General features: G+C 56.6%; 5 protein-coding genes across 7 annotated transcripts in view; all 5 read right to left on the reverse strand.

The window, feature by feature from the left end:
- Positions 1 to 1204: 1204 nt before the first annotated feature.
- On the reverse strand, positions 1205 to 17000 carry LOC140902244 (osteoclast-associated immunoglobulin-like receptor). Of its 2 annotated transcripts, XM_073322137.1 has the most exons (5): positions 16901 to 17000; positions 16718 to 16753; positions 5965 to 6249; positions 4449 to 4739; positions 1205 to 2309 (listed from the first exon to the last, which is right to left on the reverse strand). In XM_073322137.1, exons 1-5 carry the CDS (start codon positions 16929 to 16931, stop codon positions 2179 to 2181), a joined length of 774 nt encoding a protein of 257 aa, XP_073178238.1. In that variant the 5' UTR covers positions 16932 to 17000; the 3' UTR covers positions 1205 to 2178. The 2 variants fall into 2 exon arrangements, with proteins under 2 accessions (XP_073178238.1, XP_073178237.1); XM_073322136.1 differs by lacking the exons at positions 16718 to 16753; positions 16901 to 17000 and adding an exon at positions 11884 to 12113.
- Positions 17001 to 27314: 10314 nt separating this feature from the next.
- LOC140902216 (osteoclast-associated immunoglobulin-like receptor) lies at positions 27315 to 36852 on the reverse strand. 2 transcript variants are annotated; one of them, XM_073322068.1, is made up of 9 exons: positions 36773 to 36852; positions 36627 to 36662; positions 34694 to 34984; positions 32743 to 33081; positions 31733 to 31798; positions 30954 to 31082; positions 30364 to 30391; positions 29760 to 29809; positions 27315 to 29165 (listed from the first exon to the last, which is right to left on the reverse strand). In XM_073322068.1, exons 1-9 carry the CDS (start codon positions 36801 to 36803, stop codon positions 28855 to 28857), a joined length of 1281 nt encoding a protein of 426 aa, XP_073178169.1. In that variant the 5' UTR covers positions 36804 to 36852; the 3' UTR covers positions 27315 to 28854. The 2 variants fall into 2 exon arrangements, with proteins under 2 accessions (XP_073178169.1, XP_073178168.1); XM_073322067.1 differs by lacking the exons at positions 36627 to 36662; positions 36773 to 36852 and adding an exon at positions 35532 to 36437.
- A 3694-nt stretch (positions 36853 to 40546) lies between these two features.
- Positions 40547 to 46372, reverse strand: LOC140901870 (T-cell-interacting, activating receptor on myeloid cells protein 1-like). The gene is made up of 6 exons (XM_073321296.1): positions 46208 to 46372; positions 46028 to 46081; positions 44355 to 44639; positions 43522 to 43806; positions 42102 to 42167; positions 40547 to 41221 (listed from the first exon to the last, which is right to left on the reverse strand). Exons 1-6 carry the CDS (start codon positions 46236 to 46238, stop codon positions 41082 to 41084), a joined length of 861 nt encoding a protein of 286 aa, XP_073177397.1. The 5' UTR covers positions 46239 to 46372; the 3' UTR covers positions 40547 to 41081.
- A 2660-nt stretch (positions 46373 to 49032) lies between these two features.
- Positions 49033 to 117118, reverse strand: LOC140902279 (immunoglobulin superfamily member 1-like). Its single transcript, XM_073322202.1, is given in 15 exon segments — positions 49033 to 51202; positions 51470 to 51507; positions 52154 to 52203; positions 52679 to 52706; positions 54233 to 54364; positions 56055 to 56345; positions 57937 to 58227; positions 80327 to 80572; positions 80575 to 80616; positions 92058 to 92348; positions 93560 to 93844; positions 100258 to 100548; positions 101763 to 102047; positions 116790 to 116825; positions 117013 to 117118. Coding segments are annotated over 15 exon segments (2493 nt in total). The 5' UTR covers positions 117044 to 117118; the 3' UTR covers positions 49033 to 51046.
- Positions 117119 to 124645: 7527 nt separating this feature from the next.
- Positions 124646 to 139545, reverse strand: part of LOC140901871 (T-cell-interacting, activating receptor on myeloid cells protein 1-like) — a 19178-nt gene continuing 4278 nt past the window's right edge. The window contains 2 exon segments of the mRNA XM_073321297.1: positions 124646 to 124858; positions 133061 to 133351. Of these exon segments, the coding sequence (XP_073177398.1) occupies positions 124728 to 124858; positions 133061 to 133351 (422 nt within the window). The 3' untranslated portion in view covers positions 124646 to 124727.

The raw sequence follows: 139545 nt of genomic DNA on the forward strand, positions 1-139545 counted from the left end.
GGGGGTTTGTACAATAGAAATACGGGGAGGGGGAGGTCTAGGGAGAAAGGGAGGACAGAAAAGGGTCTGGGGGACCCCACTGCACAGAGAGGATGGGGACAAACACTGGGGGTGCAGTAAGTGCCGTTATTTCAGGGCCAGGGCCAGACGCAGCCTCCCCACACACAGGGGACTGGGGGCTCTGTCTAGGGATGCTGCGGGGAATGGGATTTTGTGGGGTGCGGGGAGGGGCCCAGCTCAGGGCTGGGCGATGAGCCCTGGTGGTCCTGGGGGATTTAACTACCCAGCTGCGGGTTGGGAAAGTGCTAGGCCTAACGCACCCTGCCCAGTGAGGTCCTGGATGGACGGGGGACAACAGCAGGTGTCTGAGAAGGAGGCCATAACTGGGGGTGGCCAGTTTAGACTCGATGGGGACCCCCAGGCAGGAGCTGGCTACGAAGCAGCAGGTGGCAAGTGGGTGGGGTGACCGTGGCTGTGAAATGCCGGGTGCCCAGCCCCAAGGAAAGGGAGCGGGCGGTGCTGGGAATCTGGCTGGGAAGGGGCTAGTTATCGAGTGCCCGGCTCTCCAGTGCTCTTGGCTCCCCGCAGATGCAGGTGGTGCCTTCCCCTTGCTGAGCCCTGCTTCGTCCCTGCTCCCCACTGGCAGCCCTGGGCAGAACCAGCCTGGCTGGGCCAGCGAGTGGGACTCCATCACCCTTCAGGTTCTGCTCCATAGGGAGTCCAATGTGCCCAGCCCAGGGGCAACTCCTCTAGCACATACTGTAGGGGCTCGTGCTCATGGTGTGACAGGTTCAGTCAGAGAGACACCCTTCGGACTGCCACCTGACATGCTGAGATTACCTCTGAGCCGTTTTCCACTGCCACCTTGAGACTCCAGAACCCTGCCTTGTTGATCCAGACACACTAGTCCGCTGCAAACACAGACCCAGGTCTGGTCCACACACCAAAACCTGCTCAGCGGGTCACCTATCTCCAGCACCCAGACACCCAGCGCCCAATGGGATCCAAACCCCAGTTAAACCTATTTTACTCTGTATAAAGCTTATACAGGGTAAACTCATAAATTATCCGCCCTCTATAACACTGATAGAGAGATATGCACAGCTGTTTGCTCCCCCAGGTATTAATCATTTACTCTGGGTTAATTAATAAACAAAAGTGATATTATTAAGTATTAAAAGTAGGATTTAAGTGGTTTCAAGTAATAACAGTAAGTTACCAAGCAAAATAAAACAAAACACGCAAGTCTCATCCTAATGCATTAAGAAACTGAATACAGGTAAATCTCCCCCTTAGAGATGTTCCAAGAAGCTTCTTTCCCAGACTAGACTCCTTCCTAGTCTGAGCCCAATGCTTTCCCCTGGTACAGTCCTTGTTAGTTTTAGTTCAGGTGGTAACTAGGCGATTCCTCATGTCTGGCAGCCCCCTTTGTTCTGTTCCACCCCCTTTTATAGCTTTGGCCAAAGGCGGGACTCCTTTGTCTCTCTCTGGGTTCCCACCCCTCCTTCTAAATGGAAAAGCACCAGGCTTAAGATAGATTCCAGTATCAGCTGACATGGTCACATGTCCCTGTGAGACCTCCTTCTTCATTACCCACAGGCTGGCCCCCATGTCCACAAGAAGGCTTGCAGGTAAATAAACCATCTACAGCCAATTGTCCTAGTCAATGGGGGCCATCAAGATTCTAAACCACCATTAATTGACTTCAGAGTTAACGTCATATTTCGAGTTTTAGATACAAGAATGATACATGCATATAAATAGGATGACCACACTCAGTAGATCATAAGTTTTGTAATGATACCTTCCAAGAGACCTTTTGCTTAAAGAATATTCCAGTTACATTATAGTTACACTCATAAGCATATTTCCATAAACATATGGAGTGCAGTGTCACAGATGGCACTGGGGGTTCAATCCTGGGGAGCTGCTGTCAGGATGGGAGCTGTTTTGGGGTGAGGATTCTCTGAGGCAGGGGTATTTGGGGGCAGGGGGGTTTCTGCTGGCATCTCAGTCCCCCGAGGGGAAGCGGCTCGTCCCCCGGGGAGATTCTCTTCCCTGCACAGCCGGATCCAGACTCCGGGGGGCACAGAGAGACAGCAGGTTAGAGGGACCTGTGTCACCATGGGCCCAAGTCCTGGGGGCAGCAAGGGGCTCAGAAGCGGGGGATCACCTCACCTAGGGCACCTCCCTCGAGCGGCTGTAACAGGCCTCAGCCAGGATCAGCCCCATGATGAGCAGGACCATGGCGCTCAGCGCCAGGCGGGCGATGTTGGCGTAGGTGAAATCCTGGTGTCCCGGGGGGGCTGCTGCAGAGGGAAGGGGAGAGTCACTTGGCAGCTCAGATGGGGAGATCAGCAGCTAGCTCTGCCCCAGGAGTGGAGCCCCCAACACCTCATCCAGCAGGTCCAGCCCAGCCCCCCTCTGGGGGTCTCCCAGGTGCTGCGGCTCTGAGATCTCCCCAGGGCTGGACCCCTCAGGTGAGGCCATGTCCTCCTGCCCCAGGGGGCTGAGCCTCAGCTTCCCTGATGAAGGGGGCTCCCGGGTGGACCAACTGCCCCCGAGCCACCCAGCACCCCAGACCACGCCAGGGGATGGGGACAATCAGAGCCTCAGGGTCTTAGCCCCCCACAGCAGGGAACTACCCCAGCTCCCTGTCCCCATAGGACCCCCTCTGTCCACCCCCACAGGTGCCTCTGCCCCAGCCTGTCTGCTGTGCAGTGAGCCCGTCCCTGGGGTATCTTGGCTACTGCCAAACACAGCCAGGCAGAGCATGTGGAGGGAGGCTGGAACATCACCCGCTGCCCCCCACACTCGGGTGGTGCCCAGGGCCCTGGGGACGAGGGCGCAGCCAGAGGCGGCAGAACATCTATTGGGGGAGGGTCAGGGGGTCCCCTGAGACCCCAGTGTGGGGAGGGGAAGCAAGAACCAAGGAAATGGTGTGGATTGCACTCTCAGCAAATTTGCGGATGATACTAAACTGGGAGGAGTGGTAGATACGCTGGAGGGGAGGGATAGGATACAGAAGGACCTAGACCAATTGGAAGATTGGGCCAAAAGGAATCTGATGAGGTTCAATAAGGATAAGTGCAGGGTCCTGCACTTAGGACGGAAGAACCCAATGCACAGCTACAGACTAGGGACCGAATGGCTAGGCAGCAGTTCTGCAGAAAAGGACCTAGGGGTGACAATGGACGAGAAGCTGGATATGAGTCAGCAGTGTGCCCTTGTTGCCAAGAAGGCCAATGGCATTTTGGGATGTATAAGTAGGGGCATAGCGAGCAGATCGAGGGACGTGATCGTTCCCCTCTATTCGACATTGGTGAGGCCTCATCTGGAGTACTGTGTCCAGTTTTGGGCCCCACACTTCAAGAAGGATGTGGATAAATTGGAGAGAGTCCAGCGAAGGGCAACAAAAATGATGAGGGGACTGGAACACATGAGTTATGAGGAGAGGCTGAGGGAGCTGGGATTGTTTAGCCTGCAGAAGAGAAGAATGAGGGGGGATTTGATAGCTGCTTTCAACTACCTGAAAGGGGGTTCCAAAGAGGATGGCTCTAGACTGTTCTCAATGGTAGCAGATGACAGAACGAGGAGTAATGGTCTCAAGTTGCAGTGGGGGAGGTTTAGATTGGATATTAGGAAAAACTTTTTCACTAAGAGGGTGGTGAAACACTGGAATGCGTTACCTAGGGAGGTGGTAGAATCTCCTTCCTTAGAGGTTTTTAAGGTCAGGCTTGACAAAGCCCTGGCTGGGATGATTTAACTGGGAATTGGTCCTGCTTTGAGCAGGGGGTTGGACTAGATGACCTTCTGGGGTCCCTTCCAACCCTGATATTCTATGATTCTATGATTCTATGATTCTATGAAATTCTCGGTAATGCTCACTGCTATTGCCAGGGGGATGTCATGTGGCCCAATAATGGGGGGTTATTGCCAGAGGACTCTGGGCCCAATTTCACAGCCCAGTCCCCCAGATCCTGTCCCTCCCCTGGGATCCCCCAGCAAATTCTCGGCTGCGATCTGCAGAGCAGGAGGCATAGGAGGAGCTGTGGATCCGGGGTTGCCCCTCCCCCTGATGTCTCAGTCCCACCCACCCCTGGGCACCACGACCTGTTTCCACAGTAATTGCCCCCCACCCCGGACCAGGACCCAACCTCCTCTATGGGTCCCAAGAACGGGAGCAACACGGGGGAACATCCCCCTGGGAAAAGCCCCCTTCTCTGCAGCTCCCCCTGGGGGAAGGGATCTCCCCTCCCTCTGCCCTGAACCTCCTCCGGCTGGGGAACCCCCAAGTGACTCCATCCCGGCTGCACGCCTGGGTGTCCCCTCTGCTGGGCCCAGGGCTCAGGGCAGACCCTGGTTCTGAGCGTCCCATCAGTGCGAAGCCCCGAGGGATCTGGCCGGGTGTGAGGCTGCGATCGGGGACGTGGAGCCGGGCCCCTCACCTGCTACCACCAGCTGCACGGGGTCGCTGGGCTGCGAGGAGACGAAGGGCTCTGACCGGGGCCTGTAGCTGCAGCCGTAGCTCCCTCCGTGCTGCCGGCCCACGGTGGGGATGCGGAACTCGGCCCCGTCCCCAGCAGGGTCCATGTGTCGTGGCGGGTTCAGGTCTCCAGCCTTGTGCAGGAAGAACCTCACGTCCCGGCGCTGCCCCTGACACCGGATGGTGACGTTTGCCCCTGGGGCGGTGACCCCAGTGGGGCTCAGAGAGATGGAGGGTCTGGGTAAACTGGGATCTGCGCACAGGAGACAGGCTGTGAGAGCCAGACCCGGGCACCCACCCAGCCCCGGACTCCCTGGCAGGCCCGAGCCACGGGCAGATCCAGGGCCCCGGGCAGAGATTCTCTCCCAGATCCCAGAGTCCCCCCACCCAGAATCCCGGCCCTGCGAGCTGGGCTCCCGGCCCCACAGATACCGAGCCACGGCTCCCTACTGCTTGGGATCCTCCTATGCCCGTTTGTGGCCCCTGCCTCGTTCACTGCATCTGGCCTGCCCTGGACACACAGCGATTCACGGGCTTGTCTCCAGGGCCCAGCACGACAGGGCCTGAGCCCCACACAGAAAGGGAGTCACCCTGCCAGCCCCCCAGGAGGCAGGGAGGCATCATTATCCCCTTTCTAAACAAGGGGAAACTGAGGCACAGATTCACTTTGTTAGTGAGCTCCCAGGGGCAGGGACTGTTTCTTCATTCTGTGTTTATGTAGTGCCTGGCACAAAGGGGCCCTGAACATGGCAGGGACCCTACATTCTCCCCCAACACAAGGGATCCAGCACTATTGAGGCCAGCATTTGCAGAGGTCTCCACTAACTGTGGGCATCTCGGTTTCTGGCGCTTGGCCTGAGGTCCCCCAAGATTGAGGCCCTTTTGAAGGACACTTTTGAAAATCATGACATGCTCCCATCTCACAGAGTCTGTGGCCGTGCCAGGAGCTGGGCCAGATCTCCTGGGTCCCAGCCCAGCACTGTGTCCACCAAGCCACCACTTCCCCTGCAGCCCCTGCCTCATTCACCTCCGACTGGGGCACTGTCTGGGGCGGGGCCTGGAGAACAGAGCGGAGGGGATCACGGGATTAAATAGCGACTCACGGTTCCTACGCACAAGGGACAGCGTTAAAGTCACCTCCCTGTCCCGAGTCTCCAGGGGCTGCTGCTCCACAGGGGAGGGATAGCTCAGTGGTTTGAGCATTAGCCTGCTAAACCCAAGGTTATGAGTTCAATCCTTGAGGGGGCCATTTTGGAATCTGGGGCAAAAATTGGGGATTTGGTCCTACTTTGAGCAGGGGGTTGGACTAGATACCTCCTGAGGTCCCTTCCAACCCTGATATTCTATGATTCTATGACGGGCATCCCGTCAGGGCTCAGGGCAGAGCCTGGCTCTGAGTGTCCCATCAGCACCGAGCCCCTGTGAGGGTCTGGCTGGGGCTGGGGCTGGGAATGGGGATGCCGAGCCGGGCCCCTCACCTGTCACCACCAGCTCGACGGGGTCGCTGGGGGACGACGCGGCGGCTGACCCCGATCTGCTGTGATAGGAGCAGTTGTATCTCCCCCGGTCCTCCCGGCTCACGTTGCTGATGGGAAACACAGCCTCCAACCCTTTCGGATCCACAGTTTGGAAACGGCGTCCCTCTTTATTCAGCACGAACCGCATGCCCTGGTGCTGCCCCCGACACCAGACAGCCACGGCTCCCCCCAGGGAGACCCCCCCGCTGGGGTTCAGGGAGATGCTGGGTTTGGGGTAGCTGGGCTCTGCAGGGGGAAGCAGACAGGCCGTGAGACAGAGGCCCCGTCCTCACCACGCAGCCTCAGTGGTGGGCCTGGGGACGGGCTCCTGGATGCCTTTCCACAGGGGCCCAGAGTTTCCTCTGAGCCCTGGGCTAACAACATGAGACACGGAGCAACCCCAGCCCCTGGGGGCCCAAAGCTCTGCTCCCTAGCAGGAGACAGGCCAGGCCAGTGTCATGGAGTCCCTGGGCCATGCTCTGGATCTGCTCCCCATGAAGCCAGGCAGGACTCTGGAGAAGTCTCCTTTCTGTGAGCAGCCTGTCTGCAGGACACACAGCTCACACAGCTTCCACCTTCCTGGGTCTGACCTCGGAGCATTCAGCCTCCTCTGCCCCTCCGTGCACTTCCCCCAGCGAATCCGCTCAGGCGGAGTCGTAGGGAAGCCAGAGGGTCCTGCACCCCAACTCCGCAGTCAGACGCGACTCTCAGCCAGCCAGTAAAACAGAGGTTTATTAGATGACAGGAACATGGTCTAAAACAGAGCTTGCAGGTGCAGAGAACGGGACCTCTCAGCTGGGTCCATTTTAGGGGGCAGTGAGCCAGAAAACCACGTCTGCCCTTCACTCCATGTCCCAGCCAACCCCTAACTGAAACTCTCTCCAGCCCCTCCTCCTCTGGGCTTTGTCCCTTTCCCAGTCCAGGAGGGCACCTGATTCCTTTGTTCTCCAGCCCTTTAGCTCTCACCTTGCACTGGTGAAGCAGGGGGGAAGGGACAGGCCATCAGTTGCCAGGAAACAGGGTGTCGGCCATTCTCTGTGTCCAGACCCCTGCACTCAGTTGCCCTATAGGGCTCTGCAATGATCACACACCCTTACCCCAAAACCTAGATACTTAAGAACTGCATAGGGGAAACTGAGGCACCCCCACACCATTCAGAGGAACCATTAAGAACAGACCCACTTCATCACATCTCTCCCCCCTTCGAGATCGAACTGAGCGGGGTCACTTTAGCCGGTGACCTGGGGAAGTTCAAAACCACCAACATTCCCATGGATGCCCCAACATCTCTCTCATTCTTTGGTAGAAGTTACACCAGGCCCTTCCAGTTTCACGCCCTCCCTTAGGTCGGGGGTGGTCGACAGCACTCGCAGGCCGCATGTGGGAAGGTTTATGCGGCCCGTGCCCTTTCGCCACCCCAAAACCTCCGGGGGTCAAACTGGGATTGGGTCTTCTCCCCAACAAGCTGGCCAAACACAGCCACTTGGTTAGAGGACACTTTAACTTTCTTAACAGCTTTCACTTCATCTGAGACCTTCTCAAAGCTCTCCACACTGGATCCTTCAACAGGAAAGTCAGTGGATCCATTCACAACAAAAAATTGATGGCCGTTAGGAACTGAAACTTTCTGGATTAAATAACTTTCACACTCTTCAGTTGCAGTAAACTGCTTGCAAAGACTCCATGAGGATTCCTTTCCCGAGGGGCTTTTCTATGCAACAATTCACCCCTCCCAGAAATTCTGCTCTTACCCTCTTTACCTAGGGCTTGCTCTAGAGGGACACTTTCCTGAGCAACAACAGACTCTTTCTGGGTCTCCCTTACATCCAGAATTACCTCTGGCCCATCCGGCGGATTCCTACACAATCCCCTTTCAGGCAAACTGACAGACTTCCTAGATAACAGGTCAGAAGCCTTCTCCTTCCCTTTGCCACACACAAGTTCAGGAATCTTTTCCTTTTTGCTACAGGTTTCCGCACCCTCAGTAGGTAACACAATCACATCACCTTCATGCTCTCCTTGTGCCCCGGCTAGGATCTCACCCTGATCAGACAGAGTTGCTACACCCTTTCCAACAACACACTAGCAACAGGCAAAATACAAGCACCAGAATTGTCTGGCCTCTGGGATTTTGCATAGACACTAACTGAATGCGACCTAGTTACAGGGCCATTCTCCCGAGCAGACACAAACTTAGGACCATTCCCTTCCTGGGCTTGAGCTGAATCCAGAACCAACTCTGAGACAACTGCACTATCCTCAACCATCACAGGTTGAAAGGCCCCTTCTGTCTGCTCCACAGACAAAGAAGAGCCGGACACACTCTCTCCTTTCCAAGACACCCAGCTTGGGATCTCTTTCCCCTTGTCCCAGCACACAAGGCTGGTCACAGACAACTACTTGGAGATCAGGGTAGCTCCCTCCATAGGCAAGTCACAGGCACATTTCCTTCACTGTCCCAATTCTCCACCCAGGTAATAGGTAGGGTCCAGGGACACTCATCTTCCACTCTCCTCGCCTTCCCACCCTGCTGACTAGACACAGGCATCAGCTCACAACGCTGCCTAGGCTCATCAAAACTTTCCTTACCAAGCACCTTGCCACTCCCCACAGATCCCCTGCCCTGCCTGTGTCTCCCCCCACTCAGCTGGCGTCTCAGCTCCCACTGTGCTCAGCACTGCCCTTGCTGTCCCAGTGGGGATAGGCAGCGAGCTCCCTGCTTTCCTCACTGCATCAGAGCCAGCCTGAGCCCCCCCCCCCCCCCCACAGCCGTGCTCCTGCGAGCAAGGGGGGCGGGGAGCATCTCTCTGTCCCACCCAGCCCCAGAGGTCTGGTGTGATGATGTGACACAGCAGGGAGGGGGGAGTGTTGACCTGGGAATGTGCCCTGGGGATGGGAGACCTGAGAGCCTGTCACCTGAGCCGGGAGGGTAAGGGGGAGATAAGACCTCTCCCCAGGAATGCGGACAGAGGCTGCAGGAGGCGCTTCCTGCAGTAAGTGACTGGGGAACAGTAAAACGAAGGGGGATTGACGGGGACCAGGCGTGCTGAAGATTGAGAGAGACGGTTTCAGGGGGCGGTTAACCCCTGCGAGTGTGTGACCAGAGAGAAGGACTTTTGCAGTAAGAGGGTCCCCCGGGGGATTGCAGCGAGCGGTCCCAGGGGCGGAGGAGTCTGCAGCTCGACCCTGGTAAAGAGGTGGTGACCTCAAGAAGGACTGGCACACGAGGGGTTTTTCCTGGAAACCGTGGGAAGCTGCCCGGCCTGCGAGTGGCCAGCAGAGAGATGTACGCTAAACGCCTTAAGAGCGACCTGGTAGAGCTGTGCAGGCAGAGGGGGCTGCGCACTGGGAGGTCCACCAAGGAACAGCTGATTGCTCAGTTGGAGGAGAGGGATCGCTTGGATGACCCGATCCCTGTCCCGGAGGGAAGCTGCCCGGTGGACGCAGCGTGGGCCCTGGGGCCTGACCGGGCTGGGAGGGGTCAGACTGCTGCCGAGGACATCCCAAGACCCTTCCTACCTATGCCTGGGGGAGGGGTTGGGGGAAGACCGGTGAATACTGAGGGCACCCTGACCCCGGCAGCCAGCAGGGGATCCTCCCGGCGGAGCTCCCCATCCCTGGAGCGGATACGGCTGGAATGGGAGAGGGAGATAAAAATGAGGGAGATGGAGGATCATGAAAAACAATGTCAACATGAGCAGGAGGAGAAGGAGTGGGAACTTCAGGAGAAGGAGCGGGAACGTCAGGAGAAGGAGCGGGAGCACCAGGAGAAGGAGCGGGAATGTCAGGAGAAGGAGCGGGAGCGTCAGGAGAAGGGGAGGCAACGTAGGCATGAGCAGGAGGAGAAGGAGAAACGAAGACAGCATGAACTGGAGCTGGCCAGGCTGAGGAGCAGTGGGGCCCCAGCTGCGGTGAGTGCGGGGGGACCCAAGACTGCAAGGAGCTTTGATAAGTGCTTCCTGGCCCAGCGGAAGGAGGGGGAGGACATAGATAGCTTCCTGACGGCCTTTGAGAATGCCTGTGAGATGCACAGGGTTGACCCTGCAGACAGGCTCCAGTTCCTCACCCCCTTACTGGACCCCAAAGCCGTGGAGGTGTACAGCCGAATGACAGGGGCGGAGGCAGGGGACTATGAACTGTTCAAACAGGCCCTGCTCCTTGAGTTTGGGCTGACCCCCGAGATGTACCGGAGAAGGTTCCGGAATCAACGTAAAACGCCTGAGGTCACCTACCTACAACTGGCCAACCGGATGCAGGGGTATGCCCGCAAGTGGACAGCTGGGGCCCAAGCTAGAGAGGACCTGCTTGACCTAATCGTACTGGAGCAACTGTATGAACAGTGCCCTTCCGACCTGAGGCTGTGGTGGGTGGACAAAAAGCTAGAGAACCCCCAGCACGCAGGGCAGCTGGCCGACGAGTTTGTGAACAGTCGGTCAGGGGGTAGGCGGGAGGAGTCCCAAAGGAACAGCTCCCCCCCCCCCCCAATGCAGACAGAGAGTCACCCTGGGATCTCCCAGCAGGGAAATATGGAGAGCCCCCTCCAAAGGGGAACGCCTGGCGTCGGGCCCCTCCGACCCGCTCAAGGGGACCAACGTGACCTGAGCTGCTATCACTGTGGCCAGAGAGGCCACGTATGGACCCAGTGCCCCAGGCTCAGGGACAAACTGAGCAGACCCAACCTACCCAGGGTTAACTGGGTAGGGACCCAGCTGGACGAGGGGCAGACGACCCAGGCAAGGGGGGTTGCCAGTTTACCACCTGCTCAAGAGGGAAGAGTACCCCAGGCCAGCTCCGCCAGAGGGCTGGATGCTCTGGACTCAGGGTTCTCGGTTTACAGGGTGGGCGTGGGGCTGTCCCTCTGGAGAGAGTGCCTTGTACCCCTGGAGGTGGATGGGAGGAAGGTCAATGGATACTGGGATACGGGCGTGGAGGTGACGCTGGCCCGGCCCGAGGTGGTGACCCCAGATCGGGTGGTGCCCAACACCTATCTGACCCTGACAGGGGTGGGCAGGACCCCATTTAAAGTGCCCGTGGCAAGGGTACACCTGAAATGGGGGGTCAAGGAGGGCCCCAAGGATGTGGGGGTACACCACCATTTGCCCACTGAGGTTTTGATGGGGGGAGACCTAGAGGACTGGCCAAGCAAGCCCCAGACCGCCCTGGTTGTGACCCGTAGCCAGAGCCGGCGAGGGGCACTGCACCCTGACCTCGGGGAGGGTATCACACCGGAGGCGCAGGACCCTACCCTGGTGGGGAGGGAGCGCCGAGGGGCACGGCTCAGAGAGGCTGAGGCCTCAGACCCGGCCAATGAGGGGGATCCGGGCCCCATCCCTTCCCCAGCCGCTGAGTTCCAGGCCGAGTTGAGGAAAGATCCCTCCTTGCAGAAGCTCAGGGACCTGGCCGACCTCAGGGTGGTACGGACCATGAGGAGAGGCTGCCAGGAGAGGTTCCTGTGGGAGAAGGGGTTTCTGTACCGAGAATGGGCTCCCACAAGGGAAGTAGAGTCCTGTGGGATCAGGAGGCAGCTGGTGGTCCCCCAGAAGTATCGCCGCAAGCTCCTGTACCTGGCCCACGACATCCCCCTCGCAGGGCACCAGGGAATCCGGCGCACCCGGCAGAGGTTGCTACAGAACTTTTACTGGCCCGGGGTCTTTACCACGGTCCGGCAGTATTGCCGATCCTGCGACCCCTGTCAGAGGGTGAGGAAGGCCCTGGACAAGGGGAAAGCGGCTTTGAGACCTTTGCCCATCATAGAGGAGCCTTTCCAGAAGGTGGCCATGGACATCGTGGGGCCTTTCAGCAAGATGACCCGGTCGGGGAAGAAATACATTCTGGTGGTGGTAGATTTCGCCACCCGCTACCCCGAGGCAGTGCCCTTACCTTCCATTGAAGCAGACACCGTGGCCGATGCGCTCCTGACCATTTTCAGCCGAGTGGGTTCCCCAAGGAAGTCTTGACAGACCAAGGCTCCAACTTCATGTCGGCCCTGCTCTGGTGCTTGTGGGAGAAATGTGGGGTCCGGCATGACTGGGCCTCAGCTTATCACCCCCAGTCCAATGGGCTGGTGGAGAGGTTTAACGGGACGCTAAAGATGATGCTGAAAACCTTTATGAACCAGCACCCGCAGGATTGGGACAAGTACTTACCGCACCTGCTGTTCGCGTACAGGGAGGTGCCCCAGGAGTCTACCGGATTTTCGCCTTTCGAACTGTTATATGGAAGGAGGGTAAGGAGCCCCCTGGACCTGATGAGAGATGAGTGGGAGGGGAAGGCCACTCCCAACGGAGAGTCAGTGGTGGAGTATGGCCTGATCTTCCGAGAGAGACTCGCTGAGACGCGCCCCACTTTAGCGCCATAGCCATCCCCATCACTGAGCTATGCAAGAAGGGGAAGCCAGACAAGGTGGTCTGGACCGAGCAGTGCCAGGAGGCTTTCCAGGCGCTGAAGAAGGCTCTGGTCAGTGGCCCAGTTCTGGCAAATCCAGACTTTGACAAGCCCTTTGTGGTGTTCACCGACGCCTCAGACACGGGACTGGGGGCGGTATTAATGCAGGAGGATTAAAAGGGGGAGAGACACCCCATCGTGTACCTGAGCAAGAAGTTGCTACCCCGGGAGCAACACTACGCGGCCATCGAGAAGGAGTGCCTGGCCATGGTGTGGGCCCTCAAGAAACTAGAGCCCTATCTCTTCGGGCGACACTTCACCGTCTACACCGACCACTCTCCCCTGACCTGGCTGCACCAGATGAAAGGAGCCAACGCCAAGCTCCTGAGGTGGAGCCTGCTCCTGCAGGATTACGACATGGACGTGGTCCACGTGAAGGGAAGGGCCAACCTGATAGCGGATGTGCTGTCCCGGAGAGGGGGCCCCGAACTTCCCCAGGTCACTGGTCACAGTGACCCACCTCAGTTCAGTCTGGAAGGGGGGAGAGATGTGACGATGTGACTCAGCAGGGAGGGGGGAGTGTTGACCTGGGAATGTGCCCTGGGGATGGGAGACCTGAGAGCCTGTCACCTGAGCCAGGAGGGGGAGGGGGAGGTAACACATCTGCCCAGGAATGTGAACAGAGGCTGCAGGAGGGAACCTGCTGGGGGCGGTTAGTTTTCAGTTTGGGGCTTGGTGGAGGAATGCAGGGAACTCCACGGCTGCTCCCCCAGAAGGACTTGACTGAGGGGTCCTGGGTGTACCCACAAGCTCTGTTTTGGACTGTGTTCCTGTTGTCCAATAAACCTTCTGTTTTACTGGCTGGCTGAGAGTCTCAGTGAATCCCAGGAAGAGGGGTGCAGGGCCTGGACTCCCCCACACTCCGTGACAACTGGTTACAGGCAGGCAGGAAGCCTAAGCCTAGCTGCTCCTCCCCCCTGCCAGCCAGGTCATCTGCATTTTCACTGACCATTTCCCTCTCCACCAATTGGTTCCCTGGATTCAAATTCAAACCCTTGGCAGTTACAGGAGCAGGGCCTGGATCCTGTCCCAAAGAGACACAGTCACCCCACAACAGGGTCTCGCAGCTGGTGTCCTGGAGCACCCCAACGACCAGCCAGCCCCACCCCTCCTGGGTCTGCACAGGGATCTGGGCCATAGGCAGGGCAAGGGGCTTTGTCCCTGGGACCCTAATCCCAGCTCACGCAGCCCCTCAGCATCTGAGGCTGCACCACCCGGGGCCTGACAACAGTTCTCTTTGTCCCAGGATCTCACCACCCCAGAAATGTCTCCCCATTGACCATCACCTTCTGCTCCCACTGGGGGCCCGAGGGGCCTGGCCCCAGGAAACTCCACACAGACATATAGGTTGGGGTCAGGAGTGGGAGCCTGTCCACCTCCCCACCCATCTGGCTGACGGAGTCGATGGCCTTGGGACCCAGCAAGGGAGCTAGACACCGGGGCTTCTCCGCAGGGTCCCCCTAGTTCAAATCTCCAGCCTGCTCAAAGGCAGTGAGGTGGCATCCACATCCCTCCCCTCCTTAACCAGGGGCAGCAATTTCGTCTCGAGGTTCCCTGCGGAACTGGCCCCCCCGGGGTCTATCCCCACTCACCCCTGGGGGGTCCCCTAGGCCTCTCTGCTCCCCCACCGCCAGTTCATGCTTCTGCTGCTTCTGCAGCTCTTTCTCGGGCTCTCGCTGTCTCTCACAGTCCTCTGGCTCTCTCGGACTCAGCTCCAATCCCGTCCATCTCCGATCCCCCCGATGGGGAACCCGATCGTGAAGACCCTTGTCTGGTCGGGGACAGGAGTCTTGGGGATGCCTGGCTCCCACTCCAGCTGCTCCCAGATCCTGCGATAGCCCCATTTGGGGTCAGGAATCTGTCCCTTAGAGCGGTCATCCTCCTCCAGCTCCACGATTAACTGTGCTTTGGTGAACTTTCCAATGCTCAACCCTCTCTTTCTGCACAGGATTATAATGTCCTTCTTAAGGAGACGGTGACAGGCCATCACTCCGCTCTTCCCAAGTTGTTGTGGACTCACAGGCCTGGGTGCTCTCAGCTCCCCACAGTTTCCAGGGAGAACCCTCGTGTGCCAGCCCTTCTCGAGGTCACCACCTCTTTGCCAGGGTCGAGCTGCAGACTCCTCTGCCCCTGGGACCGCTCGCTGCAATCCCCAGGGGAACCCTGTTACTGCACAGTCCTTCCCACTGGTCACACACTCCCAGGGGTTAACTGCCCCCCGGAACCGTCTCTCTCTGAATCTTCAGCACGCCTGGTCCTCGTCAATCCCCCTTCGTTTTACTACTCCCCAGTCACTTACTGCAGGAAGTGCCATCTATGGGGTGCAGTAGATCCCACCGCTAACACCAGTTGTCACGGAGTCCCTGGGTGAAGATCTGGAACTGCTCCCCATGAAGCCAGTCAGGACTCTGGGGCAGTCACCTTTCTGTGAGCATCCCGTCTGCAGGACACACAGCTCACACAGCTTCCACCTTCGTGGCTCTGACCTCGGAGCATTCAGCATCCTCTGCCCCTCCGTGCGCTTCCCACAGCGAGTCCGCTCAGGCGGGGTCCTGGGGAAGCCAGAGGGTCCTGCCCCCCAACTCCGCAGTCAGACGTGACTCTCAGCCAGCCAGTAAAACAGAGGTTTATTAAACGACAGGAACATGGTCTAAAACAGAGCTTGTAGGTGCAGAGAACGGGACCCCTCAGCTGGGTCCATTTTGGGGGGCAGTGAGCCAGACAACCATGTCTGCCCTTCACTCCATGTCCCAGCCAGCCCCAAACTGAAACTCCCTCCAGCCCCTTCTCCTTCTCTGGGCTTTGTCCCTTTCCCGGGCCAGGAGGGCACCTGATTCCTTTGTTCTCCAACCCTTTAGCTCTCACCTTGCAGGGGGGAAGGGGCCAGGCCATAAATTGCCAGGAAACAGGGTGTTGGCCCTTCTCTGTGTCCAGACCCCTGCACAAACCTGCCCTCTAGGGCTCTGCAATGATCACACACCCTTACCTCATCACCTAGATACTGAAGAACTGCATGGGGAAACTGAGGCACCCCCACACTATTCAGAGGAAACATTAAGAACAGTCCCACTTCATCACAGCCAGTCTCCAGGGTCCATTCACTCTCTGGCTTCTCTACTGGGAGGGCTGGGAGCCAGGTTCTCTCCCCAGATCTGGGAAGGGAGTGGGGTGACAGCAGGAGGGATGGGGTCCAGGAATCCTGGGTTCTGTGCACTGCACCACCCCTGACTTGTAGGGGACTGTACAAGTCTCTACTTCACACTGAGGTTTATAACCTTCAGCTCCGCCCGTCACCCCCTAACTGATATGTTGGCTGGGAAAGGCCCCCCCTGCTCTGCAGCTCCCCGGCCGGGCGTCCTCTCTGCTAGGCCCAGGGCTTTAAGCAGAAAGAACTTCATGCCCGGGTACCGACCCTCACAGCGGATGGTGATGCTTCCCCCAAGCCTCACCACCGTGCTGGGCCAGACGGTGGGCGTGAGAAATTCTCGCCCTGCTTTCAACAAGAAACAGGAGTTAAACAAGGGAGACACCCCACCCCTGCCTCCCTCCCGCCCCAGTTCAGTTCATCTGTCACTCAGCCTCTCTGGGAGTCTGTCCCCTACCAGGCATGGCGCTGCCTGCCCATGGGGAAAGGGGGTTCACCCATACATAGCTCAGGACCCGGCTGCATGAGAGATCACCTGTCCCCCCGGCCCCACCTAAGGCCAGCCAGGGAGTCTGACCAGTGGCCCCCTACAGCTCTGCCCCCCGCCTCGGGGTTGGAAATAGAGTCTGTGACCGGCGGGAGTCACACAAGACCCACCCTCCCCCAGGCCTTGGGAACAGGGAGCTGTGAGTGCAGGGTAGGAAGAGGTTGGGGGTAGATCTCGGGGCAGGGGTGGATCTCAGGGGCTTCTCCCCCATGGCTGCTCTGACCGGGAACCTTTCGGTTCCCTGAGGGGATCTAGAGCCCACGGACGAGCCCTGTTAGTGTTTGTATGAGCTGAAATAAATCCAGGTGTCCCCCCGCGGATCCTCACAGCCTGGGCGGGGCAGAACTTTGAACCAGTGAATGGTTCAAATCCTGGCTTCTTTGTCAGAGTCTGGGAGCCAGATTCGGCTCCTAGTTACTCCATGGGGTCGGGGCACAGGAGAGCTGTGACGGGTCTTCACAGGGCGAGTTTGGGTTGTGTCTTGGGGAAGGTTCAGGGCTCGATTCCTCTTTTCCCCACCCCACGCATCCCCTCCCCCATCCTTCATGTTACCACCCTCCCCACAGACTGATACTCACCTCCCCATGCCCCGCTGTGCCCCGCCAGCCAGCAGCCTGGAGAGAAAAGTGGTGTTAAGGGGTCACATCCCAGAGCAACTGGATCCTACACCCTGGTCTCAGATCCCCACCATGGCCACACACCCTGGTCTCAGATCCCCCCGCCCCGCATGGCCACACAGCCTGGCTGTCTCCGATACTCACTGAGGAGGATGACGGTGAGAGCAGACGCCATGATGGGGCAGCGGGGGGCCCCCCAGTGCTGCCACCAACACCCCAGGGTCCAGCTCCACCCAGCCTGAGGCCCGAGTGCGAGCGGAATGAGGAACTGCGCCGGGGGCTGCAGCCCCAGGAAGCCCGTGATGCGCTCGGCCCCTTTCTTCCCCATCAGCTGGTTTCTCTGCAATCTCCAGACCAAATCTACCACGGTCAGAGCAAAGCCAGCTCCCTGCAACGCCCAGCAAACCACATCCCCGCCTGCAGCTGGGCTCCCAGACCCACAGACACCACGCCTCAGCTCCCTCGTTCTTGGGACCCTGTAAACCCTGAGATTCCCCACGACTGGGGCCACCCCACAAGGAAGGACACTTTTGAAAACTGCGACGAACTCCCATCACACAGAGTCCAGTCTCTAAGGTCCATTCATTCCCTGGGTTCTTTGCTGGGAGGGCTGGGAGCCAACCCTCACAGCGGATGGTGACGCTTCCCCCGAGAGCCACCACCCTGCTGGGGCTCACCCAGATGGTGGGTTTGAGAAATTCTCACCCTGCTATCGACAAGAGACAGGAGTTAAACAGGGGAGACACAGCCCCCCGCTTCCCCTCCACCCCAATTCAGTCCATCCCTCGTCCAGCCTCTCTGGGAGTCTGTCCCCTACCCGGGTTGGCACTGCCTGTCCATGGGGCTCGGGCGCAGGGGGTTCACCCATACGTAACTCAAAACCCAGCTGCATGAGAGATCACCTGCCCCGCCCCACCCCACCTGAGGCCAGCCAGGGAGCCTGACCAGTGGGCCCCTTGCAGCTCTGCCCCCCGCCCCGGGGTTGGAAATAGAGTCTGTGACCGGCAGGAGTCACACAAGACCCACCTTTCCCCAGGCCTTGGGAACGGGGGGCTGTGAGTGCAGGGGAGGGAGCTCTTGGGGGTGGATCTGGGGGGTTCTCCCCACGGCTGCACTGACCGTGAACGTGTCGGTTTCCCCTGCAGGAACAGAACCAGCGTCTGTCAGGGCGGGGGAAGGGGCTGAAACACCGACACAGGGATCGCCCCCCACTCTCTGCAACCAGTGATGGATCAGCCACTGGGCCTATGGGGCCTGTGTGCCCAGGGGCCCTGGCCAAGTGGGGCCCCCTGGAGCCAGGGGCGGCTCTACCAATTTTGCCACCCCAAGCAGTCGCTGCCGAATTGCCACCGAGCCCAGAAGAGCGGCGGAGCTGCTGCCCTCACTCCCCACTGGGCCCCTGGGCCGGGGTGTGGGGACAGAGGTTCTCCGGTCTTGGGGCCGTAGCTGGGGGGTGTCACGGAGTCCCCGGGCGATGCTCTGGAACTGCTCCCTACGAAGCCAGGCAGGACTCTGGGGAAGTCTCCTCTCTGGGAGCAGCCTGTCTGCAGGACACACAGCTCACCCGGCTCCACCTTCCTGGGTCTGACCTCGGAGCATTCAGCCTCCTCTGCCCCTCCGTGCGCTTCCCACAGCGAGTCTGCCCACGCGGGGTCCTCTGGACTTTGTCCCTTTTGGGGCCAGGAGGACACCAGATTCCTTTATTCTCCAACCCTTTAGCTCTCACCTTGCAGGGGGGAAGGGCCAGGCCCTCAGGTGCCAGGAAACAGGGTGTCGGCCATTCTCTGTGTCCAGACCCCTGCACACACCTGCCCTCTAGGGCTCTGCAAGCATCATACACCCTTATCCCACCCCCTAGATACTTAAGAACTGCACAGGGGAAACTGAGGCGCCCCCACACTATTCAGAGGAAACATTAAGAACTGTAAAAAGAAAAGGAGTACTTGTGGCACCTTAGAGACTAACCAATTTATTAGAGCATAAGCTTTCGTGAGCTACAGCTCACTTCCTCAGATGCATATCCTGGAAACTGCAGCAGGCTTTATATATACACAGAGAATATGAAACAATACTGTTGTTTTGTATTGTTTCATATTCTCTGTGTATATATAAAGCCTGCTGCAGTTTCCACGATATGCATCCGATGAAGTGAGCTGTAGCTCACGAAAGCTTATGCTCTAATAAATTGGTTAGTCTCTAAGGTGCCACAAGTCCTCCTTTTCTTTTTGCGAATACAGACTAACACGGCTGTTACTCTGAAACCTGTCATTAAGAACTGTCCCGCTTTGTCACATCTCTCCCCCCTTCGAGATCGAACTGAGCGGGGTCACTTTAGCTGGTGACCTGGGGAAGTTCGAGGCCACCAATGTTCCCATGGATGCCCCAGCATCTCTCCCGTTCCTTGGTGGGAGTTACACCAGGCCCTTCCAGTTTCACACCCTCCCTTAGCTTGGGGGTGGTCGATAGCACTCGCAGTCCGCATGTGGGAAGGTTTATGTGGCCCGTGCCCTTTGGCCACCCCAAGGTCTCAGATGAAGTGAAAGCTGTTAAGGAGTTAAACAGTCCCACTTCATCACACACAGCCAGTCCACCCAGGCAGGGTCCTGGGGAAGCCAGAGGGTCCTGCTCCCCAACTCCACAGTCAGACGTGACTCTCAGGCAGCCAGTAAAACAGAGGTTTATTAGAAAACAGGAACATGGTCTAACACAGAGCTTGTAGGTGCAGAGAACAGGACCCCTCAGCTGGGTCCATTTTGGGGGGCTGTGAGCCAGACAACCACGTCTGCACTTCACTCCATGTCCCCAGCCAGCCCCAAACTGAAACTCTCTCCAGCCCCCCCCCCGCCCCCGCTCCTCCGGGCTTTGTCCCTTTCCCGGACCAGGAGGGCATCTGATTCCTTTGTTCTCCAACCCTTTAGCTCTCACCTTGCAGGGGGGAAGGGCCAGGCCATCAGTTGCCAGGAAACAGGGTGTCGGCCCTCCCACCGCAGATACGTAAGAACTGCCTAGGGGAAACTGAGGCACCCCCACACTATTCAGAGGAAACATTCAGAACAGTCCCGCTTCGTCACAGGGGGGGCAGAAAGTAGGAAATGGGTTGAGGGGCTGCAGTGGGGGGACAGAATGGGGTGGGACCGAGGGTGGGATAGGGGCAAGGACTGGGGGAAGGGGCAGAAAGGGGTGGGGCCATGGGCGGGGCCGCAGGCTGAGGAGGCGGGACAGGAGAGGGACGGCAGGTGTAAGTGGTAGGGAGGGATCCTCCTTGCTCTGGCCCAGGGCCCCAGGAAACCTTAATCTACCTCTGCCTGTGACTCAGCATCGATTGATCGTTACTGTCAGTCCCAGGGACGGGGGGTTTGTGGCTGGGGATGGTGCCGGCTGGGCAGCCCCTGGGCCCTGACTCCTCTGTGTGTCCCCAGTTCGGGGGCAGCCGGGGGAGCATCCCCTGGGAAAGGCCCCTGCTCTGCAGCTGCCCCTGGGGCAGGGATCCCCCCTCCCTTGGCACCAAATCTCCAGGAGCTGTTGCTCCCCCGTGGCTGGAGAACCCCCCAGTGACACTGTTCCCGCTCCCTGTCCAGGCGAATCCTAGGGCTCTGGGCAGAGCCTGGCTCTCAGCATCCCATCTGGGTGCCGACCTTCTGAGGGTCCGGCTGGGAGCGGGGACGTGGAGCCGGGCCCCTCACCTGCTACCACCAGCTGCACGGGGTGGCTGGGCTGCGAGGAGACGAAGGGCTCTGACCGGGGCCGGTAGCTGCAGCCGTAGCTCCCTCCGTGCTGCCGGCCCACGGTGGGGATGCGGAACTCGGCCCCGTCCCCAGCAGGGTCCATGTGTCGCGGCGGGTTCAGGTCTCCAGCCTTGTGCAGGAAGAACCTCACGTCCCGTGGCTGCCCCTGACACCGGATGGTGACGTCTGCCCCTGGGGCGGTGACCCCAGTGGGGCTCAGAGAGATGGAGGGTCTGGGCAGGCTGGGATCTGCGCACAGGAGACAGGCTGTGAGAGCCAGACCCGGGCACCCACCCAGCCCTGGCCTCCAGCTGCAGAAGAGAAGAGCGACGGGGGGATTTGATAGCAGCCTTCAACTCCCTGAAGGGGGGCTCCAAAGAGGATGCAGCTGGGCTGTTCTCAGTGGGGGCAGATGACAGAACAAGGAGCGATGGTCTCAGGTTGCAGTGGGGGAGGTCTCCTTTGGATATTAGGAAAAACAATTTCACTGGGACAGTGGTGAAGCACTGAAATGGGTTCCCTAGGAGGTGGTGGAATCTCCATCCTTAGAGGTTTTTAAGGCTCGGCTTGACAAAGCCCTGGCTGGGATGATTTAGTTGGGGTTGGTCATGGTTTGAACAGGGGATTGGACTAGAACCTCCTGAGGTCTCTTCGAACCCTGATCTTCTATGCTGCCCGCAGTGACTCTGTCCCCGCTCCCCGGCCGGGCGTCCCCACTGCGGGGTCAGGGCTCAGGGCAGAGACTGGCTCTGAGGATCCCATTGGCACCGAGCCCCTGTGAGGGTCTGGCTGGGCTTGGGGCTGGGAACGGGGACGCCGAGCCGATCCCCTCACCTCTCACCACCAGCTGCACGGGGTCGCTGGGAGATGACACGGCGAACGGCTCCGATCTGCTGTGATAGGAGCAGCTGTAGCTCCCGTCGTTCTCCTGGTGCACGGTGCTGATGGGAAACACAGCCCCAAACCCGTCCGGATCCTCAGGCCTGGCCTCCCTCAGCACAGCACGTCCAAGTGTGACCAAGTTGGGGGATTTTCTTGTTTTCTCCTTGTTTTTCAATGGTTTGCATGCAGAGGGCATGGGACTCAGTTTCCCTGGACGTTACTGGTTTAGAGGTGATGGGAGAGGGAGTTGGTTGGTACAGGGGACCCGCGAGGGAACTGGGGACCCCGGCCAATGGCCTGGAGAATGGAGACCCCAGCGACTGGTGACCGGGAGGCCCAGCTCAGGAGTCACAGCTGGGTCTGGCCAGTGGGAGGACAATGGGCTGAGGAGAGAGGATCCTGGTAACCGGACCAGCTGGTTCCAGCCAGAGGGGCCAGAGGACAGAAGAGGGGAGAGGGGGCCTAGGCGACCCTGTTTACCTGGAGAGAAGACAATGAACAGAGGCGGGCTTCTGGCCAGTGAGATCAGATGCCCAGTTATGAAGCAGGGGGGCTTGGGGCTGGAGAGAGGAAGCAGGCAGAGCCCACCTGGATGCAGGGGAGACTGGGATGTGCTGTGCTGAGGGAGGCCAGGCCTGAGGCACAGAGAGTTTCCTGTGCTGCGTTCAGATGCTCAATAAACCCTCCTGTGTTACGCTGGCTGAGAGTCGCTCCGGGCTAGAGATCAGGGGGCGTTATTCCCTCTGGGAGTGGAGGCCCCGGGGCTCCAGACCGAGTGGACTCCCTGCGGGGACCCACAGCAGAGACAGGCGTGCTAAGGCTCAGAGAGGTGCAGTTCCAGGAGGCAGAGGGGCCTAACCCCCGAGAGAGAGTGGACCCCCGAGAAGGGCTGTTGCACTAAAGAGGGTTCCCCCCAGGGACCGCACAGCCAAGAGTGGGCACCCCCTGGGAGTCCATGACAGGCCTCAATACCCCTGCTGCACTAGGGGGTGCTATGCTGCAGGGGAAGGGGCTCAGTAGAGGGGCAGTCTCCTCTGGCCGTCACTGCTGGCCCTGATACCCCAGTGCACTGCTTGGGGGCGCTGTGCTGCAGGGAGTGGGGGCAGAGGTCACTAGGGGGCTCTCCCCTGGCCGTCAGCCCCAGTGCTAAGTAAAGTCCTACAGAGAGAAATCCTACAAAACCCTGTGCAACAATTACAGCCGTGGCCATCTTCACATCCTCCCTGGTGTTCTCGGCTCCGATGGGCCTCTCAGTAGACAAGCGTCGCTAGCGGGATGGTTCCTGCTGGGGTTTCCCTTGTGTCTTCCCTCTTTGATATTGTAGTTCTGACTACACCTAACACATAAGAACGGCCACACTGGGTCAGACCAAAGGTCCATCTAGCCCAGTATCCTGTCTGCTGACATTGGCCAGTGCCAGGTGCCCCAGAGGGAATGTACAGAACAGGGAACCATCAAGTGATCCATCCTCTGTCGTCCTCCGAGCAAACAGAGGCTCGGGACACCATCCCTGCCCATCCTGGCTAATAGCCATTGATGGACGTAACCTCCATGAACTTATCTAGTTCTTTTTTGAACCCTGTTATAATCTTGGCTTTCACAACATCCTGTGGCAAGGAGTTCCACAGGCTGACTGTGCGTTGGGTGAAAAAATACTTCCTCTTGTTTGTTTTAAACCTGCTGACTATTAATTTCACTGGTTCTTGTTTCATGAGGAGTAAACAACACTTCCTTCTTTACTTCCTCCACACCAGTCATGATTTTATAGACCCCGACCTGATCCCCCGTTAGTTGTCTCTTTTCCAAGCTGAAAAGTTTTAATTTCTCCTGTCACGGAGTCCCTGGGCGATGCTCTGGAACTGCTCCCCATGAAGCCAGTCAGGACTCTGGGGCAGTCGCCTTTCTGTGAGCAGCCTGTCTCCAGGACAAACAGCTCACACAGCTTCCACCTTCCTGGGCCTGACCTCGGAGAATTCACCATCCTCTGCCCCTCCATGCGCTTCTCCCAGCGAGTCCGCTCAGGCGGGTATCCTGGGGAAGCCAGAGGGTCCTGCACCCCAGCTCCGCAGTCAGACGTGACTCTCAGCCAGCCAGTAAAACAGAGGTTTATTAGACAACAGGAACATGGTCTAAAACAGAGCTTGTAGGTGCAGAGAACGGGACCCCTCAGCTGGGTCCATTTTGGGGGGCAGTGAGCCAGATAACCACATCTGCCCTTCACTACATGTCCCAGCCAGCCCCAAACTGAAACTCCCTCCTGCCCCTCCTCCTCTGGGCTTTGTCCCTTTCCCGGACCAGGAAGGCACCTGATTCCTTTGTTCTCCAGCCCTTTAGCTCTCACCTTGCATGGGGGAAGGGCCCAGGCCATCAGTTGCCAGGAAACAGGGTGTCGGCCATTCTCTGTGTCCAGACCCCTGCACACACCTGCCCTCTAGGGCTCTGCAATGATCATACACCCTTACCGCACCACCTAGATACTTAAGAACTGCATAGGGGAAACTGAGGCACCCCCACACTATTCAGGGGAAACATTAAGAACAGTCCCACTTTGTCACATCTCCTCATACAGAAGCCGTTCCAGACCCCTAATCATTTTTGTTGCCCTTTTCCGAACCTTTTCCAATTCCAGTCTATCTTTTTTAAGATGGGGTGTCCACATCTGCACGGAGTATTCAAAGTGTGGGCGTACCATGGATTCATAGAGAGGCTATTCATCTATCCCTTTCTTAATGATGCCCGACCTTCTGCTGGCTTTTTTGACTGTTGCTGCACATTGAGTGGAAGTTTTCAGAGAACTCTCCATACTGACTCCCAGATCTCTCTCTTGCCTGGTAACAGCTAATTGAGGCCTTATCGTTGATATGTAGAGCTGGGATGATGCTTTCCAGCGTGCATCACTTTACATTGATCAACACTGAATTTCATCTGCCAGTTTGTTGCCCAGTCACCCACTTTCTGGAGATCCCTTTGTAGCTCTTTGCAGTCTGCCTGCGACTTAACTAACTTGAGTAGTTTTGTATCATCTGCAAATTTTGCCACCTCACCGTTTATGCATGAAGGTGTGTCACAGACTCACAGGCCCCTGCAAGCTCTCTCGGCTCTGTAGGATCCCGGGAGGAACTCCCCTCCGTCTAACAGCCCTTCTCCGGGTCCATTCTCTCTTGGGGGCTAAGCCCTGGGTTCCACCGTCTCCTGGAACTGTACCTCTCAGAGCCTCCAGCCCGCCTGGCTCTCACCATAAGCCTCCCCCAGGGACTCTCAGCCGGCGTAAAACAGGAGGGTTTATTGAATGTCTGGACAAAGCCCAAGGGCTTGGGCCTGGCCAGTCTCAGCACCGTTCAGCTGGTCTGTCCCAGTCCAGGTGGGTCTGTCCCAGTCCAGGTGCAGCCAGACCCCTCTTTGTCCCCAGTACAGAAGTGACTTCCTTCCAGCTGACCCCCCTATATTACCTTCCCCACAGCCCCACCTCCACCCTTTGGCTTCCTTCTGGGAAAACAAATAGCTCGGGCCCTCTCTCTTCGTCCTTTGTCCTCCCACTGGCCAGAACTGGCCGGCTCCCAACACAGGCTGGGCCACCAGGTCACCGGTTGCTAAGTTCTATCATGTCCAGGCCATTGTCCGGGGTCCAGGCTGCTAGGCGAGGTCACACCCGGCCCTCTGCACCAGCAAAACCCCTCTCCCACCACCTCATTACACATGCCGCACACAGGGGAAACTGAGGCACGCACAGTACTCATGCACAACACTAAGAAAATCCCCCGCTTCGTCACAAGGTGTCAACCCGCTTTTCCTTAGCTGCACTTCCACACCCTGTGATTATTGGTCTGCCCGATTTTTCTTAGGTTGTTTGTAGTTCCTTTTTGTCTCACACGCAGCTACGCATGGCAGGTACCCTGCAGTCAGGACAGGCATTTTCCCATAACCTCACCTGTTGGCACATCTTATGCAGTAACCTTTGGTCTTAGCGGTTATTGCTAGGTCACGCAATCATCTTAAGCCTCTGGCCTAGTCTGGCGAAGCTAAAATCGTACAGGTCTCAGCCTGTAGGTCTTGCTATTAACCGTGCTTTACTAATACCTAATACACACTCCTTACACCTACTTATCTATCCTATACTGCGCTAATCCTGCAACTCCAGTCGAAGGAGCATCCGTTGATTGTATAGGAAATGCACATCCATTGGCCGTACCATCACATAATACACTGAGAAACGGAGGATAAAATGAAGGCTCCACACATAATCGGGGTGTAGTGAGCAGAGCGTCCTCCCTCTGGACTTGAGAGCGAGGGACCACTATGTTCCCCCCTGGTGGGTGGAGCCAAATGTGCCCCGCCCCCTTCCCGGAAGTACCGGGGCGGGGCAGGAAGTATAAAGGGAGGGCCCTGCAGGGGAAGGAGGCAGATGTCTCCAGCCTGCTGCTGAATGCAGAGATGACTCTGTGCTGTGGAGTGCCCTGCCCCCGGGAGAAACCAGTCCTGGAGACGTGGTGCCAGGACTGTCGTCCGCAGTGTACCCCACGGAGACAAAGGACCCCTGGACTGCAGAATCCCCCCACCCCCAACCAGACTGTAGTAGGAAGTAGCCCAGGGTCACCAGACTTTCATCCGGTTTTGTCGCCGGAGCACAGACTGGTGTGTTTGGGTACGATCCCCGCTGACCCAGTTGTGGCACTTCATATTCTCCATCGGGATATGCTTTTGATATGAATATGGCATCACTAAGTTGTATTTTATGCAAGATGGGTCATGTAAGATATCATTGGAAAGATTATGATTTACTGAATGTGATTATCCTGTTTGTATGCATGGATCATTTCTGTATCAGTCAATATTCCTAACTTTAATGTACCAATTACAAAAATGTTTACACCTGAGGAACGCCCACACACAAAACGCCATGAGTCTGGCTGGTTGGTCAATGAACCGTTAGGGGGAACAATAGGATTTTGAAGATGCTAACCTCCCACCTTCCTCAGACGTTTCCTGGGATGCTCCAAACCACCTTTGACTCATGGCTGCTTTGACACGGCAGAGTCATGTGATCATGTCACCTGGTACTGGACTCCATCTTGGACTGATAGTAGTTTTCCACTTGTAGGAGGTGGGGATCAAACTGGGAAACAAAGGATTCCCGCCTTATGTAAATCCTATTTAAGGCTGGGGAGTGAGATAATCAGGGTTCAGATCTTGTGCAGACTTGTGGCACCTTAGAGACTAACCAATTTATTAGAGCATGAGCTTTCGTGAGCTACAGCTCACTTCCTCAGATGCATATCGTGGAAACTGCAGCAGGCTTTATATATACACAGAGAATATGAAACAATACCTATTCCCACCCCACTGTCCTGCTGGTAATAGCTTATCTAAAGTGATTTCCAGCACAAATCCAGGTTTTCTCACCCTCCACCCCCCCACACAAATTCACTCTCCTGCTGGTGATAGCCCATCCAAAGTGACAACTCTTTACACAATGTGCATGACAATCAAGCTGGGCTATTTCCTGCATAAATCCAGGTTCTCCCAGATGTTCTGGTTTAACTTGGATTTTAACTTGAAGAGTGGTCAGTTTGGATGAGCTATTACCAGCAGGAGAGTGAGTTTGTGTGTGTATGGGGGTGGGGGGGATGTGAGAACCTGGATTTATGCAGGAAATAGCCCAGCTTGATTGTCATGCACATTGTGTAAAGAGTTGTCACTTTGGATGGGCTATCACCAGCAGGAGAGTGAATTTGTGTGGGGGGGTGGAGGGTGAGAAAACCTGGATTTGTGCTGGAAATCACTTTAGATAAGCTATTACCAGCAGGACAGTGGGGTGGGAATAGGTATTGTTTCATATTCTCTGTGTATATATAAAGCCTGCTGCAGTTTCCACGATATGCATCTGAGGAAGTGAGCTGTAGCTCACGAAAGCTCATGCTCTAATAAATTGGTTAGTCTCTAAGGTGCCACAAGTCCTCCTTTTCTTTTTGATAATCAGGGTTGGTTCTTCACTGAATCCCTGCCCAAGCTGACTGCTGAAAACACCTAAAACTGATCTGGGGAAGAAAGGACTGAACCCAGGCTAGAAGTTGTCTGGCCTGTGAAAGGAATACCTGGAGCTTCAAGTTTGTCTTCAAGAAACTCTGCAACCTGCTTAAAACAACATTGAGGGTGAGAAATTACTGCTTGTAGCCAGTTTCTATCGTGTATTAAACTATAGTTTGCATGTTTGTTTTATTTGCTCAGTAATCTGCCTTTGATCTCTTTGCTATCCCTTATAATCACTTAAAATCTATCCTTTCTAGTTAATAAACTTGTTTTGTTGTCTCAAAACCCAGTTTGTGGAACTCATTACTGGCGGGTGGGGGGACAAAGCTATGCATATCTTCCTCCACATTGAGGGAGGAGGCAAATTTCAATTAGCTTATGCAGTACAGTTCTCTGCAGCGCAAGACAAAACAATTTTGGGTTTGCACCCTGAGAGGGTGTGCACCTGAGTGCAGGTCAATTCCTTAGCTGAAAGCTTTCCTATGCAGGGCGGATTTCAGTGTCTGTGTCTTTCCGCAGCTGGTGTGTCCCTACCTGTGTGTGTGTGTGTGCTGGAGAAGGCTTGAGGGCCTGGCTCTGCAGGACAGGGTGAGGAAGCCCAGGCTGGTGGAACGGGTGGGCTCTGTGGTACCCCAGTACATCAGGTGGCATCCCCGGAGTGGTGCGGAGGGAGACTTTGAACGGGGGAACACGCACGCCATGACCTGGCCGCAGGGCTGAGGCAGCAGAAGCTGCTGGAGCAAGAGAGAGAGAGAGGCGGAGGGATGGCAGGCAGCTGTAGGAAGGGGCGTCGAGCCGTTCCCCAGAACTGCCAGCAGGAGGCGCCAGCCGCGTGGCGCGTGGAGCACCCCGTCACCGAACTGTTCCAAAGCCGACAGAGGTGCTGCACGTAGGGAAGAAAAACCAAGCGCAGCAGGGCAGGGTGGGGGCGAACGGGCCTGGCAGCAGCTCGGCGGAGACGGATCGGGGAGTTGGGGTGGATCATGCCCTCAGCATGAGGCAGCCGTGCGATGCCGTTGCAAAACCAAAAGCAAAGGCAGCTTTAGGCTGTATTAAGAGAGGGGCAGCGTGCGAGTCCCGGGCGGTGAGAGTCCCGCTCTGCTCGGCGCTGGGCAGGCCGGGAGTGCTGCGTCCAGCTCCGGTCACCTAGGGCGCCCCCCTCGGGCGGCTGTAATAGTGGCTCCTCCCCCAGTAGCAGCAGGTCACGGTGCTCAATGGGCTGCTGTCCGTCCACACCGCTGCACGGCGAACAGGGAACTTAGCTTGGGACCCAGCTTGTTTCACATTATTCCTGATCTTGGCACAAAAACTGGGCGGGTTGTCATAAAATTTGCGGCTGACAAAAAGGCGGGACGTATTGCCAATCGGGAGGAGGACCGGACTATCGTACAGACGAAGATCTGGACGACCTGGAAAACTGGAGCAATAGGCACGGGATGAAATTTAACAATGCAAAGTGCAGGATCATCCACTAACGACAAGAATTTTTGCTATAAGCTGGGGATGTACCAATTGGAAGCAAAAGAGGAGGAGAGTGGGTGGGTTGATCACAGGATGGCTAGGAGATGCCAGTGTGATGTGGCTGTGGAAAAGGCGAATGCAGTCGCAGGATGCATCAGGCGAGGTAGTTCCCATAGAGAGAGGGAAGCGTTTGTACCGTTCTACAGGGCACTGGTGAGACCTGATCTGGAACACTGTGTGCAATTCTGGTCTCCCATGTTCAAGAAAGATCAATTCAAGCTGGAGCAGGTGCAGACAAGGGCTACGAGGATGATCTGAGGAATAGAAAACCCACCTTACGAGAGGAGACTCAAAGAGCTTGGCTTGTTTCGCCGAACCCAAAAAAGGCTGAGGGGAGATACGACTGCTCTGCTCTCTATCAATATATCAGAGGGATAAAGCCCAGGGAGGGAGAGGAGTTATTTACATTGAGCACCAGTTTGGACACAAGAACAAATGGATATAAACTGGCCATCAGCAAGTTTAGGCTTGAAATTAGATGAAGGTTTCTAAGGCCTCGTCTACATTACACAGTTTTGTCGGCAAACAGCAGTTTTTTGGGAGCCAGGAGTGGATGGGGATTCCCCCCAGGTCATTGGCTGGGAAGGTCTGATGAAGAAGTGAAGGGGGGACCCACAAAGCCCCAGGCCTGGGGGGGGGAGAATGAGGGGCAGGGGAGGGTGAGCTCCAGGGAATTGGTAGGGAGGGAGGCAAGAAGCTCAGCTGACACCAGCTACCTCTGGGACCTTCTCGTTAGTCCCACCCAGCAGCAGCTTTGAATCAGGCCCCGCCCCATATGGGTGGAGCCCCCACAAGACCCGCCCCTCCCCAGAGCCCCACCTTGGTACCCCCTTGGGTGTGCTACTCACAGATGGGGTCTTGCTGAGCTGGGGCCTTCAACACCCGCAAGGGGCTAGTGCTAAAAGAGAGAAAATCCCCTTGTAAATGTCATATCCCCCCACCTGCAGGGAGAGTCCCCAACACACCCAGAGAGCCCCCCATCCTCCCTCACACTGAATCCTATTCCCTAACCCCCCCTACCCCCACCACAGCCACTAGACCCCACTCTCCTGCCAGAGCTGGAGACGGAGCCCAGGTAGAGGCGACATGTGGGGGGGGAGGCCTGCAGGGTCACATGACCCCTCCCAGATTGCTTGGTCACATGCTGCCACCGGGCCCCCTCCCCGCTGAGAAGCTGAGCTGGGGAGCTGCGGTGGACAGGGAGGGGCAGAGGCAGGTGCAGAGGAACAGCTGGGAGCTGCACGGGGGATGGGGGGCACTGCTTTCCGGGGCGGGGGGGTGTGGTGTGACTCCAGCTCTTCTGGGGTTGTGCCCCTCCACTGTCAGCAGGCCCAGGTCATCTCTGAGGGGTCCTGGCTCCCAACCCCATTCGCCCCCAGAGCCAGGGAGAGAACCCAGGAGCCCTGTGACCCAGGCAGGTCGATCGGGAGCAGGGAGGAGCCACCTTCCTACCTGCTGGGTCTCGCTGAGGTTCCTTTTCCTGCAGAAGGACACAAACCGGAATCCCCCATGAGCCGATGGGGAGCCCCCGGGCCCAGCGCCTAGCCACTCACCCCCCACAGGGCAGCAGGGATGGGGGAGTCTGGGGGGGTCCCCTCTGCTGCTGGGGCTAATCCTGGATCCCTGCTAGGTTGGGCCAGACCAGCAGGGGGCAGCGCAACACCGTCGCATGCACCGGGGGGAAGGACAGATGAACTCGGGGGGGGGGGGGGGGGGGGCTTTTCCTGTCCCCAATCCTCCCTCGTTAATGACTCCTTATAACAAACCTAATCCACAGGCTGGTTGGCTCCTCTGTCACCCCAGGTACCTGAAAGGCATGGTGCCCGGGGCTCATTATACAGGGACCCCACGCCCAGTGCTGAGATGCGGCCACCTCTGGGGTGGGACAGCTGTGTGTATACAGCAATTACCCACGCAGCAAAACCCCCTACTGAGCCCCCACCCCATTCCTTGGCTTTCCCAGCACAGTCTGCCATCCAAGCCTTCACCTCATCCCACGCTTAGCGGCTGGTTTAACCCTTCCCTCGGTTGGGGGCACTCACTGGCTTGGGTTTTTTGGAAGCAGAGGAAGGCCACGAGGAGGAGGAGGAGGAGGAGGCCAGTGGCTGCTGCGCTCGCCCCGGCGATGATGGGGCTGGTCAGACCCGAAGGCGCCGGCGATTCCGATCCGCCTGGGAAACAGCAGCAGGCCGTGAGTGCCGGGGGGGCCGGTCTGTTCCCCCCCACGCCCCCTCCTACCCCAGGCGACGCCCAAGGGGCTGGGACACCACAGGGCAGAGGGAGCCGAAAATTCTATGGGGAGGATGTCGGGGGCCCCAGGGCATCAAGTGCGGTCAGAGCAAGCAAGATTTGGGGGATTTGTAGTGCTAGGGGGGCGCTGGGCTGCAGGGGATGGAGGGCTCCTTAGTGGTCGCTCTCCCCACCAGTCAGGCCTGGCCTCATTGCACCAGCACGGCGCTAGGGGGCACTGTCTGACCCAGTCTGGCCATCATTTCTAAGGCATTTCACCCCCTTCCTCATTGCCTCACCGAGTCAGGCCAATGGCCCCATCTAGCCTGGTATCCCACCTCCCATGCTGGCTGCTCCTGGCTGCTTCGCGGGGGGCTCCAGGGTACTCCCCCTCCATGGTCACTGATGGGCCCAGCTGCCCATTAGCAGTGGGTTAGAGTCTGAGCAGGAGACTTCGCTCCCCTCCCAAATCCATCAGGCTGGGGGGGAGTCACTGCCCCTGTGAACAGCCTCCATCCCTCCCCCTGGGCAACCACTGGGGGAAGCTGCCCCACAATCTGTGACTCAATAGATTCCCCCCCAGTCCTTGTACCTGGCCCCGCGCTACCCAAGCGGGTGGGATCCGGCACCGCTCCAGGCTGGGTCGGGTCAGTTCCCCCTGCGGGAATGGAACCAGCGTCTCTCAGGGATGGGGGAGGGGCTGAAACACCGACTCAGAAATCACCTCCCACCCTCCGCGACCAGTGGTGGATCAGCCACTGGGCCTATGGGGCCCGTGCCCAGGGGCCCCGGCCAAGTGGGGGGCCCTGGAGCCCGGGCCGCCGGGTGAGCAGAATGGGAGAAGCCACAGCAGCCCGACCCTGGTCCCCTGCAGAAGCACGGGGGGCCGGGGGGGGAGGCAGGGGAAGCCTTAGCACCGGGACCCCCGCTGTGGCCCTGGGGTGGGAGGAGCTTTCGCTACCTGCTGTGGCCTCGGGGCTGGGGGACTCTCACTTCCCGCTGCGCCCCCGGGTCGAGGTGGGGGCCAGAGCTTCTCTGGTCTTGGGGCCGCAGTGCCGGGGGGGAGAAAATAGCAAATGGGTTGCGGGGCTGCAGTGGGGGGACAGAATGGGGCGGGACCGTGGGTGGAATAGGGGTGGGGCCCCGGGGAAGGGGCAGAAAGAGGTGGGGCCAGGTGGGGATGCAGGCCAAGGGGGCGGGACAGGAGAGGGACGGCAGGTGGAAGAGGTGGGGAGGGATCCCCCGTTGCTCTGGCCCAGGGCCCCAGGAAACCTAAATCCACCTCTGCCCGTGACTCAGCATTGATCAGAGTGCAGGGGGGGTTTGGCTGGGGACGGAGCTGGCTGGGCAGCCCCTGGGCCCTGACTCGTCTGTGGGTCCCCAGTGCGGGGGCAGGCGGGAGCATCCCCTGGGAAACGGCCCCTGCTCTGCAGCTCCCACTGGGGCAGGGATCCCCCCTCCCTCAGCCATGATCCTCCAGGAGCTGCTTGCTGCTCCCCCTGGTTGGGGAACCCCCGAGTGACACTGTCCCCACTCCCTGTCCACGGGGGTCCTGTGGCTCTGGGCAGAGCCTGGCTCTGAGCATCCCATCTGGGTGCCGACCTTCTGAGGGTCCGGCTGGGAGCGGGGACGTGGAGCCGGGCCCCTCCCCTGCTACCACCAGCTGCACGGGGTGGCTGGGCTGCGAGGAGACGAAGGGCTCTGACCGGGGCCGGTAGCTGCAGCCGTAGCTCCCTCCGTGCTGCCGGCCCACGGTGGGGATGCGGAACTCGGCCCCGTCCCCAGCAGGGTCCATGTGTCGCGGCGGGTTCAGGTCTCCAGCCTTGTGCAGGAAGAACCTCACGTCCCGGCTCTGCCCCCGACACCGGCTGGTGACGTCTGCCCCTGGGGCGGTGACCCCAGTGGGGCTCAGAGAGATGGAGGGTCTGGGTAAGCTGGGATCTGCGCACAGGAGACAGGCTGTGAGAGCCAGACCCGGGCACCCACCCAGCCCCGGCCTCCCTGGCAGGCCCCAGCCACGGGCAGATCCAGGGCCCCGGGCAGAGATTCTCTCCCAGATCCCAGAGCCCCCGGCCCAGAATCCCGGCCCTGCGAGCTGGGCTCCCAGCCCCACAGACACCGAGCCACGGCTCCCTACTGCTTGGGCTCCTCATATGCCCGTGAGTGGCCTTTGCCCCTGCCTCGTTCACTGTGTCCGGCTGCCCTGAGCACAGAGTGGGCTGGTCTCTGGCACCCGCCACTTCAGGGCCTGAGCCCCACACAGGAAGGAAGTCAGCCCCCCGGGAGGCATCAAGGCGTCTTTATCCCCATTCTACAGGGGGAAACTGAGTCACAGTCAGATTCACTTTCCTTCGTGAGCTCCCAGGGGCAGGGATGGTTTCTTCACTCTGTGTTTATGCAGCGCCCGGCACAAAGGGGCCCTGACCATGGGGGGGGCCTACATGCTCCCCCAACACAAGGGATCCAGTGCTATTGAGGCCAGTGTTTGCAGAGGTCTCCACTAATGGTGGGTGTCTCCGTTTGTGGGCGCCCGGCCTGAGATTCCCCCAAGATTGAGGCCCCACCACAAGGAAGGACACTTCTGTAAACCGCGACGTGCTCCCATCACACAGAGTCTGTGGCTGCGCCAGGAGCTGGGCCAGATCTCCTGGGTCCCAGCCCAGCACTGTGTCCAGCAAGCCACCGCTTCTCCAGCCGCACCCCAGCGCTGCCCCCAACACCAGACGGCCACGGCTCCCCCCAGGGAGACCCCCCCGCTGGGCCTCAGGGAGATGCTGGGTTTGGGGTAGCTGGGCTCTGCAGGGGGAAGCAGACAGGCCGTGAGATGCAGGCCCCGTCACCCAGTCCTGGGGCCCGTCCTCACCACGCAGCCTCAGTGGGGGGTCAGACCCGGTGGCCCTGGGGACGGGCTCCTGGATGCCTTTCCACAGGGGCCCACAGTTTCCTCTGAGCTCTGGGCTAACAACATAAGACACGGAGCAACCCCAGCCCCTGGGGACCCAGAGCTCTGCTCCCTAGCAGGAGACAGGCCAGTCTAGTCTCTAGGGTCCATTCACGCCCTGGCTTCTCTGCTGGGAGGGCTGGGAGCCAGGACTCCTGGGTTCTCTCCTCAGCTGTGGGAGGGGAGTGGGGTCTAGTGGGGAGAGCAGGGAGGATGGGGGCTAGGACTCCTGGGTTCTGTGCACAGCACCACCCCTGACTTGTAGGGGACTGTGCAAGTCCCTAGTATACACTGAGGTTTATAACGTTCAGCTCCTCTCATCACCCCATAACTGACATGTTGCCTGGGAAAGGCCCCCCCTGCTCTGCAGCTCCCGCTGGGGGCAGGGATCCCCCATCCCTCAGCCCTGAATCTCCAGCCGCTGCTTCTCCCCTCTGGCTGGGGAACCCCGCAGTGACTCCATCCCCGCTCCCCGGCCGGGTGTCCTCTCTGCTGGGCCCAGGGCTCAGGGCAGAGCCTGGCTTTGAGCGTCCCATCGATGCAGAGACCCCCTGTGGGTCGGGATGGGTGAGGGGCTGGGAGTCAGGACACTGAGCCCGGCCTCTCCCTCACCTCCTACAATGATCTCGATGGGGTCGCTGACATATGACCAGCGATTCTCATCCGTTATGGAGTGATATTCGCAGGTGTAGCTCCCTCCATCTTCCCGGCCGACACTGGGGATGGGAAATTCAGCCACGGTCCCATCAGGCACCGTCTGCACCTGCGGGTTCGGGTGTCCAGCTTTAGGCAGAACGAACTCCAAGCCCAGGTATGAACCCTCACAGCGGATGGTGACACTTCCCCCAACCGCGACCACCCTGCTGGGGCTCACCCACACGGTGGGTTTGGGGTATTCTCGCCCTGCTTTCAACAAGAGACAGGAGTTAAACAGGAAAGACGCAGTCCCCCACCCCGCCCTCCACCCCAATTCAGTCCATCCCTCGTTCAGCCTCTCTAGGAGTCTGTCTCCTACCAGGGTTGGCACTGCCAGCCCATGGGACTTGGGGGTAGGGGGTTCACCCATACGTAGCTCAGGACCCAGATGCATGAGAGATCACCTGTCCCCGCCACCCGGTCCCACCTGAGGCCAGCCAGGGACCCTGAGCGGTGGGCCTCCTGCAGCTCTGTCCCTGCCTCCGCCCGCCCATACCCCCGGGGTTGGAAATAGAGTCTGTGACCGGCAGGAGTCGCACAAGACCCACCTTCCCCCAGGCCTTGGGGACAGGGTGGGGCTGTGAGTGCAGGGGAGGGAGCTGAGGGTGGATCTGGGGGTGGGGGAAGATCTGAGGGGTTCTCTCCCATGGCTGCACTGACCCCGAACGTTTCAGTTCCCCAAGGGGATCTAGAGCCCATGGACGAACCCTGTTAGCGTTTATATGAGCTGAAAAAAATCCACGTGCTGCCCCACCTACCCCCCGATCCTCACAGCCTGTGTGGGGCAGGACGTTGAACCAGGGGATGGTTCCCGTCTGCTTCATCAGACCCCGTGTAAGGAGAAGGCCTTCATCTGCCACCAGATTAAAAGTGCAGCCGAGCAGCAGCCTTTAGCTGAGAAGCAGGAAGTCGAATCCTCAATTTCCATCTACAGGACATTCAAACAATGTCATACCAGGCTGCTAAGAAGGAGACCCGGGCCTAATGGCCCCCACTGTCGCCAGATAAAGAAACAGATCTTGAGATGGTTAAAGAAAACGGAGTTTGACAGCGTCCTGTCTGGCAAGAAATCACTTCTCAATAGCTGTGGTTGTGAACTCCTCATTTCGTTATTGTTCTGTCATTATGGTCCCCACTTCCCTGCTGTTTGTCTGTGTGGTCTGTCTGGTTCTTTAATTGTTTCTGTCTGTTACATAATTAATTTTGCTGGGTGTAAATTAATTAAGGTGGTGGGGTAGGATTGGTTAGAGAAATTTTAGTGATTGGTTAAGATATAGCTAAGCAGGGCTCGAGTTTCACTGTATAAACTGGGCTCCAAAAGGAAGTTCTTTGGGAACCAACTCCAGGACACAGCCCCAAAGATCAGATCTGCCAGACCTCAACGCTCTGCCAATGACACCGGGCAGAAACTGGAGCCCCCCCGATGGGCCTGATCCTGACCAGCCATCAAGAAAAGTTCCCCTGTCGTATTGGGCGTGGTGAGCACTGTATGAGTAGCGTGTGCCGTCTGGTTTTGGCGATTGTTAATAGAGGTTACGTAGGATATTCCTGGGTAAGGCTCTTTCACTGGTAAACGGTCCTGCACACCTGCAGAAGTAGTTACACCCGGAGCCCTACGGATTGGGAAAGGGTGTGGGTATTTAAATTGACCTGGTTACTTACTCCTAGTTACTCCATGGCAGGGGAGGAGGAGCACAGAAGAACGGGGCCGGGTCTGAGCTCACGGGGGGGGGGGGGAATTTGGGTTGAGTTTTGGGGAAGGTTCAGGGCTCAGTTCCTCTTTTCCCCACCCCACGCATCCCCTCCCCCGTCCTTGATGTTACCACCCTCCCCACAGATTGATACTCACCTTCCCACGCCCCGCTGTGCCCGGCCAGCCAGCAGCCTGGAGAGGACACAGCTCATTAGTGACCAGATCCCAGAGCAACTGGATCCCGCACCCGGTCTCAGATCCCCCCTCCATGGCCACACGCCCTGGCTGTTTCCGATACTCACTGAGGAAGAGGACGGTAAGAGCAGACGCCATGTTGGGGGCAGTCGGGGGCCCCTCAGAGCTGCCACCAACACCCTGGTGCCCAGCTCCACCCAGCCTGAGGCCCGAGTGCGAGCGGAATGAGGAACTGCGCCGGGGGCTGCAGCCCCAGGAAGCCCGTGATGCGCTCAGCCCCTTTCTTCCCCATCAGCTGGTTTCTCTGCAGTCTCCAGCCCAAATCTACCACAGTCAGAGCAAAGCCAGCTCCCTGCAACACCCAGCAAACCACATCCCCTCCTGCAGCTGCCTGGTCCCCCCACCCACCCCATCACCTCCCAGCCCCACATGGGAGCTGCCCGGTCTGGGGACCAGCTGGGAATGGGGCAATCTCGGGAGGTGTCAAGAGTGCCCAGGCTGCCCTGACCTTTTCCAACAGGCCCGTCTAGCCTCCCTGGAGCAGCAGCTCAGAGCAGAGCAGAGGAGGGAACCCACCACACACACCCCCAGTGCCCCCAATGAAACAACCCTCTCCCATGGAGCGGGGCAGAGATTCCTTCCTGACCCACATGGGCCCAGCGCTCACCCTGGAGCATGAGGATGGAGGGGCCTGGCCAACCTCCTTCCCAGGTACCATCGCTGCAGATGCCGTTCTTAGCTCAGTGACGTGGCACAGAGACAGGACGGGCGGCTGGGTGGGGTTGCAGTTTCCAGCCCCCATGGCGGGGCGAGAGAGGGGTAAATGTAGATCCTGAGTTGATAAAGGTGCAGTGGATAAATCCGCGAAAGGGGAAGTCTGCCCAGAGCCGGCGCTCACGTCCTGTTTCTGCTACTGCCAGTGAAACTCTGCACCAGGGCCGGATTTAGGGGCAGGCGTCTGCCTCGGGTGGCAGACTTGGGGGGGCGCCAGGCTCGGGGTGCTGGTTTTGTTGTTAGAGAAAAAAGGGAAAATTGAATATTTGGAGTAAAATGTTTCAGAAGAAAAATTCCAGAGGGAGTTTTTTTATTGCTCGTTGACTCTGCTCAAGCGTCCATCGAAGAAAGGTTCGGACCAATGAAGCACCACGAAAAGACTCCTCCCCACCTAGCAGATGCCCCAGCTCTGACTCCCCAGTTCATTTGCCCTTCACCCCCCAACCCCGACATTCATGCATTGGGCCCCTCAGCTCCCTGTCCTATGCCCCCTCCCCCATTCACATTCCCGCCCCCCATCCCCACCCCGTCCCGTGTCCCCTCATATCCCTGTCACCCCATTTTTGCCCCCTGGCCTGTATCCCCTTCCCCATTCTGTCCCCCCAGCCTGTAGTTCCCTCACGTTACCCCCATCATGTCCCCGTCCCTCCAATTCTGCCCCCTGTCCCAAGTCCTTTAACCCCCTGTTGTGTCTCCCTGTCCCCTCCCCCATTCTGCCCACCCCATCCCCATCCCCTCACACACCCCCAACCTCCCTCAGGGAATGTGGGGCAGAGAGGGGTGTTGGGGGTTGTGGGGGCATGAGATTGAGGGGAAAGAAAATGGAGGACTAAGGGGGCAGGAGTAGGAGGGGGGAAGTGAGAGGGGAAGCTGCCGAGGGGTGGAAACCGCAGCTCCTGGGGGGCCCTGTCTGCCCCCTCCCCCTCACACCGCAAAACAATCCTGCTCCCCGGCTCTGACGTTTGAGGGGCACCTGTCTGCCCTCAAACTCCTGTCCTCCATCCCGACCCCTCTCCCCTTTACCCCCCTCCTAACACTCGCAACCTACTTCGCCCAAACTCCCGGCTCCCCCCAGCTGGCTCCCCGCAAACGCCCGCTGTGGGGGGGTCCAGAAGCGCCGGTGGCTAAATCACTCTGGGCCCTGTTGTGTTCATGGAGATGCAATAAAGGGCCCAAGGTGCGAACACGCCCCAGCCCCTGCCCCACACTGAACAGGGTTAAACACAGGCCGGGGCGGGGTCCAGAGCCCGCAGCCTGCTCAGCCCCACGGCAAACCCCCCAGTGACCCCTGGGACCGGCTGTGACAGACCCAGCAGAGCAGGAACCAGGGAGCCATGGCAGGCGCCGTGTGAAACGAGGGGTTTGTTCCGGCCCCGGCCCCGTTCGCTGGAGCGAGTCTCTAGCCGGAAAATCCCCCGGGTTTGGGCGTCTCCCCGCTGGCCCCGGAGACGCTAGCGACTGTCCTGGGGGCAGAGGAGCCGGCGGAGCTGGGCTGGAGCCAGCGTCGCCGCGGCTGCTGTGAAAGTCCGACCCCATTTCCTCCCGGGTTGGGGGTTCAGCCGGGGGAGGGGCGATGGCGTCGGGGTTCCTCTCTCCACCCGCTCTGCTCAGGATGTCTCCGCGGAGCAGGGTCCGGACGGCCCGGGGGGCCCAGGAGACGAGGGGTGGCAGCCAGGAGGGCGAAGCGAGTCTCTTTTTTTAAGTCCCCAAAGGGTGGTGGGTGGCACAGCCTGTCCCCCCAATATTTTATCCACCAATGAGGCCTGGTTTCCGACACCCCAATTTTGGGTCACAGATTTCTGCTCCCCCATTTCTCCAGTGTCCCAGGCAGGCCCCAGCCCATGGGGTCTGTCCAGCGGCCGCTCAGGTTGGACAAATCCCATCTTTCTGTCTCGCCGACTTTCCCCACAATGTTCATTCGTCCAGGTTCTCGTGAGGCTGCCTGAAGTTCTCACTCGCCTTCGTCAGCTGAACCCACCATGGGGGGACATTGGGAGGCTCCGGTATCACAGCTCCCCCTGGGGTGGGGAGATTTGGGGGGCAGGGGAGAGGGAAGCTCTGGGGGTTTGTACAATAGAAATGCAGGCAGGGGAGGTCTAGGGAGAAACGGGGAGAGAAAAGGGGCTGGGGGACCCCACTGAAGAGAGAGGAGGGGGACAGACCCTTGGGGGCTGGAAGTGCCGTTATTCCAGCGCCAGGGTCAGACGCAGCATCCCCCTCCCCACTGACAGCCCCAGGCAGAGACAGGCCCGGCTGGGCCCGCGAGTGGGACCTGATGCCCTCCAGGGGCTGCTCCGTGGGGAGCCCGATGCGCCCGGCACTGGGGCAACTCCTCTCGCTGGTGCCGCAGGGGCTGGTGCTCACGGGGCCAGAAGTCCGGGGTTCAATCCTGCGGGGCAGCAGTTGGGTCAGGAGCTGTCAAGGTTCCTTCCCCACTCTGAACTCTAGGGTACAGATTTGGGGACCCACATGAAACACCCCCTAAGCTTATTCTGACCAGCTTAGGTTAAAACTTCCCCAAGGTACAAACTTTGCCTTGTCCTTGAACCGTATGCTGCCACCACCAAGCATCTTACACAAAGACCAGGGAAAGAGCCCACTTGGAGACGTCTTCCCCCAAAATATCCCCCCAAGCCGTACACCCCCTTTCCTGGGGAAGGCTTGATGAGAATCCTCACCAATGGGTACAGGTGAACACAGACCCAAACCCTTGGATCTTAAGAACAATGAAAAAATCAAGCCCGTTCTTAAAAGAAGAATTTTAATTAAAGAAAAGGTAAAAGAATCACCTCTGTAAAATCAGGATGGTAGATACCTTACTGGGTAATCAGATTCAAAACATAGAGAATCCCTCTCGGCAAAATCTTACGTTACATAAAGATGCAAAAACAGGAACATACATTCCCTCCAGCACAGCTTATTGTACCAGCTATTAAACAAAAGGAAATCTAATGCATTTTCTAGCTACTAACAAATTTATCTGAGCATAAGCTTTCGTGAGCTACAAGTCACTTCATCGGTGAAGTGAGCTGTAGCTCACAAAAGCTTATGCTCAAATAAATTGGTTAGTCTCTAAGGTGCCACAAGTCCTCCTGTTCTTTTTGCGAATACAGACGAATACGGCTGCTCCTCTGAAACCGGCCATTTTCTAGCTAGATTACTTACTAACTTAACAGGAGTTGGAAGGCTGCATTCCTGATCTGTTCCCGGCAAAAGCATCACACAGACAGACAGGACCCTTTGTTCCCCCCTCCTCCAGATTTGAAAGTATCTTGTCCCCTCATTGGTCATTTTGGGTCCGGTGCTGGCGAGGTTACCTGAGCTTCTTAACCCTTTACAGGTGGAAGGGTTTTGCCTCTGGCCAGGAGGGATTTTATAGCACTGTGTACAGAAAGGTGGTTACCCTTCCCTTGATATTTATGACAGAAGCACTCTGTGGGGAATGATTCTCAAGGCAGAGGGGTTTGGGGGCAGGGGGTGTGTGCTGGAGTCTCAGTCCCCCAAGGTGGAGCAGCTCGTCCCCCGGGGAGATTCTCTTCTCTGTACGGCCAGATCCAGGCTCCTGGGGGCTCAGAAAGATGGTGAGTTAGAGGGGCCCCATGTCGCCCTGGGCCCAGCCCCTGGGGGACACAGAAGGGGGGGTCACCTCACCGAGGGTGCCCCTCTCCGGCGGCTGTAATAGGCTTCAGCCAGGCTCAGCCCCAGGACAAGCAGGACCACGGCGCCCAGCCCCAGGCGGGTGATGTTGGCGTGGGTGAAATCCGGGCGCCCCAGGGGGGCTGCTGCGAGGGGAAGGGGAGAGTCACTCGGCGGCTCGGACGGGGAGATCAGCAGCTGGTGCTGCCCCGGGAGCAGAGCCCCCAACCCCGTGTCCAGCAGGACTGGCCCAGCCCCCTTCTGGGGCTGTCCCAGGTGCCGCGGCTCTGGGGATCCCCGGGGTCGGACCCCTCAGGGGAGGCCGTGTCCTGCTGCCCCAGGGGGCTGAGCTTTAGCTTCCCTGGTGAAGGGGGCACCTGGGCAGTTGAACTCCCCCCTTAGCTACCTGGCACCCCATAGTGCCCTTCTGTCCACCCCCACAGGTACCTCTGCCCCGGCCCATCTGCTGTGCAGTGAGCCCATCCCCGGGGTATCTCGGCTCCTGCCAAACACAACAGTACATGCAGGGGGAGGCTGGGACATCACCCGCTGCCCCCCACATGCCGGTGGTGCCCACGGCCCAGCCAGATGCAGCAGAACATCTATTGGGGGGCGGGGCGGGGATCCCCTGAAAACCCAATGTGGGGAGGGCAAGGAGAGGGAATTCTGGGTAATGGTCACCCCTATTGCCAAGGGGATGTCATGGGGCCTAGGGAAGGGGGTTATAGCCCCAGCCCTCCTGCGCCCAGCAGGGCCCAGTGCCCCAGACCCTGCCCCGCCCCTGGGATCCTCCACAGTTTCCTGGCAGCGACATGCAGGGCAGGAGACTTTGGGGGAGCTGGGGGCTTGGCAGTGAGGAGGGGCAGTGGGGCTGTCTCTCCATCCCCCAATGTCAATGAGCCCCTCTCTGTGGTGTCTGGGCCCCACCCACCCGGATTCACTGCCCCCATCTCAGCCCCAGCTCCTGGACATCACGAGCCTGTTTCCAGGGCTGGTTCGATGGTGATTCCCCCCCAGCTCTGGTACCTGGTCCCGCGCTGCCCGGGCGGCTGGGAGCCGGCTCCACTCCTGGCTTGGTCGGGTCGGTTCCCCCTGCGGGAATAGAACCAGCGTCTGTCAGGGTGTAGGGAGGGGATAAAACAGCGGCTTAGTGATCACCCGACCCCCGACTCAGCATCAGTCGTCACTGTCAGTCCTGGGAGCGTGGAGGGGGAGTTTAGTGGCTGGGGAGTGGGGACTCCCCCCTTCCCTCGCTGTATCAAACCAGGAGGCGTGAATTCTGACACCCCAGAATTGCTCGGAGATCACCAGTGGGGGTGGGGAACCACATGGGATTCGTCATTTTGGGTCCCGTTTTCATGTAGACAAGGTCTTTGTCCATCTTTCTATCCCTCACCAGACGTGCTCCCCTGTGTCCACCACCCTACGTCCCCATTGACCCACATTCCCATGGACCCGTGGCCGTCTGTCCCCACTAGGGCTGCCAACTTTCTAGTCACACAAAACCAAACACCCCTGCCCCGCCCCTGCTCCGTCCCTTCTCCTAGACCCTGTCCCCTGATCACTCCATCCCCTCTCCCTCCATCTTTCGCTCTTCTCCACCCTCACTCACTTTTACTAGGAGGGGGTTGGGGTGTGGGAGTGGGTCAGAGCTCTGGGCTGGGGGTGCAGGCTCTGAGAAGGGCGGGGGATGAGGGGGTTTGGGTGCAGGAGGGGGCTCCAGACTGGGGCCAAGGGGTTTGGGGTTTGGAGTGCGGGAGAGGGTGCATGATCTGGTATGGGGCCGGGGATGAGGGGTTTGGGGTATGGGAGTGGGCTCTGGGCTGGGCCGAGGGGTTCAGAGTGTGGGAGGGGGTGCAGGCTCCGACTGGGGGGGTGCAGACTCTGGGGAAGAGGACTTTGGGGTGCAGAAGGTGGCTCCGGGGTGGAGCAAAGGGTTCAGGTGCATCCAAATTTGCGCCCCCCACCACAGAAAAGATGTGGACAAATTGGAGAGAGCCCAGCAGAGGGCAACGAAAATGATCAGGGGGCTGGAGCACATGACTTACGAGGAGAGGCTGAGGGAACTGGGGTTATTTAGTCCGCAGAAGAGAAGAGCGAGGGGGGATTTGAAAGCAGCCTTCAACCACCTGGAGGGGGTTCCAAAGAGGATGGAGCTGGGCTGTTCTCAGGGGGGGCAGATGAAAGAACAAGGAGCGATGGTCTCAAGTTGCAGGTGGGGAGGTCAGGGGCATGCAGAGGAATAAAAATGTGGCCCCTTTTGGAGGGGCATTTTGTGTGCCTCCCGCAGCCAGAGGAGCTGGCTCTGCTCCCCAGAGGAGTTCTGTGCTCTGGCCCCACTGATTCGGGGGGGCCCTGTGCCTGCTTCCCCCCTTGCACTGCCCCTGCCCCGAGGGTCCGGCTGGCTGTACGGCTGGGAGCGGGGATGCTGAGCCGGGCCCCTCACCTGCTACCACCAGCTCCACGGGGTCGCTGGGCTGCGACCACATGGACAGGTCCGATTTGTGGTGATAAGAGCAGCTGTAGCTCCCTGCATCTCTCCGGCTCACGCTGCGAATCAGAAACTCAACCCCAGGAAGCTCCGCGTTCTGCAGCGCGTTCAGGCTTCCCTCTTTGTACAGAAGGAACCTCACGTTCTGGAGCGGACCCCAACACTGGATGGTCACGGCTCCCCCCAAGACGACCCCACCGCTGGGCTGCAGGGAGATGGAGGGTTTGGGGTAGCTGAGCTCTGCAGTGAGAAGGGAACAGGCCGTGAGACAGACCCCGGCACAGTCACTGCACCCCATCCTCGCTGCACGGACCCAGAGATGGGGCCCCTGGGAGAAAACCCAGCCAGAGGAACCTCTCCGAGACCCCAGAGATTCCTGGGAGCTACGACGGAAACTGCCCGAGGACCTAAATCCAGAGCACCCCTCTGCACCCGTCTATCTATCTATTGCGGGCCCCACAGCCTGGAAGCCAGGACTCCTGGGTTCTATTCCCAGCTCTGGGAAGGGGGTGGGGTCTAGTGATTAGATCGGGAGAGGGCTGCGAGTCAGAGGTGCTGGGTGCCACACAGACACGGTGAGAAAAAAACCCCGCCGTAAAGCCAAGTCCTGAGTATCTAACCAGACACAAGGTGCAGGAGGGATGATTATCCCCCATTCATACAAGGGGGAAAGAAGGTACAGGCAGGTTAAGTGACATCCCAAGGAGTGTCCCATCTGCCCAGAGAGCCCCGTGACGGTCTGGCTGGGTGTGGGGCTGGGACTAGGGACACTGAACCGGGCCCCTCACCTGCTACAATGATCCACACAATGTTACTCCGATACGACCAGTTGGGAGGCTCCGATCGGGAGCGAGATCGGCAGCTGTAGGCCCCTCCGTCTTCCCGCTTGGCTCTGGGGATGGTGAATTCACCCTCGTCCCCATCAGCATCCAGCTCCTGGATTTGGAATCTACCTTTATACAGAAATAACCTCCTGGACTCGCACTGACACTGACAGCGGATGGTGACGGCTCCCCCCAGGGCGATCACCCCACTGGGGCTGGCAGAGATGGAGGGTCTGGGCGCAGGGAGCTCTGTGTTCACACACAAACAGGAGTGAGATGGGGAGACACAAACCCCTCCCTGTGTGTCTATAACCTGCCCTTAGTGCCCAGCCCCAGGGACGGTGCCGGGGGTAACAGACACCTCACTGCATCCACAGGGAACTTGAGGGCTGGGTTCGGATCTCAGCCCACCAGGAGGGTGACCATATTTCCCCATGCTGAATATGGGACACCTGGTAAAGTTACTTGTATTCAAGCAAGTTCAAGGGCAATCGATCAGAACTACGCAGTACAAACATTCAAATTAACATCAAATTGACTGAGCCCCTGTTAAAAATAAATACTGCCTAGCTGGGTTCTTTATATTGACCTTCTTATCTGTAAGGTTTTAGGCTTCACATGGGTGGGGGTGACACACACACACCCCTATTCCCTCCCCCCAACAGGGAGAGGTTTTACACACACACACACACACACTCCCATACCCCTCTCTCACACGGGGGGTGACTGACTGACCTGAACCTCCCTGCCCAGAGCTCTCCGCCCTCCATGTCTGGCTGGGCCTCCGGGGACGGGCCCGCCTCTCCTGGTAGCTGGCACCATGTCTTGCAACACGTGGCGGGGGGGGGGGGGGCAGAGAGACATAGAGTCACATGCCTCCCCTCCCCAGATTTCTGCCAGGGTTCACACCAGAATGTAGCCAGCAGCAGCCTTTCGGCATTGTGCGGGAGGGAAGGGATGGGACCAGATCCCAAAGCAACTCAGATCCCCCCCGCCCCATAGACACACTCCCTGGTCTCAGATCCCCTCCCCCATGGGCACACACCCCGGTCTCAGATCCCCCGACCTCTCTCTCCAGGTCCTGGGCTGGTTTCCCAGTAACCCTGAATGGGGAACACCTGATGGGAGGGTTGGCTCCCGTCTCCACCCAGTACACAGTCAGGTTAGTGAGCCCAGGGACGGGCTGACCTGGCCCCTGTCTTTGCAGAGCTCATCTCTCCCTCTCTCCCCCATGGACGGAAGCAGCTTGTCCCTGCCCGCACAGTGTGGAAAGGCAGCTAACGCCAAACTGCTGCTGGCCACCCACATAACCCAGCCACCTCCTGTCCCCCAGCTACAGCGCGGGCAGGAAGGGGTTAAGCCCGAAGGCTGCATTGTGCACCAGGGCCCAGGGAACCTGACTGCAGGGGCCTCAGTGACCCCGGCCAGATAGGGGGCTCAGCAGGGGAGGGTGACTAGGGGACACGGAGCAGCCCCGCGCTCTCTGGGGGCAGGACCCAGGATAAGGGGGTGGGAGGCAAAGAGGGTGCTAAGCCCCTGCCCAGGGGGGCTGCTGTGGGTACGAATAGGCTGGAAATCACTTCCCCCCACCTCCCCATCCTGAACACTAAAGTTTTCCCTGCACCACGGATACTGACGTCCGGACTCTCCGCTCTGTCCCGACACCCCGCTCTGCCCGGCCAGCCAGCAGCCTGGAAAGGAGACAGCTCATTAGGGACCAGATCCCAGAGCAACTCAGATTCCCCCCGCCCCATGGGCACACACCCTGGTCTCAGATCCCCCCAGTGGACACACGCCCTGGCTCTCTCGATACTCACCAAGGAAGAAGTTCATGAGAGCAGATGCCATGACGGGGGCAGTGAGGGGCCCTTCAGTGCTGCCTGCAACACCCCGGTGCCCAGCTCCACCCAGCCCCAAACAAGGTGCTCAGCTGATGGCTCCAGCTACAGGAAGCCGAGGTGTCTCATCTCTTCCTGCGTCCATCACACCTTCTCTCTAATCTGCAGGCAAAATCTAAGGCAGTCAAAGTAAGCAGGGGCCTTTGCAAAACCCAGGAAACCCAGGGACTGGCAGCCTGGCCAAGCGTCATGCAGCTCCCAGCTTGTCTGTGTCTCTGTGGGGAGGGGGGACAGGTCACCCGCAACGCACCCTGCAGCCTTGGGGAAGGTGCCTCAGGCTGAGAGCCGGGCGACCACGGGGTCTGGTCTTCAATCTGCCACTGACCACGATTGCCATGAAAATTCCATCCCCTTTTCATTCTGGGTTCAAGCCCGGCTGGTGACCCATGTCGGTAATGTTAATACAGGATCGTGCAATTGAAGGCTGGCTTTGTAATGGACCTGCATGAGGGAGCACAGTTAAGGTTGTTCAGAAAACCGTAACTGTGGCATTTCCTGGTGCTGGAGCATTTGACTCTGCAGCCTTCCCGCTCAGCCTGCCAAGCTGCCCATCTGCGACACAAGCCGTGGCACCGTGTGAGGAGCGGGCGTGATGGGGGACGCCTGGGTTTCCTGCCCCTTGGGCCACAGCTGAGCGGTGATGATGGCTTTACACCGTAACGCCTGGTTCGAAGGGGCTTTTCTCAGCGTGTGAATTAAATCAACAAGGTTCAAAAAAAAATCAGAGAAAGAGAAATTCGATCCTGGGCCCCCAACGGGTCACTAGCCGGGAGAGATCCAGGGACCTTCTAATGCCCCCACAGAGACCCTGCCCCCGAGCTGGAGGAGACCCTAGTCAGTGGTTATGTGGCCAGGCCCCAAGAGAGAGACGTGACACAGGCTTTGTTTATACAGTGTTACAGAATCACAGGTCGTGTTCACTCTTCCGCCGTTCAGTCCCTGGGGAGAACCCCCTTCAGTGCGACAGCCCTTCTCCGGGGTCCACTCTCTCTCGGGGGTTAGGCCCCTCCACCTCCTGGAGCCGCACCTCTCCGAGCCTTAGCACGCCGCAGGGAGTCCACTCTCTCTGACCTCCCCGGTCCATTCTATTCTCTCCAGATAAACAGGGTCACCTGGGCCCCCTCTGGCCCCCTGGCTGGAACCGGTCACTGGGGTCCTCTCTTCACAGCCCATTGTCATGCTCCGCCCTGGAGCATGAGGGTGGAGGGGCCTGGCCAAGGTCCTTCTAAGGGACAGTGGCTGCAGATACTGTTCTTAGCCCAGTGGCGTGGGACAGAGACAGGAGGGATGGGAGGTGGGGAGGGGTTGTGGCTTCCGGCCCCTGTGACAGGGGGAGGGAGGGATCCATTTACATGCTGAGTTGTTAAAGGAACAGTCGATAAAGCTGCGAAAGGGGAAGTCTGCCCAGAGCCGGCTCTCGCTTGCTGTCTCTGCTAGAGCCAGTGAAACTCTGCGTGACCCAGATGCCCCGCAACAGGGCTGGATTTAGGGGCACGCGACCGCCAGGGATGCTGGGCTTGCGGGGCACCAGGCTCAGGGTGCTGGTTTTGTTGTTAGCGACAAAAGGGAAAATCGAATGTTTGGAGTAAAATGTTTCAGAAGAAACGTTCCCGAGGGAGGTTTTTTTATCGCTCGTGGTCCCTGCTCAAGCGTCTATCGAAGAAAGGTTCGGATCAATGAAGCACCACGAAAAGACCTGGGGGGTTCGTACGACTTTAGTAAGCATCCGGCGGATGGGAAAACACTGCTGAGCCATCGTACGGACCTTCCCCAGGCGCTGACGCAGGGGGACTGCTCGGACGTCAGTGGTAAGGACAGGTTTCAGAGTAACAGCCGTGTCAGTCTGTATTCGCAAAAAGAAAAGGAGGACTTGTGGCACCTTAGAGACTAACCAATTTATTAGAGCATAAGCTTTCGTGAGCTACAGCTCACTTCATCGGATGCATGCCGTGGAAACTGCAGCAGACTTTATATATACACAGAGAATATGAAACAATACCTCCTCCCTATTACCAGCAGGACAGTGGGGTGGGAGGAGGTATTGTTTCATATTCTCTGTGTATATATAAAGTCTGCTGCAGTTTCCACGATATGCATCTGATGAAGTGAGCTGTAGCTCATGAAAGCTCATGCTCTAATAAATTGGTTAGTCTCTAAGGTGCCACAAGTCCTCCTGTTCTTAGTGGTAAGGACCTCTCTGTTGAATCGGACAACATCCGTCCCGTTTGGCCACACGGGACGCGCCCTCCACTCCAAGTTCTCCATCACACGCGTGGTGAAGAGCTGCAGGACACGGTTCCTAACGTGTGGGCGGCTCCGAGGGTTCTGCTCAAGCAGCTGCTCGCAGTCGTGTGCGGTGAGCGGAGCTTTTCCAAAGCTCAGGCTCATTAAAACAGGTCTGTGATCGCCGATGGCCAATGAGAGACGGACATCGCTGGCTATTTTATCGCTTGAAAATGCCAGTGGCCAGTCCTTGGCTCCCGCTCGGATGCTGTACTTCAGTTCGGGCGGGCGAAGGTGAGAAAAGCGACTCTTCGAACTAAAGGATGAGCGGGGACGTTCTCAGGCTGTCACCTGGTGTAACACTATTTAGTACGGGTTGGGGCACAGGTCAAGTCCTTGACATTCGTACATTTCAGTTATTCTTAAAATTAAAACGTTTCTATACGTGTAGAAGAAATGAATTTTTGGGGGGTATTTTTCTTATCTGCGGCATGAAGAAATACAGATTTACAGATCCTAGTGTGCAAATTTATTGTCTTATACGACAGGGCTAAATCATGAATGCAAATCCTGCATCAAAGTCATGAAATGGGCTACAAATGCAAGAAAAATTAAAGTATTGAAAAGTTTAACAAATGGAGGGCGGCCCCTGGGGCACCATTACATCCCGCTCAGCATCTACCCAGGAATCTATCCCAGTTCTGGGAGGGGAGTGGGGTTCAGGGGTTAGAGCAGGGCCCTCCCTCCCTGCGCCCGTTTCGGAGTAATCCCACCTCACTCAGGTGTTACACACGAGGACTGGGGAGCTTTGGGGTGCCTGTGGGGGGTGGTGGTTTGTGGTTCTCTGTTTATTACAAATCTGGAGAGTAACAGGATGCAAAATATAGGAGAGCCTCAGAGTTACAAACACCTGGGGAAGGGAGGTTGTTCGTAACTGAAATGTTCCTAACTCTGAATAAAACATTATGGTTCTCTGAAAGGTTTACAACTAACCATTGACCTCACACAGCTTCGAAACTTGACTATGCCGAAGAAAAATGCTGCTTTTAACTATCTTCATTTAAACGAAACAAGCACAAAAACCATTTCCTTCCCTTGTCAAAGCTGTTTTTAAACTTTCCCTTTGGTTTTTTAGTACTTTGTTGAACACAGAATGGTTCTCTATTGGCTTTCTTTTTTTTTTTTTTTTTGAACTCTTCTAGGGTCTCACTTCCTGGCTCTGGGCCACACTGAGTGGGTCTCAGCGGGAGCACCCGCTGCTGATGCCTTTCCCATGCACAGGGCAACTCGCACCCTGGCAGAAATCGGGGGAGACATGTGACCCCCGCGCACTCCCACACACACGTCACCTGTCCCAGACCTGCATAACAATGTGATCCCACCACTCAGCGCTTGTTTCCAGAGCCCCAAAGAGACGCTCCGCCGTGTGCAGCCGCCCCGTGATGCCAGAAGGAAGCTGGTGCTGTTTCTTTCCCTGGCACCCAGCCTCTCGGGCAGCTCTGATCCCTGTTCAGACTGGGAGCTCGTGACATACTGCCTGACCAGCCGCGCTGCGTTCACAGCAGTGGAGAGCCGGGCGGGATCCATCCTTTCGCACAGGGGTGGCTGGCGCCCTGGGAACAGGGGCCGTTGGAAAATGCCACGAAACACAGTCGGAACAGCGTGGGATGCTGGGAGAGAAAATAAGGCACCACGGGACCTTGAGCCGCCCCCACGACGCGCTGCGATCCACCCCGCCTGCCCACAAGTCCTAGCTGCAGAAGGTGCCGAGGAGCACGGTGGGACAGCTACCCACAATGCACTGCTCTCGCTGTGGACGGTGGCACACCAAAGGCGGACGCGCTCTGCCGGCAGAGGAAGCGCAGTGGGAACGCGCAATAGCGATGTCATCGTGGCGCCTTTTGCCGACAACTCTCTGTAGTGTAGACACGGCCCAACGCCAGAGGAGCGAAGTTCTGGAGCAGCCTCCCAAGGGACCTCCCTGGCTTCAAGACTGAGCTTGAGACGTTTCTGGAGGGGACGGGATGAGGAGACATCCCACAACGGCAGGGAGCCGATCCGCGACTGCTAGCAGCAAATCTCTCCAGCGGCCGGAGACGGGACACCCGCTGGGGAGGGCTCTGAGTGACGACAGAGGATCCGTTCCCAGGTGTCTGGCTGGAGGGTCTTGCCCACATGCTCAGGGTCTAACCGGTCGCTGTATCTGGGGTCAGGAGCTAATTTCCCCCCCGGGTCAGACTGGCAGAGACCCTGGGGGGGTTCACCTTCGTCTGTGGCCTGGGGCGCGGGGCACTGGCAGGTTTCAACTAGTGTCAGTGGTAGATTCTCTGGAACTCGAAGTCTGTAGCCCTCGATCTGAGGACGTCAGTGACTCAGCCGGAGGCGAGGGGCCTGCTACAGGAGTGGGCGAGGGAGGCTCTGTGGCCTGCGATATGCAGCAGCTCACACCAGATGATCACGATGGACCCTTCTGGCCTTAAAATCAGTGAGTCTGTGGCGCCCTGTGGGCCGGCGCCCCATGGCTGTGGGGGGCTCTCACTGCGGGGCCCCCCAGCTCACGTTAATCACGGCGTACATGCTGGGCTGGGTGGGCTCAGGGGCAGGGGGCGGGCCCCCCGGCTTGGCATGCAGCGCCTGGCAGTCCAGCTCGGCGTAGGTGAGACCATCGGTGCCGGGGTCGGGCTCCTGGGGCTGGGAGGGGAGAGAGTCACTGGAGTGTGCGTGTGTGCACCAACCCCCCCCCCCCCACACACAGTCACACAGAGCAGGGCTTGTCCCCTCCCACAGGGGGTGACAGGGACACACACACACACACTTGCAATCCCAGCTGCGATCCCATGAGCCCCTCCCAGCAACCCAACCCCCACCCCAAAATACTGAGTGTGCCAGACAAGGTGAGTAGGGCCCATGTGGGTCAAGGTTGGGGTCAGGCCCCATGGGGGAACAGGGGACACTTACCAGGGTCTGTGTCTCTTTCCCTTCGTCGACGGAGGAGTCTGCAGAACAGAGACACCCGCTGAGCGGCACCCCCGGCCGGCCCAGAGCAGAGCCCCATACCTAGCTCCGACCCCCTATGTCCAGCCAGGGGGCTCAGAGACCGGCACAGCCGCCCCTCCCCCGCCCCACAGCATGGGCCATGGTCATTAGCCCCGTGTTACAGAGAGGAAAACTGAGGCACAGAGATGGCAGCAGAGTCTAGGGGGTTATGGCAGGGCAGGGTGGCTGGGAGTCAGGACTCCTGGGTTCTCACCCCAGCCCTGGGAGGAGAGTGGGGTCTAGCAGTTAGAGCAGGGGGCTGGGAGCCAGGAGTGGATGGGGATTCCCCACAGGTCACTGGCTGGGAAGGTCCGATGGAGAAGTGAAGGGGGGACACACAAAGCCTCAGGCCTGGTGGGGTAGAATGGGGGGCTCACAGAGGAAGTCCCTGAACTAGAGGGGGAGGGGAGGGTGACCCCCAGGGAGTTGGTGGGGAGACAGGCAAGAAGCTCAGCTGACAACAGCTATCTCTGGGACCCTCTCCTTAGTCCCACGCAGCAGCAGCTGTAAATCAGGCCCTGCCCTGTATTGGTGGAGCCCCCACAAGCCCTGCCCCTCCCCAGGGGTCCTGCCCCTCCCTGGTACCCCCTTTGGTGTGTTACTCACAGATGGGGTCTTGCTGAGCCGGGGCCTTCAACATCCCCAACGGGATGGTGCTAAAAGATAGAAAATCTACCTGTAAATGTCATATCCCCCCACCCACAGGGAGATTCCCCAACACACCCAGAGAGCTCCCCCATCCTGCCTCGCACTGAACCCTGGGGGCGACACTTTGGAGGGGGGGGCATGCAGGGTCACATGACACACACCCCCAGGTGGCTCTGTGACATGGTGCAGCCAGGCCCCCTCCCTGCAGAGCAGCTGAGCTGGGGAGCTGTGCTGGACAGGGAGGGGCAGAGGCAGGTGCAGAGGAACAGCTGGGAGCTGCACGGGGGGGGGGGGGTCACTGCTTTCGGGGGGGTGTGTGACTCCAGCTGTTCTGGGGTTGTGCCCCTCCACTGTCAGCAGGCCCAAGTAATCTCTGAGGGGTCCTGGCTCCCAATCCCGTCCCCCCACAGAGCCAGGGAGAGAACCCAGGAGTCCTGTGACCGAGGCAGGTTGATCAGGAGCGGGAGGGGCCGGGGTTCCTACCTCCTCGGTCTCGGTGCGGCTCCTTTTCCTGCAGAGGGACACAAACCAGAATCCCCCATGAGCCGATCCCCTGATCCCAGCACCGGCCACTCACCCCCCACAGGGCAGCAGGGATGAGGGTGCCAGGGAGGGGTCCCCTCTGCTGCTGGGGCTGAGCCTGGATCCCTGCTGGGGTGGGATGAACCAGCAGGGGGCAGCACAACACCATAATATGCGCCAGCGGGAGGGGCAGATTAACTCGGGGGGGGGGCTTTTCCTGTCCCCAATCCTCCCTCGTTAGTGACTCGTTATAACAAAATTGATCCATAGGTCAGCTCCCCAGGTACCTGAGAGGCACAGCGTCAGTGGCTCGTTATACAGGGACCCCTCGCCTGGTGCTGAGATGCAGCTACCTCTGGGGTGGGACAGCTGTGTGTGTCCAGGGATTACTCACGCAGCGCCCCCTGCTGATCCACGACCCCTGCTCCTGGGCTTTCCCGGCACAGTCCCCCATCCAAGCCGTGACCCCATCCCGCCCTGCTTAGTGGCAGTGTGAGGATGTGACAGTGTATACATTTTGGGATGTATAAGTAGGGGCATAGCGAGCAGATCAAGGGACGTGATCGTTCCCCTCTATTCGACATTGGTGAGGCCTCATCTGGAGTACTGTGTCCAGTTTTGGGCCCCACACTTCAAGAAGGATGTGGATAAATTGGAGAGAGTCCAGCGAAGGGCAACAAAAATGATGAGGGGACTGGAACACATGAGTTATGAGGAGAGGCTGAGGGAGCTGGGATTGTTTAGCCTGCAGAAGAGAAGAATGAGGGGGGATTTGATAGCTGCTTTCAACTACCTGAAAGGGGGTTCCAAAGAGGATGGCTCTAGACTGTTCTCAATGGTAGCAGATGACAGAACGAGGAGTAATGGTCTCAAGTTGCAGTGGGGGAGGTTTAGATTGGATATTAGGAAAAACTTTTTCACTAAGAGGGTGGTGAAACACTGGAATGCGTTACCAAGGGAGGTGGTAGAATCTCCTTCCTTAGAGGTTTTTAAGGTCAGGCTTGACAAAGCCCTGGCTGGGATGATTTAACTGGGAATTGGTCCTGCTTCGAGCAGGGGGTTGGACTAGATGACCTTCAGGGGTCCCTTCCAACCCTGATATTCTATGATTCTGTTGACCTGGGAATGTGCCCTGGGGATGGGAGACCTGAGAGCCTGTAACTGAGCCAGGAGGGGGAGGGGGAGGTGACACCTCTGCCCAGGAATGTGGACGGAGGCTGCAGGACAGAGCCTGCTGGGTGGGTTTAGTTTCAGTTTGGGGCTGGGTGGAGGAACGCAGGGAACTCCAGGGCTGGGGTCTAAGCTCCCTGCTCCCCCAGAAGGACTTGACTGAGGGGTCCTGGTTGTACCCGCAAGCTCTGTTTTGGACTGTGTTCCTGTTGTCCAATAAACCTTCTGTTTTACTGGCTGGCTGAGAGTCTCAGTGGATCCCAGGAAGAGGGGTGCAGGGCCTGGACTCCCCCACACTCCGTGACAGGCAGGTTTAACCCTTCCCTCGCTGGGCAGAGCACTCACTGTCTCGGGTTTTTCTGAAGCAGAGGAAGGCCACGAGGAGGAGGAGGAGGAGGAGGAGGACAGCGGCTGCTGCGCTCATCCCAGCGATGATGGGGCTGGTCAGACCTGAAGGTGCCGGCGATTTGGATCCACCTGGGAAACAGCAGCGGGCCGTGAGTGCCGGGAGCGGCTGATCTATTCCCCCCCATGCCCCCTCCTACCCCAGGTGGCACCCAAGGGGCTGGGACACCGCAGGGCAGAGGGAGCCAAAAATTCTATGGGGAGGATGTCAGGGGCCCCAGAGCATCAAGTGGGGTCAGAGCAAGCAAGGTTTGGGGGATTTGTAGCGCTAGGGAGCGCTGGGCTGCAGAGGGCAGGGAGCTTAGTACGGGGCGCTCTCCCCATCAGTCAGGGTTGGCCCCGTTACCCCAGCATGGTGCTAGCAGGCCCTGTCTGATCCAGCCTGGCCATCATTTCTAAGGCATTTCACCCCTTTCCTCATGGCCACACCGACTCAGGCCAACAGGCCCATCTAGCCCGGTATCCCGCCTCCCATGCTGGCTGCTCCTGGCTGCTTCGCAGGGAGCTCCAGGGCACCCCTCTCCATGGCCACTGATGGGCCCAGCTGCCCCCAGAGGAAGCCTCTGGCTGCCTCATTAGTGGTAGGTTCGTGTTTGAGCAGGAGGCTTCGCTCCCCTCCCAAAACCATTGGTGGGGGGGAGTCACTGCCCCCGTGAACAGCCTCCGTCTATTGTGACTCAATAGATTCCCATCGCCAGCCCGGTACCTGACCCCGCCCTGCCTGCGTGGGTGGGAGCTGCTCCAGGCTGGGTCAGGTGGGTTCCCCCTGCGGGAATAGAACCAGCGTCTGTCAGGGAGGGGCTGAAACACCGACTCAGAGATCTCCCTGTACCCTCTGCAACCAGTGGTGGATCAGCCACTGGGCCTATGGGGCCAGTGCCCAGAGGCCGCAGCCAAGTGGGGGGCCCCAGAGCCCTGGCCGCCGGGCGAGCAGGACGGGAGAAGCCCCAGCAGCCCGACCCTGCTCCTCTCAGAAGCACAGGGTGGTGGTGGCAGGGGAAGCCTTAGCACCGAGACCTCCGTTGCAGCCCTGGGACGGGAGGAGCTCTCGCTACCCGCCACTGCCTCGGGGCTGGGGGACTCTCACTCCCCGCTGCGCCCCTGGGCCGGGGTGAGGGGACAGAGCTTCTCCAGTCTTGGGGCTGCAGTTGGGGTCGGGGGGTTAGAAAGTAGCAAATGGGTTGTGGGGCTGCAGTAGGGGGACGGAATGGGGCGGGACCGTGCGTGGAATAGGGGCGGGGCCCTGGGGAAGGGAGAGAAAGGGGTGGGGCTGTGGGCGGGGCCACAGGCCGAGGAGGCGGGACAGGAGAGGGATGCAGGTGGAAGGGGTGCAGAGGGATGCCCCTTGCTCTGGCCCAGGGCCCCAGGAAATGTTAATTCACCTCTGCGCGTGACTCAGCATCGATCGTTACCGTCAGTCCCGGGGAGGGGGGTTTGTTGCTGGGGACGGTGCCGGCTGGGCAGCCCCTGGGCCCTGACTCCTCTGTGTGTCCCCAGTTCGGGGGCAGCTGGGGGAGCATCCCCTGGGAAAGGCCCCTGCTGTGCAGCTGCCCCTGGGGACAGGGATCCCCCCTCCCTTGGCACCAAATCTCCAGGAGCTGCTGCTCCCCCCTGGCTGGGGAACCCCCCTGTGACACTGTCCCCGCTCCCTGTCCAGGCGAGTCCTAGGGCTCTGGGCAGAGCCTGGCTCTGAGCATCCCATCTGGGTGCCGACCTTCTGAGGGTCCGGCTGGGAGCGGGGACGTGGAGCCGGGCCCCTCACCTGCTACCACCAGCTGCACGGGGTGGCTGGGCTGCGAGGAGACGAAGGGCTCTGACCGGGGCCGGTAGCTGCAGCCGTAGCTCCCTCCGTGCTGCCGGCCCACGGTGGGGATGCGGAACTTGGCCCCGTCCCCAGCAGGGTCCATGTGTCGCGGCGGGTTCAGGTCTCCAGCCTTGTGCAGGAAGAACCTCACGTCCCGGCTCTGCCCCCGACACCGGATGGTGACGTCTGCCCCTGGGGCGGTGACCCCAGTGGGGCTCAGAGAGATGGAGGGTCTGGGCAGGCTGGGATCTGCACACAGGAGACAGGCTGTGAGAGCCAGACCCGGGCACCCACCCAGCCCCGGCCTCCAGCTGCAGAAGAGAAGAGTGAGGGGGGATTTGATAGCAGCCTTCAACTCCCTGAAGGGGGCTCCAAAGAGGATGGAGCTGGGCTGTTCTCAGTGGGGGCAGATGACAGAACAAGGAGCGATGGTCTCAGGTTGCAGTGGGGGAGGTTTAGGTTGGATATTAGGAAACACTATTTCACTAGGAGGGTGGTGAGGCACTGGAAGGGGTTCCCTAGGGAGGTGGTGGAATCTCCTTCCTTAGAGGTTTCTAAGGCCCGGCTTGACAACACCTCGGCTGGGATGATTTAGTTGGTCCTGCTTTGAGCAGGGGGTTGGACTAGAACCTCCTGAGGCCTCTTCCAACCCTGATCTTCTATGATTCCCCAGCCGGCCCCAGCGCGGGCAGATCCAGGGGCCCCCTGGCAGAGATTCTTTCCCAGATCCCAGAGTCCCCCTGACCCAGAATCCCGGCCCTGCGAGCTGGGCTCCCAGCCCCACAGACATGGGGCCTCGGCAGCCGAGTTGTTGGGGTCCTCATATGCTGTGTGTGATCCCTGCCTCGTTCACTGTGTCTGCGCCACCCCACCCCCACTCCCCCACAGCACAGAGCGACTCACGGGCTGGTCTCTGGCGCCTGGCACCACAGGGCCTGAGCCCCACACAGGAAGGGAGTCAGCCCCCTGGGAGGCAGGGAGGTGTCATTATCTCCATTCTACATGGCGAAACTGAGGCACAGACAGATTCACTTTCCTTAGTGCGCTCCCAGGGGCAGAGACCGTCTCTTCACTCTGTGTTTATGCAGCACCTGGCACAAAGGGGCCCTGATCATAGCCTGGTTAGAGTGGGGGAGGGGATGGCTGGGGGCCAGGACTCTTGGGTTCTGTGCACAGTCCCACCCCTGACTTGTAGGGGACTGTGTAAGTCTCTACTATCCACTGAGGTTTATAACCTTCAGCTCTGCCCATCACCCCCTAACTGAGGTGTTGCCTGCGAAAGGTCCCCCCTGCTCTGCAGCTCCCCCTGGGGGCAGGGGTCCCCCCTTCCTCAGCCCCAAATCTCCAGCAGCTGCTTCTCCCCTGTGGCTGGGGAACCCCCCAGTGACTCGGTCCCGGTGGGTGTCCCCTCTGCTGGGACAAGGGTCTGGCTGGGCCTAAGGCTCGGAGCGGAGACACTGAGCCGGGCCCCGCACCTGCTTCCACCGACTCCATGGGGTCGCTGGGCTCCGACCGGGTGTCGGGATCCGAGTCGGGGGGATAATAGCATGTGTAGCTGCCTCCGTCTGCCCAGCTCACTTTGGGGATGGGAAAGTTGATCCCAGCCGAGTCCCTCATGGGGCGTGAGACAGACCCTGTCCCCAGCAGGGAGCATCAGCGATGGGGTAGAGACAGGGTCAGGGTCTCCCTTGGGATCCAGGGCCAAGATATCCTCCCTCCCCTCAACCTTCACTGGTTGGGCTGGACGTCCCATCTGCTGGGCACCAGGTTTTGCTGAGACCCCCTGGGGGCCTGGCCGGGTGTGGGGCTGGGAGCCGAGGTGCCGGGCTGAGCCCCTCACCTGCTACAATGATCTGCACGGGGTCGCTGGGCACCGAGTAGGCAGTTGGTCCTGTTCTGTGGCTATAACGACAGGTGTAGCTGCCCCCGTGTTCCCGTCTGGCGCTGGGGATGGGAAATTCAGCCCCATAACTAGCAGAGTCTGTGTACGTCAGATGGTTCCCGTCTCCATCCTTGTAGAGGAGGAACCTCATGCCCAGGCGCTGATGCCAACACCAGATGGTGACGTTTCCCCCCATGGGGATCACCCCACCGGGGCTGATGGAGATGGAGGGTTTGGGGTAGGACCCCTCTGGATTTACAAACAAACAGGAAGTAAGTGGGGGTGACACAAACCGCGTCCGTCTGGTGCAATCCTCTGCCCGTCTGTCGCTCCAGCCTTTCACCCCAGCCCTGCCTGTCCCTGCGATGCAGGCCTGGCCCCGGGAGGGGAGAGACACAGCAGGGGGAAAGGAGATTTCCAGTCTCTGATTCCTTTAGTTCTCCACGGTTAATTCAGCCCAGCCCCCGCTGTAGTCAGGGGTCACTCCGGATTGAGCCCGGGGCGCTGAGATCAGAATCCGGCCCTTCCTTCACTGCAGTCAGGAGGTGAATTGGGATCTACCCTGCGAGGTGTGACGGGGTAGGGAGTAGAGAATATTAACCTGGTAATGTTGCGTGGGAGTTTTACTAGTTGACTGTCTGCATTGATACTAGATGATGGTGGGATATCAGGGTGTGACTTCACTGCGGGATGATACTTGACGGCCAGCTCCCAACCTGAGCCCAGGAGCGGGTTGGGGCCAGGTGACACCTTCTGCCCAGGAAACTGGACCAAGGCTGGAGGAGGGGTCGGGGTGTGTGGCTGTGGGAGGCGGCTGGAGGGAGTTTCAGTTTGGAGCCGGCTGAGGGGGGAGGCCCAGAACCTGGGTCTGGGCTCCCCACCCCCGAAGAAGGACCCCACTGAGGGGTCCTGTTTTGTGTATATACAAGCTCTGTTTTAGACCTTAGACCGTGTTCCTGTCGTGTAATAAGCCTTCTGTTTTACTGGCTGGCTGACAGTCACAGTGAACCGCAGGAAGTGCGGGGTGCAGGGCTCTGACTCCCCCACACTCCGCGACATGGGGTTCCTGGTCTAAATATGGGTCATTTGAGGAAGCTGCTCCCAGAACAGGCACCCCAAGAAAACTTGTTAACAAAATCCCCCAGTTGTTCCAACAGGTTCCCATCCCTGTGATGAGTAGGGCGAGGTCTCAGTCCCCACCTCTGGAGAACACATGTCTGACAGGATCATCCCTTTGGGGGACTGGTGCCCCTCACCCTCACCCACATCCCTCGTCCCTAATGTGGAAATTCCCCCAGCTTCCCCATTCCCCACAGATACTCACGTCCCAACGCCCCGCTCCGCCCAGCCAGCCAGCAGCCTGGAGAGGAGACAGCTTGTTAGAAACCAGATCCCAGAGCAACTGGACCCTGGTCTCAGATCTGCCCCTCCGCCCCCCATGGGCACACTCCCTGGTCTCAGATCCCCACCGTGGCCACACGCCCTGGCTGTGGCCGATACTCACCAAGGAGGACGGTGAGAGCAGACACCATGATGGGGAAGTGGGGGGCCCCTCAGCGCTGCCACCAACGCCCCAGTGCCCAGCTCCACCCAGCCTGAGGCCCGAGTGCGAGCGGAATGAGGAACAGCACCAGGGGCTGCAGCCCCAGGAACCCCGTGATGTGTTCAGCCCCTTTCTTCCCCATCAGATTGTTTCTCTGAACTCTCCTCCTCAAATCTACCACGGTCAGAGCAAAGCCAGCTCCCTGCCACGCCCAGCAAACCACATCCCCTCCTGCAGCTGCCTGGCCCCACCCCGCCATGATCTCCCAGCCCCACATGGGAGCTGCCCAGTCCGGGGACCAGCTGGGAGCGGGGCAATCTCAGGAGGCAACAAAAGGTGCCCATGTTGCCCTGACCTTTTCCAACAGGCCCATCTAGCCTCCCTGGAGAAGCAGCTCAGAGCAGAGGAAGGCTTCCCCCATACACACACAGTGCCCCCCACGGAGTGGCCCTCTCCCATGAAGCAGGGCAGAGATTCCTTCCTGACCCACCCTGGAGCATGAGAGTGGAGGGGCCTGGCCAAACTCCTTCTCAGATCGTGTCGCTGCAGAATCTAGTCTTCGCCCAGTGACGTGGCACAGAGATGGGACGGGTGGCTGGGAGGGGTTGTGGTTTCCGGTCCCCGTGAGTGGGGGAGGAAGGAATAAATGTAGATCCTGAGTTGTTAAAGGAACAGCCGATAAATCCGTGAAAGGGGAAGTCTGCCCAGAGCCGGCGCTCGCGTCCTGTTTCTGGTACTGCCAGTGAAACTCTGAATCATAGAATATCAGGTTGGAAGGGCCCTCAGGAGGTCATCTCGTCCAACCCCCTGCTCAAAGCAGGACTGATCCCCAACTAAATCATCTCAGCCAGGGCTTTGTCAAGCCTGACCTTAAAAACTTCCAAGGAAGGAGATTCCACCACCTCCCTAGATAACGCATTCCAGTGCTTCACCACCCTCCTAGTGAAAAAGTTTTTCCTAATATCCAACCTAAACATCCTCCACTGCAACTTGAGACCATTGCTCCTTGTTCTGTCATCAGCTACCACTGAGAACAGTCTAGATCCATCCTCTTTGGAACCCCCTTTCAGGTAGTTGAAAGCAGCTATCAAATCCCCCCTCATTCTTCTCTTCCGCAGACTAAACAATCCCAGTTCCCTCAGCCTCTCCTCATAAGTCATGTGTTCCAGTCCCCTCATCATTTTTGTTGCCCTCCGCTGGACTCTTTCCAATTTTTCCACATCCTTCTTGTAGTGTGGGGCCCAAAACTCAACACAGTCCTCCAGATGAGGCCTCACCAATGTCAAATAGAGGGGAACGATCACGTCCCTCTATCTGCTGGCAATGCCCCTACATATACATCCCAAAATGCCATTGGTCTTCTTGGCAACAAGGGCACACTGTTGACTCATATCCAGCTTCTCGTCCACTGTAACCCCTAGGTCTTTTCTGCAGAACTGCTGCCTAGCCATTCGGTCCCTAGTCTGTAGCGGTGCATGGGATTCTTCCATCCTAAGTGCAGGACTCTGCACTTGTCCTTGTTGAACCTCATCAGATTTCTTTTGGCCCAATCCTCTAATTTGTCTAGGTCCCTCTGTATCCTATCCCTGCCCTTCAGTGTATCTACCTCTCCTCCAAGTTTAGTGTCATCCGCAAACTTGCTGAGAGTGCAATCCACACCATCCTCCAGATCATTTATGAAGATATTGAACAAAACCGGCCCCAGGACCGACCCTTGGAGCACTCCACTTGATACCGGCTGCCAACTAGACTTGGAGCCAATGATCACTACCCGTTGAGCCTGACAATCTAGCCAGCTTTCTATCCACCTTGTAGTCCATTCATCCAACCCATATTTCTTTAACTTGCTGGCAAGAATACTGTGGGAAACCATGTCAAAAGCTTTGCTAAAGTCAAGGAACAACACGTCCACTGCTTTCCCCTCATCCACAGAGCCAGTTATCTCGTCACAGAAGGCAATTAGATTAGTCAGGCACAACTTGCCCTTGGTGAATCCATGCTGACTGTTCCTGATCACTTTCCTCTCCTCTAAGTGCTTCAGAATTGATTCCTTGAGGACCTGCTCCATGATTTTTCCGGGGACTGAGGTGAGGCTGACTGGCCTGTAGTTCCCAGGATCCTCCTCCTTCCCTTTTTGAAAGATTGGCACTACATTAGCCTTTTTCCAGGCGTCCGGGACTCCCCCGATCGCCATGAGTTTTCAAAGATAATGGCCAATGGCTCTGAATCACATCTGCCAACTCCTTCAGCACTCTCGGATGCAACTCGTCTGGTCCCATGGACTTGTGCTCGTCCAGCTTTTCTAAATAGTCCCGAACCGCTTCTTTCTCCACAGAGGGCTGGTCACCTCCTCCCCATGCTGTGCTGCCCAGGGCAACAGTCTGGGAGCTGACCTTGTTTGTGAAGACAGAGGCAAAAAAAGCATTGAGTACATTAGCTTTTTCCACATCCTCTGTCACTAGGTTGCCTCCCTCATTCGTTAAGGGGCCCACACGTTCCTTGACTTTCTTCTTGTTGCTAACATACCTGAAGAAACCCTTCTTGTTACTCTTAACATCTCTTGCTAGCTGCAACTCCAGGTGTGATTTGGCCTTCCTCATTTCACTCCTGCATGCCTGAGGAATTTTTTTATAAACCTGATGCAGCTACCCTGTTATACACCACAGTTCGGGGAGGGGAATGGGGTCTAGTGATTGGGCGGGACGGGCTGGGAGCCAGGACTCCTGGGTTCTCTCCCTGGCTCTGGTTGGGGGGGTGGGATCTGGTACTTAGAGAAAAAGGACACAGATTTGAGCCAGCCCCCTAGAGGTGAAAGGCCCCATGTCCCTTCCCCAGCCCATCCCTGGGTCAGCGGGTCTGCACAGCTCAGGGCCTAGGGCAGAGCTCATAGCGGGTCGACAGCTGAGCAGAGTTTCCCTCTCCCCCCTCAGGATGCTGCGAAAGGGACACAGGGGATGGGAGAGAGCTGACCAGCCCCCCAGAAAGGGGAGGGGGCAAGATCACGGGGACAGAGCTCAAGAGAAACTGGCCCCCCCCGGCAGATGCCCCAGCTCTGGCTCCCCAGCTCATTTGCCCTTCACCCCCCCCCCGACATTCAGGCATTGGGCCCCTCAGCCCCCCTATTCTGCCCCCTGGCCTGCGTCCCCTCCCCCATTCTGTCTCCCCCAGCCTGTAGTTCCCTCACGTCCACCCCATCATGGCCCTCGCCTTCCTAGTTCTGCCCTGTCCCCTATCCCCTCATCCCCCGTTGTGCCCCTCATGCCCCATGTCCTGTCCCCTGTTCTGCCCCCCACCCCCCTGACCTCCCCGTTGTAGGGAAGGGACACCTGGCTGCCCTCAGTTAACATGGCCGCCCCCTCGCCCCCTGCAGCCCTCACAGGGCAGCCATGCTGGCCCCTGGCTAAGATGGCCAACGCCTCAACCTGGGGGCAGGAACAATCCTGCCCCCCCCCGTGATGGGTTGGATCACAGGAAACCCCCGTGGGACTGCCAACTGATTTGCTGAGACGTCTTCTGCCCCTGCTTTCCCTGCCAATTTGGGACTCCACAACCCTGCCTAGTTTGAGCCAGACACGCTATCCTGTTGCAAATCAAGACCCAGGTCTGAACAACGTCCCACAAAAGCTGCAGGCTTAACTGAAAACAGATTAAGAAGTGTTCCTGTCTCCAACACCCAGATGCCCCGTTCCCAATGGGGTCCAAACCCCAAATAAATCCGTTTTACCCTAGATAAAGCTTATACAGGGTAAACTCATAAACTGTTCGCCCTCTATAACACAGAGAGACATGCACAGCTGTTTCCACCCCCCCAGGCTCGGTATTAATACATACTCTGGGTTAATAAGTAAAAAGTGATTTTATTAAATACAAAAAGTAGGATTTAAGTGGTTCCAAGTAATAACAGACAGAACAAAGTTCTAGGCAGTTCTTAAGTATCTAGGGGGTGGGATAAGGGTGTAGGATCGTTTCAGAGCCCTAGAGGGCAGGTGTGGGCAGGGGTCTGGACACAGAGAATGGCCGACACCCTGTTTCTTGGCAACTGATGGCCTGGGCCCTTCCCCCCTGCAAGGTGAGAGCTAAAGGGTTGGAGAACAAAGGAATCAGGTGCCCTCCTGGCCAGGGAAAGGGACAAAGCCCAGAGGAGGAGGGGCTGGAGGGAGTTTCAGTTTGGGGCTGGCTGGGACATGAAGTGAAGGGCAGACAGGGTTGTCTGGCTCACTGCCCCCCAAAATGGACCCAGCTGAGGGGTCTGGTTCTCTGCACCTACAAGATCTGTGTTAGACCATGTTCCTGTCGTCTAATAAACCTCTGTTTTACTGGCTGGCTGAGAGTCACGTCTGACTGCGAAGTTGGGGGGCAGGACCCTCTGGCTTCCCCAGGACCCCGCCTGGGCGGACTCGCTGTGGGAAGCGCACGGAGGGGCAGAGGATGCTGAATGCTCCGAGGTCAGACCCAGGAAGGTGGAGCCGGGGGAGCTGTGTGTCCTGCAGACAGGCTGCTCACAGGAAGGCGACTGCCCCAGAGTCCTGACTGGCTTCATGGGGAGCAGTTCCAGAGTATCGCCCGGGGACTCCGTGACAGTAGCATAAAACATATTCCAGTTATGTCAAATATACATTCATAAGCATATTTCCATAATGAATTATGGGGTGTGTCATGGACTCCCAGGTCATGTCCACTCTCAGCCCCGTACGGTCCCTGGTGAAAACCCCCTTCAGTGTGACAACCCTTCTCGGGGGTCCACTCTCTCTTGGGGGTTACGCCCCTCCGCCTCCTGGAACCGCACCTCTCTGAGCCTTAGCACACCTGTCTCCTGCCATGGGACCCCTCAGGGAGTCCACTTGCTCTGGACCCCCGGGATCCCCACTCCCAGAGGGAATAATGCCCCCCGTTCCCTAGCCCGGAGCGACTCTCAGCCAGCGTAACACAGGAGGGTTTATTGAGCATCTGAACCCAGCACAGGAAACTCTCTGGGCCTCAGGCCTGGCCTCCCCCAGCACAGCACATCCCAGTCTCCCCTGCATCCAGGTAGGCTCTGCCTGCTCCCTCCCTCCAGCCCCGAGCCCCCCTGCTTCCCAGCTGGGCATCTGATCTCACCGGCCCCAAGCCCCCCTCTGCCCATTGTCTTCTCTCCAGGTAAACAGGGTCACCTGGGCCCCCTCTCCCCTCTTCTGTCCTCTGGCTGGAACCGGCTGGTCAGGTCACCAGGGTCCTCTCTTCACAGCCCATTGTCCTTTCACTGGCCGGACCAGCTGTGACTCCTGAGCTGGGCCTCCCGGTCACCAGGTCACCAGTCGCTGGGGTCTCCATTCTCCAGGGCATTGGCCGGGGTCCCAAGTTCCGTTGCACGTCCTCTGTACCAATAAACTCCCTCTCCCATCACCTCGTGAAACCAGTAACACTCAGGGAAACTGAATCCCACCTACTCTGCATGCAAACCATTGGAAAAACCAAGGAAAAGCCAAGAAACGCCCCCACTTTCTCACAGTGGGGAGCAGGGGTTGCCCCTATTGGTAAGGGGACGTCATGGGCCCCAGAGAGGGAGGTTATTGCCCTAGATCTCCTCCTAGATCGTGCCCCTTCCCTGAGATCCCCACACAGCTTCCAGGCAGTGACCTGCAGGGCAGGAGTCATCGGGGGAGCTGGGGGTCTACCAGTGGTGGAGGGGCAGTGAGGTTGTCTCTCCATCCCCCCATCTCAATGAGCCCCTCCCCGAGGTGTCTGGGCCCCACTCACCTGGATTCACTGCCCCCGTCCCCCCAACCAGCCCCAGCCCCTGGGCACCACGAGCCTGTTTCTAGAGCTGGTTTGATGGTACCTGGCCCCGTGCTGCCCGGGCGGGTGGGAGTCGGCGCCGCTCCAGGCTGGGTCGGGTTGGTTCCCCCTGTGGGAATAAAACGAGCACCTGTCAGGGGCCGGAGGAGGGACTGAAACAGCGACTCAGTGATCTCCCCCTCTCCCCACCTCGATTCAGCAGGCAGGACAGGTGGGGTGGGTGCCACACACCTGACTGCAGCATCTGATGGAAAGCCAGGAGAGTGAGCTAGGAGGGGACGAAAGACACAGCGGGGTGGCAAACAACCCAACCAGGGAAGGGAAAAGGATCTTGTCACAGAGTGTACAGAGTGTGGGGGAGTCCGGGGCCTGCACCCCTCTTCCTGGGATTCACTATGACTCTCAGGCAGCCAGTAAAATGGAAGGTTTATTGGACAATAGGAACCCAGTCTAAACCAGAGCTTGTGGGTACACCCAGGACCCCCTCAGTCCAGTCCTTCTGGGGGAGCAGGGAGCTCAGACCCCAGCCCTGGGGTTCCCTGTGTTCCTCCACCCAGCCCAAACCTGAAACTAACCCCCCCTCTCCCCCCACAGCAGGCTCGCTCCTCCAGCCTCTGTTCACATTCCTGGGCAGAGGTGTTACCTCCCCCTTCCCGACCTGGCTCAGGTTACAGGCTCTCAGGTCTCCCATTGAAACTCCCCTGCCACATTCCCAGGTCAACACTCCCCCCTCCCTGCTGTGTCACGTCCTCACATCTCTCCCCCCTTGGAGACTGAACTGAGCGGGATCACTGTGACCAGTGACCTTGGGAAGTTCAGGCCCCCCTCTCCGGGACAGCGCATCCGCTATCATGTTGGCACTTCCCTTCACATGGACCACGTCGTAATCCTGCAGGAGCAGGCTCCACCTCAGGAGCTTGGCGTTAGCTCCTTTCATCTGGTGCAGCCAGGTCAGGGGAGAGTGGTCGCCGCCCAAAGAGATAGGGCTCTAGTTTCTTGAGGGCCCACACCATGGCCAGGCACTCCTTCTCAATGGCCGCGTAGTGTTGCTCCCGGGGTAGCAACTTCTTGCTCAGGTACACGATGGGGTTTCTCTCCCCCTTTTCATCCTCCTGCATTAACACCGCCCCCAGACACGTGTCTGAGGCATTGGTGAACACCATAAAGGGCTTGTCAAAGTCTGGGTTTGCCAGAACTGAGCCTCTGACCAGAGCCTCCTTCAGTGCCCGGAAAGCCTCCTGGCACTGCTCGGTCTAGACCACCTTGTCTGGCTTCCCCTTCTTGCATAGCTCAGTGATGGGGGTGGCTATGGCACTAAAGTGGGGCACAAATCTTCGGTAGTATCCTGCCAACTCAATAAAGGCTTGGACCTGCTTTTTGGTGTGGGGAGCGGGTCAGGCTCTGATCACCTCCACCTTTGCTGGTTCCGGCTTTAGGCGGCCACTCCCCACCCGATGGCCCAGGTAAGATACTTCCGCCATCCCCACCTTGCACTTCTCCACTTTTACAGTCAGACCAGCCCCCTGGAGTCGGTCTAGCACTTGTCTAACCTGGGACACATGGTCCTCCCAGGTCTGGCTAAAGACACAGATGTCATCAATATACGCCACGGCAAAACTCTCCATCCCCCTCAGGAGCTGGTCCACCAGGCGCTGGAAGGTGGCCGGCGCTCCCTTGAGGCCAAAAGGCAGGGTCAGGAACTCATAGAGCCTCAGAGGGGTGATAAAGGCCGATTTCAGCCAGGCATCTGCATCCAGCGGCACTTGCCAGTAGCCCTTTGTAAGGTCCATGGTGGTAAGGTACCGAGCTCCTCCCAGCTTGTCTAGGAGCTCGTCAGGCCTGGGCATGGGGTAGGCATCAGATACAGTGATGGCATTGAGCTTCCGACAGCCCACACAGAACCGAATTGACCCATCCTTTCTGGGGATCAGCGCCACCAGCAAGGCCCAAGGGCTGGATCACCCCCAAAGCCAGCATATCCCTGACCTCTCTTTCCAGGTCCTGAGCAGTTTTCCTCGGAAGGGGGAGCATCTTATCGGTGGGTGCGACCCTGTCTGCACCCGGTGGACAGTCAGATTAGTGCGTCCAGGCTGGTTGGAAAACAGCTGTCGGTAGGGATGCAGCACCCCCCTGACCTCAGCTTGCTGGGCAGGGGTTAGCTGATCCGAGAGGAGAATTGTTTCCAGGGGGGAACCAGATCTGGTCCCAGGCAATAGATCTACTAAAGGGTCATCTCCCTGCTCCTCCCAATGTCCACACACGGCCAACACCACATTCCCCCTGGCATAATATGGCTTCATCATATTCACATGGTAAACCCGGCGATGGTGCGCCCGGACAGATGTGGGGACCTGCATGAAAAACCTCCTAAGCTTATCTTTACCAGCTTAGGTCAAAACTTCCCCAAGGTACAAAATATTACACCTGTTATCCTTGGACTGGCCGCTACCACCACCAAACTAATACTGGTTACTGGGGAAGAGCTGTTTGGACGCGTCCTTCCCCCCAAAATACTTCCCAAAACCTTGCACCCCACTTCATGGACAAGGTTTGTAAAAAGCCTCACCAATTTGCATAGGTGACCACAGACCCAAACCCTTGGATCTGAGAACAATGAAAAAGCATTCAGTGTTTTACAAGAAGACTTTTAATAAAAAATAGAAGTAAATAGAAATAAAGAAATCCCCCCTGTAAAATCAGGATGGTAGATATCTTACAGGGTAATTAGATTCAAAAACATAGAGAACCCCTCTAGGCAAAACCTTAAGTTACAAAAAAGATACACAGACAGAAATAGTTATTCTATTCAGCACAATTCTTTTCTCAGCCATTTAAAGAAATCATAATCTAACACATACCTAGCTAGATTACTTACTAAAAGTTCTAAAAAGAAAAGGAGTACTTGTGGCACCTTAGAGACTAACCAATTTATTAGAGCATAAGCTTTTGTGAGCTACAGCTCACTTCCTCAGATGCATATCGTGGAAACTGCAGCAGGCTTTATATATACACAGAGAATATGAAACTATCTATTCCCACCCCACTGTCCTGCTGGTAATAGCTTATCTAAAGTGATCATCAGGTGGGCCATTTCCAGCACAAATCCAGGTTCTCTCACCCTCCACCCCCCCACACAAATTCACTCTCCTGCTGGTGATAGCCCATCCAAAGTGACAACTCTTTACACAATGTGCATGACAATCAAGTTGGGCTATTTCCTGCACAAATCCAGGTTCTCACATCCCCCCCCACCCCCATACACACACAAACTCACTCTCCTGCTGGTAATAGCTCATCCAAACTGACCACTCTTCAAGTTAAAATCCAAGTTAAACCAGAACATCTGGGGGGGGAGGGGGGGAGGAAAAAACAAGAGGAAACAGGCTACCTTGCATAATGACTTAGCCACTCCAAGTCTCTATTTAAGCCTAAATTAATAGTATCCAATTTGCAAATGAATTCCAATTCAGCAGTTTCTCGCTGGAGTCTGGATTTGAAGTTTTTTTGTTTTAAGATAGCGACCTTCATGTCTGTGATCCCGTGACCAGAGCTCCATTCCTGGCAGAAACCAGCATTCAGACAGACACAGACCCTTTGTTTCTCTCCCTCCTCCCAGCTTTTTAAAGTATCTTGTCTCCTCATTGGTCATTTTGGTCAGGTGCCAGCGACGTTACCTTTAGCTTCTTAACCCTTTACAGGTGAGAGGAGCTTTCCCCTGGCCAGGAGGGATTTCAAAGGGGTTTACCCTTCCCTTTATATTTATGACACGCCCCCCAAATCTCAGCTAGGGTGAAACACTGGCTGGGATTTCTTCCTGGAGCTCTAGGAAAACAGAGTTAATAAGACACATGCATCTCTAAATATACTACCAAGTACATAAAGACTAACAATATTTTCCACATCTCAAGGACGATTTTAACCAGTTGATTCTGGGAAACTTTCACGGGAGAGTGCATCAGCCACTTTGTTAGAAGCTCCTGAGATGTGTTGGATGTCGAAATCAAAATCTTGGAGAACTAAACTCCACCGAAGAAGTTTTTTGTTAGTTTCTTTGACGGTGTGAAGCCACTTTAGTGCAGCATGGTCGGTTTGCAGGAGGAAACGCCGTCCCCAAACATATGGGCGTAGCTTTTCCAGAGCGTAGACAATGGCATAACATTCTTTTTCAGTGACTGACCAGTTGCTTTCCCTCTCAGACAGTTTTTTGCTGAGAAACACTACAGGGTGGAATTCTTGATCAGGTCCTTTCTGCATTAAAACTGCTCCCACACCACGCTCGGATGCATCTGTGGTTACTAGGAACGGTTTGTCAAAGTCTGGGGCCCTTAGTACAGGGTCAGACATGAGTGTCGCTTTAAGCTTGTTAAAGGCCTTCTGACACTTTCCGGTCCACTGAACAGCATTTGGCTGTTTCTTTTTGGTTAGGTCTGTCAGTGGGGCAGTGATTTGGCTGTAGTGCGGTACAAATCGTCTGTAATAACCGGCCAAGCCTAAGAAGGATTGAACCTGTTTCTTTGACTTTGGGACAGGCCACTTTTGGATAGCATCCACTTTGGCCTGTAGGGGGCTGATAGTTCCTTGACCCACCTGGTGTCCAAGGTAAGTCACTCTGTTTAGGCCTATTTGACACTTCTTAGCCTTAACAGTTAGTCCTGCCTCCCTTATGCGCTCAAGGACTTTTTGTAGATGTTCCAGGTGGTCTGCCCAGGAATCCGAAAATATGGCCACATCGTCAAGGTAGGCGACTGCATATTCTCCTAATCCCGCTAGGAGACCATCTACAAGTCTTTGGAAAGTGGCGGGTGCATTTCGCAGCCCGAAAGGGAGTACATTAAATTCATACAGCCCGAGATGTGTGATGAAGGCTGACCTTTCCTTGGCAGATTCATCTAGCGGTACCTGCCAGTACCCCTTGGTTAAGTCCAAGGTAGAGATGAACTGGGCCCGTCCCAGTTTCTCTAATAGTTCATCTGTGCGTGGCATTGGATAGTTGTCTGGGCAAGATACAGCATTTAGCTTACGGTAGTCCACACAAAAACGTATTTCCCCATCTGGTTTGGGAACTAGAACCACTGGAGATGCCCATGCACTTTCAGAGGGGTGGATTACACCCATCTGTAACATATCCTGGATCTCCCGTTCTATAGCAGATTTAGCTTGAGGAGACACCCAGTAAGGGTGGACCCTAATTGGGTGAGCATTACCTGTGTCAATGGAGTGGTATGCCCGTTCAGTCAGTCCTGGGGTGGCTGAGAACGTTGGGGCGTAGCTAGTGCACAGCTCCTGGATCTGCTGTCGCTGCATACGCCCAAGGGTCATGGAGAGGTTCACCTCTTCCACACCACCAGCACATTTCCCTTCGTAGTAGACACCTTCAGGCCACTCAGCGTCGTCTCCTCCCTGGGCTGTAAACTGACAAACCTTTAATTCTCTGGAATAAAAGGGCTTTAGAGAATTAATATGGTACACCTTAGGCTTTCGGTTGGAGGTGGGGAATGCTATGAGATAATTAACAGCTCCCAGGCGCTCCTGGACCATGAATGGCCCTTCCCACGATGCTTCCATTTTATGGGCCTGGAGCGCCTTTAAGACCATGACCTGGTCTCCTACTTTGAAGGAACGCTCTCTGGCATGTTTATCATACCAGGCTTTTTGCTCTTTTTGAGCATCCTGTAAGTTTTCTCTAGCAAGGGCTAAAGAGGTTCGGAGGGTGTTTTGTAGGTTGGTTACAAAGTCCTGAATGTTAGTTCCTGGAGAAGGTGTAAATCCCTCCCATTGCTGCTTCACCAACTGCAATGGCCCCTTAACCTCACAGCCATATACAAGTTCAAATGGGGAAAACCCTAAACTGGGATGTGGTACAGCTCTGTAGGCAAAGAGCAACTGCTGCAATACTAGGTCCCAATCATTGGAGTGCTCATTTACGAATTTACGTATCATGGCCCCCAAAGTTCCATTAAACTTCTCCACCATGCCATTTGTTTGATGATGGTAAGGAGTGGCAACCAAGTGATTTACCCCATGAGCTTCCCAAAGGTTTTTCATAGTTCCTGCCAGGAAATTAGTCCCTGCATCTGTGAGGATGTCGGAGGGCCAACCTACCCTGGCAAAAATGTCTGCTAGTGCCTGGCACACACTTTTAGCCCTGGTGTTGCTTAGAGCTACTGCTTCTGGCCATCGGGTGGCAAAATCCATGAAAGTCAGTATGTACTGCTTTCCTCTGGGTGTCTTTTTCGGAAAAGGACCCAGAATATCCACAGCTACTCGCTGAAATGGAACTTCAATGATGGGGAGTGGCTGGAGAGGGGCTTTGACCTGGTCTTGGGGTTTTCCCACTCTTTGGCACACCTCACAAGACTGGACATAGGTAGAAACATCCTTGCCCATTCCCTCCCAGTGGAATGACCCCCCCAAACGGTCTTTGGTCCTGTTCACCCCAGCATGGCCACTAGGGTGATCATGGGCTAAGCTCAAGAGCTTGGCCTGGTATTTAGTTGGAACTACCAACTGTCTCTGAGGATGCCAGTCTTCCTGGTGTCCCCCAGAAAGAGTTTCCTTGTATAAAAGTCCTCTTTCTACAACAAACCTGGATCGATTAGAAGAGCTGAGAGGCGGTGGGTTGCTCCGTGCCGCCGTCCAAGCTCTCTGGAGGCTTTCATCTGCGTCCTGTTCGGTCTGGAACTGTTCCCTTGATGCTGGAGACATCAGTTCCTCATGGGATTGTGGACCTAGGCTTGGTCCCTCTGGAAGCGATATAGGGGATGGAGCTGTTTCTGTTGACTGTGAACCGCTCTCCGCTGGTGCACTATGTTGGGATTCAGGCTCCGGCTGAGCCTCTTGTGTAGGGTTATCGGCTGCTGCCAGTTCAGGTTCGGTGGGGCCCTCTGGTGTTGAGGTTGCAAGTACTAGATTCAGTGCTGACACGGGGTCTGGTGTTGGTTGTTCGGCTGGTTCCGGTTCTGGGACTGGTTCCGTCTGGGTCTCTGAGACTGGATCCACTACTGCTGTTGCAGACATTGGCCTGGGGTCCGGGTCCATCACCTCTGACCAGGTCCTGATAGAAGTTTCCGGAACAGAGCTAGGCCTCACGGCTTGTTTAGCCTGGCTGCGGGTGACCGTTCCCACCCTCTTGGCCTGCTTCACATGATTGGCCAAGTCTTCCCCCAACAGCATGGGGATGGGATAATCATCATAGACTGCAAAAGTCCACATTCCTGACCAGCCCTTGTACTGGACAGGAAACTTGGCTGTAGGCAAATTGAAAGAGTTGGACTTGAAGGGTTGAATCGTCACTTGGATCTCTGGGTTGATTAAATTGGGGTCCACTAACGAAGCATGGATAGCTGACACTTGTGCTCTGGTGTCCCTCCACGTGGTGACCTTCTTCCCGCCCACACTCACAGTTTCCCTCCGCTCCAAGGGTATCTGGGAGGTATCTGGGCCTGTGGACCTCTGGTGTGATTCCGGTGCAATGAACTGTAATCTGTTGGGGTGCTTGGGGCAGTTGACCTTTACATGCCCCAGCTCATTACACTTAAAACATCGTCCAGCTGATGGGTCACTGGGGCGAGGAGGGCTGCTGGAGAACGGGGTGGTGGGACGATAAGGGGTCTGGAGGGTTCTTTGGGAGGTAGGTGGGGCTTTGGGCGGCCCCCGGTAATAGGGTGTGGTCTGGGGTGGTCCCTTCTGGTCTCCGCTCCAACTGCGACCAGTTTTCTTCTTCTCTGCCACCTCCACCCATCTGGCTCCAATCTCTCCTGCCTCAGTTACAGTTTTGGGTTTCCCATCTAGGATGTATCTTTCTATTTCCTCAGGAACACCCTCTAAGAATTGTTCCATTTGCATTAGGAAGGGCAAATTTACTGGAGATTCAACACTTGCTCCTGATATCCAGGCATCCCAATGTTTCACAATGTGGTAGGCATGTCGGGTAAATGACATGTCTGGTTTCCACCTTAGGGCTCTGAACCTCCGACGAGACTGCTCGGGTGTTATCCCCATTCTGACTCTCGCCTTGGATTTAAACAGTTCATACTTGTTCATGTGTTCTTTAGGCATTTCAGCTGCCACCTCAGCTAAGGGTCCACTGAGCTGCGGCCTCAGCTCTACCATGTATTGGTCAGTAGAGATGTTGTACCCAAGGCAGGCCCTTTCGAAGTTTTCTAGGAAGGCCTCAGTATCATCGCCTGCCTTGTAGGTGGGGAACTTTCTGGGATGGGAAGTGGTACTTGGAGAAGGATTACTAGGGTTTGTTGGGATATTCTGCTGAGCCTTTATCTTCTCCATCTCCTCCACATACTTCCTCTCTTTTTCCTTCTCCTCCAGTTCTTTGTCCCTCGCTTCCATAGCTCTCCTGTGAGCAGCCGCTTGGTGTTGTTCTGCCTCCCTTTCTTTTCCTTCTTCATCTGCATGAGTTCTATCTGTCTTTCATGTTCCCTTTGTCTTTCCTCAGCCTGAAATTTGGCTAATTCGAGCTGTAGTCGAGCCGTGGATTTTGCCATTCTAACCTCTCTGTTTTTACTAACTTTACACCCGAGGTTTAGAAATAAACAAACAAAACTTGGCTGTAAAATTTTGCTGTGCTGGAATAGAATACCTATTCTCTGATAGTGATTGTCAGCCTACAGAAAAAGACAATTCCCTTGTCTCTGCTCTGGGCCCAAATTAAAGTAAAAAACCTCCAACTACTTGGAAACCTGCTTACCCAGCCCAAAGAAAAAAAAATTCTTTTTCAAACCTGTGCTCCTTGTAAAACAAAAAAATCAAAATCCTAAAAAAAAAAAAAACCTGCCACTTTTGTCTCCAGGCAAATGGGTAGAGCACACCCCCCCTATTTACTTTTAGGAAGAAAACAAAACAAAACTCTGGGTTGGAAGACTGTGAATTTCCCTGCAGGAGTTAAGTACCCTGCCTCCAGGCAAAGAAAACCTGCAATTCACAAAGAGAATCCCCTTTTGTCTCTGCTTGGCCACAAAGCAGAGAAAAACCAAGCTGCTTTCAGTTTCAAAGCTGCTTTCTGGACTTCCTAAAAATTCCTTTTTAAAATCTGTATTTCTAGTTCAAAAAATCTCAACTGGATTTAAAAATGATTTCAGGTTAATCCCACCACTGTGCCACCATGTCACGGTTCCTCCCCCACTCTGAACTCTAGGGTACAGATGTGGGGACCTGCATGAAAAACCTCCTAAGCTTATCTTTACCAGCTTAAGTCAAAACTTCCCCGAGGTACAAAATATTACACCCGTTATCCTTGAACTGGCTGCTACCACCACCAAACTAATACTGGTTACTGGGGAAGAGCTGTTTGGACGCATCCTTCCCCCCAAAATACTTCCCAAAACCTTGCACCCCACTTCCTGGACAAGGTTTGTAAAAAGCCTCACCAATTTGCCTAGGTGACTACAGACCCAGACCCTTGGATCTGAGAGCAATGAAAAAGCATTCAGTGTTTTACAAGAAGACTTTTAATAAAAAATAGAAGTAAATAGAAATAAAGAAATCCCCCCTGTAAAATCAGGATGGTAGATATCTTACAGGGTAATTAGATTCAAAAACATAGAGAACCCCTCTAGGCAAAACCTTAAGTTACAAAAAAGATACACAGACAGAAATAGTTATTCTATTCAGCACAATTCTTTTCTCAGCCATTTAAAGAAATCATAATCTAACGCATACCTAGCTAGATTACTTACTAAAAGTTCTAAGGCTCCATTCCTGGTCTATCCCTAGCAGAAACCAGCATTCAGACAGACACACAGACCCTTTGTTTCTCTCCCTCCTCCCAGCTTTTTAAAGTATCTTGTCTCCTCATTGGTCATTTTGGTCAGGTGCCAGCGACGTTACCTTTAGCTTCTTAACCCTTTACAGGTGAGAGGAGCTTTCCCCTGGCCAGGAGGGATTTCAAAGGGGTTTACCCTTCCCTTTATATTTATGACAATCTCCCTCTCCCATTCCTTCCACCTCCGCTCCAGGGATGGGGAGCTCCGCGCCTTCGGTCTTCACTGGGCTTCTCCCAACCCCTCCCCCAGGCATAGGTCGGAAGGGTCTTGGGATGTCCTCGGCAGCAGTCTGACCCCTCCCAGCCCAGTCAGGCCCCAGGGCCCACGCTGCGTCCACCGGGCGGCTTCCCTCAGGGACAGGGATCGGGTCATCCAAGCGATCCCTCTCCTCCAACTGGGCAATCAGCTGTTCCTTGGTGGACCTCCCAGTGCGCAGCCCCCTCTGCCTGCACAGCTCCACCAGGTCGCTCTTAAGGCGTTTAGCGTACATCTCTCTGCTGGCCACTCGCAGGCCGGGCAGCTTTCCACGGTTTCCAGGAAAAACCCCTTGTGTGCCAGTCCTTCTTGAGGTCACCACCTCTTTACCAGGGTCGAGCTGCAGACTCCTCTGACCCTGGGACCGCTCGCTGCAATCCCCCGGGGGACCCTGTTACTGCAAAAGTCCTTCTCTCTGGTCACACACTCGCAGGGGTTAACCGCCCCCTGAAACCGTCTCTCTCAATCTTCAGCACGCCTGGTCCCTGTCAATCCCCCTTCGTTTTACTGTTCCCCAGTCACTTACTGCAGGAAGCGCCGTTCACGGGGTGCAGTACATCCCACCGCTGCCACCAGTTGTCACGGAGTGTGGGGGAGTCCAGGCTCTGCACCCCTCTTCCTGGGATTCACTGAGACTCTCAGCCAGCCAGTAAAACAGAAGGTTTATTGGACAACAGGAACACAGTCTCAAACAGAGGTTGTGGGTACAACCAGGACCCCTCAGTCAAGTCCTTCTGGGGGAGCAGGGAGCTCAGACCCCAGCCCTGGGGTTCCCTGCGTTCCTCCACCCAGCACCAAACTGAAAACTAAACCCCCCGAAGCAGGCTCCCTGCTGCAGTCTCCGTCCACATTCCTGGGCACCTCCCCACCCCTCCTGGCTCAGGTGACAGGCTCTCAGGTCTCCCATCCCCAGGGCACATTCCCAGGTCAACACTCCCCCCTCCCTGCTGCCTCACATCCTCACACTCCCTGACAGGGGCACCGTCTGCCCCCTCCCCCCTCACTTCCCCAAACAATCCTGGCCCCCGGCTCTGACCTTTGTGGGGAGCCTGTCTGCCCCAAAGTCCTGCCCCCATCCTGACCCCTCTCCCCTCTACCCACTCTCCCAACCTACTTCGCCCAAACTTCCGGCTCCCCCCAGCTGGCTCCCCGCAAGCACCCGCTGTGGGGGGGTCCAGAAGCGCTGGTGGCTAAATCACTCTGGGCCCTGTTGTGTTCATGGAGACGCAATAAAGGGCCCGAGGTGTGAACACGCCCCAGCCCCTGCCCCACACTGAACAGGGTTAAATACGGGCTGGGGCGGGGTCCAGAGCCCGCAGCCTGCTCAGCCCCACGGCAAACCCCCCAGTGACCCCTGGGACCGGCTGTGACAGACCGAGCAGAGCAGGAACCAGGGAGCCGTGGCAGGCGCTGTGTGAAACGAGGGGTTTGTTCCAGCCCCGGCCCCGTTCGCTGGAGCGAGTCTCTAGCCGGAAAATCCCCCGGGTTTGGGCGTCTCCCCGCTGGCACCGGAGACGCTAGCGACTGTCCTGGGGGGCAGAGGAGCCGGTGGAGCTGGGCTGGATCTGGTGTCGCCGCGGCTGCTATGAAAGTCCAACCCCATTTCCTCCCAGGTTGGGGGTTCAGCCAGGGGAGGGGCGATGGCGTCAGGGTCCCTCTCTCCAGCCGCTCTGCTCAGGACGTCTCCACGGAACAGGGTCAGGACGGCCCGGGGGGCCCAGGAGACGGGGGGTGGCAGCCAGGAGGGTGAAGCAAGTCTCTTTCTTTAAGGCCCCAAAGGGTGGTGGGTGGCACAGCCCGTCCCCGCAATATTTTATCCACCAATGAGGCCTCGTTTCTGACCCCCCAATTTTGGGTCACGGATTTCTGCTCCCCCACTTCTCCCGTGTCCTAGATGGGCCCCAGCCCGGCCCATGGGGTCTGTCCGGTGGCCTCTTGGGTTGGACAAATCCCATCTTTCTGTCTCGCCAACTTTCCCCCCAACGTTCATTCGTCCAGGTTCTCGTGAGGCTGCCTGAACTTCTCACTCACCTTCGTCGGCTGAACCCACCATGGGGGGGACATTGGGAGGCTCCGGTATCACAGCCCCCCCCTGGGGTGGGGAGATTTGGGGGGCAAGTCTGAGGGTTTGTACAAGAGAAATACAGGATGGGAGAGGTCTAGGGAGAAAGGGGGGAGAGAAAAGGGGCTGGGGGACCCCGCTGAAGAGAGAGGAGGGGGATGGACAGCGGGGGGGAGGGGCAATAAGTGCCATTATTCTAGTGCCATGCAAGACCCAGGCTCCCCGCTGTCCACTGACAGCCCTGGGCAGAGACTGGCCCGTTTGGCGCTGTCCAGGGGCTGCTCCGCGGGGAGCCCAATGAGCCCAGCACAGGGGCAGTTCCTCTAACTGGTGCTGCAGGGGCTGGTGATCGCAGGGTTCGGGGTTCAATCCTGGGGTGTTGCTGTCAGGTCAGGAGCTGTTGAGGGGGGGATTCACCGAGGCAGGGGTGTTTGGGAGCAGGAGGTTTTGTGCCGGCGTTTCAGCCCCCCAAGGGGGAGCAGCTCGTCCCTCGTGGAGATTCTCCTCTCTTCAAGGCTGGATCCAGGCTTCTGGGGGTGCAGAGAGATGGCAGGTTAGAGGGGCCCGTGTCGCACTAGACTCAGCCCCTGGGGGCAGCAAGGGGCACAGAAGTGGGGGTCACCTCACCTAGGACACCACCCTCGGGCGGCTGTAGTGGGCCTCAGCCAGGATCAGCCCCACGATGAGCAGGACCATGGCGCTCAGCGCCAGGCAGGCGATGTCGGCGTGGGTGAAATCCGGGCATCCCAGGGGGGCTACTGCGGGGGGAAGGGGAGAGTCACTCTGTGGCTCAGACGGGGAGATAGCAGCTGGAGGCCAAAGAGAGTGGGTGAACTACCCCCTTGAGCCACCCGGCACCCCAGGGCCTGCCCAGGGGACTGTGACAGTCAGAGACGCAAGGTCCCAGGCCCCCCAGGACAGGGAACCACCCCAGCTCCCTGTCCCCGTAGGACCCCCTCAGTTTACCCCCACAGGTGCCTCTGCCCCGGCCTGTCTGCTGCGCAGTGAGCCCATTTCTCAGCTGCTGCCAAACACAGCCAGGCAGTGCGGACTGGGGGAGGCTGGGACGTAACCCGCTGCTCCCCCGACCCCGTGGTGCCCAGGGAGCAGCCAGAGGCAGCAAAACGTCTGTGGAGGATGGGTCAGGGGTCCCCTGGGAGCCCCATGGGGGAGGGCAAGCAAGAGCAGAGGGAATTCTGGATAATGGTCACTCCTATTACCAGGGGGAGATCATGAGGCCCAGGGAGGGGGCTCATTGCCCCAGCACCTGTGCACCCAGCAGGGCCCAGCCCCCACAGCCCCATCCCTCCCCTGGGATCCCCCCACAGCTCCCAGGCAGTGACCTGCAGGGCAGCAGGCTTCTGGGGAGCTGAGGGCCTGGCAATGGGTGAGGGGCAGTGGGTCTGTTTCTCCTTCCCCCATGTCAATGAGCCCCTCCCTGTGGTGTCTGGGCCTCACCCACCCAGCTTCACTCCCCCATCATTTCCTGCAACCAGCCCCAGCCCCTGGGCACCACAAGGCTGTTTCCAGGGCTGGCTGGACGGTGATTCCCGCCCCGGCCCTGGTACCTGGCCCTGCTCTGCTCGGGCGGGTGGGAGCCGGTGCCGCTCCAGGCTGGATCAGGGCGGTTCCCTCTGCGGGAATAGAACCAGCGTACACCAGGGCCTGGGGAGGGGAAGAAACAGCGACTCAGCGATCTGCCCCCAGCTGCTGACTCAGCATGGATCTTCACTGTCAGTCCCAGGGAGAGGAGGGATGGATTTTAGTTGGTGGAGAATGGGGACCCCCCCCACCCTGTTCCCTCCCTGGTGGGGACGCTCACTTCCTCCTGTTTGTCTCTAGCAGAGGCAGGCCAGGAGGTGCCATTCACACCTGGAGTCACTGCGGAGTCAGTCTCGGTGCGGCTGTTCCTATTTGGGAGGAGGAACGTCCCTGTGTCTATAGAGCTAAAGGTGAGCTCATCTGCAAACGGGGCTGTATCAAACCGGATGGGACGGCTAATCCAACAGTCCAGACTTGCTCTGAGATCACCGCGGGGGGGTCGGTTGGGAACCACACGGGATTCGTCATTTCAGGTCCAGTTTTCATGTAGACAAGGTTTTAGTCCATCCTTCTATCCCTCACCAAACACGCTCCCATCTGTCCACCTCCCTACTTTCCCACAGACTCATATTCCCACCGACCTGTGGCCGTCTGTCCCCATGGATCTGTCCATCACCTTCTATATAGAAGAAAAGGAACCCATCAGCTCTGTCTGCAGGGACCAGCCCCCGCCAAACAGCCTGACTGACCCCGTGGGTGTTGGAGCGGGGAGCCCTGTTCCCTGGGGGATGAATTGTTCCATTTCTCCGGCTCACCTTCTCCCTCCGGCTCCATCATGGGGGGATCTGGCTGCTGGGGCCCAGCTGGGTCGGTTCCCTCTGTGGGATGAAATCGAGCGTGGGCTGGGGCTGGGGAGGGACGGAACCAGCACCCAGGCCCGGGTGGGAAGAGGCTGAAATGGTGACTCAGCGACTGGGCCCCTCGCCCCACGACCAGGCGTTTGTTATGGGTTTAATTGTCCAGGCTGGTGGGAAGTGAATTCAGCGCTGGGGCCGGAGCCAGCTGGGCATCCTCTGAGCCCTGACTCCTCTGTGTGTCTCCAGAGCGGGGTCAGCTGGGGGAACATCCCCCTGGGAAAGGCCCCCCTGTTCTGCAGCCTCCCTGGGGGCAGGGATCCCCCCTTCCTCTGCCCTGAATCTCCAGCAGCTTCTGCTCCCCCTGGCTGGGGAACCCCCCAGTGACTCCGTCCCCGCTCCCCAGCCGGGCGTCCCCTTTGCTGGATCCAGGACTCAGGGCAGAGCCTGGCTCTGAGCGCCCCATTGGGGCTAAGCCCCTCTGAGTATCCAGCTGGGTGTGGGGCTGGGAGCAGGGATGCTGAGCCGGGCCCCTCACCGGCTACTACCAGCTCCATGGCGTCGCTGGGCTCCGACCAGACAGACAGGTCGGATTTGATGCTATATCGGCAGCTGTAGCTCCCTGCATCTCTCTGGCTCACGTTGTGGATGGAAAATTGAGCCACATCCTCTGGGGGGTCTTTGTCCTGCCGTGCTTCTGGGTCTCCAGCTTTATACAGAAGGACCCTCGCTCCCCGACACCGACACTCACACCGGACGGTCATGGCTCCCCCCGGGGCGACCCCCCACTTGGGAGCAGGGAGATGTTGGGTTTGGGGTAGCTGGGCTCTGCAGGCAGGAGGAGACAGGCCGTGAGACACAGACCCCGGCACGGTCACTGTTCCCCGTCCCCACAGCCCAGCCCCAGTGACGAGGCCGAGACAGGGGGCTGCAGGGAGAGAGTCTCCTGGATGCTTTTTCCCCAAATCCAAGAGCGAGAGAGCTGGGCTAGGGACACAAGAGCCCCGGGGGCCCCCCACCCCTCAGCAGGGCAACGGCGCGGCTCCATCTGCCAGGAGCCCATGGAGGGGTGGCTGGGGCAAGGCAAGGAGAGGCCGAGGCGACCTAGAGGCCAATTGCGTTTTATCTCCATCAGCTGGGGAAGGAGAAATCAGTGGGCACGTGCACTGGCTTTCTCTGACACTCACCGAGGAAGAGGACGGTGAGAGCAGATGGCATGACGGAGGCAGCGAGAGGCCCCTCAGCACTGCCACCAACGCCCCAGAGCCCAGCTCCACCGAGCCCCAAATAACAAACTCAGCTGGTGTCTCCAGCTACAGGAAGCCGACGATGTCTCGTCTCTTCCTGTGTCCATCGCATTTTGTCTCTAATCTGCAGGGGAAATCTAGTGAGGTCAAAGTAAGCAGAGGCGCCTGCAAAACCCAAGCCTGGGCCCATCGGCCTGGCCAAATGTCATGCAGCTCCCAGCTTGTCTGTGTCTCTGTGGGGTGGGGGGACAGTTCTCCCTCCATGTACCCTGCAGCCTTGGGGAAGGTGCACCAGGCTGGGAGCCAAGAGAGCACGGGGTCTGGTCCTCAATCTGCCACTGACCACGATTTCCATGCAGATTCCCCCACACCCGTCCTTTCTTACATTCTGGGTTCAAACATGGGTGGTGGCCTGTCCTAAATATCAAGGGAAGGGTACCCACCTTTCTGTACACAGTGCTATAAAATCCCTCCTGGCCAGAGGCAAAACCCTTTCACCTGTAAAGGGTTAAGAAGCTCAGGTAACCTCGCTGGCACCTGACCCAAAATGACCAATGAGGGGTGTCAGGGTTTCTTCCCCACTCTGAACTCTAGGGTACAGATGTGGGGACCTGCATGAAAACCTCCCAAGCTTACTTTGACCAGCTTAGGTTAAAACTTCTCCAAGGTACAAACTATTTTACCCTTTGCCCTTGGACTTCTACTGCCACCACCAAAAGTTTATCTGGGTTTGATGGGAAAACGTAGTTTGGACGCGTCTTTCCCCCCAAAATCCTCCCAGCCTTTGCACCCCACTTCCTGGGGAAGGTTTGGTAAAAATCCTCACCAATTTGCATAGGTGACCACAGACCCAAACCCTTGGATCTTAGAACAATGACAAAAGCATTCAGTTTCTGAAAAGAAGGATTTTAATAGAAGTAAAAAGTAAAAAAGAATCACCTCTGTAAAATCAGGATGGTAAATACCTTACAGGGTAATTAGATTCAAAACATAGAGAATCCCTCTAGGCAAAACCTTAAGTTACAAAAAAGACACACAGACAGGAATATTCATTCTATTCAGCACAACTTAATTTCTCAGCCATTTAAAAAAATCAGAAGCTAACGCATATCTAGCTAGATTACTGACTAAGTTCTAAGACTCCATTCCTGTTCTGTCCCCAGCAAAAGCATTACCCAGACAGATACAGACCCTTTGTTTCTCTCCCTCCTCCCAGCTTTTGAAAGTATCTTTTCTCCTCATTGGTCATTTTGGTCAAGTGCCAGCGAGGTTATCCTAGCTTCTTAACCCTTTACAGGTGAAAGGATTTTTCCTCTGGCCAGGAGGGATTTTAAAGGTGTTTACCCTTCCCTTTATATTTATGACAAGGGGGCAAGATACTTTCAGACCTCGAGGGGGGGGGGAGTCTTTTGTCTGTCTGTGTGATACCTTTGCCAGGAACAGATCAAGGATGCAAGCCCTCCACTCCTGTAAAGTTAGTAAGTAATATAGCTAGAAAATGCATTAGGTTTTCTTTGTTTTGGCTTGTAAATTCGCTGTGCTGGAGGGAATGTGTATTCCTGTTTTTGTGTCTTTTTTGTAATTTAAGGTTTTGCCTAGAGGGATTCTCTGTGTTTTGAATCTGACTGCCTGTGAGATTATCTTCCATTCTAATCTTACAGAGTGTTTCTTTTATCTTTGTTTTGTTCTTCTAATAAAGTTCTGTTTTTTAAGAATCTGACTGGATTTTTAGGGTCCTAAGAAATCCAAGCTGGTCTGTGCTCAACTTGTTTATTCTCAAGCCTCCCCAGGAAAGGGGGTGTGAGGGCTCGAGCGAATTGCTGGGGGAAGAGGAACTCCAAGTGGTCCTTTTCCCTGGTTCTTGGTTAAAGCGCTTGGTGGTGGCAGCATTCCTCGTCCAAGAACAAATAGAGATTTTGTGCCTTGGGGAAGTTTTTAACCTAAGCTGGTAGAAATAAGCTTGGGGGGTCTTTCATGCAGGTCCCCACATCATAGAATCATAGAATATCAGGGTTGGAAGGGACCTCAGGAGGTCATCTAGTCCAACCCCTGCTCAAAGCAGGACCAATCCCCAATTAAATCATCCCAGCCAGGGCTTTGTCAAGCCTGACCTTAAAAACTCCTAAGGAAGGAGATTCTACCACCTCCCTAGGTAACACATTCCAGTGTTTCACCACCCACCTAGTGAAAAAGTTTTTCCTAATATCCAACCTAAACCTCCCCCACTGCAACTTGATCTGTATCCCAGAGTTCAGAGTGGAGAAGGAACCTTGACATGGCCCATGAAAATAAAATTAATACGTGATCACGAAATTAAAGGATGGCGCCGTAATGCATGTGCACAAGGGGGCAGAGTTAAGGATGTTTGGGAAACTTTGTGGCATTCCCTGATGCTGGAGGGTTTGATTGCAGCCTTCCCGCTCAGTCTGCCAACCTGCCCACCTGCAACACAAGCCGTGGCACCATGTTAAGAGCGGGCACAATATGGAAGACCTGGGTTTGCTGCCCCTTACACCTTAGCTGAGTGGTAATGACGGGTTTACACTGTAATGCCTGGTTCTAAGGGGCTTTTCTCAACATGTGAATTAAATCAACCAGGTTCAAAAGAAAACCAGAGAAAGAGAAATTCCATCCCAGGCCCCGAACGGGTCACCAACTGAGAGAGACCCAGGGACCTTCTAATGCAGAGACCCTGTCCCCCGAGCTGGAGGAGACCCTGTCAGTGGTTATGCGGCCAGGTCCCTAGAGAGGGACGTGACAGTCTTTCTTTAAATGCCATTGGCTAGAGGACAGCAGAAAGCTGGGGGTCAGGAAGGTTTGACTCAGTTCTGGGCTCTGGCAGCGGAGTGGGGACTAGTGGTTAGAGCCGAGGGGTGGAGCTGGGGCCAGGACTCCTGGTGTCACAATTGTGGTGTCACTCCTCCGGGGCTTGCACACAGTGCTTTGCTGGGCCGAGGCTGCATTAAAGGTGCATCAGCTGCCCAGCCGAAGGCTCCCAATGAGCCTCCTTCAATCAGCTCCCTCGTCCCAGGGCCCTGGCCCACCTTCTCACCAGCCCCCCAGGACCCTTCGCCCCCAGCCACCGGAGCAGGAGGGAGATGAGCAGCAGATTCATTGTGAAGCAGGGTCATTCCCCGCCACCTGACCCCACCGCCTGACCTCCCCAATCTCCCAGCTTGCTGCCCCCCTTGGAAGGGGCAGGGAGAGAGGTGACTGTGGGGTTGGGACCCTTATTGGGCAGGGAATTTGCAGCACAGGGGCTGTGAGGGGAAACTGAGGGGACTAAAAAGAAAATGGGGGACCCTGAGGGTGAGGGGGCTGGAGCTGCGGAGGGATGTGGAGGGGGGGCAGTGAGAGGAGAGGCTGCTGGGGGTAGAAGTGGCAGCCCAGGGAGTGCTGGGTGGTGCTGCTCCCCCCTCGCTCCTCACATGCCCAACAATCCTACCCCCCACCCCCCCCAGCTCTGACCTTCTTGGGGGAGCGTGTCTGCTGATGTGCTTTGACTAACTCTAAGTCTCTTTTCCCTGCCAGCTTAAGACTTCAGTGCCCAGTCTGGTTTGAGCCAGACCCGCCAGGTGCCAGTGAGGTTATCTTAGCTTCTTAACCCATTACAGGTAAAAGGACTTTGCCTCTGGCCAGGAGGGATTTTATAGCACTGTATGCAGAAAGGTGGTTACCCTTCCCTTTATATTTATGACTGTCTATAACACTGATAGAGAGATACGCACAGCTATTTGCTCCCCCAGGTATTAATCACTTACTCTCGGTCAATTAATACACAAAAGTGATTTTATTAAGTATAAAAAGTCGGATTTAAGTGGTTTCAAGTAACAACAGACAGAACAAAGTTACCAAGCAAAATAAAACAAAACACGCAAGTCAAAGCCTAATACATTTAAGAAACTGAATACAGGTAAATCTCACCCTCAGAGATGTTCCCATAAGTTTCTTTCCCAGATTAGACTCCTTCCTAGTCTGGGCCCAATCCTTTCCCAAGTACAGTCCTTGTTAATTCCAGCAGATAGCTTAGGTAAAAAGCAGGGGATTCAACATGACTGAGACCCACTTTGTTCTGTTCCTTTAATAGCTTTGGCAGAAGGCAGGAATCCTTTGTCTCCTTCAAAATGGAAAAGCATCCGGTTAAAGATGGATTTCCGTTCAGGTGACATGATCACATATCCTGTGAGACTTCATTACCCGCTTGCTGGCACACAGGTATACAGGAAGTCTTACAAGTAAATAGAGCCATTTACAACCAATTGTCCTGGTGAATGGGAGCCATCAAGATTCCAAACCACCATTAATGGCCCACACTTTGCATAATTACAATAGGACCTCGGAGTTATATTTCATATTCCTAGTTTCAGATACAAGAATGATACATTCCTACAAATAGGATGAAAGGATACCAGGGAAGAGTATAAAAATATTGGTCAGGCATGTAGGAATGAAATTAGGAGGGCCAAATCGCACCTGGAGCTGCAGCTAGCGAGAGATGTCAAGAGTAACAAGAAGGGTTTCTTCAGGTATGCTGGCAACAAGAAGAAAGCCAAGGAAAGTGTGGGCCCCTTACTGAATGAGGGAGGCAACCTAATGACGGAGGATGTGGAAAAAGCTAATGTACTCAATGCTTTTTTTGCCTCTGTTTTCACTAACAAGGTCAGCTCCCAGACTGCTGCGCTGGGCATCACAAAATGGGGAACAGATGGCCAGCCCTCTGTGGAGATAGAGGTGGTTAGGGACTATTTAGAAAACCTGAACGTGCACAAGTCCATGGGGCCGGACGAGTTGCATCCAAGAGTGCTGAAGGAATTGGCGGCTGTGATTGCAGAGCCATTGGCCATTATCTTTGAAAACTCGTGGCGAACGGGGGAAGTCCCGGATGACTGGAAAAAGGCTAATGTAGTGCCAATCTTTAAAAAAAGGAAGAAGGAGGATCCTGGGAACTACAGGCCAGTCAGCCTCACCTCAGTCCCCAGAAAAATCATGGAGCAGGTCCTCAAAGAATCAATCCTGATGCACTTGCATGAGAGGAAAGTGATCAGGAACAGCGAGCATGGATTCACCAAGGGAAGGTCATGCCTGACTAATCTAATCGCCTTTTATGATGAGATTACTGGTTCTGTGGATGACGGGAAAGCAGTGGATGTATTGTTTCTTGACTTTAGCAAAGCTTTTGACATGGTTTCCCACAGTATTCTTGTCAGCAAGTTAAGGAAGTATGGGCTGGATGAATGCACTATAAGGTGGGTAGAAAGCTGGCTAGATTGTCGGGTTCAACGGGTAGTGATCAATGGCTCCATGTCTAGTTGGCAGCCGGTGTCAAGTGGAGTGCCCCAAGGGTCAGTCCTGGGGCCGGTTTTGTTCAATATCTTCATAAATGATCTGGAGGATGGCATGGATTGCACTCTCAGCAAATTTGCGGATGATACTAAACTGGGAGGAGTGGTAGATACGCTGGAGGGGAGGGATAGGATACAGAAGGACCTAGACAAATTGGAGGATTGGGCCAAAAGAAATCTGATGAGGTTCAATAAGGATAAGTGCAGGGTCCTGCACTTAGGACGGAAGAACCCAATGCACCGCTACAGACTAGGGACCGAATGGCTAGGCAGCAGTTCTGCGGAAAAGGACCTAGGGGTGACAGTGGACGAGAAGCTGGATATGAGTCAGCAGTGTGCCCTTGTTGCCAAGAAGGCCAATGGCATTTTGGGATGTATAAGCAGGGGCATAGCGAGCAGATCGAGGGACGTGATCGTTCCCCTCTATTCGACATTGGTGAGGCCTCATCTGGAGTACTGTGTCCAGTTTTGGGCCCCACACTACAAGAAGAATGTGGATAAACTGGAGAGAGTCCAGCGAAGGGCAACAAAAATGATTAGCAAAAAGAAAAGGAGTACTTGTGGCACCTTAGAGACTAACCAATTTATTTGAGCATGAGCTTTCGTGAGCTACAGCTCACTTCATCGGATGCATGCCATGGAAACTGCAGCAGACTTAATTTATACACAGAGAATATGAAAAAATACCTCCTCCCACCCCACTGTCCTGCTGGTAATAGCTTATCTAAAGTGATCATCAGGTGGGCCATTTCCAGCACAAATCCAGGTTTTCTCACCCTCCACCCCCCCACGCAAATTCACTCTCCTGCTGGTGATAGCCCATCCAAAGTGACAACTCTTTACACAATGTGCATGATAATAAAGTTGGGCCATTTCCTGCACAAATCCAGGTTCTCTCACCCCCTCACCCCCCTCCCAAAAACCACACACACAAACTCACTCTCCTGCTGGCAATAGCTCATCCAAACTGACCACTCTCCAAGTTTAAATCCAAGTTAAACCAGAACATCTGGGGGGGGGGGTAGGAAAAAACAAGAGGAAATAGGCTACCTTGCATAATGACTTAGCCACTCCCAGTCTCTATTTAAGCCTAAATTAATAGTATCCAATTTGCAAATGAATTCCAATTCAGCAGTTTCTCGCTGGAATCTGGATTTGAAGTTTTTTTGTTTTAAGATAGCGACCTTCATGTCTGTGATTGCGTGACCAGAGAGATTGAAGTGTTCTCCGACTGGTTTATGAATGTTATAATTCTTGACATCTGATTTGTGTCCATTTATTCTTTTACGTAGAGACTGTCCAGTTTGACCAATGTACATGGCAGAGGGGCATTGCTGGCACATGATGGCATATATCACATTGGTGGATGTGCAGGTGAACGAGCCTCTGATAGTGTGGCTGATGTTATTAGGCCCTGTGATGGTGTCCCCTGAATAGATATGTGGGCACAATTGGCAACGGGCTTTGTTGCAAGGATAAGTTCCTGGGTTAGTGGTTCTGTTGTGTGGTATGTGGTTGTTGGTGAGTATTTGCTTCAGGTTGCGGGGCTGTCTGTAGGCAAGGACTGGCCTGTCTCCCAAGATTTGTGAGAGTGTTGGGTCATCCTTTAGGATAGGTTGTAGATCCTTAATAATGCGTTGGAGGGGTTTTAGTTGGGGGCTGAAGGTGACGGCTAGTGGCGTTCTGTTATTTTCTTTGTTAGGCCTGTCCTGTAGTAGGTAACTTCTGGGAACTCTTCTGGCTCTATCAATCTGTTTCTTTACTTCTGCAGGTGGGTATTGTAGTTGTAAGAAAGCTTGACAGAGATCTTGTAGGTGTTTGTCTCTGTCTGAGGGGTTGGAGCAAATGCGGTTGTATCGCAGAGCTTGGCTGTAGACGATGGATCGTGTGGTGTGGTCAGGGTGAAAGCTGGAGGCATGCAGGTAGGAATAGCGGTCAGTAGGTTTCCGGTATAGGGTGGTGTTTATGTGACCATTGTTTATTAGCACTGTAGTGTCCAGGAAGTGGATCTCTTGTGTGGACTGGACCAGGCTGAGGTTGGTGGTGGGATGGAAATTGTTGAAATCATGGTGGAATTCCTACACCAACATTCCACACAAAGATGGACTACAAGCCGTCAGGAACACTATCCCCGATAATGTCATGGCTAACCTGGTGGCTGAACTTTGTGACTTTGTCCTCACCCATAACTATTTCACATTTGGGGACAATGTATACCTTCAGATCAGCGGCACTGCTATGGGTACCCGCATGGCCCCACAGTATGCCAACATTTTTATGGCTGATTTAGAACAACGCTTCCTCAGCTCTCGTCCCCTAAAGCCCCTACTCTACTTGCGCTATATTGATGACATCTTCATCATCTGGACCCATGGAAAAGAAGCCCTTGAGGAATTCCACCATGATTTCAACAATTTCCATCCCACCACCAACCTCAGCCTGGTCCAGTCCTCCAGAGCTCTGCAGTGATTATACACCCTTACCCCACCACCTAGATACTTAAGAACTGCCTAGGGGAAACTGAGGCACCCCCACAATATTCAAAGGAAACATTAAGAACAGTCCCACTTCATCACACCTTCCCCATGCTGAGCCCTGCTTCGTCCCTGCTCCCCACTGGCAGCCCTGGGCAGAACCAGCCTGGCTGGGCCAGCGAGTGGGACTCCATCACCCTCCAGGTTCTGCTCCATAGGGAGTCCAATGTGCCCAGCCCGGGGGCGACTCCTCTAGCAGGTACCGCAGGGGCTCGTGCTCATGGTGTGACGGGTTAAGTCAGAGAGACACCCTTTGGACTGCCACCTGACATGCTGAGATTACCTCTGAGCCGTTTTCCACTGCCACCTTGAGACTTCAGAACCCTGCCTTGTTGAGCCAGACACACTAGTCCGCTGCAAACACAGACCCAGGTCTGGTCCACACACCAAAACCTGCTCAGCAGGTCACCTATCTCCAGCACCCAGACACCCAGCGCCCAATGGGATCCAAACCACAATTAAACCCATTTTACTCTCTATAAAGCTTATACAGGGTAAACTCATAAATTATCCGCCCTCTATAACACTGATAGAGAGATATGCACAGCTGTTTGCTTCCCCAGGTATTAATCACTTACTCTGGGTTAATTAATAAACAAAAGTGATATTATTAGGTATTAAAAGTAGGATTTAAGTCGTTTCAAGTAATAACAGTAAGATTACCAAGCAAAATAAAACAAAACATGCAAGTCTAATCCTAATGCATTAAAAGAAACTGAATACAGGTAAATCTCCCCCTTAGAGATGTTCCAAGAAGCTTCTTTCCCAGACTACAGAGTAACAGCCGTGTTAGTCTGTATTCGCAAAAAGAAAAGGAGTACTTGTGGCACCTTAGAGACTAACCAATTTATTTGAGCATAAGCTTTCGTGAGCTAGCTAGCTCACGAAAGCTTATGCTCAAATAAATTGGTTAGTCTCTAAGGTGCCACAAGTACTCCTTTTCTTTTTCCCAGACTAGACTCCTTCCTAGTCTGGGCCCAATCCTTTCCCCTGGTACAGCCCTTGTTAGTTTTAGCTCAGGTGGTAACTAGGCGATTCCTCATGTCTGGGAGCCCCCTTTGTTCTGTTCCACTCCCTTTTATAGCTTTGGCCAAAGGCGGGACTCCCTTGTCTCTCTCTGGGTTCCCACCCCTCCTTCTAAATGGAAAAGCACCAGGCTTAAGATAGATTCCAGTATCAGGTGACATGATCACATGTCCCTGTGAGACCTCCTTCTTCATTACCCACAGGCTGGCCCCCATGTCCACAAGAAGGCTTGCAGGTAAATAAACCATCTACAGCCAATTGTCCGAGTCAATGGGGGCCATCAAGATTCTAAACCACCATTAATTGACTTCAGAGTTAACGTCATATTTCGAGTTTTAGATACAAGAATGATACATGCATATAAATAGGATGACCACACTCAGTAGATCATAAGTTTTGTAATGATACCTTCCAAGAGACCTTTTGCTTAAAGAATATTCCAGTTACATTATAGTTACACTCATAAGCATATTTCCATAAACATATGGAGTGCAGTGTCACAGATGGCACTGGGGGTTCAATCCTGGGGAGCTGCTGTCAGGTTGGCAGCTGTTTTGGGGGGGATTCTCTGAGGCAGGTGTATTTGAGGGCAGGGGGGTTTGTGCTGGCATCTCAGTCCCCTGAGGGGAAGCGGCTCGTCCCCCGGGGAGATTCTCTTCCCTGCATGGCCGGATCCAGACTCCTTGGGGCACAGAGAGACGGCGGGTTAGAGGGGCCCGTGTCACCATGGGCCCAAGTCCTGGGGAAAGCAAGGGGCTCAGAAGGGGGGGATCACCTCACCTAGGGCACCTCCCTCGGGCGGCTGTAATAGGCCTCAGCCAGGATCAGCCCCATGACGAGCAGGACCATGGCGCTCAGGGCCAGGCGGGCGATGTTGGCGTAGGTGAAATCCTGGTGTCCCGGGGGGGCTGCTGCAGAGGGAAGGGGAGAGTCACTTGGCAGCTCAGATGGGGAGATCAGCAGCTAGCTCTGCCCCAGGAGTGGAGCCCCCAACACTTCATCCAGCAGGTCCAGCCCAGCCCCCCTCTGGGGGTCTCCCAGGTGCTGCGGCTCTGAGCTCTCCCCAGAGCCGGACCCCTCAGGTGAGGCCATGTCCTGCTGCCCCAGGGGGCTGAGCCTCAGCTTCCCCGATGAAGGGGGCTCCCGGGTGGACAAACTGCCCCCAAGACACCCAGCACCCCAGGACCACGCCAGGGGATGGGGACAATCAGAGCCCCCCACAGCAGGGAACCACCCCAGCTCCCTGTCCCCATAGGACCCCTCTGTCCACCCCCACAGGTACCTCTGCCCTGGTCTGTCTGCTGTGCAGTGAGCCCATCCCTGGGGTATCTTTGCTACTGCCAAACACAGCCAGGCAGAGCGTGTGGAGGGAGGCTGGAACATCACCCGCTGCCCCCCACAGTCGGGTGGTGCCCAGGGTCCTGGGGACCAGGGCGCAGCCAGAGGCAGCAGAACATCTATTGGGGGAGGGTCAGGGGGTCCCCTGAGACCCCAGTGTGGGGAGGGGCAGCAAGAACCAAGGAAATTCTCGGTAATGCTCACTCCTATTGCCAGGGGGATGTTATGTGGCCCAATAATGGGGGGTTATTGCCCCAGGACTCTGGGCCCAATTTCACAGCCCAGTCCCCCACATCCTGTCCCTCCCCTGGGATCCCCCAGCAAATTCCTGGCTGCGACCTGCAGAGCAGGAGGCATAGGGGGAGCTGTGGGTCTGGGGTTGCCCCTCCCCCTGATGTCTCAGCTCCACCCACCCCTGGGCACCACGATCAGTTTCCACAGTAATTGCCCCCCACCCCGGACCCAGGACCCAACCTCCTCTATGGGTTCCAAGAATAGGAGCAACACGGGGGAACTTCCCCCTGGGAAAAGCCCCCTTCTCTGCAGCTCCCCCTGGGGGAAGGGATCCCCCCTCCCTCTGCCCCGAACCGCCAGTGGCTGCTGCTCACCCCCAGCTGGGGAACCCCCAAGTGACTCCATCCCGGCTGCACGCCTGGATGTCCCCTCTGCTGGGCCCAGGGCTCAGGGCAGACCCTGGTTCTGAGCGTCCCATCAGTGCGAAGACCGGAGGGATCTGGCCGGGTGTGGGGCTGGGAGCGGGGACGTGGAGCCGGGCCCCTCACCTGCTACCACCAGCTGCACGGGGTGGCTGGGCTGCGAGGAGACGAAGGGCTCTGACCAGGGCCGGTAGCTGCAGCTGTAGCTCCCTCCGTGCTGCCGGCCCACGGTGGGGATGCGGAACTCGGCCCCGTCCCCAGCAGGGTCCATGTGTCGCGGCGGGTTCAGGTCTCCAGCCTTGTGCAGGAAGAACCTCACGTCCCGGGGCTGCCCCTGACACTGAATGGTGACGTTTGCCCCTGGGGCGGTGACCCCAGTGGGGCTCAGAGAGATGGAGGGTCGGGGCAAGCTGGGATCTGCGCACAGGAGACAGGCTGTGAGAACAAGACCAGGACACCCACCCAGCCCCGGCCTCCCTGGCAGGCCCCAGCCACAGGCAGATCCAGGGCCCCGGCAGAGATTCTCTCCCAGATCCCAGAGTCCCCCCACCCAGAATCCCGGCCCTGCAAGCTGGGCTCCCGGCCCCACAGACACCGAGCCACGGCTCCCTACTGCTTGGGATCCTCCTATGCCCGTTTGTGGCCCCTGCCTCGTTCACTGCATCTGGCCTGCCCTGGACACACAGCGATTCACGGGCTTGTCTCCAGGGCCCAGCACGACAGGGCCTGAGCCCCACACAGAAAGGGAGTCACCCTGCCAGCCCCCCGGGGAGGCAGGGAAGCGTCATTATCCCCATTCAACAGAAGGGGAAACTGAGGCACAGTCAGATTCACTTTCCTTCGTGAGCTCCCAGGGGCAGAGACTGTTTCTTCATTCTGTGTTTATGCAGCGCCTGGCACAAAGGGGCCCTGAACATGGCGGGGCCCTACATGCTCCCCCAACACAAGGGATCCAGCACTATTGAGGCCAGCATTTGCAGAGGTCTCCACTAACTGTGGGCATCTCGGTTTCTGGCGCTTGGCCTGAGGTCCCCCAAGATTGAGGCCCTTTTGAAGAACACTTTTGAAAATCATGACATGCTCCCATCACAAAGAGTCTGTGACCGCACCAGGAGCTGGGCCAGATCTCCTGGGTCCCAGCCCAGTACTGTGTCCACCAAGCCACCACTTCCCCTGCAGCCCCTGCCTCATTCAGCTCCAGCCGGGGCACTGCCTGGGGCGGGGCCTGGAGAACAGAGCGGAGGGGATCAGGGGATTAAATAGCGACTCACGGTTCCTACGCACAAGGGAAAGCGTTAAAGTCACCTCCCTGCCCCGAGTCTCTACGATCTGCTGCTCCACGGGGGAGGGATAGCTCATAAGCCTGCTAAACCCAAGGTTACGAGTTCAATCCTTGAGGGGGCCATTTTGGAATCTGGGGCAAAAATTGGGGATTTGGTCCTGCTTTGAGCAGGGGGTTGGACTAGATACCTCCTGAGGTCCCTTCCAACCCTGATATTCTATGATTCTATGACAGGCATCCCGTCAGGGCTCAGGGCAGAGCCTGGCTCTGAGCGACCCATTAGCACCGAGCCGCTGTGAGGGTCTGGCTGGGGCTGGGAATGGGGATGCCGAGCCGGGCCCCTCACCTGTCACCACCAGCTCCACGGGGTCGCTGGAGGACGATGCGGCGGACGGCTTTGATCTGTTCTGATAGGAGCAATTATAGCTCCCGCCGTCCTCCCGGCTCACGTTCCTGATGGGAAACACAGCCTCCAACCCGTCCGGATCCACAGCTGGGAAATGGCGTCCCTCTTTATTCAGCACGAACCGCATGCCCTGGTGCTGCCCCCGACACCAGACGGCCACGGCTCCCCCCAGGGAGACCCCCCCGCTGGGGCTCAGGGAGATGTTGGGTTTGGGGTAGCTGGGCTCTGTAGGGGGAAGCAGACAGGCCATGAGACACAGGCCCCGTCACTCAGTCCTGGGACCTGTCCTCACCACGCAGCCTCAGTGGGGGGTCAGACCTGGCACCCCTGGGGACGGGCTCCTGGATGCCTTTCCACAGGGGCCCAGTTTCCTCTGAGCCCCGGGCTAACAACATAAGACACGGAGCAACCCCAGCCCCTGGGGGCCAGAGCTCTGCTCCCTACCAGGAGACAGGCCAGGCCAGTCTCCAGGGTCCGTTCACTCCCTGGCTTCTCTGCTGGGAGGGCTGGGATCCAGGTTCTCTCCCCAGCTATGGGAAGGGAGTGGGGTGACAGCAGGAGGGATGGGGTCCAGGACTCCGGGGTTCTGTGCACTGCACCACCCCTGACTTGTAGGGGACTGTACAAGTCTCTACTCCACACTGAGGTTTATAACCTTCAGCTCCACCCGTCACCCCCTAACTCATATGTCGGCTGGGAAAGGCCCCCCCCCGTCCTCTGCAGCTCCCTGGCCGGGCGTCCTCTCTGCTAGGCCCAGGGCTTTAAGCAGAAAGAACTTCATGCCCGGGTACCGACCCTCACAGCGGATGGTGATGCTTCCCCCAAGCCTCACCACCGTGCTGGGCCAGACGGTGGGCGTGAGAAATTCTCGCCCTGCTTTCAACAAGAGACAGGAGTTAAACAAAGGAGACACCCCACCCCTGCCTCCCTCCCGCCCCAGTTCAGTTCATCTGTCACTCAGCCTCTCTGGGAGTCTGTCCCCTACCAGGGATGGCACTGCCTGCCCATGGGGCTTGGGGACAGGGGATTCACCCACACGTAGCTCAGGACCCGGCTGCATGAGAGATCACCTGTCACCCCGGCCCCACCTAAGGCCACCCAGGGAGCCTGACCAGTGGGCCCCCTGCAGCTCTGCCCCCCGCCCCAGGGTTGGAAATAGAGTCTGTGACCGGCGGGAGTCACACAAGACCCACCTTTCCGCAGGCCTTGGGAACGGGGGGCTGTGAGTGCAGGGGAGGGAGCTCTTGGGGGTGGATCTGGGGGGTTCTCCCCACGGCTGCACTGACCGTGAAAGTGTCGGTTTCCCCTGCAGGAACAGAACCAGCGTCTGTCGGGGCGGGGGAAGGGGCTGAAACACCAACACAGCGATCACCCCCCCTCTCTCTTCAACCAATGGTGGATCAGTCAGTGGGCCTATGGGGCCTGTGTGTCTAGGGGCCCTGGCCAAGGGGGGCCCCCTGGAGCCAGGGGCGGCTCTACCAATTTTGCCAACCCAAGCAGTCGCTGCCGAATTGCCGCCAAGCCCGGAAGAGCGGTGGAGCTGCCGCCCTCACTCCCCACTGGGCCCCTGGCCGGGGTGTGGGGACAGAGCTTCTCCGGTCTTGGGGCCGCAGCTGGGGGGTGTCACGGAGTCCCCAGGCCATGCTCTGGAACTGCTCCCTACGAAGCCAGGCAGGACTCTGGGGAAGTCTCCTCTCTGGGAGCAGCCTGTCTGCAGGACACACAGCTCCCCCGGCTCCACCTTCCTGGGTCTGACCTCAGAGCATTCAGCCTCCTCTGCCCCTCTGTGCTCATCCCCCAGAGAGTCCGCCCAGGTGGGGTCCTCTGGGCTTTGTCCCTTTCGGGGCCAGGAGGGCACCGGATTCCTTTATTCTCCAACCCTTTAACTCTCACCTTGCAGGGAGGAAGGGCCAGGCCCTCAGGTGCCAGGAAACAGGGTGTCAGCCATTCTCTGTGTCCAGACCCCTGCACACACCTGCCCTCTAGGGCTCTGCAAAGATCATACACCCTTATCCCACCACCTAGATACTTAAGAACTGCATAGGGGAAACTGAGGCGCCCCCACACTATTCAGAGGAAACATTAAGAACAGTCCCACTTCGTCACATCTCTTCCCCCTTCGAGACTGAACTGAGTGGGGTCACTTTAGCCGGTGATTTGGGGAACTTCGAAACCACCAACGTTCCCATGGATGCCCCAGCACCTCTCCCCTTCTTTGGTGGGAGTTACACCAGGCCCTTCCAGTTTCACATCCTCCCTTAGGTCGGGGGTGGTCGATAGCACTCGCAGGCCGCATGTGGAAAGGTTTATGTGGCCCGTGCCCTTTGGCCACCCCAAAACCCCAGGGGGTCACACTGGGATTGGGTCTTCTCCCAGCGCTCCAGTCTGGAGGGCTGCAATTTGGGCTCGCTTGGTTAAGAGCCCCCATCTTGACCTGGGCCACATACTGTTTACTTACAGAACTAGCATGGAAACATTCCTCTCTCAACACCCTTGTGTGACGAAGTGGGACTGTTCTTAATGTCTCCTCTGAATAGTGTGGGGGTGCCTCAGTTTCCCCTAGGCAGTTCTTAAGTATCTAGGGGGTGGGATAAGGGTGTATGATCTTTGCAAAGCCCTAGAGGGCACGGTTGTGCAGGGGTCTGGACATGCCGACACCTTGTTTCCTGGCAACTGATGGCCTGGGCCCTTCCCCTCTGCAAGGTGAGAGCTAAAGGGTGGGAGAACAAAGGAATCAGGTGACCTCCTGGCCTGGGAAAGGGACAAAGCCCAGAGGGGGAGGAGGGGCTCGAGGGAGTTTCAGTTTGGGGCTGGCTGGAGACATGGAGTGAAGGGCAGACGTGGTTGGACCCATCTGAGGGATCCAGTTCTCTGCACCTACAAGCTCTGTGCTAGACCATGTTCCTGTCGTCTAATAAACCTTCTGTTTTACTGGCTGGCTGAGAGTCCCGTCTGACTGCGGAGTTGGGGGGCAGGACCCTCTGGCTTCCCCAGGAGCCCTGCCTGAGCAGACTCGCTCTGGGAAGCGCACGGAGGGGCAGAGGATGCTGAATGATCCAAGTTCAGACCCAGGAAGGTGGAAGCCGTGTGAACTGTGTGTCCTGCAGACAGGCTGCTCACAGAGAGGAGACTTCCCCAGAGTCCTCCCTGGCTTCATGGGGAGCAGATCCAGAGCATCGCCCAGGGACTCAGTGACACCTTGTCTCCCCAACAAGCTGGCCAAACACAGCCACTTCGTTAGAGGACTGTTTAACTTTCTTAACAGCTTTCACTCCATCTGAGACCTTCTTAAACCTCTCCACGCTGGATCTTTCAACAGGAAAGTCAGTGGATCCATTCACAACAGAAAATTTCTGGCTGTTAAGAACCGAAACTTTCTTGATTCAATCACTTTCACACCCTTCAGTTGCAGTAAGCTGCTTGCAAAGACTCCATGAGGATTCCTTTTCGAGGGGCTTTTCTATGCAACAATTCACCCCTCAAAGAAATTCTGCACTTACCCTCTTCACCTAGGGCTTGCTCTAGAGGAACACTTTCCCGAGCAACAACAGACTTTTCCGGGTCTCACTTACATCCCCTTTCAGGCAAACTGACAGACTTCCTAGATAAAAGGTCAGAAGCATTCTCTTTCCCTTTGCCACACACAAGTTCAGGAATCTTTTCCTTCTTGCAACACGTTTCCACACCCTCAGTAGGTAACACAATCAAATCACCTTCATGCTCTCCTTGTGCCCCGGCTAGGATCTCACCCTGATTAGACAGAGTTGCTCCACCCTTTCCCAACAACACACTAGCAACAGGCAAAATACAAGCACCAGAATTGTCTGGTCTCTGGGATTTTACATAGACACTAACTGGATGCGACCTAGTTACAGGGCCATTCTCCCGAGCAGACACAGACTTAGGACCCTTCCCTTCCTGGGCTTTAGCTGAATCCAGAACCAACTCTGAGACAACTGCAGGACCCTCGACCATCACAGGCTGAAAGGCCCCTTCTGTCTGCTCCACAGACAAAGAAGAGCCGGACACACTTCCTCCTTCACCAGACACACAGCTTGGGATTTCATTCCCCTGGTCCCCGCACACAGGGCTGGTCACAGACAACTGCTTGGAGATCAGGGTAGCTCCCTCCATAGGCAAGTCAATACCCCTGACAGACACAGGCACGTTTCCTTCACTGTCCCAATTCTCCACACAGACATATAGGTTGGGGTCAGGAGTGGGAGCCTGTCCACCTCCCCACCCATCTGGCTGACGGAGTCGATGGCCTTGGGACCCAGCAAGGGAGCTAGACACCGTGGCTTTTCCGCAGGGTCCCCCTGGTTCAAATCTCAAACCTGCTCAAAGGCAGTGAGGTGGCATCCACATCCCCCCCTCCTTAACCAGGGGCAGCAATTTAGTCTCGAGGTTCCCTGCGGAACTGGCCCCCCGGGGTCTATCCCCACTCACCCCTGGGGGGTCCCCTAGGCCTCTCCGCTCCCCCACCGCCAGTTCATGCTGCTGCTGCTTCTGCAGCTCTTTCTCGGGCTCTCGCTGTCTCTCACAGTCCTCTTGCTCTCTCGGACTCAGCTCCAATCCCGTCCGTCTCCGATCCCCGGGTGGGGAACCCGATCGTGAAGACCCTCGTCTGGTCGGGGACAGGAGTCTTGGGGATGCCTGGCTCCCACTCCAGCTGCTCCCAGATCCTGCTATAGCCCCATTTGGGGTCAGGAATCTGCTCCTTAGAGCGGTCATCCTCCTCCAGCTGCACGATGAACTGTGCTTTGGTGAACTTTCCTATGCTCAACCCTCTCTTTCTGCACAGGGTTACAATGTCCTTCTTAAGAAGACGGTGACAGACCATCACTCCGTTCTTCTCAAGTTGTTGTAGACTCACAGGCCTGGGTGCTCTCAGCTCCCCACAGTTTCCAGGGAGAACCCTCGTGTGCCAGCCCTTCTCGAGGTCACCACCTCTTTGCCAGGGTCGAGCTACAGACTCCTCCGCCCCTGGGACCGTTCGCTGCAGTCCCCCGGGGGACCCTGTTACTGCAAAAGTCCTTCTCTCTCCCAGGGCCAAGCCACAGGCTCCTCCGCCCCTGAGACTGCTCACCTGCTCACCGCAGTCCCCAGGGGGACCCCATTACTGCACAGTCCTTCTCGCTGGTCACACACTCCCAGGGGTTAACCGCCCCCCGAAACCGCTCCTCTCTGAGCCTTCAGCACGCTTGGTCCTCGTCAATCCCCCTTTGTTTTACTGTTCCCCCATCACTTACTGCAGTAAGCGCCGTCCACGGGGTGCAGTACATCCCACCGCTGCCACCAGTTGTCACGGAGTCCCTGGGCGATGCTCTGGAACTGCTCCCCTTGAAGCGAGTAAGGACTCTGGGGCAGTCGCCTTTCTGTGGGCAGCCTGTCTGCAGGACACACAGCTCACCTGGCTTCCACCTTCCTGGGTCTGACCTCGGAGCATTCAGCATCCTCTGCCCCTCCGTGCGCTTCCCACAGTGAGTCCGCTCAGGCGGGGTCCTGGGGAAGCCAGAGGGTCCTGCCCCCCAACTCCGCAGTCAGACGTGACTCTTAGCCGGCCAGTAAAACAGAGGTTTATTAGACGACAGGAACATGGTCTAACACAGAGCTTGTAGGTGCAGAGAACAGGACCCCTCAGATGGGTCCATTTTGGGAGGCAAGTGAGCCAGACAACGTCTGCACTTCACTCCATGTCCCAGCCAGCCCCAAACTGAAACTCTCTCCAGCCCCTCCTCCTCTGGGCTTTGTCCCTTTCCGGGGCCAGGAGGTCACCTGATCCCTTTGTTCTCCAACCCTTTAGCTCTCACCTTGCAGGGGGGAAGGGCCAGGCCATCAGTTGCCAGGAAACAGGGTGTCAGCCATCCTCTGTGTCCAGACCCCTGCACACACCTGTCCTCTAGGGCTCTGCAGTGATCATACACCCTTATCCCACCACCTAGAGACTTAAGACCTGCATAGGGGAAACTGAGGCACTCCCACACTATTCAGAGGAAACATTAAGAACAGTCCTGCTTTGTCACAGGGGGGACAGAAAGTAGGAAATGGACTGCGGGGCTGCAGTGGGGGGATGGTATGGGGCGGGACAATGGGTGGAATAGGGGCAGGGACCGGGGGAAAGGGTAGAGAGGGGTGGGGCCATAGGCAGGGCTGCAGGCTGAGGAGGCGGGACAGGAGAGGGATGGCAGGAGGAAGGGGTGGTGAGGGATCCCCCTTGCTCTGGTCCAGGGCCCCAAGAAACCTTAATCCATCTCGGCCCGTGACTCAGCATCAATCGATTGTTACTGTCAGTCCCGGGGAGGGGGGTTTGTGGCTGGGGACAGTGCCGGCTGGGCAGCCCCTGGGCCCTGACTCCTCTGTGCGTCCCCAGTGCGGGGGCAGCCGGGGGAGCATCCCCTGGGAAAGGCCCCTGCTGTGCAGCTGCCCCTGGGGACAGGGATCCCCCCTCCCTTGGCACCAAATCTCCAGGAGCTGCTGCTCCCCCCTGGCTGGGGAACCCCCCAGTGACACTGTCCCCGCTCCCTGTCCAGGCGAATCCCAGGGCTCTGGGCAGAGCCTGGCTCTGAGCATCCCATCTGGGTGCCGACCTTCTGAGGGTCCGGCTGGGAGCGGGGACGTGGAGCCGGGCCCCTCACCTGCTACCACCAGCTGCACGGGGTGGCTGGGCTGCGAGGAGACGAAGGGCTCTGACCGGGGCCGGTAGCTGCAGCCGTAGCTCCCTCCGTGCTGCCGGCCCACGGTGGGGATGCGGAACTCGGCCCCGTCCCCAGCAGGGTCCATGTGTCGCGGCGGGTTCAGGTCTCCAGCCTTGTGCAGGAAGAACCTCACGTCCCGGCTCTGCCCCCGACACCGGATGGTGACGTCTGCCCCTGGGGCGGTGACCCCAGTGGGGCTCAGAGAGATGGAGGGTCTGGGCAGGCTGGGATCTGCGCACAGGAGACAGGCTGTGAGAGCCAGACCCGGGCACCCACCCAGCCCCAGCCTCCCTGGCAGGGCCCAACCACGGGCAGATCCAGGGCCCTGGGCAGAGATTCTCTCCCAGATCCCAGAGTCCCCCCACCCAGAATCCCGGCCCTGCAAGCTGGGCTCCCGGGAAGACACCGAGCCACGGCTCCCTACTGCTTGGGATCCTCCTGTGCCCGTTTGTGGCCCCTGCCTCGTTCATCTGGCCTGCCCTGGACACACAGTGACTCATGGGCTTGTCTCCGGGGCCCAGCATGACAGGACCTGAGGCCCACACAGAAAGGGAGTCACCCTGCCAGCCCCCCGGGGAGGTAGGGAAGCGTCATTATCCCCATTCAACAGAAGGGGAAACTGAGGCACAGACAGATTCACTTTGTTAGTGAGCTCCCAGGGGCAGGGACCATTTCTTCACTCTGTGTTTATGCAGCGCCTGACACAAAGGGGCCCTGAACATAGCGGGGCCCTACGTACTCCCCCAGCTCTAGGGATCCACCGCTATTGAGGCCAGCATTTGCAGAGGTCTCCACTAACTGTGGGCATCTCGGTTTCTGGCGCTTGGCCTGAGGTCCCCCAAGATTGAGGCCCTTTTGAAGGACACTTTTGAAAATCATGACATGCTCCCATCACACAGAGTCTGTGGCCGCGCCAGGAGCTGGGCCAGATCTCCTGGGTCCCAGCCCAGCACTGTGTCCACCAAGCCACCACTTCCCCTGCAGCCCCTGCCTCATTCAGCTCCGGCCGGGGCACTGCCTGGGGCGGGGCCTGGAGAACAGAGCGGAGGGGATCAGGGGATTAAATAGCGACTCACGGTTCCTACGCACAAGGGACAGCGTTAAAGTCACCTCCCTGTCCCGAGTGTCCAGGGGCTGCTGCTCCACGGGGGAGGGATAGCTCAGTGGTTTGAGCATTAGCCTGCTAAACCCAAGGTTACGAGTTCAATCCTTGAGGGGGCCATTTTGGAATCTGGGGCAAAAATTGGGGATTTGGTCCTACTTTGAGCAGGGGGTTGGACTAGATACCTCCTGAGGTCCCTTCCAACCCTGATATTCTATGATTCTATGACGGGCATCCCGTCAGGGCTCAGGGCAGAGCCTGGCTCTGAGTGTCCCATCAGCACCGAGCCCCTGTGAGGGTCTGGCTGGGGCTGGGAATGGGAATGCCGAGCCGGGCCCCTCACCTGTCACCACCAGCTCGACGGGGTCGCTGGGGGACGACGCGGCGGCTGACCCCGATCTGCTGTGATAGGAGCAGTTGTATCTCCCCCGGTCCTCCCGGCTCACGTTCCTGATGGGAAACACAGCCTCCAACCCTTTCGGATCCACAGTTTGGAAACGGCGTCCCTCTTTATTCAGCACGAACCGCATGCCCTGGTGCTGCCCCCGACACCAAACGGCAACAGCTCCCCCCAGGGAGACCCCCCCGCTGGGGCTCAGGGAGATGCTGGGTTTGGGGTAGCTGGGCTCTGCAGGGAGAAGCAGACAGGCCATGAGACACAGGCCCCGTCCTCACCACGCGGCCTCCGTGGGGGTCAGACCTGGCAGCCCTGGGGACGGGCTCCTGGATGCCTTTCCACAGGGGCCCAGAGTTTCCTCTGAGCCCTGGGCTAACAACATGAGACACGGAGCAACCTCAGCCCCTGGGGGCCAGAGCTCTGCTCCCTACCAGGAGACAGGCCAGGCCAGTCTCCAGGGTCCGTTCACTCCCTGGCTTCTCTGCTGGGAGGGCTGGGATCCAGGTTCTCTTCCCAGCTCTGGGAAGGGAGTGGGGTGACAGCAGGAGAGATGGGGTCCAGGACTCCTGGGTTCTGTGCACTGCACCACCCCTGACTTGTAGGGGACTGTACAAGTCTCTACTCCACACTGAGGTTTATAACCTTCAGCTCCACCCGTCACCCCCTAACTCATATGTTGGCTGGGAAAGGCCCCCCCTGCTCTGCAGCTCCCCGGCCGGGCATCCTCTCTGCTAGGCCCAGGGCTTTAAGCAGAAAGAACTTCATGCCCGGGTACCGACCCTCACAGCGGATGGTGATGCTTCCCCCAAACCCCACCACCGTGCTGGGCCAGACGGTGGGCGTGAGAAATTCTCGCCCTGCTTTCAACAAGAGACAGGAGTTACACAAGGGAGACACCCCACCCCTGTCTCTCTCCCGCCCCAGTTCAGTTCATCTGTCACTCAGCCTCTCTGGGAGTCTGTCCCCTACCAGGGATGGCACTGCCTGCCCATGGGGCTTGGGGACAGGGGATTCACCCACACGTAGCTCAGGACCCGGCTGCACGAGAGATCACCTGTCCCCCCGGCCCCACCTAAGGCCACCCAGGGAGCCTGACCAGTGGGCCCCCTGCAGCTCTGCCCCCCGCCCCGGAGTCGGAAATAGAGTCTGTGACCGGCGGGAGTCACACAAGACCCAACTTTCCCCAGGCCTTGGGAACGGGGGGCTGTGAGTGCAGGGGAGGGAGCTCTTGGGGGTGGATCTGGAGGTTTCTCCCCACGGCTGCACTGACCGTGAATGTGTCGGTTTCCCCTGCAGGAACAGAACCAGCGTCTGTCGGGCGGGGGAAGGGGCTGAAACACTGACACAGCGATCACCCCCCCTCTCTCTTCAACCAATGGTGGATCGGTCAGTGGGCCTATGGGGCCTGTGTGTCCAGCTTGTTGGGGAGACAAGGTGTCACGGAGTCCCCAGGCCATGCTCTGGAACTGCTCCCCATGAAGCCAGGCAGGACTCTGGGGAAGTCTCCTCTCTGTGAGCAGCCTGTCTGCAGGACACACAGCTCACCCGGCTCCACCTTCCTGGGTCTGACCTCAGAGCATTCAGCATCCTCTGCCCCTCCGTGCGCTTCCCACAGTGAGTCCGCTCAGGCGGGTCTCCTGCAGGGGCCAGAGGGTCCTGCCCCCCAACTCCGCAGTCAGACGTGACTCTCAGCCAGCCAGTAAAACAGAAGGTTTATTAGACGACAGGAACATGGTCTAACACAGAGCTTGTGGGTGCAGAGAACAGGACCCCTCAGCTGGGTCCATTTTGGGGGGCAGTCAGCCAGACAACCACATCTGCACTTCACTCCATGTCCCCAGCCAGCCCCAAATTGAAACTCCCTCCAGCCCCTCCTCCTTCTCTGGGCTTTGTCCCTTTCCTGGGCCAGGAGGGCACCGGATTCCTTTGTTCTCCAACCCTTTAGATCTCACCTTGCAGGGGGGAAGGGCCAGGCCAGCAGTTGCCAGGAAACAGGGTGTCGGCCATTCTCTGTGTCCAGACCCCTGCACACACCTGCCCTCTAGGGCTCTGCAATGATCACACACCCTTACCCAACCACCTAGATACTTAAGAACTGCCTAGGGGAAACTGAGGCGCCCCCACACCATTCAGAGGAAACATTAAGAACAGTCCCACTTCATCACAGCTCTCCCCCCTTCGAGATCGAACTGAGCGGGGTCACTTTAGCCGGTGACCTGGGGAAGTTCAAAACCACCAACGTTCCCATGGATGCCCCAGCATCTCTCCCATTCCTTGGTAGGAGTTACACCAGGCCCTTCCAGTTTCATGCCCTCCCTTGGGTCGGGGGTGGTCGATAGCACTCGCAGGCCACATGTGGGAAGGTTTATGAGGCCCGTGCCCTTTGACCACCCCAAAATCCCAGGGGGTCAAACTGGGATTGGGTCTTCTCCCAACAAGCTGGCCAAACACAGCCACTTGGTTATAGGACTGTTTAACTTTCTTAACAGCTTTCACTTCATCTGAGACCTTCTCAAAGCTATCGACACTGGATCCTTCAACAGGAAAGTCAGTGGATCCATTCACAACAGAAAATTGATGGCTCTTAGGAACTGAAACTTTCTTGATTAAATCACTTTCACACCCTTCAGCTGCAGTAAACTGCTTGCAAAGGCTCCATGAGGATTCCTTTCCCGAGGGGCTTTTCTATGCAACAATTCACCCCTCCCAGAAATTCTGCTCTTACCCTCTTTACCTAGGGCTTGCTCTAGAGGGACACTTTCCTGAGCAACAACAGACTCTTTCTGGGTCTCCCTTACATCCAGAATTACCTCTGGCCCATCTGGCCTATCTATTACCAGCAGGAGAGTGAGTTTGTGTGTGGGGGGGAGGGGGTGAGAAAACCTGGATTTGTGCTGGAAATGGCCCAACTTGATTATCATACACATTGTAAGGAGAGTGATCACTTTAGATAAGCTATTGCCAGCAGGAGAGTGGGGTGGGAGGAGGTATTGTTTCATGGTCTCTGTGTATATAATGTCTTCTGCAGTTTCCACAGTATGCATCCAATGAAGTGAGCTGTAGCTCACGAAAACTTCTGCTCAGATAAATTGGTTAGTCTCTAAGGTGCCACAAGTACTCCTTTTCTTTTTGCAAATACAGACTAACACGGCTGTTACTCTGAAAAAATGTTCAGGAACGTTTTCCTTCTTGCTACAGGTTTCCGCACCCTCAGTAGGTAACACAATCACATCACCTTCATGCTCTCCTTGTGCCCTGGCTAGGATCTCATCCTGATTAGACAGAGTTGCTACACCCTTTCCCAACAACACATTAGCAACAGGCAAAATACAAGCACCAGAATTGTCTACTCTCTGGGATTTTGCATAGACACTAACTGGATGCGACCTAGTTACAGGGCCATTCTCCCGAGCAGACACAAACTTAGGACCCTTCCCTTCCTGGGCTTTAGCTGAATCCAGAACCAACTCTGAGACAACTGCACGACCCTCGACCATCACAGGCTGAAAGGCCCCTTCTGTCTGCTCCACAGACAAAGAGCCAGACACACTTTCTTCTTTACCAGACACCGAGCTTGGGATCTCATTCCCCTTGTCCCAGCACACAAGGCTGGTCACAGACAACTGCTTGGAGATCAGGGTGGCTCCCTCCATAGGCAAGTCAATACCCCCGACAGACAAAGGCACGTTTCCTTCCCTGTCCCAATTCTCCACCCAGCTAACAGGTAAGGTCCAGGGACACTCATCTTCCACTCTCCTCCCCTTCCCACCCTGCTGACTAGACACAGCCATCAGCTCACAAGGCTGCCTAGGCTCATCCAAACTTTCCTTAACCAAGCACCTTGCAACTACTAAAAGATCCCCTCTCCTGCCTGTGTCTCCCCCGTCTCAGCTGGGGTCTCAGCTCCCTCTGTGCTCAGCGCTGCCCTTGCTGTCCCAGTGGGGGTAGGCAGCGAGCTCGCTGCTTTCCTCACTGCTTCAGAGCCAGCCTGAGCCCCCCCATCGGGCGTGCAAGGGGGGCGGGGAGCATCTCTCTGTCCCACCCAGCCCCAGGGGTCTGGTGTGACAATGTGACGCAGCAGGGAGGGGGGAGTGTTGACCTGGGAATGTGCCCTGGGGATGGGAGACCTGAGAGCCTGTCACCTGAGCCGGGAGGGGGAGGGGGAGGTAACACCTCTGCCCAGGAATGTGGACAGAGGCTGCAGGAGGGAGCCTGCTGGGGGGGTTTAGTTTTCAGTTTGGTGCTGGGTGGAGGAACACAGGGAACCCCAGGGCTGGGGTCTAAGCTCCCTGCTCCCCCAGAAGGACTTAGAATCATAGAATCATAGAATATCAGGGTTGGAAGGGACCTCAGGAGGTCATCTAGTCCAACCCCCTGCTCAAAAGCAGGACCAATCCCCAATTAAATCATCCCAGCCAGGGCTTTGTCAAGCCTGACCCAAAAAACTTCCAAGGAAGGAGATTCCATCACCTCCCTAGGTAACGCATTCCAGTGCTTCACCACCCTCCTAGCGAAAAAGTTTTTCCTAATATCCAATCTAAACCTCCCCCACTGCAACTTGAGACCATTACTCCTCGTTCTATCATCTGCTCCCACTGAGAACAGTCTAGAACCATCCTCTCTGGAACCACCTCTGAGGTAGTTGAAAGCAGTTATCAAATCCCCCCTCATTCTTCTCTTCTGCAGGCTAAACAATCCCAGCTCTCTCAGCCTCTCCTCATAACTCATGTGTTCCAGTCCCCTAATCATTTTTGTTGCCCTTCGCTGGACTCTTTCCAATTTATCCACATCCTTCTTGTAGTGTGGGGCCCAAAACTGGACACAGTACTCCAGATGAGGCCTCACCAATGTCGAATAGAGGGGGACGATCACGTCCCTCGATCTGCTCACTATGCCCCTACTTATACATCCCAAAATGCCATTGGCCTTCTTGGCAACAAGGGCACACTGCTGACTCATATCCAGCTTCTCGTCCACTGTCACCCCTAGGTCCTTTTCCGCAGAACTGCTGCCTAGCCATTCGGTCCCTAGTCTGTAGCGGTGCATTGGGTTCTTCCGTCCTAAGTGCAGGACCCTGCACTTATCCTTATTGAACCTCATCAGATTTCTTTTGGCCCAATCCTCCAATTTGCCTAGGTCCCTCTGTATCCTATCCCTGCCCTCCAGCGTATCTACCACTCCTCCCAGTTTAATATCATCCGCAAATTTGCTGAGAGTGCAATCTACTTAATCCTCCAGATCATTTATGAAGATATTGAACAAAACCGGCCCCAGGACCGACCCCTGGGGCACACCACTTGACAACGGCTGCCAACTAGCCATGGAGCCATTGATCACTTCCCGTTGAGCCTGACAATCTAGCCAACTTTCTACCTACCTTATAGTGCATTCATCCAGCCCATACTTCTTTAACTTGCTGACAAGAATACTGGGGGAGACCGGGTCAAAAGCTTTGCTAAAATCAAGGAACAATACGTCCACTGCTTTCCCTTCATCCACAGAACCAGTAATCTCATCATAGAAGGCGATTAGATTAGTCAGGCATGAACTTCCCTTGGTGAATCCATGCTGGCTGTTCCTGATCACTTTCCTCTCATGTAAGTGCTTCAGGATTGATTCTTTGAGGACCTGCTCCATGATTTTTCCAGGGACTGAACTGAGGCTGACTGGTCTGTAGTTCCCAGGATCCTTCTTCCCTTTTTTAAAGATTGGCACTACATTAGCCTTTTTCCAGTCATCCGGGACTTCCCCGGTTCGCCACGAGTTTTCAAAGATAATGGCCAAGCGGATAATGGACTTGACTGAGGGGTCCTGGGTGTACCCACAAGCTCTGTTTTGGACTGTGTTCCTGTTGTCCAATAAACCTTCTGTTTTACTGGCTGGCTGAGAATCTCAGTGAATCCAGAATCCGGAAACCATAGAGAGCTGCCCGGCCTGTGAGTGGCCAGCAGGGAGATGTACGCTAAACGCCTTAAGAGCGACCTGGTGGAGCTGTGCAGGCAGAGGGGGCTGCGCACTGGGAGGTCCACCAAGGAACAGCTGATTGCCCAGTTGGAGGAGAGGGATCGCTTGGATGACCCGATCCCTGTCCCAGAGGGAAGCCGCCCGGTTGACGCAGCGTGGGCACTGGGGCCTCACCAAGCTGAGAGGGGTCAGACTGCTGCCCAGAACATCCTGAGACCCTTCCTACCTAGGCCTGGGGTAGGGGTTGGGGGAAGCCCGGCGAATACCGAGGGCACCCTGACCCCATCAGCCAGAAGGGGATCCTCCCGGCGGAGCTCCCCATCCCTGGAGCAGATGCGGCTGGAATGGGAGAGGGAGATGAAAATGAGGGATCTGGAGGATCATGAAAAACAATGTCAACATGAGCAGGAGAAGGAGCGGGAACATCAGGAGAAGGAGAGGCAACGTAGGCATGAGCAGGAGGAGAAGGAGAAACAGAGACAGCATGAACTGGAGCTGGCCAGGCTGAGGAGCAGTGGGGCCCCAGCTGCGGTGAGTGCGGGGGGACCCAAAACTGCAAGGAGCTTTGATAAGTGCTTCCTGGCCCAGCGGAAGGAGGGAGAGGACATAGATAGCTTCCTGACGGCCTTTGAGAATGCCTGAGAGATGCACAGGGTTGACCCTGCAGACAGGCTCCAGTTTCTCACCCCCTTACTGGACCCCAAAGCCGTGGAGGTGTACAGCCGAATGACAGGGGCGGAGGCAGGGGACTACGAACTGTTCAAACAGGCCTTGCTCCATGAGTTTGGGCTGACCCCCGAGATGTAGCTAGCGAGAGATGTTAAGAGTAACAAGAAGGGTTTCTTCAGGTATGTTGGCAACAAGAAGAAAGCCAAGGAAAGTGTGGGCCCCTTAATGAATGAGGGAGGCAACCTAGCGACAGAGGATGTGGAAAAAGCTAATGTACTCAATGCTTTTTTTGCCTCTGTCTTCACGAACAAGGTCAGCTCCCAGACTGCTGCGCTGGGCATCACAAAATGGGGAAGAGATGGCCAGCCCTCTGTGGAGATAGAGGTGGTTAGGGACTATTTAGAAAAGCTGGATGTGCACAAGTGCATGGGGCCGGACGAGTTGCATCCGAGAATGCTAAAGGAACTGGCGGCTGTGATTGCAGAGCCATTGGCCATTATCTTTGAAAACTTGTGGCGAACGGGGGAAGTCCCGGATGACTGGAAATAGGCTAATGTAGTGCCAATCTTTAAAAAAGCGAAGAAGGAGGATCCTGGGATTCTATGTACCGGAGAAGGTTCCGGAGTCAAAGTAAAATGCCTGAGGTCACATACCTACAACTGGTCAACCGAATGCAGGGATATGCCCGCAAGTGGATAGCTGGGGCCCAAGGTAAAGAGGACCTGCTTGACCTAATCGTACTGGAGTAACTGTATGAACAGTGCCCTTCCGACCTGAGGCTGTGGTGGGTGGACAAAAAGCTAGAGAACCCCCAGGACGCAGGGCAGCTGGCCGACGAGTTTTTGAACAGTCAGGGGGTAGCAGAGAGCAGTCCCAAAAGAACAGCCCCCCCCGATGCAGAGAGAGAGTCACCATGGGGCCTCCCAGCGGGGAAATAGGGAGAGCCCCCTCCCAAGGGGAATACCTGGCGTCGGGCCCCTCCGACCACTCGAGGGGACCAACGTGACCTGAGCTGCTATCACTGTGGCCAGAGAGGCCACGTACGGACCCATTGCCCCAGGCTCAGGGACAGACTGAGCAGACCCAACCTACCCAGGCTTAACTGGGCAGGGACCCAGCTGGACGAGGGGCAGACGACCCAGGCAAGGGGGGCTGCCAGTTTACCACCTGCTCAGGAGGGAAGAGTACCCCAGGCCAGCTCCGCCAGAGGGCTGGATGCTCTGCACTCAGGGTGCTCGGTTTACAGGGTGGGCGCGGGGCTGTCCCTCCGGAGAGAGTGCCTTGTTCCCCTGGAGGTGGATGGGAGGAAGGTCAATGGATACTGGGATACGGGCGTGGAGGTGACGCTGGCCCGGCCCGAGGTGGTGACCCCAGATCGGGTGGGGTCCAACACCTACCTGACCCTGACGGGGGTGGGTGGGACCCCATTTAAGGTGCCCGTGGCAAGGTACACCTGAAATGGGGGGCCAAGGAGGGCCCCAAGGATGTGGGGGTACATCCATTTGCCCACTGAGGTTTTGATGGGGGGAGACCTAGAGGACTGGCCAAGCAAGCCCCAGACCGCCCTGGTTGTGACCCGTAGCCAGAGCTCGCGAGGGGCACTGCACCCTGACCTTGGGGAGGGTACCACACCGGAGGCACAGGACCCTACCCTGGTTTGGAGGGAGCACCGAGGGGCACGGCTCAGAGAGGCGGAGGCCTCAGACCCGGCCAATGAGAGGGAACCGGTCCCCATCCCTTCCCCAGCCGCTGAGTTCAAGGGCAAGTTGATGAAAGATCCCTCCTTGTGGAAGCTCAGGGACCTGGCCGACCTCAGTGTGCTACGGACTATGAGGAGAGGCTGCCAGGAGAGGTTCCTGTGGGAGAAGGGGTTCCTGTACTGAGAATGGGCTACACAAGGGAAATAGAGTCCTGTGAGATCAGGAGGCAGCTGGTGGTCCCCCAGAAGTATCGCCGCAAGCTACTGTACCTGGCCCATGACATCCCCCTCGCAGGGCACCAGGGAATCCGGCGCACCCGGCAGAGTTTGCTACAGAACTTTTACTGGCCGGGGTCTTTCCCACAGTCCGGCAGAATTGCCGATCCTGTGACCCCTGTCAGAGGGTGGGGAAGGCCCGGCACAACGGGAAAGCGGCTTTGAGACCTTTGCCCATCATAGAGGAACGTTTCCAGAAGGTGGCCATGGACATCGTGGGGCCTTTCAGCAGGACGACCCGGTCGGGGAAGAAATACATTCTGGTGGTGGTAGATTTCACCACCCGCTACCCCGAGGCCGTGCCCTTAGCTTCCATTGAAGCAGACACCGTGGCCGATGCGCTCCTGACCATTTTCAGCCGAGTGCGGTTCCCCAAGGAAGTCTTGACAGACCAAGGCTCCAACTTCATGTCGGCCCTGCTCCGGTGCTTGTGGGAGAAATGTGGGGTCCGGCATGACTGGGCCTCAGCTTATCACCCCCAGTCCAATGGGCTGGTGGAGAGGTTCAACGGGACACTAAAGATGATGCTGAAAACCTTTATGAACCAGCAACCGCAGGATTGGGACAAGTACTTACCTCACCTGCTGTTCGCGTACAGGGAGGTGCCCCAGGAGTCTACCGGATTTTCGCCTTTCGAACTGTTATATGGAAGGAGGGTGAGGGGCCCCCTGGACCTGATGAGAGACGAGTGGGAGGGGAAGGCCGCTTCCGATGGAGAGTCAGTGGTGGAGTATGTCCTGATCTTCCGAGACAGACTGGACGAACTCATGGGCCTGGCCAGGGAGAATCTGGCCAGAGCCCAGAGGAAGCAGAAGGTCTGGTATGACCACACGGCGCGGGCCCGTGCCTACGCCACCAGGGATCAGGTGACGGTTCTCATCCCCGTGAGAAAGAACAGACTACAGGCCACCTGGGAGGGCCCTTTCAAGATTGTCAAGCAGCTAAACGAGGTAAACTTTGTGGTGGAGCTGTCGAACCGGGCGCACCACTGCCGGGTGTACCATGTGAATATGATGAAGCCATATTATGCCAGGGGGAATGTGGTGTTGGCCGTGTGTGGACAGTGGGAGGAGCAGGGAGATGACCCTTTAGTAGATCTATTGCCTGGGACCAGAGCTGGTTCCCCCCTGGAAACAATTCCCCTCTCGGATCAGCTGACCCCTGGCCAGCAAGCTGAGGTCAGGGGGGTGCTGCATCCGTACCGACAGCTGTTTTCCAACCAGCCTGGATGCACTAATCTGACTGTCCACCGGGTGCAGACAGGGTCGCACCCGCAGATAAGATGCTCCCCCTTCCGAGTCACAGGGAAAACTGCTCAGGACCTGGAAAGAGAGGTCAGGGATATGCTGGCTTTGGGGATGATCCAGCCATCTGCCAGCCCTTGGGCCTCACTGGTGGTGCTGGTCCCCAAAAAGGACGGGTAGGTCCGGTTCTGTGTGGACTATCGGAAGCTCAGTGCCATCACTGTGTCTGATGCCTACCCCATGCCCAGGCCGGACGAGCTCCTAGACAAGCTGGGAGGAGCTCGATACCTTACCACCATGGACCTTACAAAGGGCTACTGGCAAGTGCCGCTGGATGCAGATGCCCGGCTGAAATCGGCCTTTATCACCCCTCTGGGGCTCTATGAGTTCCTGACCCTGCCTTTCGGCCTCAAGGGAGCGCCGGCCACCTTCCAGCGCCTGGTGGACCAGCTCCTGAGGGGGATGGAGAGTTTTGCCGTGGCGTATATTGATGACATCTGTGTCTTTAGCCAGACCTGGGAGGACCATGTGTCCCAGGTTAGATAAGTGCTGGACCGACTCCAGGGGGCTGGGCTGACTGTAAAAGTGGAGAAGTGCAAGGTGGGGATGGTGGAAGTATCTTACCTGGGCCATCGGGTGGGGAGCGGCCGCCTAAAGCCGGAACCAGCAAAGGTAGAGGTGATCAGAGACTGGCCCGCTCCCCACACCAAAAAGCAGGTCCAAGCCTTTATTGAGTTGGCAGGATACTACTGAAGGTTTGTGCCACCCCCATCACTGAGCTATGCAAGAAGGGGAAGCCAGACAAGGTGGTCTGGACCGAGCAGTGCCAGGAGGCTTTCCGGGCGCTGAAGGAGGCTCTGGTCAGTGGCCCAGTTCTGGCAAACCCAGACTGTGACAAGCCCTTTGTGGTGTTCACCGATGCCTCAGACACGGGACTGGGGGCGGTGTTAATGCAGGAGGATGAAAAGGGGGAGAGACACCCCATCGTGTACCTGAACAAGAAGTTGCTACCCCGGGAGCAACACTACGCGGCCATCGAGAAGGAGTGCCTGGCCATGGTGTGGGTCCTCAAGAAACTAGAGCCCTATCTCTTCGGGCGACACTTCACCGTCTACACCGACCACTCTCCCCTGACCTGGCTGCACCAGATGAAAGGAGCCAACGCCAAGCTCCTGAGGTGGAGCCTGCTCCTGCAGGATTAGGATATGGACGTGGTCCACGTGAAGGGAAGTGCCAACCTGATAGCGGATGCGCTGTCCCGGAGAGGGGGCCCTGAACTTCCCAAGGTCACTGGTCACAGTGACCCACCTCAGTTCAGTCTGGAAGGGGGGAGAGATGTGAGGATGTGACACAGCAGGGATGGGGGGAGTGTTGACCTGGGAATGTGCCCTGGGGATGGGAGACCTGAGAGCCTGTCACCTGAGCCAGGAGGGGGAGGGGGAGGGGGAGGTAACACATCTGCCCAGGAATGTGAACAGAGGCTGCAGAAGGGAGCCTGCTGGGGGGGTTTAGTTTTCAGTTTGGGGCTGGGTGGAGGAACACAGGGAACCCCAGGGCTGGGGTCTAAGCTCCCTGCTCCCCCAGAAGGACTTGACTGAGGGGTCCTGGGTGTACCCACAAGCTCTGTTGTGGACTGTGTTCCTGTTGTCCAATAAACCTTCTGCTTTACTGGCTGGCTGAGAGTCTCAGTGAATCCCAGGAAGAGGGGTGCAGCGCCTGGACTCCCCCACACTCCATGACAACTGGTTACAGGCCTAGCCGCTCCTCCCTGCTGCCAGCCAGGTCATTTGCATTTTCACTGACCATTTCCCTCTCCACCAATTGGTTCCCTGGATTCAAATTCAAACCCTCGGCAGTTACAGGAGCAGGGCCTGGATCCTGTTCCAAAGAGACACAGTCCCCCCACAACAGGGTCTCGCAGCTGGTATCCTGGAGCACCACAACGACCAGCCAGCCCCACCCCTCCTGGGTCTGCACAGGGATCTGGGCCATAGGCAGGGTGAGGGGCTTCGTCCCTGGGACCCTCACCCAGCTCACACAGCCCCTCAGCATCTGAGGCTGCACCACCCAGGGCCTGACTCCAGGTCCCTCTGACCCAGGGTCTCGCCACCCCAGGAATGTCTCCCCATTGACCATCACCTTCTGCTCCCACTGGGGGTCCCAGGGGCCTGGCCCCAGGAAACTCCATCACAGACATATAGGTTGGGGTCAGGAGTGGGAGCCTGTCCACCTCCCCACTAATCTGGCTGACGGAGTCGATGGCCTTGAGACCCAACAAGGGAGCTAGACACCGGGGCTTTTCCGCAGGGTCCCCCTCATTCAAATCTCCAGCCTGCTCAAAGGCAGTGAGGTGGCATCCACATCCCCACGTCCTTATCCAGGGGCAGCAATTTAGTCTCGAGGTTCCCTGCGGAACTGGCCCCCCGGGGTCTATCCCCATTCACCCCTGGGGGGTCCCCTAGGCCTCTCCACTCCCCCACCGCCAGTTCATGCTGCTGCTGCTTCTGCAGCTCTTTCTCGGGCACTCGCTGTCTCTCACAGTCCTCTTGCTCTCTCGGACTCAGCTCCAATCCCGTCCGTCTCTGATCCCCCGATGGGGAACCCGATCGTGAAGACCCTCATCTGGTCCGGGACAGGAGTCTTGGGGATGCCTGGCTCCCACTCCAGCTGCTCCCAGATCCTGCTATAGCCCCATTTGGGGTCAGAAATCTGTTCCTTAGAGCGGTCATCCTCCTCCAGCTGCACGATTAACTATGCTTTGGTGAACTTTCCAATGCTCAACCCTTTCTTTTTGCACAGGATTATAATGTCCTTCTTAAGGAGACGGTGACAGGCCATCACTCCGCTCTTCCCAAGTTGTTGTGGACTCACAGGCCCGGGTGCTCTCAGCTCCCCACGGTCTCCAGGGAGAACCCCTAGTGTGCCAGCCCTTCTCGAGGTCACCACCTCTTTGCCAGGGTCGAGCTGCAGACTCCTGCACCCCTGGGACCACCCGCTGCAGACCCCCGGGGGACCCTGTTACTGCAAAAGTTCTTCTCGCTGGTCACACACTCCCAGGGGTTAACCGCCCCCTGAAACCGTCTCTCTCTGAATCTTTAGCACGCCTGGTCCCCGTCAATCCCCCTTCGTTTTACTGCTCCGCAATCACTTACTGCAGGAAGTGCCATCCATGGGGTGCAGTAGATCCCACTGCTACCACCAGTTGTCACGGAGTCCCTGGGTGAAGATCTGGAACTGCTCCCTATGAAGCCAGGCAGGACTCTGGGGAAGTCACCTTTCTGTGAGCAGCTTGTCTGCAGGACACACAGCTCACACAGCTTTCACCTTCCTGGGTCTGACCTCGGAGCATTCAGCATCCTCTGCCCCTCCGTGCGCTTCCCACAGCGAGTCTACTCAGGCGGGGTCCTGGGGAAGCCAGAGGGTCCTGCACCCCAACTCCGCAGTCAGACGTGACTCTCAGCCAGCCAGTAAAACAGAGGTTTATTAAACGACAGGAACATGGTCTAAAACAGAGCTTGTAGGTGCAGAGAACGGGACACCTGAGCTGGGTCCATTTTGGGGGGCAGTGAGCCAGACAACCACGTCTGCCCTTCACTCCATGTCCCAGCCAGCCCAAACTGAAATTCCCTCCAGCCCCTCCTCCTCTGGGCTTTGTCCCTTTCCAGGGTCAGGAGGTCACCTGATTCCTTTGTTCTCCAACCCTTTAGCTCTCACCTTGCAGGGGGGAAGGGCCCAGGCCCTCAGTTGCCAGGAAACAGGGGATTGGCCATTTTCTGTGTCCAGACCCCTGCACACACCTGCCCTCTAGGGCTCTGCAATGATCACACACCCTTACCCCACCACCCAGATACTTAGGAACTGCACAGGGGAAACTGAGGCACCCCCACACTATTCAGACGACCCATTAAGAACAGTCCCCGTTCATCACAGCTAGTCTCCAGGGTCCATTCACTCCCTGGCTTCTCTGCTGGGAGGGCTGGGAGCCAGGTTCTCTCCCCAGCTCTGGGAAGGGAGTGGGGTGACAGCAGGAGCGACGGGGTCCAGGATTCCTGGGTTCTGTGCACTGCACCACCCCTGACTTGTAGGGGACTGTACAAGTCTCTACTACACACTGAGGTTTATAACCTTCAGCTCTGCCCGTCACCCCCTAACTGATATGTCGGCTGGGAAAGGCCCCCCCTGCTCTGCAGCACCCCGGCCGGGCGTCCTCTCTGCTAGGCCCAGGGCTTTACGCAGAAAGAACTTTATGCCCGGGTACCAACCCTCACAGCGGATGGTGATGCTTCCCCCAAGAGCCACCACCGTGCTGGGCCAGACGGTGGGCGTGAGAAATTCTCGCCCTGCTTTCAACAAGAGACAGGAGTTAAACAAGGGAGACACCCCACCCCTGCCTCCCGCCGACCCCAGTTCAGTTCATCTGTCACTCAGCCTCTCTAGGAGTCTGTCCCCTACCAGGGATGGCACTGCCTGCCCATGGGGCTTTGGGGACAGGGGATTCACCCATACATAGCTCTGGACCCGGCTGCATGATAGATCACCTTTCCCCACGGCCCCACCTAAGGCCAGTCTGGGAGTCTGACTAGTGGCCCCCTGCAGCTCTGCCCCCCGCTTCGGGGTCGGAAATAGAGTCTGTGACCGGCAGGAGTCACACAAGACCCACCTTCCCCCAGGCCTTGGGAACAGGGGGCTGTGAGTGCAGGGTAGGAAGCGGTTGGGGGTGGATCTCGGGGCAGGGGTGGATCTGGGGGGTTCTCCCCCATGGCTGCTCTGACCGGAAACCTTTCGGTTCCCTGAGGGGATCTAGAGCCCACGGACAGGCCCTTTTAGCGTTTGTATGAGCTGAAATAAATCCACATGTCCCTCCCGCCGATCCTCACAGCCTGGGTGGGGCAGAACTTTGAACCAGTGAACGGTTAAAATCCTGGCTTCTTTGTCAGAGCCTGGGAGCCAGATTCGGCTCCTAGTAACTCCATGGGGTCGGGAGAACTGTGACAGGTCTTCACAGGGCGAGTTTGGGTTGTGTTTTGGGGAAGGTTCAGGGCTCGATTCCTCTTTTCCCCACCCCACGCATTCCCTCCCCCATCCTTGATGTTACCACAGACCTCCCCACAGGTTACTCACCTCCCCTCGCCCCACTGTGCCCCGCCAGCCAGCAGCCTGGAGAGAAAAGTGGTATTAAGGGGTCACATCCCAGAGCAACTGGATCCTACACTCTGGTCTCAGATCCCCCCTGCCCCCCATGGCCACACGCCCTGGTCTAAGATCCCCACCATGGCCACACGCCCTGGTCTCAGATCCCCCCGGCCCCGCATGGCCACACGCCCTGGCTGTCTCCGATACTTACTGAGGAGGATAATGGTGAGAGCAGACGCCATGATGGGGCAGTGGGGGGCCCCCCAGTGCTGCCACCAACACCCCAGTGTCCAGCTCCACCCAGCCTGAGGCCCGAGTGCTAGAGGAATGAGGAACTGCGCCGGGGGCTGCAGCCCCAGGAACCCCGTGATGCGCTCGGCCCCTTTCTTCCCCATCAGCTGGTTTCTCTGCAATCTCCAGCCCAAATCTACCACGGTCAGAGCAAAGCCTGCTCCCTGCAACGCCCAGCAAACCACATCCCCTCCTGCAGCTGGGCTCCCAGCCCCACAGACACCGCGCCTCAGCTCCCTCGTTCTTGGGACCCTATATCCTGAGATCCCCCAAGACTGGGGCCACCCCACAAGGAAGGACACTTTTGAAAACTGCGACGAACTCCCATCACACAGAGTCCAGTCTCTAAGGTCCATTCATTCACTGGGTTCTTTGCTGGGAGGGCTGGGAGCCAACCCTCACAGCGGATGGTGACGCTTCCCCCGAGAGCCACCACCCTGCTGGGGCTCACCCAGATGGTGGGTTTGAGAAATTCTCACCCTGCTATCGACAAGAGACAGGAGTTAAACAGGGGAGACACAGCCCCCCGCTTCCCCTCCACCCCAATTCAGTCCATCCCTCGTTCAGCCTCTCTGGGAGTCTGTCCCCTACCCGGTTGGCCCTGCCTGCCCATGGGGCTCGGGCGCAGGGGGTTCACCCATACGTAACTCAGGACCCGGCTGCATGGGAGATCACCTGCTGTGCCTCACCCCACCTGAGGCCAGCCAGGGAGCCTGACCAGTTGGCCCCTTGCAGCTCTGCCCCCCGCCCCAGGCTCGGAAATAGAGTCTGTGACCGGCAGGAGTCACACAAGACCCACCTTTCCCCAGGCCTTGGGAACGGGGGGGCTGTGAGTGCAGGGGAGGGAGCTCTTGGGGGTGGATCTGGGGGGTTCTCCCCACGGCTGCACTGACCGTGAAAGTGTCGGTTTCCCCTGCAGGAACAGAACCAGCGTCTGTCGGGGCGGGGGAAGGGGCTGAAACACCGACACAGGGATCGCCCCCCTGCTCTCTGCAACCAGTGGTGGATCAGCCACTGGGCCTATGGGGCCTGTGTGCCCAGGGGCCCCGGCCAAGTGGGGCCCCCTGGAGCCAGGGGCGGCTCTACCAATTTTGCCACCCCAAGCAGTCGCTGCCGAAGAGCGGCGGAGCTGCCGCCCTCACTCCCCACTGGGCCCCTGGCCGGGGTGTGGGGACAGAGCTTCTCCAGTCTTGGGGCTGCAGTTGGGGGGTGTCATGGAGTCCCCGGGTGATGCTCCGGAACTGCTTCCTACGAAGCCAGGCAGGACTCTGGGGAAGTCTCCTCTCTGGGAGCAGCCTGTCTGCAGGACACACAGCTCCCCCGGCTCCACCTTCCTGGGTCTGACCTCGGAGCATTCAGCCTCCTCTGCCCCTCCCTGCGCTTCCCCCAGCGACTCCGCCCAGGCAGGGTCCTCTGGGCTTTGTCCCTTTCAGGGCCAGGAGGGCACCGGATTCCTTTATTCTCCAACCCTTTAGCTCTCACCTTGCAGGGGGGAAGGGCCAGGCCCTCAGGTGCCAGGAAACAGGGTGTCGGCCATTCTCTGTGTCCAGACCCCTGCACACACCTGCCCTCTAGGGCTCTGCAAGGATCATACACCCTTATCCCACACCCTAGATACTTAAGAACTGCATAGGGGAAACTGAGGCGCCCCCACACTATTCAGAGGAAACATTAAGAACTGTTCTGCTTCGTCACATCTCTCCCCCCTTCGAGACTGAACTGAGCGGGGTCACTTTAGCCGGTGACCTGGGGAAGTTCGAAGCCACCAACGTTCCCATGGATGCCCCAGCATCTCTCCCGTTCCTTGGTGGGAGTTACACCAGGCCCTTCCAGTTTCACATCCTCCCTTAGGTCGGGGGTGGTCGATAGCACTCGCAGGCCGCATGTAGGAAGGTTTATGTGGCCCGTGCCCTTTGGCCACCCCAAAACCCCAGGGGGTCAAACTGGGATCAGGTCTTCTCCCAGGGCTCCAGTCTGGAGGGCTGCAATTCGGGCTCTCTTGGTTAAGGGCCCCCATCTTGACCTGGGCCACATACTTTCTACTTACAGAACTAGCATGGAAACATTCCTCTCTCAACAGCCTTGTGTCCCCAACAAGCTGGCCAAACACAGCCACTTGGTTAGAGGACTGTTTAACTTTCTTAACAGCTTTCACTCCATCTGAGACCTTCTCAAAGCTATCCACACTGGATCTTTCAACAAGAAAGTCAGTGGATCCATTCACAACAGAAAATTTCTGGCTGTTAAGAATTGAAACTTTACAAGTTTAAAGTTTAACGTGGTGATGGGAGAGGGAGTTGGTTGGTACAGGAGACCCGCGAGGGAACTTGGGACCTCGGCCAATGGCCTGGAGAATGGAGACCACAGTGACTGGTGACCGGGAGGCCCAGCTCAGAAGTCACAGCTGGGTCTGGCCAGTGGGAGGACAATGGGCTGAGGAGAGAGGATCCTGGTAACCGGACCAGCTGGTTCCAGCCAGAGGGGCCAGAGGACAGAAGAGGGGAGAGGAGGCCCAGATGACCCTGTTTATCTGGAGAGAAGACAATGGACAGAGGCGGGCTTCTGGCCAGTGAGATCAGATGCCCAGTTATGAAGCAGGGGGCCTTGGGGCTGGAGAGAGGAAGCAGGCAGAGCCCACCTGGATGCAGGGGAGACTGGGATGTGCTGTGCTGAGAGTTTCCTGTGCTGCGTTCAGATGCTCAATAAACCCTCCTGTGTTACGCTGGCTGAGAGTCGCTCCGGGCTAGAGATCAGGGGGCGTTATTCCCTCTGGGAGTGGAGGCCCTGGGGCTCCAGACCGAGTGGACTCCCTGCGGGGACCCACGGCAGAGACAGGCGTGCTAAGGCTCAGAGAGGTGCAGTTCCAGGAGGCAGAGGGGCCTAACCCCCGAGAGAGAGTGGACCCCCAAGAAGGGCTGTTGCACTAAAGAGGGTTCCCCCCAGGGACCGCACAGCCAAGAGTGGGCACCCCCTGGGAGTCCATGACAGGCCTCAATACCCCTGCTGCACTAGGGGGTGCTATGGTGCAGGGGAAGGGGCTCAGTGGAGGGGCAGTCTCCTCTGGCCGTCACTGCTGGCCCTGATACCCCAGTGCACTGCTTGGGGGGCGCTGTGCTGCAGGGAGTGGGGGCAGAGGTCACTAGGGGGCTCTCCCCTGGCCGTCAGTGCCGTCCCCAGTGCTAAGTAAAGTCCTACAGAGAGAAATCCTACAAAACCCTGTGCAACAATTACAGCCGTGGCCATCTTCACATCCTCCCCGGTGTTCTCGGCTCCGATAGGCCTCTCAGTAGACAAGCGTCGCTAGCGGGATGGTTCCTGCTGGGGTTTCCCTTGGGTCTTCCCTCTTTGATATTGTAGCCCTGACTACACCTGACACATAAGAACGGCCACACTGGGTCAGATCAAAGGGCCATCTAGCCCAGTATCCTGTCTGCTGACATTGGCCAGTGCCAGGTGCCCCAGAGGGAATGAACAGAACAGGGAACCATCAAGTGATCCATCCTCTGTTGTCCTCCCAGCAAACAGAGGCTCGGGACACCATCCCTGCCTATCCTGGCTAATAGCCATTGATGGACGTAACCTCCATGAACTTATCTAGTTCTTTTTTGAACCCTGTTATAATCTTGGCTTTCACAACATCCTCTAGCAAGGAGTTCCACAGGCTGACTGTGCGTTGAGTGAAGAAATACTTCCTCTTGTTTTTTTTAAACCTGCTGACTATTAATTTCATTGGTTCTTGTTTCATGAGGAGTAAACAACACTTCCTTCTTTACTTCTTCCACACCAGTCATGATTTTATAGACCCCGACCTGATCCCCCGTTAGTTGTCTCTTTTCCAAGCTGAAAAGTTTTAATTTCTTCTCATACAGAAGCCATTCCAGACCCCTATCTTTTTTGAGATGGGGCGACCACATCTGCACGCAGTATTCAAGGTGTGGGCGTACCATGGATTTATAGAGAGGCAATATTATCATCTATCCCTTTCTTAATGATGTCCAACCTTCTGCTGGCTTTTTTGACTGTCGCTGCACACTGAGTGGAAGTTTTCAGAGAACTCTCCACACTGACTCCCAGATCTCTCTCTTGCCTGGTAACAGCTAATTGAGGCCCCATCCTGTATATGTAGAGCTGGGATGATGCTTTCCAACATGCATCACTTTACATTGATCAACACTGAATTTCATCTGCCAGTTTGTTGCCCAGTCACCCACTTTCGGGAGATCCCTTTGTAGCTCTTGGCAGTCTGCCTGCGACTTAACTAACTTGAGTAGTTTTGTATCATCTGCAAATTTTGCCACCTCACCGTTTATGCATGAAGGTGTGTCACAGACTCACAGGCCCCTGCAAGCTCTCTCGGCTCTGTAGGATCCCGGGAGGAACTCCCCTCCATCTGACAGCCCTTCTCGGGGTCCACTCTCTCTTGGGGGCTAAGCCCTGGGTTCCATCGTCTCCTGGAACTGCACCTCTCAGAGCCTCCAGCCCGCCTGGCTCTCACCATGAGCCTCCCACAGGGACTCTCAGCCGGCGTAAAACAGGAGGGTTGATTGAATGTCTGGATACAGCCCAGGCAGTTGTCAGGGGCTCGGGCCTGGCCAGTCTCAGCACCGTTCAGCTGGTCTCTCCCAGTCCAGGTGGGTCTGTCCCAGTCCAGGTGCAGCCAGACCCCTCTTTCCCCAGTACAGAAGTGACTTCCTTCCAGCTGACCCCCCTATATCACCTTCCCCACAGCCCCACCTCCACCCTTTGTCTTCCTTCTGGGAAAACAAATAGCTGGGGCCCTCTCTCTTCTGTCCTTTGTCCTCCCACTGGCCAGAACTGGCCGGCTCCCAACACAGGCTGGGCCACCAGGTCACCGGTTGCTAAGTTCTATCATATCCAGGCCATTGTCCGGGGTCCAGGCTGCTAGGCGAGGTCACACCCGGCCCTCTGCACCAGCAAACCCCCTCTCCCACCACCTCATTACACATGCCGCACACAGGGGAAACTGAGGCACGCACAGTACTCATGCACAACACTAAGAAAATCCCCCGCTTCGTCACAAGGTGTCAACCCGCTTTTCCTTAGCTGCACTTCCACACCCTGTGATTATTGGTCTGCCTGATTTTTCTTAGGTTGTTTGTAGTTCCTTTTTGTCTCACACGCAGCTACGCATGGCAGGTACCCTGCAGGACAGCCATTTTCCCATAACCTCACCTGTTGGCACATCTTATGCAGTAACCTTTGGTCTTAGCGGTTATTGCTAGGTCATGCAATCATCTTAAGCCTCTGGCCTAGTCTGGCGAAGCTAAAATCGTACAGGTCTCAGCCTGTAGGCCTTGCTATTAACCGTGCTTTACTAATACCTAATACACACTCCTCACGCCTACTTATCTATCCTATACTGCGCTAATCCTGCAACTCTAGTCTAAGGAGCATCCGTTGATTGTATAGGAAATGCACATCCATTGGCCGTACCATCACATAATACACTGAGAAACGGAGGATAAAATGAAGGCTCCACACATAATCGGGGTGTAGTGAGCAGAGCGTCCTCCCTCTAGACTTGAGAGCGAGGGACCACTATGTTCCCCCCTGGTGGGTGGAGCCAAATGTGCCCCGCCCCCTTCCCGGAAGTACCGGGGTGGGGCAGGAAGTATAAAGGGAGGGCCCTGCAGGGGAAGGAGGCAGATGTCTCCAGCCTGCTGCTGAATGCAGAGCTGACTCTGTGCTGTGCCCTTCCCCCGGGGGAAACAAACCCTGGAGATGTGGTGCCAGGATTGTCGTCTGCAGTGTACCCCACGGAGACAAAGGACCCCTGGACTGTGGAACCCGCCCCCCACCCACCCAAGCTGTGGTAGGAAGTAGCCCAGGGACACCAGACTTTAGTCTGGTTTTGTCGCCGGAGCACAGACTGGTGTGTTTGGGTAGGATCCCCAGTGACCCAGTTGTGGCACTTCATATTCTCCATCGGGATATGCTTTTGATACGAATATGGCATCACTAAGTTGTATTTTATGCAAGATGGGTCATGTAAGATATCATTGGAAAGATTATGATTTACTGAATGTGATTATCCTGTTTGTATGCATGGATCATTTCAGTATCAGTCAATATTCCTAACTTTAATGTACCAATTACAAAAATGTTTACACCTGAGGAACGCCCACACACAAAACGCCATGAGTCTGGCTGGTTGGTCAATGATCCGTTAGGGGGAACAATAGGATTTTGAAGATGCTAATCTCCCACCTTCCTGAGACGTTTCCTGGGATGCTCCAAACCACCTTTGACTCATGGCTGCTTTGACATGGCAGGGTCATGTGATCATGTCACCTGGTACTGGACTCCATCTTGGACTGATAGCAGTTTTCCACTTGTAGGAGGTGGGGATCAAACTGGGAAACAAAGGATTCCTGCCTTATGTAAATCCTATTTAAGGCTGGGGAGTGAGATAATCAGGGTTGGTTCTTCACTGAATCCCTGCCCAAGCTGACTGCTGAAAACACCTAAAACTGATCTGGGGAAGAAAGGACTGAACCCAGGCTAAAAGGTGTCTGGCCTGTGAAAGGAATACCTGGAGCTTCAAGTTTGTCTTCAAGAAACTCTGCAACCTGCTTAAAACAACATTGAGGGTGAGAAATTACTGCTTGTAGCCAGTTTCTATTGTGTATTAAACTATAGTTTGCATGTTTGTTTTATTTGCTCAGTAATCTGCCTTTGATCTCTTTGCTATCCCTTATAATACTTAAAATCTATCCTTTCTAGTTAATAAACTTGTTTTGTTGTCTCAAAACCCAGTTTGCGGAACTCATTACTGGGGGGTGGGGGGACAAAGCTATGCATATCTTCCTCCACATTGAGGGAGGAGGCAAATTTCAATTAGCTTATGCAGTACAGTTCTCTGTGCAGCGCAAGACAAAACAATTTTGGGTTTGCACCCTGAGAGGGTGTGCACCTGAGTGCAGGTCAATTCCTTAGCTGAAAGCTTTCCCATGCAGGGCTGGTTTCAGTGTCTGTGTCTTTCCGCAGCTGGTGTGTCCCTACCTGTGTGTGTGTGTGTGCTGGAGAAGGCTTGAGGGCCTGGCTCTGCAGGACAGGGTGAGGAAGCCCAGGCTGGTGGAACGGGTGGGCTCTGTGGTACCCCAGTACATCAGGTGGCATCCCCGGAGTGGTGCGGAGGGAGACTTTGAACGGGGGAACACGCACGCCATGACCTGGCCGCAGGGCTGAGGCAGCAGAAGCTGCTGGAGCAAGAGAGAGAGAGAGGCGGAGGGACGGCAGGCAGCCACAGGAAGGGGCGTCGAGCCGTTCCCCAGAACTGCCAGCAGGAGGCGCCAGCCGCGTGGCGCGTGGAGCACCCCGTCACCGAACTGTTCCAAAGCCGACAGAGGTGCTGCACGTAGGGAAGAAAAACCAAGCGCAGCAGGGCAGGGTGGGGGCGAACGGGCCTGGCAGCAGCTCGGCGGAGACGGATCGGGGAGTTGGGGTGGATCACGCCCTCAGCATGAGGCAGCCATGCGATGCCGTTGCAAAACCAAAAGCAAAGGCAGCTTTAGGCTGCATTAAGAGAGGGGCAGCGTGCGAGTCCCGGGCGGTGAGAGTCCCGCTCTGCTGGGCCCTGGGCAGGCCGGGAATGCTGCGTCCAGCTCCGGTCACCTAGGGCGCCCCCCTCGGGCGGCTGTAATAGGCCTCGGCCAGGATCAGCCCCAGGACGAGCAGGACCGCGGCGCTCAGCGCCAGGTGGGTGATGTTGGCCTGGGTGAAATCCGGGCGCCCCGGGGGGCCTGCTGTGGGGGGAAGGGAAGAGTCACTCGGCAGCTCGGACCAGGAGATCAGCAGCTCGCGCTGCCCCGGGAGTGGAGCCGCCAACCCACCCGTCTGGCTCTGGGGCCTCAGCTCACTCTCCCCACCCTCACTCACTCGCTCATTTTTAGGGGGTTGGGGTGCGGGAGGGGGTGAAGGCTCCGGCAGGGGGGCGGGCTCTGGGTGGAGCCAGCGATGAGGGGTGGGGCCGAGGGGTTGGGCGTGTGGCAGGGGGCTCTGGGCTGGGGCAGGGGGTTGGGACTCAGACGGCGGTGCGGGGTGTGGGCTCTGGGTGGGAGTTTAGGTGAGGGGGGGGCTCAGGGCTGGGGCAGGGGATCGGGGCATAGGAGGGGGTTCGGGGTGCAGGCCTCGGGTGGCGCTTACCTCAAGCGTCTCCCGGGAAGTGACCAGCCCGTCTGGGAGCTGGAGGGGCAGCCAGGGGGTTCTGCACGCTGCCCCTGCCCACAGGTGCTGCCCCTTGCAGCTCCCATTGTCTGCGCTTCCTGGCCAATGGGAGCTGCGGAGACGGCGCTTGGGGCGGGGCCAGGGTGCAGAGCTCCTGTGGCCACCCTGCGCCTCGGAGCCGGAGGGAGATGCCGGCTGCTTCCCGAGAGCCGCGCAGAGCCACAGCAGCCAGGGACCCTGCCAGCCCCGCGGTGCCGCCAACCGGACTTTTAACTGTCCTGCCAGGGTCCCTTTGCAACCGGGTGTTCGGGTCAAAAACCGGACACCTGACAACCCTAGCCCCAGGACCTGCCTGGGCACCCAGCTTGTCCCAACCCCAAAGCCAGGACTCCCAGATCCTGTCCTCTCTTGGGATCCCCCAGTCAGTTCCAGGCAGCAACCTATAGGACAGGAGGTGCCGGAGGAGTCGGGAGTCTGGTGGGGAGGGAGGGGCAGGGGCTTCCGTCACTTGCCCCATCCTGCCCACCCAGCCTCAACCCCCGGGGGCAGCTCCTTGGGCCTCATGAGCCTTCCAGGGCTGGTTTGATGGTGATTCCCCCCCGGCCCCGGTACCTGGCCCCAAGCAGCCCGGGTGGGTGGGAGCCAGGGCCACTCCAGGCTGGGTTGGGTCAGTTCCCCCTGAGGGAATCGAACCAGTGTCTGTCGGGGTGGGGGAAGGGGCTGAAACAGTGACAGTGATTGCCCCCCCCCTTCCTCCACAACTCAGCTTCAATCCTCACTGTCATTCATGGGCGGGGGGGGGCAGTGCCGGCTCAGAAGCCCCTGGCCCCCGACTCCTCCTTGTGTCCCTCCTTGTGTTTTATTCAATATCTTCATAAATGATCTGGAGGATGGTGTGGATTGCACTCTCAGCAAATTTGCGGATGATACTAAACTGGGAGGAGTGGTAGATACGCTGGAGGGGAGGGATAGGATACAGAAGGACCTAGACCAATTGGAAGATTGGGCCAAAAGGAATCTGATGAGGTTCAATAAGGATAAGTGCAGGGTCCTGCACTTAGGACGGAAGAACCCAATGCACAGCTACAGACTAGGGACCGAATGGCTAGGCAGCAGTTCTGCGGAAAAGGACCTAGGGGTGACAGTGGACGAGAAGCTGGATATGAGTCAGCAGTGTGCCCTTGTTGCCAAGAAGGCCAATGGCATTTTGGGATGTATAAGTAGGGGCATAGCGAGCAGATCGAGGGACGTGATCGTTCCCCTCTATTCGACATTGGTGAGGCCTCATCTGGAGTACTGTGTCCAGTTTTGGGCCCCACACTTCAAGAAGGATGTGAATAAATTGGAGAGAGTCCAGCGAAGGGCAACAAAAATGATTAGGGGACTGGAACACATGAGTTATGAGGAGAGGCTGAGGGAGCTGGGATTGTTTAGCCTGCAGAAGAGAAGAATGAGGGGGGATTTGATAGCTGCTTTCAACTACCTGAAAGGGGGTTCCAAAGAGGATGGCTCTAGACTGTTCTCAATGGTAGCAGATGACAGAACGAGGAGTAATGGAATTCTGAGGGGAGACTGGGTGAGGAAAGTGGTCAGTGGAAGCATGTGACTAAAAGAACTAGGCAGAGGAAAAAACGGGCTAGTGAAGGAGAAATAGAGCTTCAGAATAGGTTTGCAGAGTTGGAAAATGAAGAAGGGGCTCAGCAGGTAGTCACTGAAGGTGACAGGGCAAGGAAGAAGAGAAGAGCGGTTAGTCCTATAGGAAAAGGGGAAGAGTTAATGGAGATTACACCAAATATGAGCCCCAGGAGGATACAGGATGGGTTAAAAAGGATTACAAGGGAGAATGGGAATGGAAAGAACTTGCAGCCAGAGGGAACAGGGGATAGACTGGAGAATAGCACCGTCACTAGGAAAAGGCAGGTCTATGTGATTGGGGACTCTTTACTGAGAAGAATAGATAGGCCTGTAACCAGAGCTGATCCAGAAAATAGGAGGGTGTGCTGTCTTCCAGGTGCTAAGATACGGGATGTAGACCTGAGGTTGAAAAGGATTCTAAAGGGAGCGGGAAAGAATCCCCTAATTATCCTTCATGTGGGAACAAATGATACGGCTAGATTCTCGCTGGAAAGTATTAAGGGAGACTATGCTAGGCTGGGGAGGACGCTTAAGGAAATTGAGGCTCAGGTGATCTTTAGTGGGATTCTGCCTGTTCCTAGAGAAGGGCAACAAAGGTGTGACAAGATTATGACTATCAATAGATGGCTTAGGCAGTGGTGCTATAAGGAGGGCTTTGGGATGTATGGTCATTGGGAGGCATTCATGGATAGAGGACAGTTCTCTCGGGATGGACTTCATCTGAGTAGGGAAGGAAATAGACTTCTAGGATGGAGGCTGGCACAACTGATTAAGAGAGCTTTAAACTAGGAATTTGGGGGAGATGGTTGGGAGATGTCCAGGTAATCTCCACGCCAGAATTTAGCATAGAGTGGAAAGAAAATGAAGTAAGAGTGGATACAGCTGTAGGTAGGAGGAAGGGCAGTGTAGATACAAGTCTAATAGGTTATACTGGTAGTAAAATAACCGTGCCTAATAGGGTACAGAATGTGAGTGAGGCCAAACAGCAAAAATGAAGATGTTTGTACACTAATGCAAGGAGCCTAGGTAACAAAATGGAGGAACTAGAGTTACTGGTGCAGGAAGTGAAACCAGATATTCTAGGTATAACAGAGACCTGGTGGAATAGTCGTCATGACTGGGCTACAGGTATTGAAGGGTCTGTGCTGTTTAGGAAAGACCGAAATAAAGGTAAAGGTGGTGGAGTAGCACTGTCTATCAATGAGGAGATAGAATGTAAAGAAATAAGAAGCGATGAAATGGATATGACTGAGTCTGTCTGGGCAACAATTAAATTGGGGAAGAAAACTATTAGAGCCTCCCCTGGGATAGTGCTTGGGGTGTGCTATAGACCGCCGGGATCTAATTTGGATATGGATAGAGCCCTTTTTAATGTTTTTAATAAAGTAAATACTAATGGAAACTGTGTGATCATGGGAGACTTTAACTTCCCAGATATAGACTGGAGGACGAGTGCTAGTAGTAATAATAGGGCTCAGATTTTCCTAGATGCGATAGCTGATGGATTCCTTCAGCAAGTAGTTGCTGAACCGACTAGAGGGGATGCCATTTTAGATTTGGTCTTGGTGAGTAATGAGGACCTCATAGAGGAAATGGTTGTAGGGGATAATCTTGGCTCAAGTGATCATGAGCTAATTCAGTTCAAACTGAATGGAAGGATTAACAAAAATAAATCTGCAACTAGGGTTTTTGATTTCAAAAGGGCTGACTTTCAAAAATTAAGGAAATTAGTTAGGGAAGTGGATTGGACTGAAGAATTTATGGGTTTAAAGGTAGAGGAGGCCTGGGATTATTTTAAATTAAAGCTGCAGAAGCTATCGGAAGCCTGCATCCCAAGAAAGGGGAAAAAATTCATAGGCAGGAGTTGTAGACCAAGCTGGATGAGCAAGCATCTTAGAGAGGTAATTAAGAAAAAGCAGAAAGCATATAGGGAGTGGAAGAAGGGAGGGATCAGTAAGGAAAGCTACCTTATTGAGGTCAGAATATGTAGGGATAAAGTGAGACAGGCTAAAAGTCAAGTAGAGTTGGACCTTGCAAAGGGAATTAAAACCAATAGTAAAAGGTTCTATAGTCATATAAATAGGAAGAAAACAAAGAAAGAAGAAGTGGGACCGCTAAAAACTGAGGATGGAGTGGAGGTCAAGGATAATCTAGGCATGGCCCAATATCTAAACAAATACTTTGCCTCAGTCTTTAATAAGACTAAAGAGGATCTTAGGGATAATGGTAGCATGATAAATGGGAATGAGGATATGGAGGTAGACATCACCATATCTGAGGTAGAAGCGAAACTCAAACAGCTTAATGGGACTAAATCGGGGGGCCCAGATAATCTTCATCCAAGAATATTAAAAGAATTGGCACAAGAAATTGCAAGCCCATTAGCAAGAGTTTTTAATGAATCTGTAAACTCAGGGGTTGTACCGTATGATTGGAGAATTGCTAACATAGTTCCTATTTTTAAGAAAGGGAAAAAAAGTGATCCAAGTAATTATAGGCCTGTTAGTTTGACATCTGTAGTATGCAAGGTCTTGGAAAAAATTTTGAAGGAGAAGGTAGTTAAGGACATTGAAGTCAATGGTAAATGGGACAAAATACAACATGGTTTTACAAAAGGTAGATCGTGCCAAACCAACCTGATCTCCTTCTTTGAGAGAGTAACAGATTTTTTAGATAAAGGAAACGCAGTGGATCTAATTTACTTAGATTTTAGTAAGGCGTTTGATACTGTGCCACATGGGGAATTATTAGTTAAATTGGATAAGATGGGCATCAATAGGAAAATTGAAAGGTGGATAGGGAATTGGTTAAAGGGGAGACTACAACGGGTCCTACTGAAAGGTGAACTGTCAAGTTGGAGGGAGGTTACCAGTGGAGTTCCTCAAGGATCAGTTTTGGGACCAATCTTATTTAATCTTTTTATTACTGACCTGGGCACAAAAAGTGGGAGTGTGCTAATAAAGTTTGCAGATGATACAAAGCTGGGAGGTATTGCTAATTTAGAGAAGGACAGGGATACTCTACAGGAGGATCTGGATGACCTTGTAAACTGGAGTAATAGGAATAGGATGAAATTTAATAGTGAGAAGTGTAAGGTCATGCATTTAGGGATTAATAACAAGAATTTTAGTTATAAGCTAGGGACGCATCAACTAGAAGTAACGGAGGAGGAAAAGGACCTTGGAGTATTGGTTGATCATAGAATGACTATGAGCTGCCAATGTGATATGGCTGTGAAAAAAGCTAATGTCGTCTTGGGATGCATCAGGAGAGGTATTTCCAGTAGGGATAAGGAGGTTTTAGTACCGTTATATAAGGCACTGGTGAGACCTCACCTGGAATACTGTGTGCAGTTCTGGTCTCCCATGTTTAAGAAGGATGAATTCAAACTGGAACAGGTACAGAGAAGGGCTACTAGGATGATCCGAGGAATGGAAAACTTGTCTTATGAAAGGAGACTCAGGGAGCTTGGCTTGTTTAGCCTAACTAAAAGAAGGTTGAGGGGAGATATGATTGCTCTCTATAAATATATCAGAGGGATAAATACCAGAGAGGGAGAGGAATTATTTAAACTCAGTACCAATGTGGACACAAGAACAAATGGATATAAACTGGCCACTAGGAAATTTAGATTAGAAATTAGACGAAGGTTTCTAACCATCAGAGGAGTGAAGTTTTGGAATAGCCTTCCGAGGGAAGTGGTGGGGGCAAAAGATCTATCTTGCTTTAAGATTAAACTCGATAAGTTTATGGAGGAGATGGTATGATGGGATAACATGGTTTTGGTAATTAAATATTCATGGTAAATAGGCCCAATGGCCTGTGATGGGTTTTTAGATGGGGTAAGATCCAAGTTACCCGGGAAAGAATTTTCTGTAGTATCTGGCTGATGAATCTTGCCCATATGCTCAGGGTTTAGCTGATCGCCATATTTGGGGTCGGGAAGGAATTTTCCTCCAGGGCAGATTGGAAGGCCCTGGAGGTTTTTCGCCTTCCTCTGTAGCATGGGGCACGGGTCACTTGCTGGAGGATTCTCTGCTCCTTGAGGTCTTCAAACTACAATTTGAGGACTTCAATAGCACAGATATAGGTGTGAGGTCTTTTTTAGGAGTGGTGGGTGAAATTCTGTGGCCTGCATTGTGCAGGAGGTCAGACTAGATGATCATAATGGTCCCTTCTGGCCTAAATATCTATGAATCTATGAATCTATGAATGGTCTCAAGTTGCAGTGGGGGAGGTTTAGATTGGATATTAGGAAAAACTTTTTCACTAAGAGGGTGGTGAAACACTGGAATGAGTTACCTAGGGAGGTGGTAGAATCTCCTTCCTTAGAGGTTTTTAAGGTCAGGCTTGACAAAGCTCTGGCTGGGATGATTTAACTGGGAATTGGTCCTGCTTTGAGCAGGGGGTTGGACTAGATGACCTCCTGAGGTCCCTTCCAACCCTGATATTCTATGATTCTATGATTCCCCAGAGTGGGGACAGCCATCTGGGGCCCAGGATCCCCCCTCAGCCTCAAATCTCCAGGGGCTGCTGCTCCCCCTGGCCAGGGAACCCCCCAGTGATCCCCGGCCGGGGGTCCCCTCTGCTGGGCTCAGGGCAGAGCCTGGCTCTGAGCGCCCCTTCAGTGCCAAGCTGCCGAGGGTCCGGCTGGGGGTGGGGCTGGGAGCGGGGACGCCGGGCTGGTCTCTGGCGCCCGGCACCGCAGGGCCCGGGGTTGCCGGTGTCGTTTTCAGCAGGAAAGTCTGGCTGAAAAGGGAACCTGGCAGCGACGCTGACCGGACCCGAAGTCTGATTCCTGCAGTGACCGGCCTGTGCCACCGGGACAGGGGGCGGGAAGAGCAGCGGCTGCTGGAGCCTGGAGGAGCAGTGGAGCCACTGAGCAGGGGCCCTGCCCCACGCCCTGCCCCCCTCACTCCACTCCCCTCCCCCCCACCCCTGGAGAGCGGCTCCCCCTCCCCCGCCCTGCCCCCCTCCCCCCCACCCCTGGAGAGTGGCTCCCCCTCCCCTGCCCTTCCCCACTCACCCCACTTCCCTCATCCCCACCCCTGGAGAGTGGCTCCCCCTCTTCTGCCCTGCCCCCCTCACCCCACTTCCCTCCCCCCCACCCCTGGAGAGCGGCTCCCCCTCCCCCCACCCCTGGAGAGTGGCTCCCCCTCTTCTGCCCTGCCCCATCACCCCACTCCCCTCCCCCCCACCCCTGGAGAGCGGCTCCCCCTCTTCTGCCCTGCCCCCCTCACACCACTCCCCTCACCCCCACCCCTGGAGAGTGGCTCCCCCTCCCCCGCCCTGCCCCACTCACCCCCACCTCTGGTGCACGGCTCACCTGGCAGGAGGAGGGCGGTGGAGAGAGCAGCGTCAAAGGGGGGGAAGAGGGGCAGGGGGCTGAGCCCCACACAGGAAGACAGTCACCCTCCCAGCCCCCCAGGAGGCAGGGAGGGGTCTTTATCCCCATACTACTGGGGGGGAAACTGAGGCACAGACAGATTCACTTTTCTTAGTGAGCTCCCAGGGGCAGGGACCGTCTCTTCACTCTGTGTTTATGCAGCGCCCGGCACAAAGGGGCCTTGATCATGGCTGGGGCCCTACATGCTCCCCCAACACAAGGGATCCAGCGCTATTGAGGCCAGTGTTTGCAGAGGTCTCCACTAACTGGGGGTATCTCAGTTTGTGGGCGCTCGGCCTCAGATCCCCCAAGATTGAGCCCCCCCCACAAGGAAGGACACTTTTGGAAACTGCGATGTGCTCCCATCACACAGCGTCTGTGGCCGCGCCAGGAGCTGGGCCAGATCTCCTGGGTCCCAGCCCAGCACTGTGTCCACCAAGCCACCACTTCCCCTGCAGCCCCTGCCTCATTCAGCTCCAGCCGGGGCACTGCCTGGGGCGGGGCCTGGAGAACAGAGGGGAGGGGATCACAGGATTAAATAGCGACTCACGGTTCCTACCCACAAGGGGCAGCGTTAAAGTCGCCTCCCTGCCCCGAGTCTCCAGGGGCTGCTGCTCCTCCCTGACTGGGGAACCCCCCAGTGACTCCGTCCCCGCTCCCCGGCCGGGCGTCCCCACTGCGGGGTCAGGGCTCACGGAGACCCCCTGGGGCCTGGCTGGGTGTGGGGCTGGGAGCTGAGCTGCCAGGCTGGGCCCCTCACCTGCTACAATGATCTGCACGGGGTCGCTGGGCTCCGAGAAGGCAGCTGGTCCTGTTCTGTGGCTATAACGACAGGTGTAGCTGCCCCCATGTTCCCGTCTGGCGCTGGGGATGGGAAATTCAGCCACATAACTAGCAGGGTCCGAGTACCTCAGATGGTTCCCGTCTCCATCCTTGTAGAGGACGAACCTCACGCCCAGGCGCTGATGCCAACACCGGATGGTGACGTTTCCCCCCATGGGGATCACCCCACCGGGGCTGATGGAGATGGAGGGTTTGGGGTAGGACCCCTCTGGATTCACAAACAAACAGGCAGTAAGTGGGGGTGACACAAACCGCGTCCGTCTGATTCAATCCTCTGCCCGTCTGTCACCCCAGCCCCGCCTGTCCCTGGGTGCAGGCCCAGCCCCGGGACTCACAGCCGGGGAGAGACACAGCAGGGGGAAAGGAGATTTCCAGTCTCTGATTCCTTTAGTTCTCCAGGGTCAATTCAGCCCGGCCCCCGCTGCAGTCAAGGGTCACTCCGGATTGAGCCCGGGGGGCTGAGATCAGAACCCAGCCCTGCCCCCATTGCAGTCAGGCAGTGAATTGGGATCTACCCTGCGAGGTGTGACGGGGTAGGGAGTAGAGAATATTAACCTGGTAATGTTGCGTGGGAGTTTTACTAGTTGACTGTCTGCATTGATACTAGATGATGGTGGGATATCAGGGTGTGACTTCACTGCGGGATGATACTTGACGGCCAGCTCCTAACCTGAGCCCAGGAGCGGGTTGGGGCCAGGTGACACCTTCTGCCCAGGAAACTGGACCAAGGCTGGAGGAGGGGTCGGGGTGTGTGGCTGTGGGAGGCGGCTGGAGGGAGTTTCAGTTTGGAGCCGGCTGAGGGGGGAGGCCCAGAACCTGGGTCTGGGCTCCCCACCCCCGAAGAAGGACCCCACTGAGGGGTCCTGTTTTGTGTATATACAAGCTCTGTTTTAGACCTTAGACCGTGTTCCTGTCGTGTAATAAGCCTTCTGTTTTACTGGCTGGCTGAGAGTCACAGTGAACCGCAGGAAGTGCGGGGTGCAGGGCTCTGACTCCCCCACACTCCGCAACATGGGGTTCCTGGTCTAAATATGGGTCATTTGAGGAAGCTGCTCCCAGAACAGGCACCCCAAGAAAACTTGTTAACAAAATCCCCCAGTTGTTCCAACAGGTTCCCATCCCTGTGATGAGTAGGGCGAGGTCTCAGTCCCCACCTCTGGAGAACACATGTCTGACAGGATCATCCCTTTGGGGGACTGGTGCCCCTCACCCTCACCCACATCCCTCGTCCCTAATGTGGAAATTCCCCCAGCTTCCCCATTCCCCACAGATACTCACGTCCCAATGCCCCGCTCCGCCCAGCCAGCCAGCAGCCTGGAGAGGAGACAGCTTGTTAGAAACCAGATCCCAGAGCAACTGGACCCTGGTCTCAGATCTGCCCCTCCGCCCCCCATGGGCACACTCCCTGGTCTCAGATCCCCACCGTGGCCACACGCCCTGGCTGTTGCCGATACTCACCAAGGAGGACGGTGAGAGCAGACACCATGATGGGGCAGTGGGGGGCCCCTCAGTGCTGCCACCAACGCCCCAGTGCCCAGCTCCACCCAGCCTGAGGCCCGAGTGCGAGCGGAATGAGGAACAGCACCAGGGGCTGCAGCCCCAGGAACCCCGTGATTTGTTCAGCCCCTTTCTTCCCCATCAGATTGTTTCTCTGAACTCTCCTCCTCAAATCTACCACGGTCAGAGCAAAGCCAGCTCCCTGCCACGCCCAGCAAACCACATCCCCTCCTGCAGCTGCCTGGCCCAACCCCGCCCCGCCATGATCTCCCAGCCCCACATGGGAGCTGCCCAGTCCGGGGACCAGCTGGAAGCGGGGCAATCTCAGGAGGCATCAAGAGGTGCCCATGTTGCCCTGACCTTTTCCAACAGGCCCATCTAGCCTTCCTGGAGCAGCAGCTCAGAGCAGAGGAAGGCTTCCCCCATACACACACAGTGCCCCCCTCCCATGAAGCAGGGCAGAGATTCCTTCCTGACCCACCCTGGAGCATGAGGGTGGATGGGGCCTGGCCAAACTCCTTCTCAGGTTGTGTCGCTGCAGAATCTATTCTTCGCCCAGTGACGTGGCACAGAGATGGGACGGGTGGCTGGGAGGGGTTGTGGTTTCCGGTCCCCGTGAGTGGGGGAGGAAGGAATAAATATAGATCCTGAGTTGTTAAAGGAACAGCCGATAAATCCGTGAAAGGGGAAGTCTGCCCAGAGCCAGCGCTCACGTCCTGTTTCTGGTACTGCCAGTGAAACTCTGAATCATAGAATATCAGGGTTGGAAGGGACCTCAGGAGGTCATCTCGTCCAACCCCCTGCTCAAAGCAGGACCAATCCCCAACTAAATCATCCCAGCCAGGGCTTTGTCAAGCCTGACCATAAAAACTTCCAAGGAAGGAGATTCCACCACCTCCCTAGGTAACGCATTCCAGTGCTTCACTACCCTCCTAGTGAAAAAGTTTTTCTAATATCCAACCTAAACATCCTCCACTGCAACTTGAGACCATTGCTCCTTGTTCTGTCATCAGCTACCACTGAGAACAGTCTAGACCCATCCTCTTTGGAACCCCCTTTCAGGTAGTTGAAAGCAGCTATCAAATCCCCCCTCAATCTTCTCTTCCGCAGACTGAACAATCCCAGTTCCCTCAGCCTCTCCTCATAAGTCGTGTGTTCCAGTCCCCTCATCATTTTTGTTGCCCTCTGCTGGACTCTTTCCAATTTTTTCACATTCTTCTTGTAGTGTGGGGCCCAAAACTGGACACAGTCCTCCAGATGAGGCCTCACCAGTGTCGAGTAGAGGGGAACGATCACGTCCCTCGATCAGCTGGCAATGCCCCTACGTATACATCCCAAAATGCCATTGGCCTTCTTGGCAACAAGGGCACACTGTTGACTCATATCCAGCTTCTCGTCCACTGTCAAACCTAGGTCCTTTTCTGCAGAACTGCTGCCGAGCCATTCGGGCCCTAGTCTGTAGCGGTGCATGGGATTCTTCCTTGCTAAGTGCAGGACTCTGCACTTGTCCTTGTTGAATCTCATCAGATTTCTTTTGGCCCAATCCTCTAATTTGTCTAGGTCCCTCTGTATCCTATCCCTGCCCTCCAGCATATCTACCACTCCTCCCAGTTTAGTGTCATCCGCGAACTTCCTGAGGGTGCAATCCACACCATCCTCCAGATCATTTATGAAGATATTGAACAAAACCGGCCCCAGGACCGACCCTTGGGGAACTCCACTTGATACCAGCTGCCAGCTAGACATGGAGCCATTGATCACTACCCGTTGAGCCCGACAATCTAGCCAGCTTTCTATCCCCCTTATAGTCCATTCATCCAGCCCATACTTCTTTAACTTGCTGGCAAGAATACTGTGGGAAACCATGTCAAAAGCTTTGCTAAAGTCAAGGAACAACACGTCCACTGCTTTCCCCTCATCCACAGAGCCAGTTATCTCGTCACAGAAGGCAATTAGATTAGTCAGGCATGACTTGGCCTTCGTGAATCCATGCTGACTGTTCCTGATCTCTTTCCTCTCCTCTAAGTGCTTCAGAATTGATTCCTTGAGGACCTGCTCCATGATTTTTCCAGGGACTCAGGTGAGGCTGACTGGCCTGTAGTTCCCAGGATCCTCCTACTTCCCTTTTTGAAAGATGGGCACTACATTAGCCTTTTTCCAGGCATCCAGGACTTCCCCGGATCCCCATGAGTTTTCAAAGATAATGGCCAATGGCTCTGCAATCACATCCGCCAACTCCTTTAGCACTCTCGGATGCAGCGCATCCGGCCCCATGGACTTGTGCTCGTCCAGCTTTTCTAAATAGTCCCGAACCACTTCTTTCTCCACAGAGGGCTGGTCACCTCCTCCCCATGCTGTGCTGCCCTGGGCAGCAGTCTGGGAGCTGACCTTGTTTGTGAAGACAGAGGTAAAAAAAGCATTGAGTACATTAGCTTTTTCCACATCCTCTGTCACTAGGTTGCCTCCCTCCTTCAGTAAGGGGCCCACACATTCCTTGGCTTTCTTCTTGTTGCTAACATACCTGAAGAAACCCTTCTTGTTACTCTTAACATCTCTTGCTAGCTGCAACTCCAGGTGTGATTTGGCCTTCCTCATTTCACTCCTGCATGCCTGAGGAATTTTTTTATAAACCTGATGCAGCTACCCTGTTATACACCACAGTTCGGGGAGGGGAATGGGGTCTAGTGATTGAGCGGGACGGGCTGGGAGCCAGGACTCCTGGGTTCTCTCCCTGGCTCTGGTTGGGGGGTGGGATCTGGTGCTTAGAGAAAAAGGACACAGATTCGAGCCAGCCTCCTAGAGGTGAAAGGCCCCATGTCCCTTCCGCAGCCCATCCCCAGGGCAGCGGGTCTGCACAGCTCAGGGCCTAGGGCAGAGCTCACAGCGGGTCGACAGCTGAGCAGAGTTTCCCTCTCCCCCCTCAGGATGCTGCAAAAGGGACACAGAGAATGGGAGATTTCAGAGTAACAGCCGTGTTAGTCTGTATTCGCAAAAAGAAAAGGAGTACTTGTGGCACCTTAAAGACTAACCAATTTATTAGAGAATGGGAGAGAGCTGACCAGCCCCCCAGAAAGGGGAGGGGGCAAGATCACGGGGACAGAGCTCAAGAGAAACTGGCCCCCCCGGCAGATGCTCCAGCTCTGGCTCCCCAGCTCATTTGCCCTTCAACACCCCCCCCCAACATTCAGGCATTGGGGCCATCAGCCCCCCCATTCTGCCCCCTGGCCTGCGTCCCCTCCCCCATTCTGTCCCCCCAGCCTGTAGTTCCCTCACGTCCACCTCATCATGGCCCCCGCCTTCCTAGTTCTGCCCATGTCCCCTATCCCTTCATCCCCCATTGTGCCCCTCATGCCCCATGTCCTCTCCCCTGTTCTGCCCCCCACCCCCCTGACCTCCCCGTTGTAGGGAAGGGATACCTGGCTGCCCTCAGTTAACATGGTCGCCCCCTTGCCCCCTGCAGCCCTCACAGGGCAGCCATGCTGGCCCCTGGCTAAGATGGCCAACGCCTCAACCTGGGGGCAGGAACAATCCTCTCCCCCCTGTGATGGGTTGGATCACAGAAAACTCCCATGGGACTGCTAACTGATTTGCTGAGACTTCTTCTGCCCCTGCTTTCCCTGCCAATTTGGGACTCCACAACCCTGCCTGGTTTGAGCCAGACACGCTATCCTGTTACAAATCAAGACCCAGGTCTGAACAACGTCCCACAAAAGCTGCAGGCTTAACTGAAAACAGATTAAGACGTGTTCCTGTCTCCAACACCCAGATGCCCAGTTCTCAATGGGGTCCAAACCCCAAATAAATCCGCTTTACCCTAGATAAAGCTTATACAGGGTAAACTCATAAACTGTTCGCCCTCTATAACACAGAGAGACATGCACAGCTGTTTCCACCCCCCCAGGCTCGGTATTAATACATACTCTGGGTTAATAAGTAAAAAGTGATTTTATTAAATACAAAAAGTAGGATTTAAGTGGTTCCAAGTAATAACAGACAGAACAAAGTTCTAGGCAGTTCTTAAGTATCTAGGGGGTGGGATAAGGGTGTAGGATCGTTTCAGAGCCCTAGAGGGCAGGTGTGGGCAGGGGTCTGGACACAGAGAATGGCCGACACCTTGTTTCTTGGCAACTGATGCCCTGGGCCCTTCCCCCTGCAAGGTGAGAGCTAAAGGGTTGGAGAACAAAGGAATCAGGTGCCCTCCTGGCCAGGGAAAGGGACAAAGCCCAGAGGAAGAGGGGCTGGAGGGAGTTTCAGTTTGGGGCTGGCCGGGACATGGAGTGAAGGGCAGACGTGGTTGTCTGGCTCACTGCCCCCCAAAATGGACCCAGCTGAGGGGTCTGGTTCTCTGCACCTGCAAGCTCTGTTTTAGACCATGTTCCTGTCATCTAATAAACCTCTGTTTTACTGGCTGGCTGAGAGTCCCGTCTGACTGCGGAGTTTGGGGGCAGGACCCTCTGGCTTCCCCAGGACCCCGCCTGAGCGGACTCGCTGAGGGAAGCGCAGGGAGGTGCAGAGGAGGCTGAATGCCCCGAGGTCAGACCCAGGAAGGTGGAGCCGGGTGAGCTGTGTGTCCTGCAGACAGGCTGCTCACAGGAAGGCGACTGCCCCAGAGTCCTGACTGGCTTCATGGGGAGCAGGTCCAGAGCATCGCCCGGGGACTCCGTGACAGTAGCATAAAACATATTCCAGTTATGTCAAATATACATTCATAAGCATATTTCCATAATGAATTATGGGGTGTGTCATGGACTCCCAGGTCATGTCCACTCTCAGCCCCGTACGGTCCCTGGTGAAAACCCCCTTCAGTGTGACAACCCTTCTCGGGGGTCCACTCTCTCTCGGGGGTTAGGCCCCTCCGCCTCCTGGAACCGCACCTCTCTGAGCCTTAGCACACCTGTCTCCTGC

This window comes from Lepidochelys kempii, chromosome 23 (genome assembly GCF_965140265.1).
Source record: "Lepidochelys kempii isolate rLepKem1 chromosome 23, rLepKem1.hap2, whole genome shotgun sequence".
Taxonomy (NCBI): domain Eukaryota; kingdom Metazoa; phylum Chordata; order Testudines; family Cheloniidae; genus Lepidochelys; species Lepidochelys kempii.

Excerpts from the sequence above, each read along its gene's own strand:
- LOC140902244 (XM_073322136.1), bottom strand. The coding sequence starts at position 12,028 with ATGCCGGACCCCACATTTCTCCCACAAGCACCAGAGCAGGGCCGACAT. Across the intron at positions 4,740-5,964 it reads CGTCGAGCTGGTGGTGACAG|ATCCCAGTTTACCCAGACCC; the intron begins GTGAGGGGCCCG and ends TCCTGTGCGCAG. Across the intron at positions 2,310-4,448 it reads CGTGCAGCTGGTGGTAGCAG|CAGCCCCCCCGGGACACCAG; the intron begins GTGAGGGGCCCG and ends TTCCCTCTGCAG.
- LOC140902216 (XM_073322067.1), bottom strand. The coding sequence starts at position 35,601 with ATGAAGCAGACGGGAACCATCCCCTGGTTCAACGTCCTGCCCCACACA. Across the intron at positions 34,985-35,531 it reads CTGTGAGGATCGGGGGGTAG|GGCGAGAATACCCCAAACCC; the intron begins GTGGGGCAGCAC and ends TGTTGAAAGCAG. Across the intron at positions 30,392-30,953 it reads CTTCCAAAAAACCCAAGCCA|GAAAAGGAACCTCAGCGAGA; the intron begins GTGAGTGCCCCC and ends GTCCTTCTGCAG.
- LOC140901870 (XM_073321296.1), bottom strand. The coding sequence starts at position 46,238 with ATGGCATCTGCTCTCATGAACTTCTTCCTTG. Across the intron at positions 44,640-46,027 it reads ACAGAGCGGAGAGTCCGGAC|AGCTCCCTGCGCCCAGACCC; the intron begins GTCAGTATCCGT and ends GTGTGAACACAG. Across the intron at positions 43,807-44,354 it reads TGTGTGGATCATTGTAGCAG|AGCTCAGCTACCCCAAACCC; the intron begins GTGAGGGGCCCG and ends TTCTCACTGCAG.